This window comes from Xenia sp. Carnegie-2017, unplaced genomic scaffold (assembly GCF_021976095.1).
Source record: "Xenia sp. Carnegie-2017 unplaced genomic scaffold, XeniaSp_v1 HiC_scaffold_23, whole genome shotgun sequence".
Lineage (NCBI taxonomy): Eukaryota > Metazoa > Cnidaria > Anthozoa > Malacalcyonacea > Xeniidae > Xenia > Xenia sp. Carnegie-2017.
In genome coordinates this window covers 12,589,007-12,706,219 of record NW_025813486.1, presented here as the reverse complement: position 1 = coordinate 12,706,219, position 117,213 = coordinate 12,589,007, and the positions used below count along the sequence as shown (strand labels likewise).

Below are 117,213 nucleotides of genomic sequence, written 5' to 3'. Positions count from 1 at the left end.
CTAAGAATTCGCTGGCATCCAGTAAAACAATCTTCGAAGAAGCTGGGATCGACCGTCCATGAATGAAAACCCGCTGCAATATCCTCATGACATTGCTAGAGTTACAAAACCAATTACACGCCCCCGCTATCTGAACAAAGCAAGAAAAACGAATTAATTGGGCCGCAGATCACTTAAAATGTGATTTTTCAAAAGTAATCTTCACGGACGAATTCCGAAAAACCCTGGATGGTCCAGAGGGATTTAGCAGAGGATGGATTGGTCATGGTTTCCAGAATCCATTCAACTTCTTCGTGATATTCCTTACTTTTCTAATATTGTCTACTGTTATAATACAAAACACCAAGGTCGTTTAAAGAAACAGCGACATTAATATAATCTGAGCCTAACAATTGTTTTCGCATTTCCAGAGCTTTTATAACATGGTCTTCAGCTTTACCATATTCGCTTTTCGCGTTATGTAGATTTCCAAGGACGTTTAACGTGGTTGCGAACAAAACAGGATATGGACACGATGATTTTTTCAAATTTTCCTTAACTCTGTCTATAAAGATCTTAGATTTGGTGTTTTGTCTTTTGTAAAAGTATGCTTTACTGAACCCAATTAAACGCCAAGCTTTATCAGAAAAATTAAATTGGCATGTTTATGTCTCAATTTTTTCTACAAGAGCAATCGCGAAATTCAACTTTTTGAAATCTCCTAATGTAATGGCAAAAAATTTAAAAGCTTCTACAGAGTTCATGTCAATTTTTTCATCTTTTTTATATTTAATTTAATGAATCTTTCAAAGATGTAGTATTAGCTTGATTTTATCTTTTCTATCTTTGAAACTACAAAGTCCTTGAACAACTGCATGAGTTACATCTTTAGAGAAAGTGGGGTTGTAATTGTTCTTTGTTTTATTTTCTAAATGATACTCAATTATTGCTTTGTGATTAATGCGATGCAGATATATATCTGGCATGGACTGTGTTTTATCAAAAAAATGAAAAAATCTCAGGATATTATCCATTGGAAGGGATCAAATGAAATCGGGGGAAAAAAGTCGAAGACGCTCGCCAACACTGAAGAATTTTCGGCATTTTCCTTAACTGCTAAAATGAACGCTTGTAATTTTTTTTTAGAATATTCGCCATTGATGTTCAATAAATGCTTGTTCCTTTTTTTTCTTCTACTAAAGACAGTTTCTCCAAATATTCCTTCCAAGTGAATAAGCACCTTGCATTTTTTATAGTCTGGACGTAACATCCAGCAGCAGCCAAAACCAGCGATTGACGATCTAGTTTTTCCATTACTTCAATTAGTAATTGATCATTAGCATTTTTCATCCTTAGTACAATGATTTAATAACTGAAGGCATTCTTTTTTATTCATCCCATGACTTATTAAAAAATGCTTAGTCAAAACGTCGTCGTGGGTACACCACCTTTAGTATTTTAGATAGTTAAAACAATATGTCCGTTTATCGAGTTATGTTTAACTTTTTTTGGTGTCAAAGGAGACATTTTGTTTGGCTGCGCCATGTTGTCCACAATAATCCACCATTTTCTCCAAAATTTTATTTGAGTTGATAGTAATGATTGCAAATTCTTGATTTTTTCTGTGATGTCAATATTTTCCTCTGAGGGATGTTTTGTACTAAGTTTATCAGAGTTAACACAGTAACCAAGATCGGAATATGCTTAAAATAGAGACTCAACGTCTTTACCATCAAGAATCCACACAAATGTGGTTTCATTTTTCCCATCGGTAGATTCAAACATTTTTTTACAAACTTGTCTTGCAAGTTGAGATGTACCACTGCCGGGATTACCAGTAATGTAGAACTATGTAAGTTCATTAATGTAATCTCTTTTCAACTTTTTAAGACTTTCAATTATTTGATCGCAGAATTTAACGCACTGAACAACATAATGATTTGGTTTACATGGAAGTTTTTGAAAAAAATTAGAGCTATTTCTTCTAATTTTTATGTCATCGATTTCACTTAGTGGAAATTTTAGTATAGAGAACGATGTTTTGACTTTTTTAACGAATTTTTCACATTTAAAATCTGATAATGTGCCATTATTTTGATCAAGGGCTATTTCGTTTCGAATACAATGAAGATCATCAACAGCATTTTTTAGTGTCAGATTAAGATTCGTACTGATTGAATTCAAGTAAAGTATTGCGTCAAATAATGTTGTGCAATCCATATTGCTGGTGCTCCCATTCAGGAAATTATTTAGAATAATTTTCTTGTTAGGCCGTGACCTGGTCTTTTCTTAATTGTAAAGTTTTTTACCACTTGTAACTGTGTTATCCCATTCCCTATAGCTTGTTTTGTTTCATTCCTCAGTAAACAGTTCGGAAAAATTCTTTTTAGTGACATCATTAATTATTTGCTAAATGAAAATAAAGTTTCTCTTTTCTTTTGATTCCATCTGTAAAAGGAATATGATTAAGAAAATTCAGTTATGTAAGATATATGTAAGACATAAAAAATCACTTACTAAAGTAGTATCGGATTAGATATGTGTTCAATAGATAATCAAGTGAATTAACCTCTGGGTAACAAAACATCAAACAATATTTTAAAATATGATTTATTTCAATTCCATAGATATCACGAGGCAAAATGATAAGCCGGCTTGAAATTTAGACATATCTCCAGGGATCTGTTGAAGCAGACAGAAAGGAAAGCAATGTGAGAGAAGCAACCTACCAATTACCTTTTAGAAACATGACTAAGGGATGCCTGTGTTAAAAGATTCTGTGAAGAAAATTAATCAATGTTGACTCTCGAGCGTAGAAACATGACTTCACATAAAGTGACCATGTGACCATCATTTTAAATAAAGAATAATGTAAATAAAACACAAAACGAAAATTCCCCTTTAGATAATTTTCAAAAGTGCTAAATAAATTAATCCTATCTAGTCTCTGAAAACCTAATTGCGATTGATCAGTTCAAATAAAGGTTAATACAAAAAACTAGGTGTTCTTAAAACTGCTTGACACGATTACGGTTACCAACGAATAATGTTGCGGAATAGTGAAACTGACAATACCACTACTTAATGATAAAGTTAGAGATAGATTTTGTTTGAATTCAAGATCCTGGGTTCTTCTTTAAAGTTCACGTGACCTCATTCTTTACACGGCATTTAGACAGTTGGATTTTATAAGCAAAAATGCCATGGACTGTTTAATATAAGTGACTGCATGGCTTATAAAAATTGAAGGCTTCGTTTGCTTGGAGGAGTTTACATTTCATACCTCTGTTTATTTAAATATACTTGCAACACTATCGTCGCGTTGTTTTTTTATAAAAGTACTATATGCGTATGGTTTTAGATGGAAGCTAGTAAAGATACAAACACTTGGAAATGTTGATCTGTTATCAAGTTATGAAAAACAACCCCTTTTCTTAGGCTGGATCGTGTTTTGCGACATTCCCACATGGTTTGTCCCTGATTGTGTGTATACGAGCAAGACCACGGAGTTGGCGTTTCCTTTAAAGAGTAAACAATGATTTGTCACCATATATAACTTGGATGGAGGAGAATTAATCAGATATCCAATCTTTTTGTGTTCGCTTCAACACTGCACACCCTCTTAAACCAAAAGGAGCTTTATTATATATACATATACAAAGCTGACCTTGACAAAACAAACGAAAATCTTAATAAGATTTTTTCAGTTAGAACTTTCTCCGTTGTCCATTCTCACTTAAGCAGTACACACATTTTATCTATCCTTTGAAAATTCATCTTTTCTTGATAAAAGTAATTGCATTATAATTCACGCTGCAATTATTGTCTTCATTTGTATTATTCCCAATTTCCTATGTACTACAATTAACTATGGGTGTGGATAAAATGCGGACTCGGACGGGCGGCCTGGCGGACTTCCTATTCGGCAGTGTGGACAGAGTTTAAATTGACTGAAAAATGCCGACTTATGGATGCTTACAGGGGATTTGGATTGTGTTTTGGCGATTAAACTTAAGATTTCAGCCTTAGGCAAATACAATATTTTATGGTCATTCAATTGCTAAATTACACAACATGGAGAGTTTAGACACGTGAAAGAAATCGCAAGAGCGTTTTCATTGACCTCATTCACTGAAATATTATTTGTAATTTGAAGCATTTAATATTATCATGAGAAATATATGAACAGCTTCATGAACTTTCACATAATTTTTTGGCTGCTATCTTAAAAATAGGGAAAGGTGAATAGATATGCAAAACAGCAAGGAAGTGAAGAGACCGGGAAAGACCGAGGAAGGATGACGATTTGCATGTAGAGAAGGAATATACGGAAATATATACATGATGTTTGATAGGGCAGCTCTACTTTTGTGGCACGTAACCTGTTGATAAAACTACAGCTGGTAACTAACACTTTTCGTTTTAAGTTTTAACCTTTTATTTATTTTACAAACGACAAGTACAATATACCTCACTAGCGTATTTCTTCGCTATCTTTTGGAATTAATTGTTTACATCTATTTATACTAACGGTAGATAGCTAGTGCAAAACATAACTCGAGCTTTGCTTTTACGTCAACAGTAGTACTTATACTATATTACTATTGCGACACAAAAAATTATTAAGAGGACTCGAGCGATTTCACATTACTGGATTACAGACTAGGCAACTGTACGCAACTTAAGCGCTCTTTGTGCTAGTTTACTTGTCAGAACTATATCTATCCCGCTGTTTAAACTACTCTGTCCTCTGAGCATATGAAATTCTACGAAGACATGGCTTCTCTGGCATTGATAAACTGCCTATATTTAGTACTAAACAGAAGCAAACAATACTAGCAATGTATTGACTTTAATTTCCCATCCGACCTTTCTTGACAGGATAAAATGTCGATTTCCAAGTATAAATTTTAATTTTGATGCATATAATGTCAGCAAGGAAGCTCATCATTCATTGTGTTTTCTTTATTCCTTGCTACAAAACAAAACTGAGACGAGACAAACGGAAAACTAACTTAGTAATGATAATTTTAATTCTAACTTTGAATCAAAGGAAAACGTTTTTTTTTATTCGAGCATTATATGATTTATGATTTGTTAAATGTAAATTGTATAAGAATTGAATCAGTTTAGCAATATATTTAGGCTGTCTTTACCCGATTAATCTTACCCAATAAGCGCTCAATGCACTGATTGTGGACAATTTTACTTGCCATTAGTCTTTGACGATTAGGTAGACAAGAAAACATTCCCTCCATAATATATCGACTAGATTTTCTAGCAAAAAGCTCAGTCTTAAATTTTGACCAGTATTTTCCGCTACAGCAACTTCCATGGCAATTAAAATTCCAATATAATCCTCCATTTGAATCATGCAATGTTCTGCTCTAACATCAATTTTGTCAACGAGAATTAACCTAAAAATTGCTGATAGCGTTAAGAAAACCGTCTAATTCACTTACATTGTCGCCCATTATTTTCAGCAAAAAAAATTACTCGTTTTTCTATTACAAGTAATAATTGTTTTGTAACCGCAAGGCAAAAAGAAATTACGAACAGAGCCAATAATTTTCGATTTTCTAAACTGCTAAACGCTAACCAAACGAACAGGAAAAAATCTAGACCACTTTCTCAACAGCTGCAAGCGTTTCTCGACTATTGTGTGCACTACCCAATAACTGAGCGCATATTTCGAGTGTGATATTCGGAATTTTTGTGTATCCAGTAGTCCTTTCTCGATAATGGTACGTAAATCTTGACTATTCGTGCATTTCTCGACGTACTTTTGCATTTCTCAATATACTTTTGTCCAGTTCGGCTTGCAAAAGAAAACTGCTTTTTTCTATACGTACATCTTTAATCAAAATATGTAATTTAAAATGCTTTTCTTTAAATATAGTTCTACTATAGTAAAAGCACAATGAAAAACAAATTTTATTAAAAGCAAAGTAGATCTACATAAAGTATGACTTTTCAGAAATAATAATATTATATATTTAATATTTACATTATTTTTGTGATTTTGTGAACTCCCAAAATATACTTTTTTATTGAGCATATTCAGAAGAAAATACAAACTTTAGAATTTGTGGACTCTTTTTGTCTATACTTTCTATTTTTTAGGTAACATGTGAAGATACTCCAAAGAAACAGCGACATCAATATGATCTGGGCCTAATAACATTTTTCGCATTTCCAGGGCTTCTTTAAAATAGCTTTCACTTTTTTCAAATTTTTTTCATTTAGCATATAAAACACCAAGATTGTATATAGAATCAGCGGCATCAACATGATCCAGAGCAAAAAAATTTTTTCGCACTTCCAGAGCTTATTTATAGTAGTTTTTATTTTTTTCATATTTTCCACATTTGTCATTTAAAACACTAAGATTTTATAAAGAATCAGCGACATGAACATGATCTGGCCCTAATAACTTTTTTTGCATTTCCAGAGCTTCTTTATAGCAGTTTTCACTTTTTTCATATTTTTTACATTTATCATATAAAATACCAAAATTGTGTACAGAATCCGCGACATCGACATGATCTGGCCCTAATAACTTTTTTCGCATTTCCAGAGCTTCTTTATAGTAATTTTCACTTTTTTCATATTTTTCACATTTATCATTGAAAACACCAAGATTGAACAAAGAATCGGCGACATCAACATGATCTAATCCTAATAGATTTTTTTGCATTTCCAGAGCTTCTTTATAGTAGCTTTCACTTTTTTTATAATCTCCAGTTTTAGTATACAAAACACCAAGATTATGTAAAGAATCAGCGACATCAACATGATCTGGGCCTAAAGACTTTTTTCGCATTTCCAGAACTATTCTAAAGCAGTCTTCACTTTTTTCATATTTTCCTGTTTTTTTTTTATAAAAAACGCCAAGATTGTTTAAAGAATCAGCGACATGAACATGATGGCCCCTAATAATTCTTTTCGCATTTCCAGAGCTTCTTTATAGTAGTTTTTACTTTTTTCATATTTTCCACATTTAACGAATAAAATACCGATATTGTTTAAAGAATCAGCGATATGAACATGATCTGAGCCTAATAAATTTTTTCGCATTTCCAGTGCTTCTTTATAGTAGTTTTCACTTTTTTCATATTTCCCACAATTATCATTTAAAATACCAAGATTGTTTAACGAATTAGCGACATCAAGATGATCTGGACCTAATAACTTTTTTTGTACCTCCAGAGCTTCTTCATAGTAACTTTCACTTTTTTCATATTTTCTAGTTTTGGTATACAAAACACCAAGATTGTTTAAAGAAGCAGCGATATCAACGTGCTCTGGGCCTAAAAGTTCTTTTCGCATTTCTAGAGCTTTTTTGTGAAACTCTTCACTTTTTTCTTATTCTCTTTTTTTATAATGTATATTTCCAAGAATTTTCAAAGACTTACCAACCACAACAGGATTTGATGATTTTTTCAAAAACTCCATAGCTGTCTCATTAAAGTAATTTGCTTGTTCTTTTATCTCTGATAAATTCAACAATAAAAATTTTTCAGGATGTGGGATCAATTTCGCTTGATCTTTTTGGTCTTTAAAACTATGAAGTGCTTCAGTAACTTGGGACAAAGCGTCTTCAAAAGTGGTGGATTTGCGATTGTGCTCTGTTTCATTTCTTTTTTGAATATAACTGCGTTGATAAACAATCATTGCCTCATGAAAAACACGATGCAGACAAATGTCTTCATTTTCGGAAAACGTAAACAAAGAGCAGTGTTTTAAAGCAAGACATGCATCTTCGACAGACTGTGTGACATCAGTTGATTGAATGTATTTGACAATATCATCACTTGGCAATAGATGAAACGAAAGCAGGGAAAAAAATTTGCCAAAATTAAAGAATTTTGTGCATTTATTTCAACAGCTAAAACAGCTGCCTGTAGCATGGTTTTAGAATATTCTGTGTTGTCTTTTGCTAAAGTTTTGTCCATCTCTTCTTGTTTTCCAGAAGACAATTTTTCTAAATATTGCTTCCATGTAAAATTACAGATAACTTTTATCAACTATATTCTGACCACTACTCACTGTGTTATCCCATTCCCCGTACGCTTTTCTATTCCATTTTTGAATAAATAAGTCAGCAAGTTCCTTTCGAACCACATCTGTAATCATTTTGTGAAGATAATTCCAGTTTCTCTCTTCTTTTGATTCCATCTGTAAACGAAATATAATAATTTAAAGTATTTGCAATATCTCTTACGTAGCTCAATAGGAGAAAAAAAGTAATACTCTATCTTTAAAAAACGCAACTTTTGTACAGCTAAGTTTTTATTTTTTAAAACAAGCATAATTCGTGGAGAGTTTAAGATGATTAAATTTCACGTTAAAATGATGTTATTCTTTGTGAAATTTAAATTTATGATACAACATTAAACACCAAAATTTTTAGAAATAAATCTTGGTTTCTGCTTCGTATGCTTGTTTCCGTATGTTTTTGAAACTGATAGCAACAATAGAAGCAGGACCAGTCAATACCATACTTGTTTTGAAATAGAAAGTTTCCGTGTTAATGGACTTTTTCTAAACTCTCTTTGGGTTGTTAAGCTTAAATTTACACGTTTTCCATGGTATTTTACACGTTAAATTGGTCAAACAACAAGTCCAAGGCAATTTGGAAGGCTTCGTATTTTGGCAATGGCAAATATTGTAGTGCACCAACAAGAACGTCTGTAATGCAGTAATATTGTGAGCATTGGTGTAATAAACTTAATGCCCAACATAAAGTTTTAAGTAGAGCCATAGAAATAGACCAAATATTGTGAAATTGAATTTATTGTGACGTTTCGTCTTTACTCAAGACATCTTCAGACAACTAAATAATAGGATCGTAAGACAAGATATTATATTTACAAAAGGTGTTAAATTACTACTAAAGGAGGCGTTGTCAAATGGATTATATAATAAGGAAGTTAGGAAGTAAAATAAAGAAAACTTAAAAGAGGTTAAGTGGAATGGAATTTCCTTGCACAATAAGTGAAGGCTTTTATTTATTGATTAGAAGGCTCTCATGAATGGAGAGTTTGTAGGAATCGTTAGAAGAGAAGATTTTTTTAAAGTCGTCTAATTTGGGGTGTGTTTAGTTGCGTTAATGTTAGCAAAAATGCTCTATAACGCTGGGTGGGGAATTGGTTGCGTGTAATGAGGGGGGATTTTCCCAAGTGCTCCGAAAATCTGGTGTGTATACAGTAAAAACAGATTGGTCAAAATTACCAATTATTTTTTTGTCAAACCAATTTTTAAATTGGTCAAACCTTTTTGACCATTAAAATATTGGTAATTTTAACCAAAAAAAATTGGTAGCATTGTAGATATATTTGCACTCGTTGGCGGCCATCAAAATTGAAAATGAATTGCAGTTTCTTTTATCTTTAATAGTTGATTGAACGCTTAAAAGCTTCCGATTCTTCAAAAATCAATTAAAGTGTTAATGCTTTAGAGAGTGTTAATGGTAATATATTCATTCTATGCTATGTTGATTATTTTAGAGGTCAAGAACCGGTGTATAATGGCATTTTTGCCTTATGTGTTAGATGACCAACGCACCCATTGAGATATGAACAAAAAGCTATTTTGGGACATTGTTGATGTAAGAGTTGATAATGTCACAAATAATATTTTCTGCATAAATGTGTGAAAAAATTGATAAATAATTTTATCTCTGTTGAAGGGTAAAAGCTTGGGGGAAGTTCAAGAGATCATTATCAAAAGTTTTTCTCCTAGACTCTTATTAACAGGAACATTAAGAAACATTCATTCAATAATGTTTGTGGCTGAGAGGATGATTGTGGCAAAGCTGAAAACGGAAAATATTGTCAACGCAGTTATTATTTTACTTAGTTCTTTTTATACTTTTAATGCTAAGTATCCTAAAGGCGTTAATGGACATTGCAAAAATGTATTTATTCTTTTAAGTTCGAATGGCAATTGTAAGGCTCAATTGCCAACTTTTTCGGTAATTTTATTTCTTCTATGAAGTAGAAAACTTTTGTAGTGTTAATTAATGGCATGTAGTAGAGATTTTAAGTATTCTTTGTTTGCAAAAAATGTGCTATTTATAATTGTTTGATTGATTTTCTTTAGCTTAGTTAAAAAGATCTTCTATATTGGTCAAATGGTCATGGATATGCACCTGAAGAAATGCTTGTTTAATGGTAAAAACAACCAAATAAAAATGGTCAAATAAATTGGTAAATTTAACCATTTTTGTTTTTGGTATTTTTGACCAATTTAGGAATTGGTTGTTTTGACCTATAAAAATTGTTCTTCTCCGGTGCATTCAAATGACCAATGTTTTTTGGTCATTTTGACCAATCTATTTTAACTGTGTAGATGACGCGTGGTTTGAACCACATTCGAGGCGTTGCAATTTCGATACTTGAATAAATAGACTTTACCAGATTTCAGAGTTTTGGGAATTTTGTCCTTAAAGGAGAAGAAAGAAGGGATACGTTATTAAGAGGGGAAAACAAATTTAATAGATATCTGTGAGAAGGCTGCAGCACAAAGGCTATGGTACAAACCACGCGTCATCTATAAATTAGATTTTCGGAACACTTGGGAATATCCCCCCTCCTTACAGGCAACCTAGTTTCTCACCCTGCGTTATCGAGCATTTTTGCTAACATTGACGCAAGTGGACACACCCCCAAATTAGACGACTTTAAAATAATCTCCTCTTCATTAGAGCCTCTAATCAATAAATAAAAGCCCTCATTTAACGTGCAAGAAAATTCCATTCCACTTAACCTCTTTTAATTTCTCTTCATTTTACTTCCTAACTTCCTTATCATATAATCCACTTGACACCACCTCTTCTAGTAGTAATTTAACACCTTTTGTAAATACAATATCTTGTCTTAACATCCTATTTATTAATTGTTTGAAGATGTCTTGAGTAAAGACGAAATGTCACAATTCATTCAATTTTACAATTTTTGGTCTGTTTCTATGGCTCTAATTAAAACTTTATTTTGGTCATTAACTTATATTACACGAATTCGATTTCCGCTCGGCAAGTCTCTCGCTATTATTGTGAGTATGTTATCACCTATGAATGCTCACTCATACAATGCCCTTTACTACGTCATTAGCTATAGTTGTGTCACAGTGGCACGATGGAAGTACAAGTTAGCCAGTTGTATTTATATGCTTCGTGGTATACGAAGCCATGGAAAAATTTAAAAAACAATATTAAGTCATTAAATGCTTTCCATCTATAAAACGATTTCATATAGAATTTTTCTCAAAAGAATACAATCATTAATTGCTAATACGTTTAAATAGATTCTAATGTTATTCATTATAACATTTGCTGCTTTTAAAGGTGTATTACAAAGGTAAGAAAGTTTCAATTGTCTAGAAAACTATCATTTCAACAAATTTATCAAAACTGTGTTACTATCTAAGTGTTTTGGATGGTGCATGTTGAATAAAATAAATAATAGTCGGAAAAATTATGTCCAAAAAAGATAGATCAGCCTTAATTTTAACTGATGTTCAAAAAAATTGAACTGCTTAAAGTCATATTTTATTTAAAATGGTAAAAGTTTGAACGCTGATGCGCAATGCATTGAAACTTTAAAAAATGCACCTAATAAGTATTCAGTACACCCCGTTAAGTATCTAAAGTCGACGTTTTTGTCTTTTATTTCTTTCACGCCGCGTACTCCATTGTCAATAAAAATTGTTGCAAACGTCTGGGCTAAATTGTGATAGCAATGATCGATCATTTCATAAACAAAATGATGATATAGAACATACTTAGTAAAACTTTGAGATTGTGAATGACTAATGTTAAGTTTAGAAAGAAGATTTTGATTAGAAATTAAGTGAAAGATACAAATGATCGTCGGTAAGAAATCGCTCAAAACTTTATCTTGTAAGGAGCAAGCTGGTTAAAAAATTGGAAATTAATACAACCCAAAGCTAAACAAAGATTTTCACGCTACCAAATTAAAAGAGATTCTAAATAAATAACATTATCCGGAAAATTTTTATCAAATATATGTGCTGAGAATAAATAAAAAAATATGGCAAACAATCAAGCCATAATTTTTTTATAAGATGGATATAATAAAAAGAAAAATCGAATGTTTATTAGCAAAGTTGACAAGTAGCATCAGCAACAACTCCCAGAATATAAAACAAAACCAAATTTTAGAGCTCTTGCATCCAGGGGCAAAATTTAAGGGGGGTAAGGGGGGACTAACCAGGCCAAAAATGTTAACGTTGCAGGGCAGTGAGTTTGTAGGGCTAAATACAAAACCAAACACTAGGATACGTGCGAACAGTTATGCACATAATTTGAAAATACAGTGCAGTTTCAATTTAAGCTGAATTTGTACTTCACGGTAAGAACGTAAAACGGTAAACGGTAAACGGTACGCATCAAGTAAACTTTGGCGGACATTTTAAAAGCAGATATGCATCATCATCGCCAAACGTAGAACAAAAATATTACTGATGCCCTTGCACTTGAGAAGAAGAATGCAACTGCAAAAGCAAGTGAGAGTTTTACATTCTTGTAGAAGAAATGAGATTATTAGACACGGAATACTACTACTTTAAATACTTCAGGTTGTCTGTATCGCAATTCGAAGAACTTTTGCAGCTTGTTGCTCCAAAAATTACTAAGTGTAGTGAATTACCATCGCTCTTTTGTTTGTTTTTAACAAGTGTTTGTAAATAAAATTATTGAAGGTTTTATATCTTAAGAGGAAACACCATACTGCATTTTTATATCAGTAAACACAAACACTTAAAATAAAGTTTTGTTGATTTAATATGATTGAAGTTTTTCATTAGCTAGTGTTTGTATAGTTTAATTTACGAACAAGGAAAGTCAAGGATGAATGGTAAGTAAAAGCAATTATTTAAACAAAAAACAAGAAACTAACAAATGTGTACATGTGATTGGTATTTCTTGTGATTATAACAGAGAATTCCAAAGTTATCACAAACAAGAGAAAACGGCTGTATCGGCAAAAAATTAAGTGTTCTGCATGTAATAAAGAAATGTTCAATGATAATTTTTCTAAACCTAATAATCCCACTCACAAAGGAAAGGGAAAAATTATCAACATCGTTGATCCGTTACAAAAAAAGACTCTCATTTGCGTCGTGCAAAGTAAGTTAAAATTTGTTGTGAAATTCCTAAGAGTAAAGTAACAAAGGACTTGTTTTAAAAAGTCTGTTTTAAACTAATGTTTAGAAAAGTATGACGTCTTTAAAGTCAAGCAGCACCAGCCTTAACTAGATAAATGAAACAGCTGTCGTTGTGTATGAAGAAAAAAAAAGAGTTGTAGTCATGTGCTGTTATACAAAATCCGTTTACTATAGAAGACAACACGTCTGGTACACATAAAATAGCAGAATTTGAGGCAATGGTAGATAATAATATAAACGAATAATTGGATTATTGTACGGCTATTGAAGAGCCATTATTTGTTGACGACGACACTTCTCTTCTGTTAACAGTCACGTCGTGGATTTGGAGCAGTAGAAAATATTTGTTTGCTGAGTGATGATAGTTCAAATGAAAATGTAGACGTTATGATTAAAGCATGTATAACATATTTTATTAGTATTGATTGTTCAAAATAAAAATACGAATCTTTCAATTGTCATTTATTTATCTGTTAAAAACAGATTTTTGCATTTAATTTACCGCATGTGCCTTTTTTACAATGTTTTTATACGTTTAGGCTGCACAAAGGGAGAAGTCTTAAAGCTGTGATTCAGATAACAAAGAAGATATTACATGATCACTTGTGCAGAAAAGTTAAGAATTCTATCACAACTTTTTCATCAGTGTGAGAATATTCTTAATGAAGTGATAATAGATGATGATAGACACGCAAACGCAAAGCTCTTTTCAGAAAAAGTGAAGCACATAGCAAAAAAGTACAAGATTGTTTCTGTGAAACAGGTATAAAATTGTTCACTTGTTATCAACAAAGCACAGCGAGATGAAATTGAAATTAGATGCCCAGTTTTAGAGGAAAGCACTAAATTACTTGTCATAAACTTCTTTGTATGCTCATTATTTCCAAGTGGGCCAGGACGAATAAAAAGTGATCCAGCATAGACAAAAGGTGTACGATCATGAAAGAAAATGTGGAGCGTTGGTGCCAACAAAAAAAAAAAAGAAAACTTCATAAACACTTCAGTAGCAAGTCCCATCAAGCTGCTCTGGCTGATTTTATTCGTTTCTCAATAATATCTGGCCATATGGATGCAATGATGAATGTGAAGGAAAAAGAAGGAAATATTGATCCAAAAGAAAACAGATGAAGAAAAGAACATGGAAATTATGTTGATTCTTCTTTCTGCATTCTAGTTTAGTGTTGCTGCTAAACACTACTGTCAAATCTATGCCATAAATTTAATCTTTTGATTAATCCAACGATGAAGATGCCGACCTAGATAAGGCAAATTTTTAAACAAAGGACGCTTTCAATAATTTGCAGAAGACAGTTTGTCTTGAATTAAATAGAACTGTGCGAATTGTGTTCCTTTCATGACATCACGACATGCACCTGATACCATACCGCTTAGTGAAAAATATATATGGTAAATTTGGACTTTTAACCACAATTTCACAAAATAGATTTAATGTAAATCAATTTATTTTTTTAATTTGTTTATTTCAAGAGTTTTTTTCAAACAATACTAAACTCCTGTAGTGTTTATATGGATTTTAATAAACAATCCAGGCCAACGATCACAAACTTCAATAAAACAATCTTTAACGACTTGTTCACAGGCACACTAACTATCTTTTATACTAAAAATGAAGGACAAAGTTTCTTCCTCAAAAATTTTAACACTTTTAAGCAGCAGAAACCGTTAAGCTACAAACAGCTAGCACTATTAAAACGTTATTTACTGAGCACAATTTTCGGTGTTTATTGAATATGTGCAAAAACCTTATTTGGCAAAAAAAATCAATTTGTACAGACTGGTGAAATTGAACTACGATAAAATGAATGGCAAATTTTATTCCACACTCAGATATTCTAGCGATGGTTCCGGATGAGAAAATTTCTTTTAAGGGTATTAAACCATTCCGCATAAATGTCGTTCGAATTCTCTTTCTAAAGAGGAAATATGCCAATGTGATAAACTTATACATGCATTGAAAGATAAAGGCGTGATGATTCTTTGTAATAAATTTTGTTATACGGAATTCTTAGTGCGTATTATTACCTCATCTAAAAGTGTGGAGGCGATTGCCTGATTTAAATCTGATGAAACTTTAAACAAAAAGGTTGAAAATTATCCATACTGTATACCTAAACATGTCATAAGTAATTGCTAGATTGTTTCATTAGATTTAACAGATGTCTAATAAAGCTATATCCAATCATAATCTTAATGTAATTTGTCCAGCGTTTCAGGTTCAACACACGAAGCCAAAACCAAGGTAAGACAATTTCAATGTTTTTGACACAATGAAAGCCTTAATCAATGACTATAAGATACAACGGCGATTATTATCTAAAGCTCAATTTACCTTTAAGCGGCACTTGACCTCGCTTTTGATATTGAACTAGGACACATTAAAGGTACAGTATAAACATACACATTACCCGAAACATTTTAATTGTAATGGAAAACACCACCCCAACGAGTGTCAATTTAACGAGGCAAAATGACAAGCGTGATGCAAATTTAGACATATCTCTAAGAGTTTGTAGGAGCAGACGGAAAGGAAAAGAGAGAAACGTGAAAGAACAAACCTACCAATTACCTTTAAGAAACAGGACTAGGGGATGCCTGTGTTAAAAGATAAAGGAAAAAAATTTAAATTGCATTTATTAGCCGTACCCGGAAAGGGTCCTATACATTTGGCTAGATGTAAGGCCCTTGACGTAGCCAATCATAAAACAAATAACATCAAATAACCAACAGGTGTATCAAATTCTTCACAGTTATTCTCGTTTGTTTCAAGTGGGTATGTACACACTCCAAAAAGGGTCTACTACATTGCATCTCCAACAAAGGAGTTTTACTTGGTAATTTCCTGATTAGAGGTGTCTTAGAGGAAGAACATTTAGGTAATTTGGAAAGAGTTTTAAAAAGCCTTTCTGATGCATGACTACGTCTTATATAAACCTTCACTGTGATGTTTGTGTCATCTTATTGATGCATAAAGTTTTTTTCCTATGGCGGTCGAAATGAAAACTATTTCATGAAGCCCATCTTCCAACAAATTGCTTCGTCTGGTGAAGATTTTTGACCGTGACAGTGCACTTAAAGATGAGATCGCGCCAGGTTGATCGGTTCCCTGCAAGTTTGTCCCATGTTGCGGTGTTGATGTTAAAGGACTTCAATGAGGTCTTTAATGTGTCCTTGAACCGCTTCTTCTGGCCTCCGACTGATCTTTTGCCGTTGGAGAGCTCACTATATAGCAGGAATCTTGGGAAAAAATTTCATCTTTTCAGTGATCAAGAGGTTCATGGAATTAGCAGATGAACTCCGTTCATTTATTTCACCAAACCCTTTTCACCAAATTATTGTGCACTGTGTACTTAGAAAAAAACTTGCAATAGGTTTGTATTATCTCAAAAATACTGTCTCCCTTAAAATGACAACCAATTCAGTTATTATGGCAATAAATACAGCTTCCGATGCATTTGGAGAAGTATGCAAGGCAATTTTTAAGAATTGTTGACAAAAATACATCTATATCCTTTATGATTGTGATGAAATGGGAACAAAAGTATCTGAGTTTGAAGCTATATTTGAAATGATTTAAGCAATGGGTTTCATAGATGGGACACATATACCAATTAAAAAGCCACACAAAAACTCGCAATGTTATTTTTGTTACAAGCAATTTCATTCGTTAAATGTGCAAACCATTTGTGACTACAGAGGTCAATTCATGAACATTGAATAAATGTGGCGTGGAAGTGTCCATGACGCCAAAGTATTTGCCAACTCTTCTGTTAATCATAAGCTGCAAGGTAACGAACCACCAAGAATCTTTCAGTCAGATTTTTCACGCCTTAAACATGTACCAAACTATATAATAGCAGAGCCAGCAAATCTATTAACACCCTTTTGAATGAAAGAGTAAGAAAGTTGTAGAAGCAATGAAGAGGTTGTTTTTAATCAAATATTAAGGTCTGGAAGAAGCCCAGTAGAGTGAGTCTTTTAGGGTTTGAAGGCACGTTGTGTATTCTATACAAGGTCAATGGACTTATATTTAACATAATAATTACTGTTGTTTACGCATGTTTTATATTGCATAATTTCAGTGAGCAGCACAGCACTTATGTTGACAAGTATCTGGTAAAAAAGCAATATGATCTGAGCAAATAAAGATTAGCATGGAAACTTACCTCAGCCATTTTTTTCCACGAGCACTGATGAAGGTGCTACGAACATTTTTAAAATTTGTTAACATCTAATATTTACACGTGCCTTCCAGATCACTTAACATAGTAGTAATGATCACTTGAAAAAATCCACTGTTATTTGAAAACCAAACAAAGGTTATTGTTTTTTATTACACAATAGTAAATAGAGATTTGTAAAGTGCTAACCTATCATATTTTGACAAGGCGTTTTGTTATCGTTGGAAAATGCCAAACAACAACACAACAATGCCAAAGCAAAACTAAATGATTCGGTATTTATTATAAAATCAACACTATAAAACGCGTGCGCTGATTGTTCTAGAGCTGAGTTTGCATTTGCCAGTGCAAAGCTTATCATAGCTCAACCAATCAAATCAATCTAAACAATCGATCAGTCAAAGAGAATTTGCAAATCGATCATGAATACATTTTAGAGGAAATATTAAGATGTTTGTCTTTTTTCGCGTTATCATTATTTTATAAAAGAAATAAAAGATGTTTTTTGTGTTTGTAATGGCTTATGTAAGCCTCGGATTCGTTTGTGGGAACTATCGAGCATGTGCAACCCTCGACCTTCGGTCTCGGCCTTACACTGATCTTCTCTTGAGTTCTCTCAAAGGTCTCCTCGGTTTTCATAAGCCTGTGCAAACACAGTAAATATGTTTTATTTCTTAAATAATGAACAGTCAAAAATTTATAATTAGTTTATAAGCGAAAAGTAGAAAACATCCATGTTCTTATTCTTGAGAACAATATGGACTTGCTTGCCTTGGCAATTATAAAAGTTTGTAATCAACATAATTTTATGTACAAATATTGTTCATTTTTTTGCCTTGCTAAAATTAATAACTGTTATCATTAGCAATAGTTTCTAGTCAACAATAGCGTTTTCATCCTTATCATAATAAGTTTGTCCGTGAGAGCATGTGGGTGCAGATTTTGATAAACTAAATGGTTGATGTGTTCCATATATGGCATTCGTTGTATAACCATGGTGAAATATATTTTATTTGACAGGGTGATATTTTGCTGTTGTAGCATGTGCGAGCATTTTCAAGGAACGACTTATTCCAACTCCAACCTCACTTACAGATTTACACATTTATTTTATAACTGGAATTTGACTCCTTTATTGCTGCAGTAAAATTTTTACGAGTCTCTTTATCTTCCTTGGCTTCGTTAATCAAAATTCTGTCCGCAAGTCCGAGTCTGCATTTTATCCACACGTAATTAACTATACATCTTTTTTAAACTAATATTGACAATTGTTGTAAAACACTTTTCTTTTACGTCATTCTGCACTCATTTTTCGTCGTGTTTTCTTTATTCCTCCCTAGAAAACAAAAATAAAACTAATTTAGTAATCAACTAATTTAGTAATTTAGTAATGACATTTTTAATTCTAACTTTGAATTATATGATCTATGATTTGTTAAATGTAAATTGTATAAGAATTGAATCCGTTTAGCAATATATTCAGGCTGTCATCACCGATTAACTTTAGCCAATAAACGCTCAATGCACTGATTGTGGACAATTTTACTTGCCAATAAGCTTCAACGATTAGTACCTTTATTGGATACAATGAACCTTGACACTACAAATTCTCCACTCCATGATCCCCACGTACTCTTAATGTTGAACCAAAATCGTCAAACCTTTCTCAAGTATAGTTTGGGGTTTGTTAGTATACGACAGGCAAGATATATTACAGCTCTGCTAAATCCATCGATGTAACCATCAGTCACAAGACACCAAGTAAGAGTTTGTGATTTAAATCGATATGTAATAAATGACATTGTAAGCACGACGCGAAATCGGATATCTTTTTCTCATACTTCTGCCAATAGAATTATTTCTTTTTAAGCTTGCTATAATCCTACGTCTTGGAACATTCATGCCCCTTCCTTTTTAGTCTACTCATAACATATGACTCGCCACTGTAGGGTGTAAGGTTTAGAATTTCTCGTACCTGTGTGTCCAAATCATTGTCTGATATTTAAGAGAAAATATCTCCAATATTGAAATCTATTGTTCTTTTTGCGCGGTGTGTTCTGACACACACAGTAATTCTGCAATTTTGCACCAGGACAATACCGTTTCCCAAAGTGCTCTATTTGAGGCCTAATTATGTTGTACGCTGGTGTTTTTCCAGTAGTGTGCGGACAAGATAACCTTCCCTACCTCATATATCGATTAGATTTTCTAATAATAAAAGCAGTTTTGAAGTTGGACCAGTAATTTCCGCTACAGCAACTTCCATGGCAATTAAAATTTCAATATAATCCTCCATTTAAATATGCAATGGTCTGTTCTAACATAATCTTTGTCACCGAGACATAACCTAATAATCGCTAATAGCAGAAAGCCCTCTAACTTACTTAAATTGTCGCCCATTATTCGCAGCAAATGAAAAAATATCGAGTTTTTTGATTACGAGTAATAATTGTTTTGTAATGACTGCACGTAACCGCAAGGCGAAAAAAGAAACTACGAACAGAGCCAATAATTTCCGATTTTCTAAACTGCTAAACGCTGACCAAACGAACAGGCAAAAATCTTGACAACTTCGTGCATTTCTCGACCATTACTCGCGTTTCTCAACAGTTGCATGTGTTTCTCGATTATTGCGTGTACTACCAAATAACTGAGCGCATATCTCAAGTGTGATATTCGCAATGTTCGTGTATCAGTAGTCTTTTCTCGATAATGGTACGTAAATCTCGACTATTGCATGCATTTCTCAACATACTTTTGCATTTCTCGATATAATTTTGTCCAATTTGGTTTGCAAAAGAAAACTTCTTTTTTTTATACGTATTTCTTAAATTAACGTATGTAATTCAAAATGCTTTTCTTTAAATGTAGTTCTAGTATAATAAATCACAATGAAAAACAAATTTTATTAAAAGCAATGTAGGTTTACATAAAGTCTTATATTTTCAGAAATAATAAATATTACATATTTAATATTTACATTGTCTTGGTGGTTTTGTAAACAGCCAATATAATGCTTTTGTGCTAAGCATATTCAGAAGATAATACAAACTTTGAAATTTGTGGAGTCTTTTTCTCTACACTTTTTAAATTTTTTATGTAACACATGAAGATTCTTTAAAGAAACAACAACATCAACATGATCTGGCCCTAATAACTTTTTTCGCATTTCCAGAGCTTCTTTATGGTAGTTTTTACTTTTTTCATATTTTCCACAATTTCCATATAAAATACCAAGATTGTTTAAAGAATCCGCGACTTTAACATGATCTGGCCCTAATAACTTTTTTTGCATTTCCAGTGCTTCTTTACAGTAGTTTTCCCATTTTTCATTGTTTCCACAATTTCCATATAAAATACCAAGATTGCTTAAAGAATCAGCAACTTTAACATGATCCGGCCCTAACAATCTTTTTCGCATTTCCAGAGCTTCTTTATGGTAGTTTTCACTTTTTTCATATTCACCAGTTTCAAGATACAATGAACCAAGATTATTTAAAGAATTAGCGACATCAACATGATCTGGCCCTAATAACTTTTTTCTTAATTCCAGAGCTTCTTTATAGTAGTTGTCACTTTTCTCATATTTTCCACGATTATAATACAAAAGACCAAGATTGTGTAAAGAATCCGCGACTTCAACATGATTTGGCCCTAATAACTTTTTTTGCATTTCCAGAGCTTCTTTATAGTAGCTTTCACTTTCTTCGTATTTTCCACAATTTTTATATAAAATACCAAGATTGTATAAAAGATCCGCGACATCAACATGATCTGGCCCTAACAATTTTTTTCGCATTTCCAGAGCTTCTTTATAGTAGTTTTCACTTTTTTCATATTCACCAGTTTCAAGATACAATGAACCAAGATTATTTAAAGAATTAGCGACATCAACATGATCTGGCCCTAATAACTTTTTTCTTAATTCCAGAGCTTCTTTATAGTAGCTTTCACTTTTTTCATATTTTCCACAATTTTCATATAAAATACCAAGACCGTGTAAAGAATTCGCGACATCAACATGATCTGGCCCAAGTAACTTTTTTTGCATTTCCAGAGCTTCTTTATAGTAGCTTTCACTTTCTTCATATTTTCCACAATTTTTATATAAAATACCAAAATTGTATAAAAGATCCGCGACATCAACATGATCTGGCCCTAACAATTTTTTTTGCATTTCAAGAGCTTCTTTATAGTAGTTTTCACTTTTTTCATATTCACCAGTTTCAAGATACAATGAACCAAGATTATTTAAAGAATTAGCGACATCAAGATGATCTGGCCCTAACAACTTTTTTCTTAATTCTAGAGCTTCTTTATAGTAGTTTTCACCTTCTTCGTATTTTCCACAATTTTTATATAAAATACCAAGATTGTATAAAAGATCCGCGACATCAACATGATCTGGCCCTAACAATTTTTTTCGCATTTCCAGAGCTTCTTTATAGTAGCTTTCACTTTTTTCATATTCACCAGTTTCAAGATACAATGAACCAAGATTATTTAAAGAATTAGCGACATCAAGATGATCTGGCCCTAACAACTTTTTTCTTAATTCTAGAGCTTCTTTATAGTAGTTTTCACTTTCTTCGTATTTTCCACAATTTTTATATAAAATACCAAGATTGTATAAAAGATCCGCGACATCAACATGATCTGGCCCTAACAATTTTTTTCGCATTTCAAGAGCTTCTTTATAGTAGTTTTCACTTTTTTCATATTCACCAGTTTCAAGATACAATGAACCAAGATTATTTAAAGAATTAGCGACATCAAGATGATCTGGCCCTAACAACTTTTTTCTTAATTCTAGAGCTTCTTTATAGTAGTTTTCACCTTCTTCGTATTTTCCACAATTTTTATATAAAATACCAAGATTGTATAAAAGATCCGCGACATCAACATGATCTGGCCCTAGCAATTTTTTTCGCATTTCCACAGCTTCTTTATAGTAGCTTTCACTATCTTCATATTTTCCACAATTTTTATATAAAATACCAAGATTGTATAAAAGATCCGCGACATCAACATGATCTGGCCCTAACAATTTTTTTCGCATTTCTAGAGCTTCTTTAAAGTTGCTTTCACTTTTTTCATAATTTTCAGTTTCTGCATACAAAACACCAAGATTGCATAAAGAATCAGCAACATGAATGTGCTCTGGGCCTAAAATTTCTTTTCGCTTTTCCAGAGCTTTTTTGTAAAACTATTCACTTTTTTCGTATTCTCTTTTGTCATGATGTAGAACTCCAAGGATGTTTAAAGACTTAGAAACCACCACAGGATTTGATGATTTTTTCAAAAACTCCATAGCCGTCTCATTAAAGAAATTTGCTTGTTCATATTCCTGGTTGTAATAGTATATCCTACTTAGCTCAATAAAACACCAAGGTTTTTCATTAAAAGTTGATTCACTTGTTTTCGACATTATTTTTTCTACAAGCTGATTCGCAAGCTTCAATTTTTTGAAATCTAGTAAAGCTTCTTCAAGAAATTTTAAAGCTTCCACAGAATTTAAGTCAACTTTTATCTTTGATAAATTCAACAATAGAAATTTTTCAAGATGTGGAATCAATTTCGCTTGATCTTTTCGGTCTTTAAAACTATGAAGTGCGTCAATAACTTGGGATAAAGCGTCCTCAAAAGTAGTGGAGTTGCAATTGTGCTCCGTTTCATAATTTTTATGACCATAACTGCGTTGATAAACAATCATTGCTTCATAAAAAACACGATGGAGACAAATATCTTCATTTTCGGAAAACGTAAACAAAGAGCAGTGTTTTAAAGCAAGACATACATCTTCGACAGACTGTGTGACATCAGTTGATTGAATGTATTTGACAATAATATCTCTTGGCAATGGATGAAACGAAAGCAAGGAAAAAAATTTAAAGACATTTGCCAGAATTAAAGAATTTTGTGCATTTATTTCAACAGCTAAAACAGCAGCCTGTAGCATTGTTTTAGAATATTCTGTGTTATCTTTTGTAAGAGTTTTGTCCATCTCTTCTCGTTTTCCAGAACACAATTTTTCTAAATATTGCTTCCATGTGAAATTACAGTTGGCTTTGTTGACATTATCGACGTAATATCCGGCAGCAGCCAAAGCCAGCGGTTGACGATCTAACGTGTCTATTACGTCATTTAACAATTGACCATCGGCATTTTTATCTTCAGTGTAGTGATTTAACAACTCAAAGCATTCTTTGTCATTCATCCCATGACTAATCGAAACGTGTTTACTCAACACTTCTTTGTGAGGTATACCTTCAGTATTTTGTACAGTTAAAATAATTTGTCCGTTCATCCAGCCATGTTCGCCTTTTTTAGGTAGCAACGGATGGATTTTGTTCGGTTGAACAACGTTATCAACAATAATCCACCAGTTGCGCCATAATTTTATTCGGGTTAATAGTAAGGATAGCAGGTCCTTAATTTTCTCTGTAACGGCAATATTTTCTTCAGAGTATTGTTTTATTCTGCAATTATCACAGTTTATACGGTAACAAAGACCAAGATAATTTTTAAAAAGAGACTCCTCGTCTTTACCATCAAGAGTCCACACAAACGTAGTTTCGTTTTTCCAATCGAACGACTCAAACTTTTCTTTACAAACTTGTCTTGCAAGTTGAGACTTACCACTGCCTGGGTTTCCAGAAATGTAGAAATATGTCAGCTCATTATTGTTATCGTTCTTCAACTTTTGAAGATCCTTAATAATTTGATCCCGTATTGCAGTGCGCTCAACTATATAATGATTTGGTTTACATGGAAGAACAAGAAATGAGTTAAATTTGTTTCGTTCAGTTTTCATGTAAAGGATTTTGTCTTGGGAAAAGTTTAAATTTCCAAAAGATTTTTCTATTTTATCAACCAATTCTTGAAATTCAATTTCCGACAGATTCCCTTGTTTTTTATGGATTATGGTGTTTCGAACTGATCGAAGATCATTGACAGAATCCCATATCTTCTTTTTACACATTTTTAGGCTGTGTCCTATTGCGTTTGAGTAAAGTATTGCATCAAATAATGTACTGCAATCCCAGCTACTCGTGTTTCCATTTTTGAAATTTGATTGAAGAATCGACTTGTTTGGTCGCCACCTTGTTAACTCTATATTATAAAGTATCTGACCACTACTGACTGTGTTATCCCATTCTCCGTACGCTTTTCTATTCCATTCTTGAATAAATAAGTCAGCAAGCTCCTTTCGAACCACATCTGTAATCATTTTGTGAAGATAATTCCAGTTTATCTCTTCTCTTGATTCCATCTGTAAACGAAATATTATAATTTAAAGTATTTGCAATATCTCTTACGTAGCTCAATAGGAGGAAAAAGAAGTAATACTCTATCTTTAAAAAACGCAACTTTTGTACAGCTAAGATTTTATTTTTTAAAACAAGCATAATTCTTTGACAGTTTAGGATGATTAAATTTTATGTTAAAATGAGGTTATTCTTTGTGAAATTTTATTTTTATGAAACAACAATAAATTGGTCATGGTAACCATGGATACCAAAATTTTTAAAAATAACGCTTGGTTTCTGCTTCGAATGCTTGTTTCCAGTAGGTTTTTGAAACTGAAACAAGTAGGACCGGTCAATACCATACTTGTTTTGAAAAAGCAAGTTTCCGTGTTAATGGACTTTTTTCTAAACTCTCTTTGGGTTGTTCAGCTTAGATTTACAAGTTTTCCATGGTATTTTACACGTTAAATTGGTCAAACAACAAGTCCACGGCAATTGAAAGGCTTTATGCTTAGGCAAAGGAAAACTTTGTAGTGCGCCAACAGGAACTTCTTTAATGCTGTAATATTGTGAGTATTCGTGTAATAATAAATTAATACCCAACATAAGTTTTAATTAGAGCCATAGAAATGGACCAAATATTGTAAAATTGAATTTATTGTTTCGTTTCGTCTTTACTCAAGACATCTTCAGACACTTAATAAATAGGATGTTAAGACAAGATATTATATTTACAAGAGGTGTTAAATCACTACTAAAGGAGGCGTTGTCAAATGGATTGTATGATAAGGAAGTAAGGAAGTAAAATGAAGAGAAATTAAAAGAAGTTAAATGGAATGGAATTTCCTTGCCCGTTAAGTGAAGGCTTGTATTTATTGATTAGAAGGCTTTCATGAATGGAGAGTTTATAAGAATCGTTAGAAGAGGAGATTATTTTAAAGTCGTCTAATTTGGGGGTGTGTCCAGTTGCGTTAATGTGAACAAAAATGCTCGATAACGAAGGGTGTGAAACTTGGTTGTCTGTAAGGGAGGGATAATCCCAAGTGCTGCGAAAATCTGATTGAAGATGACGTGTGGTTTGAGCCACATACGAGACGTTGCAATTTCGATACTTGAATAAATAGACTACACCAGATCTCAGAGGTTTGGGAATTTTGTCCTTAAAGGGGAAGAAAGAAGAGATACGATGGGAAGAGAGGAAAAAGAATTTAATAGATATATGTGAAAAGGCTGCAGCACAAACGCTATTGATTTGTGTGTGATTTTGAAAGGAATGCATGTCGGTGAAAGAAAGAGAAAAATAGGTGGCCATTTTGTGAGCAATCAAGACAGGTGGTTTGGGGGCAAAGTTGCTGTTAAGGAAGCGACGTGTGCATTGGTCAATTATACATGAAGGAAAACAGATTTTGGTGAGTGACTTTCTGGTATATTCGAGTTGTGTATGAAAATTTTCGTAAGTAGAACAAAGGTTGAAGATGCGGTGAAGTAAGCAGTAGACTAGTGAAAGTTTGTAAGTAAGTGGGATAAAGCTGTGGAAGGTAGGGAAGAGGCCAGTGAAAGTAGGTTTCCGGTAGACGGAAGAGGTGAATTTTCCATTTGTGCGAGAGATGTCAAAGTCAAAAAATGATAGTTTTCTGGTTTTTTTTACTTCAGCTGTGAATGTGATGTTCGGGTGTTGTCGGTTCAGATAGTTAATAAAGAGAGGGACGTGATAGGGGGAATGAAAAAGTAAAAAACAGTCGTCAACGTAGTGTCGGTAAAGTAGTGGTTTGAATAAAGAGAGCCATTTATCCAGCCAGGATTGTTCGTGAAAGGACATGAACATATCAGCAAAGAGAGGGCCCAATTATACGGATAGATATTATACGGATGGTTTCGTCAACAGGTTTCGTCAACGTCCCTCTCAGACCCATTCTTTCCTCCATTAATCACTTTTCGTATAAACTAGCAAAGTTTTTCATCCCATTCTTAAAACCATTCACTATACGCAACTTCATCATCAAAGACTCTTTCACCTTTGTTGAAGAAATCTTAAATTGCAATATCAACTCAAGTAATGTTGTCCTTTCTAGTTTTGATGTTGTATCCGTATTTACTAACATACTTGTTGACGAAACCACCCGCATAATATTTAATAGCATTTTTAACAACTATGGGCGATCTATTTTTGTCTTCCTTTCACAGGCATGCACTCCCTTCAAATTCGCACAAAAATCAAAAGCCTTTGTGCTGCAGCCTTCCCACATATATCTATTAAATTTGTCTTCCGCTCTTCCCGACGTATCTCTTCTTTCTTCCCCTTTAAGGACAAAATTACCAAACCTCTGAGATCTGGTGTAGTATGTCGTATATTTCTTCAAGTATCGAAATTGCAACGCTTCGTATGTGGTTCAAACCACACGTCATCTGCACACCAAATTTTCGGAGCACTTGGGAATATCCCCCCCCTTACCGGCAACCAAGTTTCCCACTCTGCGTTATCGAGCATTTTTGCTAACATGAACGCAACTGGACACACCTTCAATTTGGACGACTTTAAAATAATCTTCTCTTCTAACGATTCTTATGAACTCTCCATTAATGAGAGCCTTCTAATCAGTAAATACAAGCCTTCACTTAACGTGCAATTCCATTCCATTTAATCTCTTTTAATTTCTCTTAATTTTACTTCCTTACTTCCTTATTATATAGTCCATTTGACAACGCCTCCTTTAGTAGTAATTTAACACCTTTTGTAAATATAATATCTTGTCTTAGCATCCTACTTATTAATTGTTTGAAGATGTCTTGAGCAAAGACGAAACGTCACAATACATTCAGTTTTAAAATTTTTGGTCTGTTTCTATGGCTCTAATTAAAACTTTATTTTGGGCATTAATTTTTTTACACGAAGTCGATTTCCGCTCGGCAAGACTCTCGCTACTATTGTGAGTATGTTATCACCTATGTAAAACGCCTTTTACATCGATTCTAATGATGGATCTTATGGATTATTAAAAATATAGAATCAACATTAGCATTTTCTTTGTGACATTTGATAACGTGATACATGGCATTATAAGATGCATGAGTCTGGGCCCCAATCGCCCAACGACATTTGTAAATCCTGTTCCATTAAAAAAATGCTAAGCGAAGATCTTCACGAGCTCTTTGTTTTCGTAAATGCTTTTCATAACAATAATAAAATCGTAAAAGTATCTGTGCCTGAAGATCATATCAACTGTATATTTTATCTTTGCTAAAATTCTACTGAGACATAGTTCATCTTTGATTAAAACTTTATACATTTCGAAGAAGTCGAACGCATCAATTGTTGCAACTTGTTGGAAAAGTTTATCGATTCTGTTTTCTGGTTAAAAACAAAAGTAAGATCTACGCCACTTATCTACATTACTTGCTAAATTAATTTTGCATAAAGAGCTAAGTAAGGTGTCTACTGCGATTAAAATAACCTCACTAATTTTTTCGACATAATCAAGGGTTTTCACCGCAGCAATAGAATGGTAATTAAAGTTTCAAAATCAAAATAGTTTTTTAAGTATTTCTACTACACACCCCTTAAAAAGCTACACGGCCAGAGAGTTCACCTTTCACATGTATATCTTGTCTTCAGGTTCTAAATATTGTAATATTAATGAAAAAAAGCACGGTCCTCATGCTTTTCCTATTATGTGTAGCAACACCTTTCACATCGATTCTAATGAAGAAGCTTATGAAGTATTTAAAATATTTATAGAATAAGCCTTAGCATTATCGCTCAACGACATTTGTAACTCCTGTTCCATTAAATAAAATGCTAAGCGAAGATCTTCACGAGCTCTTTGTTTTCATAAATGCTTTTCATAACAATAATAAACATGTAAAAGTATCTGTGCCTGAAGATCATATCAACTGTATATTTTATCTTTGCTAACATTAAAAGCATATAAACTTGTGCAAATAATGCTTCATGCTCTGTTTTGCCCGATAATTTCATAAACGCCATTCCTAAATAGGGTTCATGAATTTAAGATCCTTAAGCTCTAGCAATTTAGTCAGAAAAGATGAAATAATAACCAATGCGTTAACATATTCAATTTGATGTGTAAAAATATTTGCGTGGGTAATTGTTTGCCAAAAAAACACAGACACTTAACAACAATAACACTTCAAAACATAAAGTCTATCCGAACATTATTTCAAAAAATGAATGCTTTCACAACTTTAAGATGTGAAAAAATATGTCAGGAATATGTAAAAGTTGTACTCTTGTTCAAAATGATTAATGATTTCAACAAAAGGCAAAGCTTGCTAAATTTTGCATTTAAAATATGCATCATAAATTCATATTTATAAATACGTAGTCAATTGCTATACAAAGCATACTGCTTCGAATGTATGCTAATGTTTAAAATCACGAAATGTCTCATTTCTTTGGTTACGATTATAACAAATTTCCTGGTTATATTCATTTAAGAATAGCTTTATTTACATTTGAAAAACAGTCCGTTAAGTAAAACTAAACGTAGATTGGCATTTACTGACAACTAAAACAACTAAAAAGCGACAAAAATCTATCAATGAACAACACCGCAAAATCAAATACAACCAGAGTAGCTAAGCCTTGAACGAAGCAAGTGCATGTGGATTTTAAAAGTCGGAACAAAATTTTATATTTCAAAGGCACGGAATTAATTCTAAACATTTCTTGGTAGTTTGGGTTCGATGGTTGCATAAATATTCTACTGAGACATAGTTCATCTTTGATTAAAACTTTATACATTTCAAAGAGATGAACGCATCAATTGTTGCAACGTGTTGGAAACGTTTATCGATTCCGTTTTCCCGTTTAAAACAAAAGTAAGACCTACGCCACTAATCTACATTACTTGCTAAATTAATTTTGCATAAATAACTAAGAAATGTGTCTACTGCGACCAAAATAGCTTCACTAATTTTTTCGACGTAATCAAAGATTTTTACAGCTGCAATAGAGTGGTAATTAAAGTTTCAAAATCATAATAAATTTTCTAAGTATTTCTACTACACACCTTAACAAGCGAGACGGCCAGAGAGTTCACCTTTTATATGTCTATCTTGTCTTCAGGTTCTAAATATTGTAATATTCATTAAGAAAAGCACGGTCCTTATGCAATTCCTATAATATGTAACAACGCCTTTCACATCGACTCTAATGATGAACCTTATAGAGTAATAAAAATATTTATAGAATCAACATTAGCATTATCTTTGTGACGTTTGATAACGTGATATATGATATTACAAGATGCATGAGTCTAGGCCACAATCGCTCAACGACATTTGTAAATCCTGTTCCATTATATAAAATACTAAGCAAAGATCTTCACGAATTCATTGTTTTCGTAAATACTTTTTTGACAATAACAAACATGTAAAAGTATCTGTGCCTGAAGATCATGTGAACTGTATCTTTTAACTTTGCTAAAAGTAAAAACTTATAAACTTGTGCAAACAATGCTTCATTCTCTGTTTTGCAATATACTTTAATAAACGCCATTCGTGAATACGGTTCATGAATTTAAGATCCTTAAACATAAGCAATGTAGTCAGGAAGGATAAAATAATAATCAATGCAATAACCTATTCAATTTTTGTGTAACAATATTTGTGTGGGTGATTGTTTGATAAATTTAAATATTTGTAATGCCAAAAAACACAGACCCTTAACAACAATAATAAACACTTCAAAACATAAAGTCTATCCGAACATTATTTCAATAAATGAATGCTTTCACAACTTTAAGATTTGAAAAATATGTCAGTAATATGTAAAAGTTGTACGCGTGTTCAAAATGATTAAGGGTTTAAACAAAATGCCAAGCTTGCTACATTTTGCATTTAAAATATGCATCATAAATTCATATTTATAAATACGTAGTCAATTGCTATACAAAAGCATACTACATCGAATGTATGCTAATGTTTAAAATCACCAAATGTCTCATTTCTTTGGTTACGATTATAACCAAATTTCCTGGTTATATTCATTTATTAATAGCTTTCTTCCCATTTGAAAAACAATAAATTAAGTAAAATTTAACGTAGATTGGCATTTACTGACAATTAAAACAACTAGATTGCGACAAAATTCTATCAAAGAACAACACCGCAAAATCAAAAAAACCCGAGTAACTAAATCTCGAAGCAAGTGCGTGTGGATTTTAAAAGTCAGAACTAAATTTTATATTTAAAATTTACAGAAAGAATTCTACAATTTTTTGGACGTCTGGGTTTGACGTTTGCTTAAATACTCCATTCTTTCAAAGTTTTTCATTACGTTTGATAACGTGATACATGGTATTACAAGATGTGTTTGGACTCCAGGCACTCTATGATATTTGAAAATCTTGCTCATTTAATAAAATGCTAAGCAAAGATCCTAACGAATTCATTGTTTTATGTAAATGAATATGTTTGAACGATGTCAAACGTGTAAAAACTAAAAATGTCTGAACCTGAACATCATATCAACTGTACATTTTAACTTGGCTAACAGCAAGACATAAAAATTTGTGGAAACAATGCTTTATGTCTGTTTACCTATACAATTAATAAACGCTACTCGTGAATAGGTTTGATGAAATTAAGATCTTGAGCAATGAAGTCAGGAAAGATGAAATAATAATCAATGTTATAGTATTTTCAAATATCGCAAACAGCGTTTGCTCGCCCAGTTTCTCTTCTTAATGATGATCGACATGTTCCTCAAGTACAATGTGAAGAAAGTACATAAACAGGTCTGAAATAATAATCAATGTTATAGTATTTACGTGGGTGTTTGTTTGATCAATTTGAATCACGTGGGCATTCCTTGTGCGCACAACGTTGGAAGCTCTAAAAAAGAAAAAGCTGTAGCTGGTGATGCTATTTTTGCTTGAGTTAAGACTTTCATCTAGTCACTCCTATTAAGCCACTGATCAAGAAATTTGAGAAAGCCTATTTAAGATTAACGCCTACGAACATTATCAAGAAGTGTTTTTCTCCATCAAGTTCTGGCCATTTCCACCAAGAATTTGCTTTGCAACAGCAAAAATTGGTTGATTTATCGTTATCACAGACAACTGATATGTATTAAGTTTATCAAAAGCCAATTTTACAACAGCCACAGCATGACGAACCATAGGAACAGACTTTGGTTGGTTTGGAAATAGGGATGGCAATGCAGAAATAGACAGGGGTGAGTTAACATTTTGTAACTTGGAATGATAAGCTATCCTCGAGAATTCCTAGTCTCATTTGAGGGTTGCTTTTAATCTAACAATATTGCTTACACTGTCAAACCATTTTAACTCTTGTGCTATTGTATGGAGGACTTTTGGAGCATCTCCTTTTACTTCACATTGTACTTGAGGAACATGTCGATCATCATTAAGAAGAGAAACTGGGCGAACAAACGCTGTTTCCGATATTTGTTAAAATGCTAAGAACTTGGTCACGTGATATTGATAAACCTTGATAAGTCGACTCATACAGAGATACAAGCGTCAAAAAAAATGAAATGATCCCAACAGCAAAAACTCTTCCAAAGAAAAAGAAAAGCTTAAAAAGCATAAAAGGAATATTAAAAACAAAAAAAGATACAAAAGAAGTTCAAGCAGCAGCTTATCTGTTGATTGAAAATCAAGTAAGAGAAGAAAATTGAAGAATGAGGTTTTTTTCAGTTCAATATTCTCATCTGAAATACCATGTTTTTGTTCAACACTAAATGCTGCAACCTTCGTAAATTACAGAAGAAAAGAAAAGTCGTGGTCGTTGTGAACATGGATGGTGCTTACGGGGGAGAAACAATAGAAGAAATTTTAAATGAGATAAGGACTGCGAGTTTTAGCATGAGTAGACATACCAATGTATATTGGAAGTAGCGTTTCTCAAAACAAACTGTGGCGTTGACGCTTGTTTGGATCAAATTGGTGAATTTTGCTTTTGAATTGGAACAAATGTACAATAGTAGCTATAAGGTTTCCAAAGAATCTAATTGACTTTCGAGGTTTAGCCCATCTAAAATCATGTTTGCAATAGACAAACGTACTGCTGAAACCGAGCAGACCTGACAAATAACGGAAAAGATCCATCGAAGTTAATTTGATCTTTCACATTTCTTTTCTAAGAATATTTGCAACTCTCGCAAAATGTATAGCGTCGTTTTTTCAGCATTCCCGATGTGTTTTCTTGAGTGCCTTTGCTACATCATCTCTATATGCTATAAGAGTATATCCCACTTTGTTTATGCGCGTTGAGCTCGGGAACAATGGACAGGATACGATCTTTTAGCCTATAATTGCGCAGACGTGGTCGGTCAAATTAACTAGCAGTCAATGTAAACGTGTGGTGTACATTTTAACTAAATTAGCCATCTTAAAAACTGCCAATACATCTTTCCCTGATGAAGACTCTTCGATATAAGTTATAAGTTCAGCTAAGGTAATGCTTTCCAGGGATCTTACATCGTCTTCTTCCTTTTATCTTGCTTTGTTAAATAAAGATGGCAGATATGCTGGATAATACTAAGCCTATATTGCGATCAATTCCCCTTCGCTCAATTTTGCTAATGACTTTTGATCTTGTAAAGCAATGGCATATTCTCTGACTCGGGCATCAAAATCCATTGTTGAGGCCAGCGTTTGAAGAACTTTTTTGGGAGTTACATCTTAGTTACAGAAAAGACAATGCTCCTTTGGAAAACTTGTATCTAGAGACTGATTGACGAGTGAATATTTTTGCAACAGCGTCTTTATGTTGGTTGCAATGTGACAGACGTTTTTCTGCATAATTAAATTTTGTATTGTTTACTTTTCAACTACATCTTTTATGGCAGCATGCTTTATATCTTCTCGATGCATCTTCAATACCATTTCCTTCATCCAAATCATCAATGTTTACTGTAGTTGGTACACACACTAGCACTTAAAACTGCGCCAAATTTTCTGCTACCGTTCGGTATCCAGCAGCAACATTGCGCCTTTTTGAATTAGTTGGGAATTGTAGTTTTTCGACATTGTAGCTTTAATCTAATTTCGTCTGTCGTTATGTCTGTATACTTTATGATTGTGTGTTTTTTTTGTTTCTTTCGTGTTTATACTTATCCCACGTTATACTATCTTATCCCATATTTACTTTCACGTTTTCATCCCACCATGCAATTTAATATTATGTAAATAGCTATTATATATATATCCTCTATACTTGTCTTTCTGTCAGAAAATGCATTTTTTCCAGTTAATGCTTTGCTCATTGGAAACTGTTGACATAGTCATAACAGAAACATTGCATTTTGAATCAATTTATTTATTGTTGGGTGTTTGTAAGAAAATATCCTTACAATCGGAAATAATACCTTTGCAAAACAACAGGCGGCCCAGAAATCTGTTTAGGTTTTTTCTTCAATCGATTATTTAGTAAATATATTCCTTGATTTATATAAAATGTTTGTCACGCGCTCTATCTCGCTCGTGAGTTACATGCATGTTTGGTCTTATAGGTCTTATATTGTGATAAGGTTGGCAACTATCAATACAAAATTACCTATCTTTTACACAAGCACTTTCAGAAAACCATAAATATCTTTTAAGTACATTTGACCAAAATCAAAACAGGACTTCGCGAAAAACTGGTTTATTTAACAAGTCTCGCATAACGAGTAGCTTCGAGCGTGCAATACACGTAAATTGACCTCCAGACACTGGTGGTCAAATTTGCCTTAAAAATTTATTAGGCTTTTCTATTACAGGTAGCTTTTCATGTATTATAGTTCAGTGGTTATAAATGCAGAATAGATTAAAAAGTTATTGGGTAATTCGACTAATCAGCGAGTACGTATAGCACTTTTTTTAAATCTTGAACAAGTTTGACTCAAATATTATTTAATAAATAATATTATTTGAGATATGTACATCAATCTACTTAACTTTATGGCCACATACTTCATCGGCTACCCAAGTGTACGCACTTGGTGACTATTATTGATGTTCTTGACGTCTTTTAATTATGATGTTAATATGTTCAAAAGAGCTTTTTTTTTAGTCTTTTCCGCAACTTGATTTTGAATTGGTTAGACAGGGGATAGAAACCATGTAATTACACTAAAAAATTATGCTGTAAAATTTTTAAATTTATATGCAAAATGCTATGAAGTAAAAGCACGTGTAATATTACATGTAGTACGCGAAAGACAACTTTTTAACTTGTCATTTTCAATGTTTAATTTAAGTCAAATGAGGTTATGATTGATGTAATGACTTTTGCGATGTCGTGCCAATTTTACTTTAATGACAACACATGGCCACATATATATGTTATATTATATGTAGTTACGTCGCAACTTGGTTTGCTTGAAATATGGAGGGGACAAATTTCACTCAACTACGAGCAAGTGAACTTACGTATGTTGTACAGAAGGTGAGCTGGCTGCGTAATAATAGAGAATAGTATTTTTAATGATACAGTTTGACAATTCTCGACTATGAGATATCGCTGGTTTACAACTATCAACTGCTGGCTATAATGATAGCAGGAGGTCGATTCCAGCAAATTGTGGGCGGTTTTCAAGACAGACTATAAAAGTTTATCTGACGTCACAAAACTACCAATAAAGACAGACTTCTTTTTATAAACAAAATAAAAATAAATTCAAAAGTCACTGCAAAATCCTACTCATTTAGGAAAATAGCTACTAAAGACAACAGTTGTTCATGCAGAAATATCGCCTGTTACAGCTAAATTGATGATAGAGGTAATACTAGGGTCTAAAATACATAAGATGATTTAACAGCAACTTTAAATATAGCAACATATATTTTTACTGTAAAAACCAAATAGCGTTAAATGTTGTAGTATTTTTCTGAATACTTTTTTAAATATAAGCGATTCAACTGGTCACAGATACAGTTTAACTAAAAATTATTTATCATTAATAAGTGTTTGGTTCAATTCACATAAATGAAGAGCACGTACGACTACTATGAAAAATGACGTCACTCATATTCATTTTCCAGATCTTCATCGACAGCCTCGTCTATCTCCGCTTCACTGTCAGCAGCTTCGCTACTTTTTAACACATTGTGACTGACGGAATCCAAGGGTATGCCTAATGCTTTATGAATACCTTCAACAATTCTGGTGTCAACGTAGAAAGACACGTTTCCCCTTGGGATGTGTTGTCGCAATTCTTCCAGTAAAGAAAAGGCCTGAGTGGAAAAACAAGATTTGTTTAAATGGTATTCCGTGCGTTCGTATGTATTTAAAATTTTTGAAAAAATAACTTGTTATGTCTCTAGTTGCATCAGCTTTCACACTTTATACATATCCATACATCATAGAAAGTAAATCCACAAATTGAGGAAATAGCCAATTAAGGCTTGTGAACGTTTCTCGCCACGGGGGATGATGGGGAGTAATGTATCGTCTTTATTAATATTTATAGCAGCAATAAGTTGTATTAAAGTATCCATGAAAAGGAAGGATAATGAATTAGTTTTGATGCAGTAACGTTGAGTCTAGTAATATGCAGAATTAGAAATATAGGTTGAAGGATTGTGCAAAATCTCGAACAACCCACTGTTTTGCTCAACAGGTTCTTACTTTTGAAAAATTCTGCTCTCTCGCTAAATGTTCAATCATTACACCATAAATATCCCCAGTCCTAACTGCAGTCTCGATATCTGGTTCCTGGAGTAATATTTGACATTGTTGCATCGCTTCTACAGCATTTCCATCATACGATCTACAAAATATATATCAGACACTTTAAAGTGCACACGACATAAAATAGTTTATTTTAACATTTCAAAGACTTAATATCATAATGTAAATTTTTTTCAATATTACTTCAAGGTTGTTGTTGTGACTTGTATGATGTTTTAATGAACTTAATCCTATGTGATAAATCTGCTCGTTAAATACAACTTTTTATGATGTTAGTTATGTTACACAGTAACCAAGGTTAATATTAAAGAGAAGGTACACAATTGACTAAATGCAAGGAAGCAGGTAATTTCTAGTAAATTCAAAAATTCAAATGCATTCTGTGTGAAAACGTGCAAGCAGCTATGTAATACTCAGGTCTTGGATGCTATTTGTGATCTAAACTCCAAATATCACAAAACAAGAGCTAGTAAGGTTGCTCACGCTTGCACATAGTTTTTGTGTAATAGATACATATTTATAGAAATGAAAAAGTTACAGGACAAATATAGTTCATCATAAAATTACAGTTGAAATATCTAAAAAGAATTAGAGATTGAAAAATCATTATGAAAGGTCACACTATTTAACCTTTCATCATCCTTTAATGCAGTAAATGCAATTTAAAGACCAAATGATAAAGTGAGTGCAAACTCTATATATAACTGGTTTGCGGTAACATTAAGCAATGTTTTGAGATATTAATACTTAAGTCAAATATTTGAACTTTTTGATGTAATTAAGATTTTTACACTTTTTTCTTTCATTCTAACCAACATTTCATAAACAAAGGATTTCAACACATTTTAAACATGCCCAATTATCATATAAATGACACAATGTTTTTACTCATTATAACTGCACGAAAAAGTAAAATCTACGTCGCCTGCACATATACCTTTTTGCCTGGATGAATTTCTTTATTAAAGTAATTCTTTGTTTAATAAAAGCCAGTCTTTCTTCTTGTTTAGAAGGGTTTTTCAATTTCGCTTTGCTCAAACATTTATACGACTCAGACAACGCTCCTACAGCTTTTTCATAATTTTGATATTCATCTATTTCAACCTGTAATGTATAAGTTACTGAATCACACAGCACTTGCGCACATGGAACCACAGAGAACCACATATAGGACATGATCATGGCAAAAATTGAATATTAAAAATAGTCCATTATAAGACGTTGGACTATCTCGACAAGATTAAAACCACATAACTTTTATATCAAATAACTTCATTCTCCACAGAATAGGAATCGAATCATATTTTTAGAAATTTGAAAAGACTTCTTTGTTAACATATATAACGCATTGGAAACGAGGAAATACAAAAAATATCTAAACATGTAAATACCTGCGCGCATGCGTCGTAGAAACTGGCCAATGAATCGAGCGCCCTTCCTTTTGTGTAGAAACCAATGATATTCTTCATGATATCAGGATCTTTTCTCCAGTCTAATGATTGCAAATAGTTCGCAGCCATAACGTATATTTCACGTTGTCTTGATACGCCAGCAAAGAAAATGATTTTTTCCGTATCACCTGACTTTAGTAGTGCTTTCATCGCCTTCAAGAAAAGGATGTTACATTTTTTAACAAAACCTTTTGAACTATAACCTTACTGAGGCTCTAGTTACACGATACAGGATAACTCTTGTACAGGACTACTTTCTCTACAGGATACGCGTTTTGGTTAATCGATGCCATGGTAACTAATCCAGTAAGTTTCACTGCAAGAATATCTCTCTGTTTTGGAAATAATAAAAAAAAAACAATCCAGTCTGTTCCGGATGCAGAGTAAATGAGATGATCCAGTATATTTTTGTCGCCGAGTATGACCAATTTTTACAGAAATAAAATGAACTTTTTCAACTCTTCACAGGATAATTGCTTTTGTTAAGAATTATTTTGCTGGCATTTTTCAGTTAAACTGTACTCTTTTTTACATAAATTCATTACGACATTTTTCAACAATATGACGGGCACTACAACAACATGTGCTTAATAGCAGTTATATCATTACATCAATTTAAAAAGTAAAAACAAAAAGAAGTTACTGTATAGCACCTGGACGATGTGAAATATAGTGAAAAAACTTACAAGCACGTTAGGGAGACGATGAAGAGTGAAGAAACAACTTTAGGATGTCCAAAGAAACTTTACAAATATATGTGACGAACTTCGACCTTTCATACAAAGAAAAGATACTAACATGAGAGCACCAGTATCAGTAAACACACAAGTTGCTGAAAGGTTTTATATCTTGTCAGACTGTGTTCACATGAGAGAGAGAGCAAATGTTTTTGAATAGCAACCATGACAGTGTTGCAAATAGTTGAACGAGTAACAATGGCAATATCAACAAAATTAGAGCAAAAATACAAAGAGTTTCCACAACAGAAAAAGAGGTCAGGGAATAAGCTTCATCTTTTTTGCAGAACAAGCATTCTCCCAATGTATTTTCACTTTAGACGGACGCATATTTAAAAAAAGAAACCAGAACAAAACGCAGTGGACTATACCAACTGAAACGACTTCTACAGCATAAATGTATACAAGCGTGTGTGAATGCAAAATGTCTGTCTTTCGATGTTGATAGCAAATGGCTAGGAATTGAGCATGATGCACGTGTTTTGGCCAATTCAAATATCAATCAACTTTTTAAAAATAGCTCGTTACCAAGATGTCCCAAAGTTATAGTTGAGGGAGAAGACTATGTCCTTGTGGGCTTCATAGAAGATTCCACTAATCCTTTATCCCCTTATTTCATGAAAGACTTTGCAAGAGGAAAGCAGTTCTAGTTCGTTTTCTCTCCAATTCGGCATGCTTCGCGTCCGCCATCATAAAAGCACATGGTTTATTGTACTGTCGTTCAACAATGAAAAATGCGGTACAAAAAGCAGATCGGATTAACCATATAAATCTGGTACAAAAAATAATCCAGTATCGTGTAAGTGGGGCCTAACCATTCGTGATTTATTTTGCTCATTATACGAGATTTTACTATATTTGTCACTAAGCTAACCACTGGTTACCTTATTTTTCAAAAGTTATATATACCTTTGTTTTATTGCCAGCCTGGGTAAATTTCTTTGTTGCAAGATGATAAGATCCTTGTTGCATACAGCACTCCGCAATTCGTTCTAGAATTCTACTTCGCAACTCTGTATCGCTGAAATGTTTAGGCAAAGTCATCTTTTCCGCAAGATCTTCGCTTATTAGGACGTTATATGAAAGGCAAAGATCCATTGCCTCTTCATACTAAAAAAATAAAAAAAAATATTAAAGAAATTCATATTCTTGAAACAAGTCTCATTTATAAGTAAACTTTACAGTAAACATGGGCTTTTTGAAGACATGCAAAGGATGCTTTAAGGAACGCTTTACTTTGGACGATTGTTAACAACAAATTAACATATATTGCATGAGACTCAGGGAAACAGTGTGTTTTGTTTGCTCGAAACAGACATTGCTTCCCAACGCGAAACTCTAAACTAAAGCCGGGGATATGAAATGATTACAAATATAAGTCATTTTCTTACTTTCTTCCCTAGAACAGCTATCTCTACTGCTCTGTCGTACTGTCCATGTTCCATAAAGAACTGAGAACATCGTGACAACATTTCAGGATCAGTATTTTCCGTAAGATCGCCGGCAACCATTTGCAAAGTGGAAAACTGCTCCGTTTCAAAACACAAATCAAGCGCTTTGCTAACTTCGCCAGCCTGGTCGACATTAATAAAACAAAGTAAATGGTTTGAACACGGGAGTAACGTTACATGTTTGTAGATGTAGATCGTCCAGGTTGGTATAGTCCTGAGAAGGACTGACTCTGAAGATGACTACCGCTAAGGTTGTTGAAACGTCAGTCAACAACAACAAAAACAGTCCTTCTCAGGACTGTACCAACCTGGACGATCTACATCTACAAACATGTATTAATAAAACATATAAAAATATTCCACGAGAACAAACAACAATGAAAAAAATTTAGTGTGGCGTTCATAAGCAGGCTCAAGAATTAAAGTTACAAGGATGGGTTGTCTGACAAAGCCTCAAAAGAGTAATCAGTTAATATACGTTACATTATCGTGTGAAATAGAAAAATACATACACAAGATACAACAACACAAAAGTGATTTTCAAATCAGTGTCAACAATATTGAATCTTCATGCATAGTATGTTCATGTTACCTCACTACTACTTTTCCAAGAATTTCAAATGTACGATACAGTTTATCATAACTCACCACAAACACGTAAACAAATAAGTCAAGCTTACAGAGGGGAACAGTACTTTAAATACGCATCTGTGCTTAGTTATAGGCTTAAAGCTTAAATTTCCTTGATAAATAAATTGTAAAGATATTTTGAAAATGATTCGTGAGTTTTCTACAAAAAAATTGACGTGCCTCCAAAGTAAACGAGAGCGATCGTTTAACCTCTACCACACTACTTACTAGTGAAGGGTAAGTCAGAATGTGTGTTTAATGCCAAATTACCAAAAAAATTCCATACAAAGAATACGAATTTCTGAGTGCTATCAAACAATTGAACATATTAAAGGTTATAAAATATAATATTGTGTATTCTAACCTTGTGGTACAAGATGATTGCTTTGTCTAACGTATTTGAATTATTTTCGTAGTATCTAGAAATAAATAAGGAATAATAGTTTATGAATAAAACATTTCTTCATTAAATATTAAACTATATGCCTATGTAATTCTTAGTGTAAATATAATTGCCCAACATAAAACTTTTAAAATGGCCATGGGTGTATAATTTTATTAACAATAACGTTTCTTCTTTAGCTTAAGACATCTTCAGATTACAATACATACATGTAGGAAGTTTGAAATTATATATTCTAATCATAAATTATTTACAGGGTGTTAAATTAAAAGGTATAGTGATGACAGTGTTGTGTGATTTTTGTCTTTAGGGATAGAGTGGGGTTGAATGAAATTAGATAAGATTTAGTGAGATGGAACTGCTTTGGACATTAAGAGATGGTTTAAGTTTGGAGATGAAAAGGCTTTCGTGGATGGATAGTTCGTATGCATTAGGAGAAAATGAGAAAAGATGTCATTGATGGTTATTTCAATGGTTTCGTCTACTGGAATAAAGTAAACAAGGAGGTGACATCAAAACACCACTCTTTGTCATACGTGGGTAAAACCACGCGTATTATCACACGTAGTATACGCGTAGTATCACACCAGAGTAGTATCAGAACATTTAGATATCCCTCCTTAGACAGGAAAAACTTCATCTAGTCCAGTCAATTCCAGTGTGCTCACCCATCTCAAAACCGCTAATCACTTCGCCGACTTTGACGACTTCGATATTATATTCTCCTCTCCTAATGCATACGAACTATCCATCTACAAAAGCCTATTCATCTCCAGCTTAAACCATCTCTTAATGTCCAAGACAGTTCCCTCCCACTAAATATAATCTAATTCCATTCAACACCACTATATCCCTTAACACAAATATGACAAAACACTATCATCACTACACCTTGTAATTTAACACTCCGTGAATAATTTATAAATAGTATATATGTTTTCTAACTTCATACATGTATGTATTGTAATCTAAAGATGTCTTAAGCTAAAGAAGAAACGTTATTGTTAATAAAATTATATACCCATGGCCATTTTAAAGTTTTATGTTGGGCAATTATATTTATAAGAATTCGCTTTCCTCCTGGCAAATCCATTGTTACAATATTAAACTATGTCTATGTAAATGACATTATGCTCACACTATTTTCATACTATGACATATTTGTTATTTATCATACACTTTTAAAGCAAAATTTATATTTGTCACTCTTTCTTTTTAATACTTATAAACAATACCTTGCAACATCTATCATATCTTGTGGTTTGCTAAGCAAAGCAAGATTCATCAATTCATTATCCATCCCACTTTCCTAAACGTTTTAGAAAATCGATCAATTTTTTAACAATTCAAAATGAATATATGTTTTTCGAAGCTGTAATTGTACAAAGCAAATCTTTAAATACGACGAGGAAAGCGAACAAGCTTTTAGTTGCAACAGTTTTGTTTTACATGGTAATAATGGTTAGATCACGGAGTTTCTCAGATTTCAGAAGAAACTTCAATTTAACATGATCAAAACAGAAAAGATCAATCATTTAAATTTATATTTAGAAGTTTTAGCTGATACATAGACGTTCATAAACATTTAAAAAAGGAAAATCATCGTTCAAAAACTCACCACAATGGAAAACGTAGTGTACAAAACACCATACACAGAGAAACAGTAAAGCCTGGACATACACTTATACATTCATTCTAAACATACTTTCTCAGGCAAAGCTACACATGCCCCCTTAGTCTTCACATTTAGACACACATGCTTCCTCTACTCTGAGCCACAACGGACATACTCTTTCCCTACTACATACATTTTGGTTGCTCATGTCTGTTTTAGTCTGAATAGTTGACTAAAACACAATAACCATAAATAATACAGCATATGTAATCTACACAAGACATAGGTACTATGAAATTAAAAAACATTAGACACTCATCGTTTTTGTGAGGGGTTCCTAAAATGTTTGGAAAAAATAAGCCTGTCCCTATTGAAACTTTTACAGCACGCTTACATTCTTCGTACACATGCTTGCCCTGACTTGATTTCTGTGTAGCTTCGCACGCCCGCAAAGTCAGTAAATTTGGATATACATGCTTGATTATTCCCGCCATGGAATTTTTCAAAAATATTTAACCAACATACCTTGGCCAGGCGTATAGCATTTGTAAAACAATGAGCACGAGTATAAAAATGGATCGCGTCTTTAGTATTCTCCTAAAACCAACAAGAAGTCAATAAAATAAAGAAGTTTAAAAAAGCACTATAATTTTTGAATTATTTATTTTCCTGCACACAAATCCCTTCGAAAAGTTATTTTGTTTGAGACCAAAACAAGGTTGCTTCTTCCATTATTAAGCCCTAAATAACCAAGCTCGAGGTCTTTACGGAGAAATATCGGACCGATGTTTTTTTGTACAGGCCGAGCCCGTAAAGTGAGGTTTGTACAAAAAAATAGAGGTGCGATGTTTCTCAGTAAAGACTGAAAAAGGGAGGTCATTAAAAGGGCTATTTTATGGGATTATTTAACCTGAAACAAAGCTTGCTTTCTTTCTCGTCCTCGCTATTTTTACGGGTTGATTTTCACTTTTCTAGTTTTCGCCATTAAAAAATAAATTGTTTCAAATTTATCGTCTGGACAGTTTAACTGTTTTCCAAGTGTATTTCCTTCGAATCACTGTTTGCTTTACGAACTTTATTTCCATTTGACTGTAAAATTAAGTGTTTTGGACCGTAGTCGATTGCGGGAAGATAATGGAACGGTAAAATGGTTTTGAGCCAATCAAAGCGCGCCATTTAGCCGGAAAGGACGCTTGCAATAAAATAATATGTAATTTCTGGGAATGAAGAATGTACTCCACATTGACTTTTCAATTAATCAAGCCAGGACATCTCGCTTTATATAATCAGCGACTCAAACACACACCCACCCACACCATATCTTGACTTGCTAGTATTTAATAGAAGAAATGGATCAGCATCCAAGAGCATAAGTGATGAGCCATTTGTAGACCGTGAGATTGACACGATATTAATCCGAAAAATTATTAATTATTGCTATACGCTAAGCAATTCGACTCGATGCATTGTCAGTGTTGCTATAACAAGTGAATAAATTACCTGATTCTCAAATTGTCTGGCTAAATGATAACTGGCCGCTCGATCACCAGTGTCGTTGCAGATCTCTGCTGCCTGCAGGAGTGAATGATGGACTCAACTTAAATTGTTCCAGCTTTTAAAAGGTAACAACAGGAAAAGTCAAAAGTATAGCTACTTTAAGGAACTTAAAAACGTGTTCAACACTGCATTCAAGATTTTGATGAACGTTGACAAGGCAAAAACTGACAATAGACAGTGTGCTTCAAGGGCCATCCCTAAGTATCAATTATTGTAACCGATTCTATTTCACACATAAAAAAGTATATGGTGTGAACTAGTTTCATTCATCAAAGGAATCTCTTTCTAAACTCGTAATAACAAAAAAAAGCAGCTTTATGTTAATTAACAACATAAAATCAAATAAACTTACACCATTTCTGCATGGGTATATAACCTTGAGTTTCAGTGTTCGTGAATCCAAAACTGACACACAATAGTTTTTAACATAGATTTAGGCGCAAAAGATTAATTTCAAAAAATAAAACTTAAGGCGCAAAGACGTAATTATTCGAAGCCTATACAACACTTGGTTCATATCTTTTTCTAAGTTGTTTAGGTTGTCTAGCTTGTACAGGTTTTCAGCGTTGAACAAAATAGCACAAATTATACTTTTTTATATTCAATATCTAATGGGGTTATTTTCTAACCAACATCCTGTCGAAATACATTACGATGAAGCAAGATATAACAAACAAATTTAATCAATGCGGGGTGAGAATTTTACATTAAGCCATAATATGAAACAAGTAAAATTTCATAGTATTTATAAAGTTAGTGTAAACATGAAAGTAGGATAATTTTTTATGATAATAATAGTATGATAATTATTTTCTCATAACACAGCGTAAATCATGAGTTGAGTTAAAATTTAAAGATGTTGAAATTTTAGCTTTAAACTTTATTTAACCATATTGAACAAAGTTGAAACAATATTAAACAAAATAACAGTCGGATCTTAAAGGCAACGTTGAGAACGTTCTTCCATGCATGCCTTTAATAAAATGGTCATAGTAAACTTGCAAGTTTATGTGTACAAGCAATAAAACTAGGTGCAATGGCGAAAATTATCTTTGCGTTGCATGGGGAAAACATTTAGCATTTCGTTATAACCTATTTTAAAAAATCACATCCTTAATTTTGAAAAGAATGTCATATTTTGGAGCTAAAATACGATTTCTGATTCCTTACAACTAAATATAGGATGGAATCCATAATCACGATATTGAACTCCAAGGCTTCTAATAACTTTAAAACGCTTGAGCATTTCTTTAAGGAATACTTACCTTTTCAATATTCCCACAAAAGCAATGTACTCGAACAAGAGAAAGTATGTCATTTGCAGCTTCATAGTAATTTAAGGCAACTTCCATTTCCCCATTGCTTTCCATGTATTGCGCCCACCATTTACGAAGGGATCTAAATTAATTTTGGCAGACAATAGTAAAAAATCATTATTTTCCCACTTTTGGACAAGATTGCTGATTGACATTCATAATAAATCAATAATATCCTGGTCAAAAAGTGATAAAAATGTTTAAGTTCAACCGTTGTTTCGGAATTCCAAAGGGAGGAAAGGGGGGGGGGGAGAGCAATAGACACCCTTTTTCATGGACAATTGGATTATAGTGGAAAATTCAGCATCCTACGTATGTATGTTTTTATGCTACTCTCCCCATAGAGATTATAAATAATACTAGAAATTGCATTGATGCCGAATTAAGGCGACGCGTGAATTGGGGAGTGGGGCAAATATAGGTCTCGGATTTAAGCATTTTTCCAGTATGGATGACAAATATACGTTTTTTGAAGTCTGTTAGCAGTTGAATTAAAGACGAAAAAGGACTTTTTATCAAGCAATGACTGAAGGACTTATAATTTACTAAATGAGAATAAAAAAACACAAACGTGTTTTGCAAAATGTGAGTGGCTTAAACTATCTAAAATTACAATAAAAAGGAAGAATCATTGAACAATTTGATTGTGATAGTATTTACTATAGTATTTACGCATAATATATACAAAAAAGTCAGAAATTCATAGTCTTCCACTTACCTTAACATCCGGGAATCGACTTTGCCCTCCAAAAACACGTATCATATTTCGGACTATAGATTATTTTACGATGCAACCTCTAGTATTATTTTTAATCTCTATGATTCTCCCTCCCCATTTACAAACAGGTCACGCAGTCCCTGATATGCACAATGTATCAATTAACTAGTAATGACAAAAGTTTGTTATACTTATCGCTTGTTTTCATGATATATTTTTCCAGTTGATCAGGACTGGCCATTAACATTCGAGGTACTTCAAATCTAAATGTGTCCGACTTCTCGTAACTAAAACACATGATAACAAAAGAATGACATAGTTGTATTTTATTTACATTAACTAAATGCTATGGAAATTGTTCACATGTAAAATTATTTCATAATTCCCTGAATAAATGCAGATTGTAAAATAAATGAGAATATAACAAAGTATAAATTCTCCAATTTACATGTTACGATTATACAAGGCTAAAAAAATATAATCTGACATTTTCAATTTTGTGTGGTTGACAAAAAAAACTTAAGCCTAGGCCACACTATCGTCCATATCGACGAAAATTAGAACGAAAACAGCCGCAACGAAAATCTTGAACGAAAACTCAACGAAAATTTCTTTCCTGCATACTAGAAGAGTTGAACTTTTGACCTTTTTCGTTGAGTTTAACGAGGTTGTGAAATATGCATAGTATAACGAGAATCAAGGCCTGGTTACACTATTGTCTACTGCAAAGACATTGAATAAACAATTTTAGAAAGAGATCACCTACTTGGTTATCGCTCCTTGAATGTTTCCTGACGTTTCTAGAAATTTAGCGTAATTATAATAAGTTGTCCTCAAATGAACTCGATCGTGAAGTTCAGCGACCTCAATAGCCTACAAGAAAGATAATATAAAGGATTTCTTTACACAACATTGATACTCACATGGTGTTTAAAAAAGGCATGCTTAAAAAATACCTGAAAATTTTACCTGTTGATTTAGTAGAGAGTAGAGAGTAGTTTGGAAGTAAACATGACTGCTTAAATAAACTTGTCAAGTCAAAAGAACACTCTCTCCTCGTCTACTAATCCGTTTTGATATAGTTTAAAATAACTCCACTATAATAAAAAGACTCGTTCGATTTTGAAAGAAACCTATACATCGTTTTCCATTTGCATTTTTTTTAAAGCAAATCAACGTCATAACTTAGTCAATTTGTAAGAGTTAAAAAGTGACTTGTTTTGCTTAGCTTCAGAAAAATGTCAATGTACCTTGGACCACTCATTTCGTGCTTGATAAAATTGATTAAGAATATCATAACGTTTACAAGACTTCAACAGCCTTTCAGCCTCTTCCTAAGGAAAAAAATATTTAACAAATGTAAGTAATAACTTCAAATAATGTTAAAAAGTGGCAATGGATTAAGTCTTTATTGCTGTACAGGTCACCATTGCAGATGATGCCTTTTCCCGCAGAAAACACCTAATGTCTCTCATAACGAGATAGCCGCCAGTGTAGTTAAAGTAAAGAGAAAAAATTCAGACATTGTACTTTAGATAAGAGAACTTACGCTTGGCATAAATAAATTTCATTGCTTATTTCAAACAGTGGCATAGATGGTTTTAAGGTTTGGTGTTACAACGTTAATCATTCTTGTTCATTCTTTTCGGAATTTATTGTGTGAACGCTAAAACATTTGCGCATAAAGTACTGAGTAAAACGTGAAGTACAAACCAACATATTCAGCTGGATAGCAAGTATTGCAACACGAGCATCAAGTTCTGGTTCATTCATTGCTTTTCTCAATGATTTCGCAGCTCGGGCGTTTTTCATATTTCCCAAGCAAACAGACGCCACATCCAATCTCTTTGTCTTCACACACATGCGTGCCATATTTTCCCACACTGATTGACTAAAAAAAAGACAAGATTCAGTACATCACAACACCATTGTAAACACTACGTTTTTGTAATTACTTAAGAATATCTTGTGACAAAAATGTTACCTGGTCTTATAAACTACACTAAAAAACTACCTTACATACACTATATTAATACTCTGATGTAAACTCTACAACCTGTTGAACTATGTTGTAAAAGTTATTTTACTGTAAAGTTTATATAACCAATAGTGATTGGTCTTTTTTAAAAACGATACGTATCTACGCATGACATTAATGATAGAATCGATTTTAGCTTCTTCAAATTATGGAGGCAATATTCACAGTGACTTTAAATTTTATGAATTTCTATTCTTCCTATAGCTGCTGTATCATTGTTGTAACGCTTAACCAAAAACATCACAATCGCTTCATCCAACCGGCTAGGAATTCAAACAGGATACATAAAATATTGGATAAATTTGAGAAAAAATTTGGTGTGCATACTTTTTGATAAGTTTGATAGCTTTAAAAGCTTCATCCATATTGCCCGTGGCAGACAAATAAGTGAACTTCAACATGGCTTGCTTAGCATCATCAGAACCATTTTCTAATCCATCGAAACCTCTCATAGTTCGTCTCGTAGAAACACGCTGCAAACTGAAGGGAGCAGTTGCCCCATCGGCACTTTTTTTCTCGTCAGGAACCTCACTTTTCTAAGAGAAACAAATAAAAAATGTTGTGTGTTTTGATCCACAATCGAGGAAGAACACAAAAAAAGGCATGTACGTAATTAGACACAATAAATGGTGAGCCAAAACAGTCAATAGCAAAGCAACTAACGAAAATCGCCTACGTAGAATCAGAAAAATTGTAAACAAAAACACATAAACAACAACAAAGAAAAAACATTCAACATTACGTAATATACACAATGTATCTAAAAAACTGAAAAATAATGAAAAACAGTTATGAATTAAATAATAAAACACGAAAATTACTTAACCTTAATTGTCAGTGAAATGAAAACGAGTCAAAACAAAAATCATATGTTTGTCTGAACTACTAACCTTTGTTGTGAAGTAAATGAATGGAACGTGGACGCCTAAGAATCCTACAAAAAAGTAAAACAGAATTGTTTTTATCTGTGATAATTTAGTGAGATGAAAAACCATAATCAAAATTTTCTCAGAATGATTTGACAAAAAATACTTCAATTTTAGATGCATGAAAACACTTAGTTCTGAACTATAATTAATCTGAATTTCTTACTAATAAACAAAATAATGTACATTTTACTATAAGTAATATTAATGCAATTTACATTTTACGTGAACATTGAACACATTTACCTGTATAATGTTCTTCTTCGGGAAATTGATCAACCAGTATGATGCCATGATCAGGAGTGCTAAACAACGTTACTATCAAGGACTCCAGCTACACAGATCCGGAAAGAAAAATACTTTAATCGAAACGATGCAATAATTAAATAAAAATATGAATTTTGGCATCTAAATTATATGAACTTCATAGCACCGAGACAAACTACGACAGTATTTACTTCATGCAAAAAGGTTGGACAGCAGGCCCAGAGATTAGCAAATGTAAAAATTGCCGACTATATTGCTTTTCATGACAAGTTTTAAACAGTGAGCAGCAAATTTGGTCATGTTATCAAAGTTTCAGATCATTAGCACTGTTTATTACTTTCGTAATGTATTTTTTTACATTAAGCAAAACGTGCAATAATTACATAGAACAACGAAACTTGCAGACTGACTACAACACTTCAAACATGGCATTAGGAAAGTGACTATGTGGGAAAATATGTAAACAATCTTTTCAATGCAGATGTTCTTACGAAGATGTTTTTATGCTTTATTCTATACAAACAATTTAAATTGATCGTATATGAATAAAAGTTTTGCAGGCCTTGATAAAGTTTTATCTGTCCAAGGCACATTCATTCAATTAGTCAAACGTGCATACAAAACAGTGCACAAAGTTACATATAAAAACTTACGGGTCCATTTGAACGGTTCGTGTCTTCTTTGGCGCGATCTGCGTTACCTGGGGCGAGTACAGCACGGCAGACCAGTAGCTTGGATTCAAAACGATCCCAATGTGTTTGCATAGGATAACGACCTGCCACTTCAATGGTAGGGTTTTCCCCATCAAGATCATTGCAACCGGTGTTAAAGTCAAAAATTTGTACAACATCTAATTCCATGTCCCACACGAAAAGTCTTGAATCGTTTATTTCTTCACCCTAAAGATTACGAATTCCTGGAAATCAATATTTTGCTCCAATTTAAGTGCATTGTTTGAAATAGTAAAAAAAAAATTTTGTTGCGAACATCTTTCCATTTAAACGTATCGAGTTCCCAAAATAAAAAAATATTGAGCGTAATAAATCTAATTTATTTTTTTGCAAACTTGGGCAGTGTTCTCCTTTAGTAAACTGTTAACATGACATAAAAAAACACAAGCTTTTCCATTGTAGTTAAAAGGTGCAACCGTCTTTCTAAAAATGACTTTTCGAAATTCAAATTTTCATTGTATTAAATGGGCTTGTGGGAACACGTTATACTTTCAACAACAATCACACGCATAAATTCTTAAAATCTGAAATTTTCAATTCTCTAATGATGTTTTCCAAATGACGATTTCACGCATCAAGACTAAAAATCCGATTTTGCAAATCAACTTGGAAAGCTACAATGATTTCGTCATCTACCAATTCAATGCCTTCAAGAGTATTCACATTCACATGACGCATTCGCCATGCACTTTATCAGGATAACATTCGACCTTCCTCTTACAAAAAGCGCGCGTGAAAAACGAAAGTGCTGCAATTGCAAGTGTTGCAACTACACATTGCTATAAGAAGTAGTAGCGTGCATAAATATTCATCACAAAGACGAACAGAAATAACAATGATGATGATGACAATTTTTCAAATGCATTGCGACGTTGCCTACATCGAAATATTACAATATTTAAATATGTAAATAAATGTTGGTTTTTTATTACGTAACAGTGAATGAAAACAATTTTGATGAAGAAACAACTTTTGTAAGTTTGTGTCAAAATTTTACACAACCTACCTTTTCCCATGTTATGCAAACTGTATTTCCGGTACAGTTTACTTTAGCCGATAGGATTTTCGTTATTGCTGTGGCAGTTGAATCAAAACATTTCGTTTGACCATGGATCTTGGCCTCTCTAAAATAAAAATAAAACGTAGCGTATTTTTTTAAGATTATGAGAACATGTGGTCAAAGGATGATTGATCAACGCAGTCAAATAATTCATTTCTTTTGGATAGTGAAAGGAAACATATAATTATTTATGGGAAACAAAAAGCCGTAGATAATTGTTCATGCTTCTCGTTTCTCTTTTATATACAAGTAACGGAGGAACAACAATTCAACACGGATTAAAATAAATGTGATAACGAAATTTAAAACTCGCTAAATGTTGAACAAAATAATCCAAAATTATTCACTTGCCGTAATTCAATTCAGGAGTAATAGTTATAAAATTTTAATTAAATCAATCATTAAGCTGACAAAATGTTATAATATCATTCAATTTCATAAATATAGTCATTTTTATTACGAAATGACAGTTTCATCATTTTGATGTACTATATAATCAAATCTTTTAAATCTTCAAAAATAAACATTATTTTCTTTTTAAAACGATGTTATATTTTTTCACTCGTGTTTTTATTGTGCACCAATACCGAGAAGACATTAGAAAAATGGAATCTTAAGTTTTTTTCTTTACTTTAAATATCATTTGATCTACAGGGTTGTGCTGTTCTAAAATCTAAATCTTCGTGCGAACGTATCATTACCTTCGTGAAAAATCCCAGACTTTAACAAATCCCAAGATCGTTGCCGATACCAAGAAAGAAGAACAAACATCCATTACGATAGGATCACCTTCAGATTCATTAAATGACAGAACTTGCTTTACAGTTCCCTTAAAAATATCAACTATATCAATTTAGTGAATAAAGTTTCAAGAATATGAGGGACTGGGACTAAGAATAAAAAACATATGTGTAAGAGCCAGAACAAAACCAAAGGCAGACTAAGTACTTTGAATACCAATGATGTCACCAAGCTTGTATGTAATCAGTTTACCTGAAAATTTCGTACTTGAATTTTACCAGGTTCCAATGTATAAACACTTTGAGCATGCGCAACAACAACAAGGGAATCGCATGTAAAAGAACCTAAATGCAAACATAAACATAAAATAGTACACGTTAACGTAAAAGTAAACACATACACTGTACATTACTTTAAAGCAATAATAAAAACATCATAGACATAATTCTATACAGTTTACTGGTTTTAATGTTTCGAATAACCAGTCTTCTGGGCGATAAACTCTGTTCATTGGTTTACATGATGACATTGGCACAAATAATATATAATCACAATAAAAGTATTATTTCTTCTTTCTAATCTTTATACTTGCACAATAATGCCACCTTTTTAGATATAAACTGATATGTTGGTGTTTGTGATGTTTGTTCGTGAGAACTCGACATAACTTGTAAAAACAAAACATTTTCTAGGACCACAACAAATAACTCAAATGCCATTGTAATGCAAGTCAGCTCATATAAGTTAGTTGTAATTTTTCACCTGCAGCTCTGACCATGGACATATCAGCAGAAAGATCGTAAACAACAACACGTTTACCGTCCCATACAACAACATGTTCCTAAAATAAAATAAAACAAAAATAATAAAATTCGGAGTGCTTAAGTCACGTAACATGAAGAAATTTAGAAAAACGACGATAAAAATTGGCGCTACTATATTATTTTTTAAAATGGTTGCAAAAATTGGTTGGTTTTTTTTCACATTTTCTAAAGAGCACTCCTTATACAGCACTTTCAAAAACTCGCTGTTACACTAATGAAAAATTTACGTGAGGCGGTTATAGTGGCGTATCCAGATCACTTATACGTATAGCACTGCTATGCACATTTTTTTTCAATACATTTGTCTTCCAAAACAAAACATTTTTTAATAAACGTATAGATGATCATATCTCCATTTAATTTAAACGTATAGATGATATTTACGCAACAGAAAAAAAACTTGCAGACTGGTTACTCTAACGTTCTTTTACGAATACGACATTCGACAGTAATCTAATTTATAGGAATATTGCAAGATACCAAATTCCTGTTTTAACACAATTCTCTCTCGTGAGCATCTAACCTTAAATGCTTGAATTGCTTGCTTAAATAAGAGGAATTCAATGTTTTTATAGTTATGCACTTATAAATACATGAAACCACACAATCAGCACAACAATCCCTCTTACTGAGAATATTATGGCAAGATACTTCATGTATTATCTCCTAAAGCTATTCATAGAAATCCATTTTAGCCATTGTGAGAAATAGCTCTAAACATGTGTTGAAAAATGACATTATGAAGCATCTCAACACTCACCTTGAGAATGTATATTCCTTTGATGTGAATATCTGTTTTTAAATCATGACAAACAGAAGTCTCAAATTTCTCTATTCTCAATTGACTCGGTGAGATTTGTATTGCAGCTGTCTAGAATATCGCAAAGAAAAATCGCTATCTAAAATATTTAAAGATAATTTATGGATGAAGCGAATGGTGGAGTTTGTTTCACTGTGATAGATTCCTTTAATTTTAGCAGATATATTGAAGAGCGACAACTTACCAAATCATTAAAGTGGGAATTCATTGTTTATTCTTTCAGAATGATCACCGATAATCCAGTATTGACCCCAAGGAGTCCTTTTCCACCCCATTATAAACACGCGTGAGGTATTTTAAATAAGAATTTTTCGTTTGTTTCAAAGAAAGATATTTAATTATCATCTCACGATGCATACATCAACCACAAGAAATCCTTTCGCTTTAAAAAACAAATGTTGTGGTTGAAGTGAGGATAGAACGTTTTTCGTTAAAATGATTACTGATGATCCAACATCAGCACAAAACAACCCTAACCCACAACATGAAATAGAAATGCACAAAAAATATGCGTGGTCAATAATACCTTAAGTTGTAAAACATATTCTTGCACTAATGTTGGTGAAGAAAGCTCCCATTTCATTTCGCCTTCAACTTCGGCACCGGTCTTATTTGCGACGCTGTGCCACATAGCAATTTTGCCAAGGTTAGTTCCACCAGCAAGAATACCTAATATAATATAATGAGAATCACCATAGTCTTTTTGAATTGACATAGACATTCCACGGTTCGAAGAGCGACAGCAAGTCATTTTTTCACGTATGTTTATATTTAAAAATAGTCTTTCATTTATCACATCTAAACTCAAAAAATCGTATTCTTTATATTTTAGGCAGCTCCATATTAGTCAGTCCTCAGTAACTTAACTTAAAAGTTCCAACGTCATAGAGAAAAGATAAAATTCACGCAAACGTTTCTAAAAGAGCTGCTAAACATTTTCTGTTGGCAAGCTAAAAAATATTTCCTTGACATATTTACTGTTTTTATAAGAGAAATGAATAATAAATTAACCACAACAAAATTAACTGACCTTTACTTGAGGAATAAGCTATACAAGTTATGCATTCACCAGAATCATATTCACTGTTTGGCAGTCCAAGAATATAGTTTTGATTTTCTCCGATGTCAACCATTCTAGAAAGGGACATCATATAATGACATAAAAACAAACACCAACAAACCGCTTGCATAAAAAGCACAAGAGATCAGTAAAGCATCATAAATGTACATGAATGTACGCGCCATGGAGCAGATTTGCTGCAATTAGTTTGAATCATTGCCATGCTCATGTTCAGTAGCAATTTATTTAAACATTCAAGCAAAAGATTACAACTACAAAATACTGACACCACAGGCTATGACAATTGTACGTCCGAGGCAATCAGCATCTTGTACGTTTGTACGTTGTACCACGTACTGTATGAACATTGCAATTAATATTCGCATGGTCAGTAAAATGATAAGAGAGTGGCTTGCTCTATTAACTGTATTTAGGATTTAATGCCATAGAGAGATGACTAATATAAAAACTAACAACAACCACGCTCAAGTAAGGTGATCTTATACAGTCGTGTAACCAGCCAGCGACTTTTAGTCCCACCATGCTAACTTCAGAACACCATTATTCATTTCTTTGCAAATCAATCCTTTTTACAGTGAGCGAACGGAGAAAATTGGCATAAAAGAACAAAATAAGCGAGCTGGCCAAGTCACAGTTGATTTACAAGTAACGAATCTTTTACGTGCCATTAGCTGGGAGATCAAAAAGTTGTAGTGTACTCAAAATATACGTGGAAATTGTTTTCGTTAGTCATCGACATTTTTCAAACTATTTCAAGTAATTTAAAAAAAATAAAATGTAAACGAGTAAGTTAAATGGCCGATAATTCTCTAATCGTTATCATTGTCTCTGGTTTGAAAATTTAAAAAAATATTTTTAAAGACAGTTGGGAGTTTTGTTGTACTAAGAGTTAGAAGTTTATAGCTGACCTTAAAACATTCTCGCCAGAAGCTGTCGCTAAAACACCTTGACCAGCCCAAATCGTTGATCGCTCCCCTGAGCCAGCAGAAACCTTTACCTGAAATATGCATAAACAATCATTGTAGAAATCGTCTTTCCTTTAAATAAGTTCTTTATGTATGTAAGATAGACAATTAAAGAACATTCACTACAAAAGGCTTACATTCGTGCAATTTGATTGATCTTGCCATGTTGACTATTGCATTAAAAAATATTGGCATTAAGATTTGGGTAAAACTGGGATTACGCGAGGAATTAGGAATTTAGGTTAGGAAAAGGGACATAGAGAGGAGAAAGCAGGTGGAAATGCAACTTAAACTTAATTTATACTGGAAAAGAACAGGAAATGACGATTTCTAGAAATCAAAGAATAACACGCATTGATAAAATAAAGAGAATGTAAAAAAATACGTCAGAAAAATATGTTCATAAACGAAATTATGGTTTCAATTCAACCCTTGCCACAAAGGGGTGATCTTAAGTCAAAGGTTTGCCACTGCACTCATAACTTCTATTACTGGATTGTGGTCAATAACAGCTTAACACGGCGTAGCTTAATTGCAACATGGTATAAATAGAAGCTACTTTTTTAGATAAACATATAACACTATTGTTGCAACATTATACAATTATATTATGTCGCAACATGTGCAATACGGTCTTAAAAGTATGCAAGTGCAAAACGAGTTAATTATTTACTTTCATGATTTCATTTATATTGCCATCAGATAATACTTCATGTTGGGTCAACATCATGCTATCTGAGACAGTAATAACAGCATCTTTTCCGTCATAATACAATAAGGTTTTAACACTTCCGTCAATTGCAAATGACGATGTAGTATGACCATGATCATCCACAAGAAAGACAGTACCTAAAATATAAAAGGATGGGTTTATTGCACCATTAACGAGCAACTTGTTAACTTCAGAACTAAAGAATTGCTTCATTAACTCAGCACTAACAAAAAAATACATGCACTTTTCTCTCTCATTGCCACCTACCGTCTGCGGTACCAAAGATAAACGAATTGGCAATTTGATTAGTTGACTGTTTTCGCTCCTTCGCCGACGAGAATAAATCAAGAGCATTTTCGTCTCCATTTACAGCAGCTCTCGCCAAACCAATCATATCCCTATAACACAATGATATGTGCTGGGCAAGATAATGATTTCATGATAAAAATAAACAAAAAGCGAAGAAATAATGAGAAAACAACTTTTTTGGTAAAACAGTAGGGAAGTAGTATGCATTACAAAAGTGCAATGGAGAAGAGTACTCCATGGTGAAATAAAATGTTAAAAGAGTACTTTGGAGTAGTAAGTTGTATGGTAGGATAGTAGACTAGAAAAAAGTTATACAGTAGAATAAAACAGTAGGGCATAAAAGGTAAAGGTGCAGTGAACACAAGTAGCTATAGAGGGAATTGGAAAAAACATATAGTTCGAGAGAAACAGAAAAAAAACTCATAATTTCAATAGTATAAGAGATAACACAAAAAAGCGAAGAAATGCAATAAGTGAAATTTTTGTTGTGTAGGTGTACCTTATAAGAAGGACACCGCAAATTTAGCTTTTTTAAGTGATCGTTTTTGATGGGTGTACCAAATTTTTAAATTATTGAAAGGGCACCAAGGGCTAGGGAACTTCAAATGGTTTGAAAATTGACGAAATGTGCAAATTATTTGCATATAATAAAACACAACAAAGTGATTTTGGAGGATTTTTTGTAATGTTTGCTAGAAAAAGAAAAACTGATTGACAAAAACTAATATGAAATAATTCTATTACTATTCTAAGTTTCTAGTTTAATGACGCAGCGAGTATAGAACACTCACAACTCTTGAAAGCTTCCAAAGCCTTTGGCATACGTACTTGTACAGAGATTACCCCGTTGTATACCAATAACGGTAACATTAAGTAGGACAAAATTGAGATCAACTTATTGTTAACTTACAGAGCATTTTCCTGAGATGATAGACGTCTAAAGAGACAAGCTGTAATGGCAGAGCCACAATCGTGTTGACGTATAGGAGCATGTGATAAACCTCCTTTTGAATCTGCTTTCCATATGCCAAGTATACCATTCTAAAGAAATAAATTTTCTCTTTCAAAGAAAATTTTTTTAAGTTGAAAAGATTTCTTAAAAAGTGCAAGTCGTCATCTTTCAGATAATGCAACTTTTGTGACACACAAATCCGTGACGTACGGAGATTCGATACACGTTGGACAGAGTTAAAAGTTTGATAAATTTATCATCGACGAAAACAGGTGAATTGTCATTTTACTATCAACGCCAGTGTCATGGCTACAACATAAACTATTGTTTATGTACGCAATTGTTTGACATTTTTTGAATAATTACTTGGTTTAAATTGTAATGTTATATTTTTCTGCTCGTGCTCTGTCAAGAATTCACGTGCATGACAAAATTTATGAGTAAGATTCTGTAAGATTCTATGATATTTTGCAGCATTATACACAGATGAGATAAATTTTAAGTCTAAAATCATATTGGAACGACTAATCACGACCCTAAAATACGTGAGTATGCATTTGCTTCAATGAATATTTTGTTGAATGCACCAGAAATTATCCATGGTAGTTAAGAAAATGGTTAGCAACTTGGCATTATGCAATGGAGCATGTGTGATTTACAAAAGAAATTACTCCAGTTAGTAAAAGAATGTGTATAAATTAATTTCAAGGATTTTATGTATTCCTACCTGATCAGCAGTAACAAGCTTCTGTCCATTATGATTCCACTTGATTACAGTAATGTTACTTTTGTGAATACTGTACACTTCATGTAAGTCATGATCATGTTCATTCCACATGTTCAACTCTCCACTGGTCCAACCAATTGCAATAATCTTGCAAACTGGATGCCATGACATAGAAGATACTTGACATGAAGATTTAATTACATTGGACTCACCCTAATGGTTCACCCTATTAAAGAATAAAAACCAAATCAAATGTTGTTGAGGCAGAAAATGAAGTCAAAAACAAGCAATAGTACGTACGTACATACAATGTGGACACAAACCAGTAAACAAGATACACTACTCACAGAAACATCAAACAAATGAAAAAATTTTCCCCAAGATGTAAAATAAATGTAAGGAAATGATTCATTTGAACACTAAATTTCTATTTTAAACCATTTGAATGAGGAGATTTAAGAGTCCTTTTGTATACTGTCAATAACAAAAACACCATGTCACTTTGAATATATTTGCAACTAAATATTGAACTTAAATCAAAGAATGTTTAAGAATCAAAGAATAGATGAGAACAGTAAGTAGTTTGCATACCTATCTAGTACCCCTGTACGGTATGCTATCATAATATGCCAATCGCAGCCATATTGGTGAGTGATTGTTATTAAAATTCAATTGTTTAACAGAGCATGAAATTTAAGAATGTTAACACTGCAGGAACTGTGCATTTTTATATTACAAAAATTATATTCAAAACTACTATTTTTCAAGAAAATTCTGTACCGGTAATGAATAATATGGTATAATATATATATATATACACAATTCAAGTAAAATTTTGACAAATTTGGCAAAACCCATCCATAACCTTTTAAAGCTGCATTTTTCAAACAATATGCTTGTCAATAAAAACTTTTTATTAGTATTTTCATTTTCACAGTCATTTTCATTGTATGCCCTAAATAATATTGTTGGCATAACAGTACTTCACTTGAACTTGTACAATATTATAAGCCTTTTAAAGATGAGTTTTGTACATATTTATGTACATTTGGACAAAAGAAACACTAAATATAAATTTTATATCATGCTTTAGTGATAAAGGAAATGTATGTGCAATGGTTACATAATTCAACTTCGGTATACAAGTACCCAAAATCTCTCACATGTGCAACAAAATACATTCAGATTCATGTCCAGGACTTCGCTATTCAATTTATATCTTACTTCATCAAGGTAAAAGTTTACTGCACCACCATCATCTATTGAGTTCTTGGATGCAACAGCCAACAGAGAATATGTTCTATGCCATGCAATCTCAGTGTTGGATGTTAATGTACTTTGAATACGATTATCAAATAACAAGGCCATGTTCTCTGGTTATAACAGAACCAATATCAAGCCAATATGTTCTATAAAATGTAAAAACATATCAGCTTGTAATTTATAATAAAGGTGTATATGAAACGATGACTCGTACTAGCTGCTTATAGGCAAGTATATAAAAAGAGGTGACTTTAATTTGGTTCAGGTTAACTTGGATGCAACCTATTTGCAAGAATCAGTCATCCATTAAAATATTTTGAAAGGATATAACAATACAATTAAAAGTTAAAGGACAATAACAAAACAAATATTTGGTTCTCTTTTGAATTTATCAACAACTGTCATCATGAACATAACAGCACTTGTCAATTGTCAAAGCAGTTTTCAATTATTTAATAAATGGCAACAAATAAGAGGAACATTTTTTATAATACTTGCTTCTTTGTAGATGTAGATCGTCAGGTTAGTTGAGTCAATTGATTTATAGTAATTACTATACACTTCAGTTGGTTGAGTCCTGAGAAGGACTGTTGTTGTTGATGTTGACTGACGTTTTCACGTCAGTATCATATCTCCAGAGTTAACTTCCGAATCACTTGACTCTGAAGATGACTCCCGCTAAAATTGTTGAAACGTCAGTCAACATCAACACCCACAGTCCTTCTCAGGACTCTACTAACCGGGACAATCTACATCTACAAACATGTAACGTAACGATACTCTTTAGTTCAAACCATTCACTTTAATATATACTTCATAGGATTATGCAGAAATAGAAATAATCACATAACTATTGTATAAAGTCTTTTGCTTGTGTTACCTTAATCGTTTTCCATTCAAAATTGTCCATTATGAAGATATAAAGTGTGAGTGTGAGGAGGCTGTGAGTGTCAGCGTTTCTCTCGACTTAGTGTTGCTTTCTGTGGTTGCTATGGGAGATATAAGCAAATTATTATGATTTATAAAAATTTAAATACACTTTGTATAAATAAGTTTATTATCATCACTTTTTTCCTTTATTTTCTTGTTTAAAAGTGTCCTCAAAATGATGGCTATATAAAATCAAAAATTACTCGTGGATGCATGTCCCCCGACCACCAATGTTGCGTCTTTGGCGCAAGCAAAAGGACCATTTTGAAGTCGGTGGCCATATGTTCTTGAAATGTGTCTGTTTACTTGACGAAATTATCCAAAACAACACCAAACCTTCATCGCATAAATTGCTACATCCGTGGTCAAAAACAACTAATCACCACAACTTTAACATGAAAAAAAAACACAAAAAAAAATTCGTTAATTAATGAACCTCTACATTTACTTAAAACTTCCACCCATGTTGTTTATTGAAATTATGGGTTGGCTTTGCTGAAAGAAGCCTTAATGATCAGGGACAGATTATCCAGTGGGCTGAGTAGGCTTAAGTCTATATGTCCGGGCTTTTTAAAGGCCTGTTTTATCTGGACACAACTAGAATTTAAACGAGTTCAAATGGAAAATTTTCATCCCGCCTACCTATGATAACGTTTCCTACAGCCGAGATCTCGGCAACCGGGCCAGCCCGCTTTCTCATATGAACACGACGTAAATATAAACAGTAAATGTATTGCAAAGCAAGATCATAGGTAGGCGAGATGTCTCGCTAACAGGGCTCATATGAACAGGCCCTAAGGATCGCAATGATCGAGTACCATGCGCCCCGGATGAAGTCTTTACTTATTTTTATAAGATGAGTCAGGATCAACTGAAATCATTCTTTGGTGCAATTTTTTCTAAAGGAAGATTTTACATTCCTCCGACCATTCAACATTTCACAACTTCTTTTAAGAGGCATTAGAGTGGAATTGTGAGAAAAAATTATCTAACTGCAATACTTTCCATTTTCGAGAAATCTTGCAAGGGAAGTAATGAAACTTTTTCTTCTTTCTTTATATTTTAATGCATTCTGTTTAATGATTCAAACTGACATTCAGTTTTTTATGCAAATTGGCCAATATATACATCAAAGCTGTGTTAAGAGACTGAAACTCTAATAATTTGTAAGCGTTTTGAATATTTAAATCACGAACTTGTATTAATTTGTAGACATGTTTGACGATTATTATATTTGCGAGTTACGTCTTTAGTTTGGTTATATGTGGTTTACTACGATAAAATGTCCTATTCAAGAGAGTTGTAGCTGTGATGCGCTGTAAATGACGGATCATGGGTGTGCAAACAAAATCTAATTGCAGCTTCACCGCTTCTGAATTATAAAACAAGTCAGTTAGTTAAAATTTAAAAAGACTCAGAGTACTAGAAAAAGAAAATCTGAATGAATGAAAATAATTATAATAAATATGTCTTTAAAGTAAATGGTTTGAACCCAGGAGTATCGTTACTTGTTTGTAAATGTCGATCGTCCAGGTTAGTATAGTCCTGAGAAGGACTGTTTTTGTTGTTGTTGACTGACGTTTCGACAATCTTAGCGGTAGTCATCTTCATAGTCAAAATGTCTGAAGATGAAAATGTCTGAAAATGTTTCTGACTATGAAGATGACTACCGCTAAGGTTGTCGAAACGTCAGTCAACAACAAAAAAAAACAGTCCTTCTCAGGACTATACCAACCTGGACGATCGACATTTAAAAACATGTAAATATGTCTTTGTTGATTACGAGATCGTCACACCGTTCTTTTGTCGTCTTGATCTGTAGAGACAATTCCTCTAAACTGCGTTGACAGATTTCATTGTAGTATGTTCATTATTGGTTATTTGTAACTTATGTAGAGTAGTCAAGCTTTGTTATTCTATATCAAAGAGACTAACCACTCTGATTATTTGTTTATTAATAATTACAAAAATTCATTTATCTAATCTTGAAAACGGAGTTATTTAGTGGACAGTTTACATGGCATATACACGCAATAATGAACATTTTTATGAACACTATGCATCAATTTTTATGTTTTACACTTTCTTTACGATGGCAACATACATTTTTTTTAATTAAGTATGTACATCAAGCAGTTTATACTAAATTTTTATTAACTAAAAATACGTTGTTTAGTGCTATTAGGAGGTTCATAAAAAATCGAGGTAATCATGAAATAGTTTTTTCTTATTTATGTCTATATGATGAGCTTGCTGATAGTATAATAAACATTTCTCATAAAATACAAAATAATTCTTCAATTATTCATTTTTTTACATTTTCAGTATTATTATGACTTAAAGCATATTCCTATTAATAGACTTAGCTAGTTATAGGAAAACTGCAAAATATACATGACTAGCAGTTTCAAACATTTTTGTAATAATTTTGTGGTTATTTGAAAATTGATTTGCATTTTTTTCCAATTTTGTAGAGCATTATATGAATACATGGTCGATTTGATCGAATTTTGCATGTACAAAATGCCATTAGCAATAATGTTGAAATTATTCTTAAAACAAGCACTAATTTTCTATTAAACTTTAAAAGCGTTAGCGACTTGTCTAATGGCTGTATGTGAGCTGTCAAATCGTCATTTATAAAAGTGACGTCATGAAAAGCAACTAAACATTTCATCCATAGTATTATGTCACAAAATGAAAAAAAATATGTGTTACATGTTATGATATCATGCCAACTGTTTTTAGGTTAATAGGGATAATTCTTACCAGTCTTTATTGTATAATTGATGCGATTAAAAAATATTTTTCTCCAACATGTAAACACCGTTTGTTCTCTTTAAACTCATTACAACATCAATTGATTTTTGTTTTTGCATGACATAAACAATAGTTAAGTCTTATTCTGTTGCTTTATTTGACAAGCGTAACAAAAAAATTCTTTGCGAAAAGTGAACTCATTAATTGTGAATAATTTTAGAAAATAATACATTCTTTTTACGTTATGTTTGACTAACATATTAGTTATTGAAGCTGCATTTATGGTTGCATCATATCTACCAGTTCTGTCTTCAACAATGACAACAAAGTTCTCCATAAATTTTTAAGGAGTTCATTAATGGGATGTTCATTAATGTAACTCAGTCAAGTTTTTTTGTCATTATAGTGTCATTTGAAGAGCTGCTTCTTAAAAATATTTGTAAATACAATATCTTTAATAAACATTATAAATGCATCAAAATCAGTGAAAAAATGTACACATCTTTTTAAATTCTTTTGTTACAGCTCTATATTAACATTGCCATTGTTTATTTCTATTAAGGAAATGTCAAGTAAGTTGTTTGTAAATAATTAAGGGCTCTTTAGAATAGAGAAAGACAGAAAGAATTTGGAGGAGAATACAAAATTAGGTTTAGACAGCTTGTGGTCCTTCAAGACGTTTAAAAGCAGCCAGTGCTCTGAGACGCAAAACAGTAGAAAGAAGGTCAATTCACATCAGTCTCTTTGATTTTCCGGTCGTTGTTTCCTAATAGATTACGGGAAGAGATAAAACTTGAATGTATGTTACATGTATTCTTAAGCATACACCTACTGCAATGTGACAGTGACTATAATATATAGATATTGAGTCTTGTTCATATTTTAGCAAAATACGTTATACTATTAAGAAATTCCCTTCCGAAAGTAAGCCTTACCCCTAATAAGTGGCACCCTGCCATGGTCAAGTGGAACCCTGCCATGGTCAAGTGGCACCCTGCCGTGTTCAAGTGGCACCTAGCAATATTCAAGTAGCACTTAGCTTCCAATAAGTGGCACCTGAGTGCTTATTGTGTAACAAATGTGTATGTCTTAAAGAATAATGCAAATTCCTATGTGTCTCTAAATTGATAATTTTAATTAGCGTATGATTAGCTTCATAAGCGTTCAAAGTTCTGTGTCTGTATTTGTAGTCAGAAAGATAGCCATTGAGACGTACACACAATTGAGAATCTTGACTCAGACTATATTTAGCGATAGCAATCTCATTATATTTAGCGATAGCTAATTCTCGTATTAAATCATTATAATTATTTTCCAATCAAGCGAAGATTTATAAAAAAATGTCTGATTTTAGAAAAAATTTATTAAGCTATAACAGTAACTAAGCGGTCTTGCAGATAACAGATATGTTGTTTACACCTCCGGCAGAAAACAACAACCTCGATGTTGAAAGCCTAATTTTCAAGAACATGAGCACTTTTCCTATCACGTGCTATATCTGTTATGATTTTGCTAAAGAAAGACGCATATGTTATTCACTCAACACTCAACAATGAGTATGATTCAGTATCCTACAATGTGCGTTTCACATGTGCCTGTAATTAATTTGAGAAGCAAAGTCATATAAAAACATCAAACAAAATTAGAAGCACATGCAGCAAGTGGTGTTTTATTTCCATCCAGACGCAAATACACTTCTCAACAAGTATCAACAAAAACGTGCCAACAGAAGTCATTGGTTGTTAACAGCCACAACTAAGCTCAAGCCACAGTACAGGAAAAATGCAGGCATCAGTTCAATCAAAATCATCATGTGAATTAGTAGAGACTACAGCAATATACAATTTTGACAAAATTGCATAGAGAGCCAATATATTATTCTCTTGCCTTCAATGATGGCTTACCATAATGACAAAACTAAAACGTTTAAGGCAGTTCTATTAGATGCATGAGTTTCTAAATGGTTGGCTTTAACATAAGATACAGAAATACTGAAGATCTTGACGGGTCAAAAAATTGAGTTTTCTGAAACTCCTTCTCACGCAATGCCTCTGCAAAATGCAAAATTTACGGAGGTACAAATCAGACTGGTATAACTTGAAGTCAAAACACTCCTTAACAAGCTATGGGAGCTACTCTACAATGTATTCGCAAAAAATGGAGAAAATAATTTCTCCCATTCTTACTCGTCCATAAATGAATAGACCGTTCGTGTGGTTATTAAATTAAATTCTTCGAACACAAACTGCAATAAGTTCCATAACAATAGGCTGCTTTATGCTGAATAAAATGTTGAACACAACTTGTTGAACACAAGGCTGCCTTATGTTACCAATCAAAGCTAATTACGATAATTATTTAAAATTTCAGAGGAAAGAGAAGCTTTTTAAGTTTATATATGTTTCTTTAACATTAGGTCCTCGGAAATGTTGTTCACAATAATCCACCATTTTTTCCAAAATTTTATTCGAGTTGATAGTAATGATCGCAAATTCTTGATTTTCTCTGTGATGTCAGTATTTTCCTCTGAGGGATGTTTTGTCCTAAGTTTATCACAGTTAACACAGTAACCAAGATCAGAATATGTTTTAAATAGAGACTCAAAGTCTTTACCATCAAGAGTCCACACAAATGTGGTTTCATTTTTCCAATCGGTAGACTCAAACTTTTCTTTACAAACTTGTCTTGCAAGTTGAGTTTTACCATTGCCGAGATTACCAGTAATGTAGAAATATGTAAGTTCTTTATAGTAGTTTTCACATTTTTTATATTTTCCACAATTTTAATATAAAGCACCAAGTTTGTGTAAAGAATTGCCGACATCAACATGATCTGATCCTAATAATTTTTTTTGCATTTCCAGAGCTTCTTTATAGTAGTTTTCACTTTTTTTCATATTCTCGAGTTTTACTATAAAAAATACCAAGATTGTTTTAAGAATTAGAAACTTTAATATGATCTGGGCCTAATAACTTTGTTTACATTTCCAGAGCTTCTTTATAGTGGTGTTCACTTTTTTCATATTTTTCACAATTATAATATAAAGTACCAAGATTGTATAAAGATTCCGCGACATCAACATCATCTGATCCTAATAACTTTTTTCGCATTTCCAGAGCTCTTTTGTGAAATCCTCCATTTTTTTCATTCTCTCCAGCATGCTTATACAATAAACCAAGATTATTTAAAGAATTAGCGACATCAACATGATCCTTCCCTAATAACCTTTTTCGCATTTCCAGAGCTCTTTTTGTGATATTCTTCACTTTTTTCATTCTCTCCAGCATGCATATAAAATACACCAAGATTGTTTAAAGAATTAGCGACATCAACATGATCTGGCCCTAATAAATTTTTTCGCATTTCCAGAGCTTCATTATAGTAGTTTTCACTTTCTTTATATTTTCCACAGTTATAATAAAAAGCACCAAGTTTGTATAAAGAATCCGCGACATTAACATGATCTGATCCAAATAACTTTTTGGCATTTCCAGAGCTTCTTTATAGTAGCTTTCACTTTTTTCATATTTTTCAGTTTCTGCATATAAAATACAAAAATTGTATAAAGAATTAGCAACATGAACAAGATATGGGCCTAATAACTTTGCTTGCATTTCCAGAGCTTCTTTATAGTAGTGTTCACTTTTTTCATATTTTCCACAATTATATTATAAAGTACTCAGATTGTATAAAGAGCCCGCGACATCAACATGATCTGATCCTAATAACTTTTTTCGCATTTCCAGAGCTTCTTTATGGCAGTTTTCACTTTTTTCATATTCTCCAGTTTCAGTATACAAGTCACCAAGATTTTTTGAGGAATTAGAAACTTTAGCATGATATGGGCCTTGTAACTTTTTTCGCATTTCCAGAGCTTCTATATAGTAGTTTTGACTTTTTTCATATTTTTCACGATTATAATATAAAAGACCAAGATTGTGTAAAGAATCCGCGACATCAACATGATTTAGCCGTAAATAACTTTTTTCGAATTTTCAGAGCTTCTTTATAGTAGTTTTCACTTTTTTCATATTCTCCAGTTTTAGTATACAAGTTACCAAGATTTTTTAAAGATCTAGAAACTTCAATATGATCTGGTCCTAATAACTTTTTTCGCATTTTAAGAGCTTCTTTATGGCAGTTTTCACTTTTTTCATACTCTCCAGTGTTTGTATACAAAACACCAAGATTGTTTAAAGAAGTAGCAACTTTAACATGATCTGGGCCTAATAACTTTTTTCGCATTTCCAGAGCTTCTTTATAGTAATTTTCAATTTTTTCATATTTCACACATTTATAATATAAATAACCAAGATTGTATAAAGAATCAGCAACATCAACATGATCTGATCCTAATAACTTTTTTCGCATTTCCAGAGCTTCTTTATGGCAGTTTTCACTTTTTTCGTATTCTCCAGTTTCTGTATACAAAGCACCAAGATTGTTTAAAGAATTAGCAACTTCAACATGATCTGGGCCCAATAACTTTTTTCGCATTTCAAGAGCTTCTTTATGGCAGTTTTCACTTTTTTCATATTTTTCACAATTATAATATAAAGTACCAAGATTGTATAAAGAACACGCGACGTCAACATGCTCTAATCCTAATAACTTTTTTCGCATTTCCAGAGCTTCTTTATGGCAGTTTTCACTTTTTTCATATTCTAGAGTGTCTTCATATAAAATACCAAGATTGTTTAAAGAAGTAGCAACTTTAACATCATCTGATCCTAATAACTTTTTTCGCATTTCCAGAGCTCTTTTGTGATATTCTTCACTTTTTTCATTCTCTCCAGCATGCCTATACAATAAACCAAGATTATTTAAAGAATTAGCGACATCAACATGATCCTTCCCTAATAACTTTTTTCGCATTTCCAGAGCTCTTTTGTGATATTCTTCACTTTTTTCATTCTCTCCAGCATGCATATACAATACACCAAGATTATTTAAAGAATTAGCGACATCAACATGATCTGGCCCTAATAAATTTTTTCGCATTTCGAGAGCTTCTTTATAGTAGTTTTCACTTTTTTCATATTTTCCACAATCATCATTTAAAATACCAAGATTGTATAAAGAATTCGCGACATCAACATGATCCTTCCCTAATAACTTTTTTCGCATTTCCAGAGCTTCTTTATAGTAGTTTTCACTTTTTTCATATTTCCCACAACTACTATATAAATTACCAAGATTGTTTATAGAATTAGCAACTTCAACATGATCTGGCCCAAATAACTTTTTTCGCATTTCCAGAGCTTCTTTATAGTGGTTTTCACTTTTTTCATATTTCCCAGAATTACTATATAAAATACCAAGATTGTTTATAGAATTAGCAACTTCAACATGATCTGGCCCTAATAACTTTTTTTGCATTTCCAGAGCTTCTTTATAGTAGTTTTGACTTTTTTTATATTCTCCAATTATTTTATACAAACCACCAAGATCTTTGAAAGAATTAACAACTTTAACATGATCTGGGCCTAATAACTTCTTTCGCATTTCCAAAGCTTCTTTATAGTAGTTTGCACTTTTTTCATATTTTCCACAATTATAATAATAAAAACCAAGACTTTGTAAAGAATTCGCGACATCAACATGATCTGGCCCTAATAACTTTTTTCGCATTTCCAGAGCTTCTTTAAGGTAGTTTTCACTTTTTTCATATTTTCCACAATTATAATATAAAATACCAAGATTGCATAAAGAATTCGCGACATCAACATGATCTGGCCCTAATAACTTTTTTCGCATTTCCAGAGCTTCTTTATGGTAGTTTTCACTTTTTTCATATTCTCCAGTTTTAGTATACAAAATACCAAGACTGTTTAAAGAATCAGCAACTTTAACATGATCTGGGCCTAATAGCTTTTTTCGCATTTCCAGTGCTTCTTTATGGTAGTTTTCACTTGTTTCATATTTTCCACAATTATAATATAAAATACCAAGATTGCATAAAGAATCAGCGACTTCAACATGATCTGGCCCTAATAACTTTTTTCGCAATTCTAGAGCTTTTTTGTAAAACTCTTCACTTCTTTTGTATTCTCTTTTTTCAGAGTGTAAATTTCCAAGGATGTTTAAAGACTTAGCAACCACAATAGGATTAGATGATTTTTTCAAAAACTCCATAGCTGTCTCATTAAAGAAATTTGCTTGTTCATATTCCTGGTTGTAATAGTATATTCTACTTAGCTCAATAAAACACCAAGTTTTTTCATTAAAATTTGATTCACCTGTTTTTGACATTATTTTTTCTACTAGCTGATTCGCAAGGTTCAATTTTTTGAAATCTCGTAAAGCTCCTTCTAGAAATTTTAAAGCTTCCACAGAATTTAAGTCAACTTTTATCTTTGATAAATTCAACGTTAGAAATTTTTCAAGATGTGGAATCAATTTCACTTGATCTTTTCGGTCTTTAAAACTATGAAGTGCCTCAATAACTTGGGATAAAGCGTCCTCAAAAGTCGTGGAATTGCAATTGTGCTCCGTTTCATATTTTTTATGACTAAAACTGCGTTGATAAACAATCATTGCCTCATGAAAAACACGATGCAGACAAATGTCTTCATTTTCGGAATACGTAAACAAAGAGCAGTGTTCTAAAGCAAGACATATATCTTCGACAGACTGTGTGACATCAGTTGATTGAATGTATTTGACAATAATATCTCTTGGCAATGGATGAAACGAAAGCAGGGAAAAAAATTTAAAAACATTTGCCAGAATTAAAGAGTTTTGTGCATTTATTTCAACAGCTAAAACAGCTGCCTGTAGCATAGTTTTAGAATATTCTGTGTTGTCTTTTGCAAGAGTTTTGTCCATCTCTTCTTGCTTTCCAGAAGACAATTTTTCTAAATATTGTTTCCATGTGAAATTACAGTTGGCTTTGTTGACATTATCGACGTAATACCCGGCAGCAGCCAAAGCCAGCGGTTGACGATGTAACGTGTCTATTACGTCATTTAACAATTGAACATCGGCATTTTTATCTTCAGTGTAATGATTTAACAACTCAAAGCATTCTTTGTCATTCATCCCATGACTAATCGAAACGTGTCTACTCAACACTTCTTTGTGAGGTATACCTTCTGTATTTTGTACAGTTAATATAATTTGTCCGTTCATCCAGCCATGCTCGCCTATTTTAGGTAGTAATGGATGGATTTTGTTCGGCTGAGCAACGTTATCAACAATAATCCACCAGTTGCGCCATAAATTTATTCGGGTTAATAGTAATGATAGCAAGTTCTTAATTTTCTCTGTAATGGCAAGATTTTCTTCGGAGTATTGTTTTATTCTGAAGTTATCACAGTTTATACGGTAACAAAGATCAAGATAATTTTTAAAAAGAGACTCCTTGTCTTTACCATCAAGAGTCCACACAAACGTAGTTTGGTTTTGCCAATCAAACGACTCAAACTTTTCTTTACAAACTTGTCTTGCAAGTTGAGACTTACCACTGCCTGGGTTTCCAGAAATGTAGAAATATGTCAGCTCATTATTGTTATCATTCCTCAACTTTTTAAGATCTTCAATAATTTGATCCCGTAATGCAGTGCGCTCAACTACATAATGATTTGGTTTACACGGAAGAACAAGAAATGAATTAAATTTGTTTCGTTCAGTTTTCATGTAAATAATTTTGTCTTGGGAAAAGTTTAAATTTCTAAAAGATTTTTCTATTTTATCAACCAAGTCTTGAAATTCAATTTCCGACAGATTCCCTTGTTTTTCATGGATTATGGTGTTTCGAACTAATCGAAGATCATTGACAGAATCCCATATCTTCTTGTTACACATTTTTAGGCTGTGTCCTATTGCGTTTGAGTAAAGTATTGCATCAAATAATGTACTGCAATCCCAGCTACTCGTGTTTCCACTTTGGAAATTAGATTGAAGAATCGACTTGTTTGGTCGGCACCTTGTTAACTCTATATTGTAAAGTTTCTGACCACTACTGACTGTGTTATCCCATTCCCCGTACGCTGTTCTATTCCATTCTTGAATAAATAAGTCAGCAAGCTCCTTTCGAACCACATCTGTAATCATTTTGTAAAGATAATTCCAGTTTCTCTCTTCTTTTGATTCCATCTGTAAACGAAATATAATAATTTAAAGTATTTGCAATATCTCTTACGTAGCTCGATAGGAGGAAAAAAAAGTAATGCTCTATCTATAAAATACGCAACTTTTGTACAGCTAAGTTTTTATTTCTTAAAACAAGAATAATTCTTGGACAGTTTAGGATGATTAAATTTCAGGTTAAAATGAGGTTATTATTTTTGAAATTTTAATTTTTATGATACAACATTAATTTTGTCCTGGTAACCATGGACACCAAAATTTTTAGAAAGTACTCTTGGTTTCTGCTTCGAATGCTTGTTTCCAGTAGGTTTTTGAAACTGAAAGCACCATTAAAGGGAGGACTGGTCAATACCCTATTTGTTTTGAAAAAGTAAGTTATCGTGATAATGGACTTGTTTCTCAACTCTCATTGGGTTGTTCAGCTTAAATTTACACGTTTTCCATGTTATTTTAAATGTTAAATTGGTCAAACAACAAGTTAACGACAGTTGAAAGGCTTCATGTTTTGGCAATGAAAAAATTGTAGTGCACGAACAAGAATTTCTGTAATGTTGTAATCTTCTGAGTATGTTATCACCTATGAATATTCACTAATACAATGCACTTTACAACGTCATTAACTATGGTTGTGTCACAGTGGCAGGATGCATGCACAAGTTAGCCAGTTGTATATATATGCTTCGTGGTATACGAAGCAATAGAAAAATTTAAAAAACAATATTAAATCATTATATGCTTTCCATTCATAAAACAATTTCATATAGAATTATTCTCAAAAGAATACAATCATTAATTACAAATACTTCAAAATAGATTCTGGAGTTAGTCATGATAAATTTTGCTGCTTTTGATAGATGTATTACAAAAGGTAAAAAAAATTCTATAGTCTAGAAAAATCATTTTATCAAATTTCTCGAAACTGTGTTAATATCTAAGTGTTTTGCATAGTGTAACTTATTTAAAATACATAATAGTCAGAAAAACTAATGTCTAAATGTGATAGAGTAGCCTTTATTTTAACTGCTTGCGCAAAAAAATTGAAAAACTTAAAATCATATGTAAAATTTTGAGCTCTGATGCGCAATGCATCAAAACTTTGAAAAATGTAGCTAATAAGTATTCAGTACACCCCACAAAGTGGTTAAAGTGGACGTTTTTGTCTTTTACTTCCTTCTTGCCGCGTACTCCATTGTCAATGAAAATTGTTGCAAACTTCTCTGCAATGACCAATCTTTATAAGCAAAATGGTGATATATAACATACTTTGTAAAACTTGGAGATTATAATCAACTAATATAATGGAAATTTGAGTTTAGAAAGAATATTAGAAATGAAGTGAAAGATACAAATGATCGCCCGTCCGAAATCGCTCAAAACTTTATGTTGTAAGGAGCAAGCTAGTTAAAAAATAGGAAATGAAAAAAACACAAAGCTCAACAAAGATTTTCAAGCTACCAAATTAAAAGAGATTCTAAATAAATACCAACATCCCGAAGATTGTTAACAAATGTATGTGCTGAGAATAAATCAAAAATTATAGAAAACATTCAAGCCATATTTACTTTATAAGATAGATATAACAAAAAGAAAAATGAAATGTTTATCAGCTAGGTTTACTAGTAGCATCAGCAACAACGCCCAGAATATAAAACAATTCTAAACTTTAGAGCTCTTGCATCCAGGGGCAAAATTTAATGGAGGTATGGGGGGGGACTAACCCCCAAAAAATATTAACGTTGCAGAGCAACGATTGAGTTTGCAGGGCTAAATACAAAACCAAACACAAGAATTCGTGCGAAAAGTTATCCACATAATTTGAAAATATAGTTCAGTTTCAATTTAAGCTGGATTAGCACTTCACGGTGAGAAGTGAAAACGGTAAGCGGTAAACTGTACGCATCAAGTAAACTTTTCGTTTATAAATTTCCTCTTATTTGGAGGACATTTTAAAAACAAATATGCATCATCATCGCTAAACTTAGAACAAAAATATTAATGATGCCTTTGCACTTGAGAAGAAGAATGCAACTGCAAAAGCAGGAAAATAGCAAGGAGGAGAGTTTTACCTTCTTGTAGAAGAAATGAGATTATTAGACAGGGATTAGTACTACTTTGAATACTTCAGGTCGTCTGTATCGCAAATCGAAGAACGTTTGCAGCTTGTTGCTCCAAAATTACCAACTGTAGTGAATTACCATCGCTCTTTCGTTTGCTTTTAAGAAGTGTTTGTAAGTAAAATTATTGAAGGTTTTATATCTTAAGTGGAAACACCATACTATATCTTTATATCAGTAAACACAAACACTAAGATAAAGTTTGTTGTTTTAAATTGATTGAAGTTTTTCAGTAGCTAGTTTTTGTAGAGTTTATTTTACGAACAAGGAATATCAAGGATAAATGGTAAGTAAAAGCAATTGTTTAAACAAAAAAACCAGAAACTAACAAATGTGTAATTGTGATTGGTATTTATTGTGATTATAACAGAGAATTCCAAAGTTATCACCAACAAGAGAAAAAAATTAAGTGTTCTGCATGTAATAAAGAAATTTTCAATGATAATTTTTCTAAACATAATAATTCCACTCACAAAGGAAATGGCAAAACTATCAACATCGTTGATCCGTCAAAAAAAGACTTTCATTTGAGGCGTGCAATGTAAGTTAAAATTTGTTTTGAAATTCATAAAAGTACAGTAACAAAGGACTTGTTTTAAAAGTCTGTTTTAAACTAATGTTTATAAAAGTATGAAGTCATTAGAGTCAAGCAGCACCAGCTGCAACTAGATAACTGAAACAGCTGTCGTTGTGTGTGAAGAAAAAACAAAGAAGAGGTGGAGTCATGTGCTGTTTCAGAAAATCCGTTTACTATAGAAGACAACATGTCTGGTACACATGAAATAGCAGAATTTGAGGTAATGGTAGATGATAATATTAACGAAAAAGTTAATTATTTTTTGTGAGCTATTGGAGAACTATTATTTTTGGAAGACGACACTTCTGTTAACAGTCACGTCGTGGGATTTGGAGCAGTAGAAAATATTTGTTTGCTGAGTGATGAAAGTTCAAATGAAAAGGTAGACGTTAAGATTAAAGCATATAATACATACTTTATTAGTCTTTTGATTGTTCAGAATAAAAATACGAATCTTTTTTAATACGAAATTTTCAATTGTCATTTATTCATAAGTTATAAGAAGATTTTTATATTTAATTTACCACATGTGTCTTTTTTATAATGTCTTTATACGTTTAGGCTGCACAATACGAGAAATCATTAAGCTGTGATTCAGATAACAAAGAAGATATTAAATGGATCACTTGTGCAGGACAGTTAAGAATTCTATCACAACTTTTTCATCAGTGTGAGAATATTCTTAATGAAGTGATAATAGATGATGATATACACGTAAACGCGAAGCGCTTTTCAGAAAAAGTGAAGCACATAGCAAAAAAGTACAAGAGTTTTCTTGTGAAACTGGTATAAAATTGTTCACTTGTCATCAACAAAGCACAGCGAGATGAAATTGAAATTGGTTGCCCAGTTTTAGAGGAAAGCACTAAAATTACTTGTCATGATCCAAGCGAAAGGCCACGAGATATGAATGACGATCAAAGAAACTTTCTCTTGCAACAAGGACCCTGTCAACCTAGATTGAAGTCTTTTCCTGTAAATCAAACAAACGCCAAAAATATACCTAACAAATTTAACGCATCTTGGTACGACTCTTTCCCTCATCTTGAGTACAGTCAGTAGGCAAATAAAGCATATTGCTTTGTATACTCATTAATTCCAAGTGGAACCAGGACGAGAAAAATGGCACCCAGCATGGATAAATGGTGTACGATCATGGAAGAAAATGAGGAGCGTTGGTGCAAACAAAAGAGGAAAACTTCATAAACACTTCAGTAGCAAGTCGCTTCAAGCTGCTCTTGCAGATTTTACTCGTTTCTCAATGACATTTGGCCATATTGATGTACTAATGAATGCGAAAATGAAGGAATAACTGATCCAAGACAAAGCAGATGAAGTAGAGCACAAGGAAATTATTTTGATTCTTCTTTCTTCATTCTATTCTATGTCATAAATTTCATCTTCTGATGAATCCAACGATGATATTACTGACCTAGATAAAGCCAGTTTTTAAACAAAGGACGCTTTCGGGTTATTTACAGCAGACAGTTTGTCTTGAATTAAATAAAACCATGCGAACTGTGTTTCTTACATGGCGTCACAACATGCAATTGATACCACACCGCTTAGTAAAAAACATATATGGTAAATTTAGACTTTTAACAAAAATTTTACAAGATAGATTTAATGTAAATCAATTTAGTTTTTTTAATTTGTTCATTTCAAGAGTTGTTCTTTCAAATTGTACTAAACTCCTGTAAGGTTTATATGCACTTCAATAAACCATTCAGGCCAGCGATCACAAACTTATTCAGTAAAACATTCTCTAACGACCTCTGAGTCGTTTATGGGAACACTCGAGCATGTGCAACCCTCGACCTTCGGTCTCGGCCTTGCACTGATTTGCTCTCGAATTCTCTCAAAGGTCTCATCGGTTTGCTTAAGCCTGTGCAAACACAGTAAAGATGTTTTATTTCTTAAATAATGAACAGTCAAAAATTTATGTTTAGTTTATAAGCGGAGAGTAGAAAACATCTTATTTTTGAGAATAATATAGACTTGCTTGTCTTGGCAGTTATAAAAGTTTGTAATCAACATAATTTTATGTAGAAATATTATTCATTTTTTTGCCATGCTAAAATTATTAACTGTTATCATTAGCAATAGTTTTTAGTCAACAATAGCGTTTTCATCCTTATCATAATAAGTTTGTCCTTGAGAGCATGTGGTGCAGATTTTTATAAACTATATGGTTGATGTGTTACATATATGGCATTCGTTGTATAACCATGGTGAAATATATTTTGGTTGATAGGGTGATATTTTGCTGTTGTAGCATGTGCCAGCATTTTCAAGGAGCGACTTACTCAAGCTCCAACCTCACTTACAGATTTACACATTTATTCCATAACTTGAATTTGACTCCTTTATTGCTGCAGTAAAATTTTTACGAGCCTCTTTATCTTCCTTGGCTTCGTTTATTAGAATTCTGTCTCGCTCTGCAGCTGAAAGGCTCTTCATTAAATGTTTCGTTTGTTATTCATAAGTATTGTGATAAATTTTTTGTGCTTGGTTTTGAAGACACTGTATATCAACAAAATTCTCATTTAGTTTAAATTCAATTTGCAGCCTATCGTGTTGATTTACTTGATTATTCACAATTTCGGAACTTGTTACAATTGTATAGTCGGTCGGTGTTAGCGGAGACACCCCAAATGAGAACAAGCTTTTCGTAGAATTCGTACACTATTTTACCACATCCACTGCGGGTGCTTGACCAAACTGCTAATAAGAAACTTTGTTCTTTTAGCTTTACAACAATATGATTGTATTCCTTTGCAATCGAAGATTTCATACGAGCCTCCTCTTTCTTTATTCTTGCCTTTTCTTCATCGTTCATAATCTCATGCTCATCATCTAACAGTGGCATGTTTTGACTTACAGATCTGAACAAAGTTTTGTCCTTATCTGCAGGGGCGGATCTAGGGTATGTCAGATGAGTCACGCGACTGATTTTTGTAGTTCAAATATTTATTATCAAATTTAATGATTACAATTTTTTTGTGATCCCAAAATTCCCGTTCTGTAATCGTTGGAATTTCATCGTCAAAATTCTAATTTATCTATGAAAACTTATATAAACACCACCTTAGTAAACAGATCATAGATTTTAACATATCTGGAATTATATTAACTGGCTGACTGATAAGTGGGGTGGCTCGACTGGTTCGACCGATAACGGAGTGCAAGAACGCTTATTTAAGCTGTTAAGAATTTCTGGCGAACATTCTAGTATGAGCAGTAGATCAACACACCTTGACATTAAAAAGCGATACGGCCAGAGATTTGATTCTTTGTATGTATATCCTGCCTTCAGGTTCTAAATATTGTAATATTCTTTAAGAAAAGCATGGTTCTCATGCAATTCCTTATTTATGTAACAACGCCTTTCACATCGACTCTAATGATGAACCTTGTGGAGTATTAAAAATATTTATAGAATCAACATTAGCATTTTCTTTGTGACGTTTGATAACGTGATACATGGTGTTACAAGATGCACGAGTCTGGGCCACAATCGCTCAACGACATTTGTAAATCCTGTTTCATTAAATAAAATGCTAAGCAAAGATCTTCACGAATTCGTAGTTTTCGTAAATGCTTTTTTTAACAATAATAAGCATGTAAAGGTATCTGTGCCTGAAGATCATGTCAATTGCATAACTTAACTTTGCTAACAGTAAAAACATATAAACTTGTGGAAACAATGCTTCATGCTTTGTTTTGCCCTATATATTAATAAACGCCATTCGTGAATACGATTCATGAATTTAAGATCCTTAAGCATAAGCAATGTAGTCAGGTAAAATAAAATAATAATCAATGCAATAACCTATTCAGTTTTTTGTGTAAAAATATTTGTGTGGGCGATTGTTTGATAAATTTAAATAGTTGTAATGCCGAAAACAAAGACCCTTAACAACAATAATAAACACTTCAAAACAAAAGTCTATCCGAACATTATTTCAAAAAATGAATGCTTTCACAACTTTAAGATTTGAAAAAAATGTCAGGAATATGTGAAAGTTATACGCGCGTTCAAAATGATTAAGGTGTTAAAAAAAATTCAAAGCTTCCTAAACTTTGCTTTTAAAGTATGCATCATAAATTCATAATTATAAATACGTAGTCAAGTTCTATACAAAGCATACTGCATCGAATGTATGCTAATTTTTAAAATCACCAAATATCTCATTTCTTTGATTACGATTATAAGAAATTTCATGGTTATATTCATTTATAAATAGCGTTATTCACATTTGAAAAACAGTCCTTTAAGTAAAATTAAACGTAATTGCATTTACTGACAACAAAAACAACAAAAAAGCGACAAAAATCTATCAGAGAACAACACCGCAAAACAAATACAACCAGAGTAACTAAACCTCGAACGAAGCAAGTGCATGTGGATTTCAAAAGTCGGAACCAACTTTTATATTTCAAGTGACAGAATTAATCCTGAACATTTTTTGGTCGTTTGCGTTCGATTATTGCATAAATATTCTACTGAGACATAGTTCATCTTTGATTAAAATTTTATACATTTCGAAGAAGACGAACGCATCAATTGTTGCAACGTGTTGGAAGAGTTTATCGATTCTGTTTTATGGTTTAAAACAAAAGTAAGACCTGCGCCACTAACCTACATTACTTCCTAAATTAATTTTACAAAAATAACTAAGAAATGTGTCGAATGCGACCAAAATAACCTCACTAAAGTTTTTGACGTGATCAAGGATTTTTACAGCAGCAATAGACTGGTAATTAAAGTTTCAAAATCATAATAAATTTTTTGTAAGTATTTCTACAACGCACCTTAACAAGCGACACAGCCAGAGAGTTCTCCTTTTATATGTCTATCTTGTCTTCAGGTTTTAAATATTGTAATATTCAATAAGAAAAGCATGGTTCTCATGCACTTCCTAATATATGTAACAACGCCTTTCACATCGATTCTAATGATGAACCTTGTGGAGTATTAAAATATTTATAGAATCAACATTAGCATTATCTTTGTGACGTTTGATAACGTGATACATGGTGTTACAAGATGCACGAGTCTGGGCCACAATCGCTCAACGACATTTGTAAATCCTGTTTCATTAAATAAAATGCTAAGCAAAGAGCTTCACGAATTCGTAGTTTTCGTAAATGCTTTTTTTAACAATAATAAGCATGTAAAGGTATCTGTGCCTGAAGATCATGTCAACTGCATTACTTAACTTTGCTAACAGTAAAAACATATATACTTGTGGAAACAATGCTTTATGCTTTGTTTTGCAATATAATTTAATAAAAGCCATTCGTGAATACGATTCATGAATTTAAGATCCTTAAGCATAAGCAATGTAGTCAGGAAAGATAAAATAATATTCAATGCAATAACCTATTCAATTTTTTGTGTAAAAATATTTGTGTGGGTGATTGTTTGCTAAATTTGAATATTTGTAATGCCAAAAAAACACAGACCCTTAACAACAATAATAAACACTTCAAAACATAAAGTCTATCCGAACATTATTTCAATAAATGAATGCTTTCACAACTTTAAGATTTGAAAAAAATGTCAGGAATATGTAAAAGTTATGCGCGTGCTCAAAATGATTAAGGAGTTAAACAAAATGCAAAGCTTGCTAAATTTTGCATTTGAGATATGCATCATAAATTCATAATTATAAATACGTGGTCAATTGCTATACAAAGCATACTGCATCGAATGTATGCTGATGTTTAAAATGTCTCATTTCTTTGGTTACGATTATAACAAATTTCCTGATTATATTCATTTATGAGTAGCTTTATTCACATTTGAAAAACAGTCCGTTAAGTAAAATTTAACCAAGATTGGCATTTACTGACAAATGAAACAACTAGCTAGCGACAAAAATTTATCAAAGAACAACACCGCAAAATCAAAAAACCTTACTAGCCAAATCTCGAATGAAGAAAGTGCGTGTGGATTTTAAAAGTCAGAACTAAATCTTATCTTTCAAATTTACAAAAAGAATTCTACAATTTTTGGACGTCTGGGTTTGATGGTTGCTTAAATATTCCGTTCTTATAAAGTCTTTCATTACGTTTGATAACGTAAGACATGGTATTACAAGATGTGTCTGGGCTCCAGGCGCTCTATGACATTTGAAAATCTTGCTCATTTAATAAAAAGCTAAGCAAAGATCTTAACGAATTCATTGTTTTATGTAAATGAATATGTTTGAACGATGTCAAACATGTAAAAGACAAAAATGTCTGAACCTGAAGATCATATCAACTGTACATTTTAACTTGGCCAACAGCAAAACATATAAATTTGTGAAAACAATGTTCATGTTCTGTTTACCTATACAATTAATAAACGCTATTCGTGAATACGTTTGATGAAATTAAGATCTTAAGCATGAGCAATGTAGTCAGGAAAGATGAAATAATGATAATGTTATAGTATATTCAATTTGTTGTGTAAAAATATTTGCGTGGGTGATTGTTTGATCAATTTAAATCACGTGGGCATTCCTTGTGCGCACAACGTTGGAAGCTCTAAAAAAGAACCAGCTGTAGCTGGTGATGCTATTTTTGCTTGAGTTAAGACTTTCATCTAATCACTCCTATTAAGCCACTGACCAAGAAATTTGAAAAAGCCTATTTAAGATTAACGCCTACGAACATTATCAAGAAGTATTTTTCGCCATCAAGGTCTAGCAATTTCCACTGAGAATTTGCATTGCAACAGCAAAAATTGGTTGATTTATCGTCATCACAGACAACTGATCTGTATTAAGTTTATCAAAAGCCAATTTTACAACAGCCACAGCATGATGAACCATAGGAACAAACTTTGATTGGTCTGGAAATAGGGGTAGCAGTGCAGAATTATACAGGGGTGAGTTGACATTCTGTAACTACGAATGATAAGCTGCCCTCGAGAATTCCTTGTCTCATTGGAGGGTTGCTTTTAATCTAACAATATTGCTTACACTGTCAAACCATTTAAGCTCTTGTGCTATGGCAAGGAGTACTTTTGAAGCATCTCCTTTTACTTCACATTGTACTTAAGGAACATGTCGATCATCATTAAGAAGAAAAACTGGGCGAACAAACGCTGTTTCCACTATCGGTCAAAATGCTGAGAACTTAGTCACGTGATATTGATAAACCTTGATAAGTCGATTCAAACAGAGATGCAAGAACCTTAAAAAAATGAAATGATCCCAACACCAAAAACTCTTCCAAAGAAAAAGAAAAGCTTAAAAAGCATAATAGGAATAATAAAAACAAAAATAGATGCAACAGAACTTCAAGCAGCAGCTCATCTGTTGATTAAAAATTAAGGAAGAGAAGAAAATTGAAGAAAGAGGTTTTTTCAGTTCAATAATCTCATCTAAAATACCATGCTTTTGTTCAACACTAAATGCTGCAACCTTCGTAAAATTACAGAAGAGAAAAAAGTCGTGATCGTTAAGAACATGGATGGTGCTCACGGGGGAGAAACAATAGAAGAAATTTTAAATAAGATAATGTCTGCGAGTTTTAGCATGAGAAGACAAACTAATGTATATTGGAAGTGGCATTTCTCAAAACAAACTGTGGCGTTGACGCTTGCTTGTATCAAATTAGGCAGTTTTGCTTTTGAATTCGAACAAATGTACAATAGTAGCTATAAGGTTTCCAAGGAATCTAATTGACTTTCGAGGTTTGGCCCATCTAAAATCATGTTTACAAGAGACAAAAGTATTGCTGAAACCGAGCAGACCTGACAAATAGGGGAAAAGATCCATCGAAGTCAATTTGATCTTTGATATTTCTTTCCTAACAATATTTACAACCCTCGCTAAATGCATAGCGTCGTTCTTGCAGCATTCACAATGTGTTTTCTTGAGTACCTTTGCTACATCATCTCTATATGCTCTAAGGGTATATCCCCACTTTGTTTATGCGCGTTGAGCTCGGGAACAATTGACAGGATAAGATCTTTTAGCCTATAATTGCGCAGACGTGGTCGGTCAAATTAACTACCAGTCGATGTAAACGTGTAATGTACATTCTAACTTAATTGGTCATCTTAAAAACTGGCAATACATCTTTCTTTAGTGAAGACTCTCCGATATAAGTTATAAGTTCTGCTAAGGTAATGGCTTCCAGGGAACTTACATCGTCTTCATCCTTTACTTTTTTTTACTTTTGATCTTGCTTTGTTACATAAAGATGGCAGATATGCTGGATGATACTTAGCCTCTATTGCGACCAATTCCCCTTCGCTCAATTTTGCTAATGACTTTCGATCTTGTAAAGCAATGGCATATTCTCTGACTCAGGCATCAAAATCCATTGTTGAGGCCAGCGATTGAAGAATTTTTTTGGGAGTTACATCTTATTTACAGGAAATACAATGCCCCTTTAAAAAAGTTGTACCTGGAGACTTATTGACGAGTGAATAATTTTGCAACAGCGTCTTCATGTTTTTTGCAATGTGACAGACGTTTTTCTGCATATTCAAATTTTGTATTGTTTACTTTTCACCAATAATTTTTATGCCAGCGTGCTTTATTGCTTCTCGATGCATCTTCAATACCATTTCCTTCATCCAAATCATCAATGTTTTCTGTAATTGGTACACAAACGTTCGGTACCCAGCAGCAACATTGCGCCTTTTTGAACTAGTTGGGCATTGTAGTTTTTCGACATTGTAGCTTTAATCTAATTTCGTCCATCCTTATGTCTGTATACTTTATGATTATGTGTGTTTTTTGTTTCTTTCGTGTTTCTACTTATCCCACGTTATACCATCTTATCCCATATTTATCTTCACGTTTTCATCCCACCATGTAATTTAATATTATGTAAATAGCTATTATATATATATATATCCCTCTATACTTGTCTTTTTGTCAGAAAATTCATTTTTTCCAGTTACTGCTTTGCTCATTGAAAAACTGTTGACGTAGTCATAAAACAAACATTGCATTTTATATCAATTTATACATTGTTGGGTGTTTGTAAGAAAAAGTCCTTACAATCGGAAATAATATCTCTGCAAAACAGGCGGCCCACAAATCTGTTTAGGTTTTTTCTTCAATCGATTTATGTAGTAAATATATTCCTTGATTTATATGCAATGTTTGTCACGCGCTCTATCTCGCTCGTGAGTTACATGCATGTATGGTCTTATAAGTCAATGGTCTTACGGTTGGCAACTATCAACACAAAATTACCGATCGCTTACACAAGCACTTTCAGAAAACCATAAATATCTTTTAAGTACATTTGACCAAAATCAAAAAAGGACTTCGCGAAAAACTTGTTTATTTAACAAGTCTCGCATAACGAGTAGCTTCGAGCTTGCAATACACGTAAATTGACTTCCAGATACTGATGCTCAAATTTGGCTTTAAAAAACTATTAGGCTTTTCTATTACAGGTAGCTTTTCATGTATTATAGTTCAGTGGTTATAAATGCAGAATAGATTAAAAAGTTATTGGGTAAATCGACTAATCAGTGAGTACGTATAGCACTTTTTTTAAATCTTGAACAAGTTTGTTCAAATATTATTTAATAAATGATATTATTTGAGCTATGTACATCAATCTACTTAACTTTATGGCCACATACTTCATCGCTACCCAAGTGTACGCACTTCGTGACTATTTTTGATGTTCTTGACGTCTTTTAAATATGCTGTAAAAATGTTCAAAAGAGCTACTTTTTTAGTCTTTTCCGCAACTTGATTTTGAATTGGTAAGACAGGGGATAGAAACCATGTAATCACAATAAAAACTATGCTGTAAAATTTTTAAATTTATATGCAAAATGCTAGAAAGTAAAAGCACGTGAAACATTACTTGTAGTACGCGAAAGACAACTTTTTAACTTGTCATTTTCAATGTTTAATTTAAGTCAAATGAGGTTATGATTAATGTAATGACTGTGGCGATGTCGTGCCAATTGTACTTTAATGACAACACATGGCCACACATATATGTTATATTATACGTAGTTACGTAGCAACTTGGTTCGCTTGAAATATGGAGGGGACAAATTTCACTCAACTACGAGCAAGTTGTACAGAAAGTGAGCTGGCTGCGCAATAATAGAGAATAGTATTTTTACGGATATAGTTTGACAATTCTGGACTATGGGAAGTCACTAGTTTACAACTATCAACTGCTGGCTATAATGATAGCAGGGGTTCCATCTCAGCAAATTGTGGGCGGTTTGCAAGGCAGACTATAAAAGTTTATCCGACGTCACAAGGTTACCAATAAAGACGGACTTCTTTTCATAAACAAAATAAAAATAAATTCAAAAGTCACTGCAAAATCCTACTCATTTAGGAAAATAGCTACTAAAGACAACAGTTGTTTGTGCAGAAATATCGCCTATTACAGCTAAATTGCTGATAGAGGTAATACTAGGGTCTGAAATACATAAGATGATTTAACAGCAACTTTAATTATAGCAACATATAATTTTACTATAAAAACCAAATAGCGTTAAATGTTGTAGTGTTTTTCTGAATATTTTTTTAAATAATAGTGATTCAACTGGTCACAGATACAGTTTAACTAATAAATTATTTATCATTGATAAGTGTTTGCTTCAATTCACATAAATGAAGAGCACGTACGACTACTAAGAAAAATGACGTCACTCATATTCATTTTCCAGATCTTCATCGACAGCCTCGTCTATCTCCACTTCACTGTCAGCAGCTTCGCTATTTTTTAACACATTGTGACTGACGGAATCCAAGGGCATGCCTAATGCTTTATGAATACCTTCAACAATTCTGGTGTCAACGTAGAAAGACACGTTTCCCCTCGGGATGTGTTGTCGCAATTCTTCCAGCAAAGAAAAGGCCTGTGTGGAAAAACAAGATTTGTTTAAATGGTACTCCGCGCGTTCGTATGTATTTAAAATTTTTGAAAAAATAACTTGTTATGTCTCTAGTTGCATCAGCTTTCACACTTTATACATATCCATACATCATAGAAAGTAAATCCATAAATTGAGGAAATAGCCAATTAAGGCTTCTGTACGTTTCTCGCCACGAGGATGAAGGGGAGTAATGTATTGTCTTTATTAATATTTATAGCAGTAATAAGTTGTATTAAGGTATTTATGAAAAGGAAGGATAACGAATTAGTTTTGATGCATTAACGTTGAGTCTAGCAACATGCAGAATTAAAAACATAGGTTAAGGATTTTGCAAAATCTCGAACAACCCACTGTTTTGCTCAACAGGTTCTTACTTTTGAAAAATTCTGCTCTCTCGCTAAATGTTCAATCATTACACCATAAATATCCCCAGTCCTAACTGCAGTCTCGATATCTGGTTCCTGGAGTAATATTCGACATTGTTGCATCGCTTCTGCAGCGTTTCCATCATACGATCTACAAAATATATATCTGACACTTTAAAGTGCACATGACATAAAATTGTTTATTTTAACATTTCAAAGACTTTATATCATAATGTAAAGTTTTTTCAATATTACTTCAAGGTTGTTGTTGTGACTTGTATGATGTTTTAATGAACTTAATCCTATGTGATAAATCTTCTCGTTAAATAAAACTTTTTATGATGTTAGTTATGTTACACAGTAACCAAGGTTAATATTGAAGAGAAGGTACAAAATTGACTAAATGCAAGGAAGCAGGTAATTTCCAGTAAATTCAAAAATTCAAATGCATTCTGTAATAAAACGTGCAAGCAGGCATCTAATAGTCAGGTGTTGGATGCTATTTGTGATCTAAACTCCAAAAATCACGAAACAAGAGCTAGTAAGGTTGCTCACGCTTACACAAAGTTTTATTATAAAGATACATATTTATACGGTGGCCCGTATGTGCAATTCACAATTTAATTTGTCAATGCACAAACATTCCCTTAAATTCAAAAACAATATATTTGATACAAAAATAATGTGCTGAATGCAAAATGATTTTGTTTGCGATGCAAAACACGAACAATGCAAAACAAATTTGATCGCAATGCAAAAACAAATTTGATCGCAATGCAAAAACAAATTTGATCGCAATGCAAAAACAAATTTGATCGCAATGCAAAACAAATTTGATCGCAATGCAAAAACAAATTTGATCGCAATGCAAAAACAAAGTTACCGCAACCCAGAATTTTGCACTGTACTGTGGGCGGCAAAATGTCGAATATTTAATAGAGTGTTACAGTGTATATTAGATTTCTTTCGAAAATATCTGCGTTAGTTTGTAATGTTTTGCTGAATTTCACCAGGAATGTATTGTCCATTTTGCGGTCAAAATATTCAGGTCACATTACAATATTGCCCATTTTGCGGAAATCACTTACAAGGCTTTGAAACGCGGAGGAACAAATCCCTGGAGGAGACGATACGTGTGACGAACTAATCGCGCATTATTTCAGAGAAGGCTTTGCATACGAGAAGATTATGCAATTCCTTGGCAAGTTTCACGGCATTAACATCTCCTTACGAACACTTAATACCAAGCTAAGATCTCTTGGTCTTCGTCGAAGGAACAAGGAGTATGATTTAAGTCTAATTCGACAACGAATACAGCACGAGCTTGATGGACCAGGTTCTTCAGCTGGTTATCGCTCTGTGTGGCATACCTTGCAACGGGAAGGTTACCAAGTGCCCAGGGAAACGATCAGGGTTTTTGTTAAAGAGTTGGATCCTGATGGCGTGAGGGAAAGGCAGGGCAAAACCCTTAGGCGAAGAACTTACCACAACCCAGGTCCCAATTATGCTTGGCATGTTGATGGCTATGACAAACTTAAGCCATATGGCTTCCCAGTGCATGGATGCATAGATGGATATAGCCGAAAAGTTTTATGGCTTAAAGTATGCAAAACAAATAACAATCCTGCTGTTACAAGTCAACACTTCCTGGATGCTGTTAAGAAGTATGGTGGATGCCCCACATTGTTGAGAACAGACAATGGGACTGAAAATGTCATAATGGCAGCAATGCAAGCTTATTTTAGAACTAGTGGGGATGACGAGATGGCAGGTATCAATGCTCATCGGTATGGTTCCTCTCAGTCAAACCAGCGGATTGAATCTTGGTGGGCATTTCTACGAAAAAATCGCTCGAACTGGTGGATGAATTTTTTTAAAGATATGATTGAGACAGGGCATTTAAATACATCAAGTGATCTAGACAAGGAATGTTTGTGGTATTGCTTTGCCAATTTATTACTAGAAGATCTAACAAGCGTCAAGCGTAATTGGAACTCCCACTACATCCGTAAGTCAAGGTTTGACACAGTTGCTGGAAGACCAGATGAACTTTACTTTCTCCCTGAATGCAATGGTGCACAAAATTATGCAAAGCAAGTGACTGATGCTCAATTTCAAGATATGTCTCAATATTGTCATGAGTACATGGAAGAAAATGTTATTCAAGAATATTATTGCACCATTGGAAATGAACTTGGTATGTCTCAACCAACACATTGGAGAAGAGCATTGGAAATGTACCATATCTTACGTGGAATTGCCCAAAGCTGAATTTAAATTTTTTGAAAAAAAAAATTTTTGAATTTAAATTTTTTTTTTAATTTTTTTTTTTTTTGGCACACCATTTGTAAATAATGTCTGTAACATAACTCTGCAAAAGTTTAACTAAATCCCCAAAACAAGGGACACATTGTTATTCTTCCTCACAATTTACTAAATATTCCTCCATTCATTAAAGCTGTCAGCAAGCAATGGGCCAGACTACAATCTAGTGTCTTCTTGTTCACATACAAATGCAATGAGTTGGAACAGGTCTGAGCTGATGGTATCATCTTGCCATCATCATGAACAAATGTGATTGTTGGTTTAGGTACAAAGCCAATAGTAGGTACGTTGGTTGCACCAGTTGCAAATAGAAGAATATGCTTAGGAGTTGCTTCAGAAGCAAAGCGCTCCTCTTCTTCTGTCAACTCGATTCCTTCATCATGTAAGTTTCCCAGCAAACTTCCATCTATTAAATAGTAATATGTAATACATATCATATGACACAGAAATATACAGAAAAGACACTTATTAAATCTGCCATTGCAAAAGCAGATGCTTCGATCTGGGACAGATCACATTGTCACTCACCTTCCATGGACTTGATGAAGGCGATAAATTTAGCCATTATTATTTCTTGTGGTTCTCTACGATGGTGACCAATTGGAGAAAAATTAGGTTTCATGATTTTTATCAGCTTGCTGCCATCCATCTTTTCCTCTGGATTGTACTGGAATAAATAGTTTGCCATTCCTTTATTAGCACGGACCAGTTGCAAAACCTTTGAATAGGAAAGGCATTTTACTTATAGTATATAGAAATCAATAATTAATACTATTGCAATATTCAGTGCTAATATCTGCTGTGTATATTATTCAATGTATTAACCAATAATACATGACTAGCATTAGTTTCTCTGTTTTGCTTTGTTTTACATAATACCCCAAAGTGCTACTACTATAACACTATTATGGAGGCAGGCAAATAAAATAAAATTAAACTAAACTTTGAATTAAATATACGACACCACATACATCATAATAATTGAGGCCTTCAATGAGCTGATCAAGCATTGGTTTGCATTTTATGATGATGAAGTATTTGGTGACCTCCTCAATGAACATCAGCTTATCTTTAATTAGGAGGGTTTGGGACAATCCATCAATGTCATATCTCCACTCACTCTCAGCCAAAAAAGAATCAACACCCCCTTGATCCTTTGCAGCTTTCAGCTATAGTAATAATGAAAACAATTGTTGCCAAAATTGTTTAAAAAAAATTAAGTTTCAAAGAATTTAAGTGTCAATAAAAATTGGCAAATTGGTTTCTGCCATGTGATGTCGAACATTTGATACCTTTAAAAGAGAATCTCTAATGTTCTTGTCAGGTAGCTCGTCTATATCTGGTGTACAGCCGACAAACCCTGCCTCAATATATTGGCAAACAGATTTGCTAAATATTCGTGGCAATTCTCCACCTTGCACAACAAGTGTAGCCAACATGTGTCCAACAGCCAAAAATGTTCCTTGAATCAAGGCTCCAACATTGCAGCGAATTACACAACCTGTTGGCATGCCTGCAGAAAATTTATATTTAGCCAATAAAAATAAAGTGGCACACTCTACAACCAGGCTACAGACTGAAATGAAATCAAAACTTGAAATTTAGTACACAACATTTCCAAGTCAAGAACTTTAATTCATAACTTACTACACATTATTCCACTGTCTCGTGCAATAGCTCCAAGAAGTAGATGGAAGAATTCTCTTCTTGGGCCACCTTGATCTACGGCATCTTCCTCCTCTTCAAATGTAGCAAATGATACTTTCAAAATGCCAGCAGAACTAAGGAAGCCTTTCCTTCTAAAATATGGTAGCGCAGTTCGCCATATGCTTAATCGGCTAACAACAATGTTTCGAGGGTTTCCTTGAATTTTGTCTGCTGCATGCTCTTTAACTGCATTCAAGAAACCATCACTTGTGAGAATTTCAGGGTCAGTGATAGCATCACCAACTGCATCTTCCACATCGACATGCATAGACAAGCTATTACGTATGGCCTGTTGCACAGCAGCATTCTCATCAACTCCAACTGGTCTAATAACAAAAGATTTCATAGATTTAATACAACCAACAGTGATTGCTTTATACACAATAAAGTAGTAAAAACTTAGTCATATTAACATGTTACACTTACAAAAAGTCTGTCAAAGCATAGGATGTTGCAGCAGCTTCCCCAGACCCATTTCCACTGGATTCTGGAGATACTGCCAAATTTCCATTACAATTTTCTGGCACTTCTTCTTGTAATTCAGTATTGAGGTCCAAATCGTCGTTTTCGGTAAGTAGATCAGTGATGAGTACATCATTCGCTCTCACTTTCTGTTTTGGTGCTACAGGGCAAAGGTACAAACTTATTCTTGAGTACGCTTTCCCAAGTTCTTCTTTGTACTTGCCCATTACGAATTCTTCGTCCCCACCAGGAATTGTTCGTGCCAATTGACCATCTGGGTAAACAAGTACGTAACCTCTATCAGGGCAAAATGTTCTATCATAGTTAGCCCATTTGGTCAAAGATCTTTTAAGAACTTGATCATACACCATGTCCGGTGTCACCTTCACAGGAAATGTTTTACCAAAAACCCGTCTTGGCGTATATGAATCATCGTGGTCGTATTCCATTAAACCTACTGTTATAAAAACATCAGTATTTTTTCGTGATGTTGCAGAGCGTGACTTTTTCCTCTTGGTCTCAAAATGCGACCGTCGTTCAGCCTCCTTGTTCTTCATGAAAGTAGACAAACTTGTACAAGATGAAGACGTGTTCGACGAAGTGGGGGAGTTCCCAGTCGAGTGAGTCACACAAGGTGATTTAACAGAGCTGCTTGAAGGCTCAGAGGTCCCATTGGATTTTTCTTTCCGCAATTCGGGCAAAGAAAACGACGTCTCCATTCCATGTCCACAAAAGCAGCAAAACATTACAAACCAACGCAGATATTTTCGAAAGAAATCTAATATACACTGTCCCACTCTATTAAATATTCGACATATTGCCGCCCACAGTACAGTGCAAAATTCTGGGTTGCGGTAACTTTGTTTTTGCATTGCGATCAAATTTGTTTTTGCATTGCGATCAAATTTGTTTTTGCATTGCGATCAAATTTGTTTTTGCATTGCGATCAAATTTGTTTTTGCATTGCGATCAAATTTGTTTTGCATTGTTCGTGTTTTGCATCGCAAACAAAATCATTTTGCATTCAGCACATTATTTTTGTATCAAATATATTGTTTTTGAATTTAAGGGAATGTTTGTGCATTGACAAATTAAATTGTGAATTGCACATACGGGCCACCGTATATTTATACATATGAAAAAATTACAGGACAAATATAGTTCATCATAAAATTACAGTTGAAATGTCTAAAAAGAATTCGAGATTGAAAAATCTTTATGAAAGGTCACACTATTTAATCTTTCATCATCTTTTAATGCAGTAAATGCAATTTAAAGACGAAATGATAAAGTGAGTCCAAACTCTAAATATAACTGGTCAGCGGTAACATTAAGCAATGTTTTGAGATATTAATACTTAAGTCAAATATTTGAACTTTTTGAAGTAATTAAGATTTTAACACTTTTTTCTTTCATTCTAACCAACATTTCATAAACAAAGGATTTCAACACATTTTAAACATACCCAATTATCATACAAATGACACAATGTTTTTACTCATTTAGACTGCACGAAAAAGTAAAATCTACGTCGCCTGCACATATACCTTTTTGCCTGGATGAATTTCTTTATTAAAGTAATTCTTTGTTTAATAGAAGCCAGTCTTTCTTCTTGTTTAGAAGGGTTTTTCAATTTCGCTTTGCTCAAACATTTATACGACTCGGACAACGCTCCTGCAGCTTTTTCATAATTTTGATATTCATCTATTTCAACCTGTAATGTATAAGTTAGTGAATCACACAGCACTTGCGCACATGGAACCACAGAGAATCACATATAGGACATGATCATGGCAAAAAATTTGATATTAACAATAGTCCATTATAAGACGTTAGACTATCTCGACAAGATTAAAACCACAATATTTTTATATCAAATAACTTCATTCTCCACTGAGTAGGAATAGAATCATATTTTTAGCAATTTGAAAAGACTTCTTTGCTAACACATTTATAACGCATTGGAAACGAGGAAATACTAAAAATATCTAAACATGTATATACCTGCGCGCATGCGTCGTAGAAACTGGCCAATGAATCGAGCGCCCTTCCTTTTGTGTAGAAACCAATGATATTCTTCATGATATCAGGATCTTTTCTCCAGTCTAATGATTGCAAATAGTTCGCAGCCATAACGTATATTTCACGTTGTCTTGATACGCCAGCGAAGAAAATGATTTTCTCCGTATCACCTGACTTTAGTAGTGCTTTCATCGCCTTCAAGAAAAGGATGTTACATTTTCTAACAAAACTCTTTGAACTATAACCTTACTGAGGCTACAGTTACACAATACCGGATAACTCTTCAACAGGACTACTTTTTATACAGGATACGCGTTTTGGTTAATCAATGCCATGGTAACTAATCCAGTAAGTTTCACTGCAAGAATATCTCTCTGATTTGGAAATGATAAAAAAAAACAATCCAGTCTGTTCCGGATGCAGAGTAACTAAGATAATTCAATATATTTTTGTCACCGAGTATGACCATTTTTTACAGAAATAAAATGAATTTTTTCAACTCTTGACAGGATATTTGCTTTTGTTTACAACTATTTTGCTGGCATTTTTCAGTTAAACTGTACTCTTTTTTACATAAATTCATTACGATATTTTTCAACAAGATGACGGGCACTACAACAACATATGCTTAATAGCAGTTATATCATTACATCAATTTAAAAAGTAAAAACAAAAAGACTTTACTGTATAGCACCTGGACCAACTGAAAGATGGTGGAAAAACGTACAAGCAGATTATGCAGAAGATGAAGAGTGAAAAAAACAATTTTAGGATGTCCAAAGAAACTTTACAATATATGTGACGGAATTGAGCATGATGCACGTGTTTTGGCCAATTCAAATATCAATCAACTTTTTAAAAATAGCTCGTTACTAAGATGTCCCAAAGTTATAGTTGAAGGAGAAGACTTTATCCTTGTGTGCTTCAAAGAAGATCCAGCTAATCCTTTATCCCCTTACTTCATGAAAGAGTTTGCAAAAGGAGTGAATACAGTGAAAGAGCAGTTTTTTCTTGAAAATTACCGTCAGCTAGTACGATTGTAGAATGTGCTCTTAGTCGACTCAACAATTGCTTTGGCATTCTCACAAAAGCAATGTAACTTATTATGGACAATATTCCTTCAATTATCGTGGCATGGTTCATTCTTCATAACGTTTGTGAAGTAAATGGCGAGAGCATTCAAAATGCTTTTCAAAATCAAGTAATTCAGTACGAAAAATTTTGTTCCAAACACATCAGTAAGAAATTTATCAAAACACATTTGAAGGTATCCTGTTATTGCATTTGCCATGACTTCCATAGTTTCTGACATTTTAATTGCTTGAGCAGGGTACTCATTATTGGTAGACACTGACTGCTCTGCAATTTTTCTATGTAAGGCCAAATCTTCTTTCATACAATTTAATTGCTGAGTTTACACAAGAATCTTGCGGTTAATTTTTTTCTCCCTATCATCGTTTAAGAACCTTTCAATCTTTCCACGTCTATCATTTTGTTTATTATTGTTATCGTCAATCACTAAAGTCATATCATCTTTGCTGCTATCACTTTCCATACTTAATTAATCCTACTTTCAACAAAACATAATAACACAAACATGTAAAGATTATTTAGAGAAAAACAAACAACAATAGTATATCCTTAAACGAAAGCCACATTGAACATATAATGATATAACCACATTGCAGTTAAAATATTACTCACCAATTATTCCTTATAAGTATAAAAATATAGTAAACACGTGTTTTAACTAAATTGTCATTTGGTGTAACTGTTATTCGGTATTCATAATTATGAAGATTCATACTTTCAATACCGTGATAGCTTGTGCTTCTGCCCTAATGTCTTGCCATAGAACATAAAAAGTTATTTTCCACCTCCACTTTCTATAGTTTCTCCTTATGCATTTAAGCTTTAATGCAATTCTTTCTTCTGTAATATAGTACAAGAACTCGGATTTAGAATAATCTTCTGATACAGTGCTCGGATATCGCTTGGTAAAAAGCACTCGTATCCTGTTGTACTTCCATTTAATTTCGACCCAATACTTTCCTTCAAACATATATTCTGAAGAAAAAACTTTAGCAGATTCGAAAAGCAGTTCCAATTCGTTTTCTCTCCCATTCGGCCTGCTTGGCGTCCGCCATCATAAAAGCACATGGCTTATTGTACTGCTGTTCAACCATGGAAAATACGGTACAAAAAGCAGATCGGATTAACCATATAAATCTGGTACAAAAAATAATCCGGTATCGTGTAAGTTGGACCTAACCATTCGTGATTTATTTTGCTCAACATACGAGATTTTACTCTATTTGTCACTAAGCTAACCACTGGTTACCTTATTTTTCTAAAGTTATATATACCTTTGTTTTATTGCCAGCCTGGGTAAATTTCTTTGTTGCAAGATGATAAGATCCTTGTTGCATACAGCACTCCGCAATTCGTTCTAGAATTCTACTTCGCAACTCTGTATCGCTGAAATGTTTAGGCAAAGTCATCTTTTCTGCAAGATCTTCGCTTATTAGGACGTTATATGAAAGGCAAAGATCCATTGCCTCTTCATACTAAAAAAAAATATTAAAGAAATTCATATTCTTGTAAATGTTATAAGTAAATGTTACAGTAAACATGGCCTTTTTGAAGACATGCAAACGATGATTTAAAGAACGCTTTACTTTGGACGCTTGTAAAGAACAAATTAACATATATTGGATGAGACTCAGGGAAACAGTGAGTTTCGTTTACCCGAAACAGACCTTGCTTCGCAACGCGAAACTCTAAACTAAAGCCGGCGATATGAAATGATAACAAATATAAGTAATTTTCTTACTTTCTTCCCTAGAACAGCTATCTCTACTGCTCTGTCGTACTGTCCATGTTCCATAAAGAACTGAGAACATCGTGACAACATTTCAGGATCAGTATTTTCCGTAAGATCGCCGGCAACCATTTGCAAAGTGGAAAACTGCTCCGTTTCAAAACACAAATCAAGCGCTTTGCTAACTTCGCCAGCCTGGTCGACATTATTAAAACAAAGTAAATAAAGTAAATGGTTTGAATCCGGGAGTATCATTACATGTTTGTAGATGTAGATCGTCCAGGTTGGTATAGTCCTAAGAAGGACTGACTCTGAAGATAACTACCGCTAAGGTTGTCGAAACGTCAGTCAACAACAACAAAAACAGTCCTTCTCAGGACTATACCAAATTGGACGATCTACATCTACAAACATGTATTAATCAAACATACAAAAATATTCCACAAGAGCAAGCAACAACGAAAAAGTTAGTGCGATGTTCATAAGCAAGCTCAAGAATTAAAGTTACAGGGAGGGGTTGTCTGACAAAGCCTCAAAAGAGAAATCAATAAATAGACGTTACATTATGGTGTGAATTAGAAAAATACATACTATGACAGGTAATCATGCTCGGCAATAAACACGTTACAACAACGCAAAAGTGATTTTCAAATCAGTGTCAATAATATCGAATCTTTATGCATAGTATGTTCATGTTACCCCACTACTACTTTTACAAGAATTCTAAATATACGATACAGTTTATCATAATTCACCACCAACAAGTAAACAAATAAAGTCAAGCTTGGAGAGGGGAAGAGTACTTTAAATACGCTTCTGTGCTTAGTGATAGGGTTAAAGCTTAAATTTCCTTGATAAATAAATTGTAAAGATATTTTGAAAATGATTAGTGAGTTTTCTACAAAAAAATTGACGTGCCTCCCCAAAGTAAACGAGAGCGATCGTTTAACCTCTACCACACTACTTACTAGTGAAGGGTAAGTCAGAATGTGTGTTTAATGTCAAATTACCAAAAAAATTCCATACAAAGAATGCGAATTTCTGAGTGTTATCAAACAATTGAACGTATTACAAGATTATAAAATATAATATTGTGTTTTCTAACCTTGTGGTACAAGATGATTGCTTTGTCTAACGTATTTGAATTATTTTCGTAGTATCTAGAAATAAATAAGGAATAATAGTTTATGAATACAATTTTTGCTCATTAATTATTAAACTATACTTTTATTAACAATAACGTTTCATCTTTAGCTTAAGACATCTTCAGATTACAATACATACATGCAGGAAGTAAGAAATTATATATTCTAATTATAAATTATTTACAGGGTGTTAAATTAAAAGGTATAGTGATGAAAGTGTTGTGTCATTTTTGTCTTAAGGGATAAAAGTCTCAAGTAATGTTGTCTTAAGTTGTGCTGTCTTAGGTGGTGTTGAATGAAATTAGATAAGATTTAGTAGGATAGAAGTGCCTAGGATATTAAGAGATGGTTTAAGCTTGGAGACGTGGAAGCTTTCGTGAATGGGTAGTTCGTATGCATTAGGAGAGGATGATAAAATGTCGAAGTCGTCAAAGTCAGCGGAGTGATTAGTGGTTTTGAGATGGCCGTTAGCACACTGGAAATGATTGGACTGGGTGAGGTTTTTACTGTCAAAGGAGAGATACCAAAATGTTCCGATACTCTGGTGTGTAAATGGCGTGTGGTTTGACACACGTACGACGCAGAGTAGTGTCGACACTTAAATAGATAAACAACACCAGATTTCAGAAATTTGGGGACTCTATCTTTGAAAGGAAAGAAGGATGAAAGGGATGTATAACAGCGAAAGACAAAGCGAATATTGAGGAGAGGATAAGCAGCATTGCAAAGTCGAGTAATTTGGGTGCGAATCTGAAGGGAGTGTGATCCGATGAAGGGAAGGACAAAATAAATGATTTTCTCTGGTACAGTGTCATGGGAAGTTTAGGTTCAAAAAGGTTATTGAGGAAGTGTCGGAAAAGATTATGGAAGAGTTGGGAAGGGAAACTCTTTGAGTGGAACAGTTTTCGAATGACTTCAAGTTAACGATGAAAGTTCTCGTAGGTGGAGCAAAGATGGAAAATTTGGTGAATGAGGCAAGAAACTATGGAGTGTTTGTATGTTAGAGGTATGAAGCTATGGAAGTCTGTAAAAAGACCAATGAAATTAGTTTTTGGTAAACAGAAATAGAGAATGTGCCATTAGAACGCGTTATTTCGACGTCGAGTAAGGAAAGTTTACCTTCATTTTCTAATTCGGAAGTGAAACGAATGTTTCGATGTTGTTGGTTTAGGAAATCAAGAAAGAGAGGTACATGTTCTAAGCAACTAAAAGGCAGGAAACAGTCTTCTACGTTTCGTCGGTAAAGGAGGGGCTTGAAATGAGAGGAAAATTTCTTTAACTATGATTTCTCGTGAAAAGACAAGAAGATATTGAGGAAGAAGGAGCCCAAGGGGCTTCCCATGGCTACACCATTGATTTTTTGATACATGCTACCATTAGAAGTGAAGTGGCAATTCTTAACTGAAAGTGACAAGAGTTTGGTGAATTGAGACCGGTCAAAACTGTGGAAGAGAGAAGAATGAGAAAAGATCTCATTGGTTATTATTTCAATGGCTTCGTCTACTGGGATATTAGTGAACAAGGAGGTGACATCAAAACATCCCTCTTCGTCGTAAGTGGGTCAAACCACGCGTTATTTTCACACCAGAGTACTGTCAGAACATTTAGGTATCTCTCCTTTGACAGGAAAAACTTCATCTAGTCCAGTCAATTACAGTGTGCTCATCCATTTCAAAACCAATAATCATTCCGCCGACTTTGACGACTTCGATATTATATTCTCCTCTCCTAATGCATACGAACTATCCATCCACGAAAGCCTTTTCATCTTCAGCTTAAAGCATCTCTTAATGTCTAAGGCAGTTGCATCCCACTAAATCTTATCTAATTCCATTCAACACCACTCCATCGCTTAACACAGAAATGACAAAACACTGTCATCACTATACCTTGTAATTCAACACTTCGTGAATAATTTATAAATAGTATATATGTTTTCTAACTTTCTAGATGTATGTATTGTAATCTGAAGATATCTTAAGCTAAAGAAGAAACGTCATTGTTAATAAAATTATATACCCATGGCCATTTTAAAACTTTTATGTTGGGCAATTATATTTATACTACGAATTCGCTTTCCGCCTGGCAAGTTACAATATTAAACTATGTCTATGTAAATGACATTAAGCTCACATTATTTTCATACTATGACATATTTGCTATTTGAAAGAATGTTATATGCAGTGCGGTGTTTGAAATTAAACGAAGATATGATCTTCGCACTTTTTGTCCAGCAAAAGTGCGAAGATCGTATCTTCATTTAATATTTGCTATTTATCATACGACTATAAAGCAAAATCTAGATTTGTCACTCTTTCTTTTTGATACTTATAAACAATACCTTGCAACATCTATCATATCTTGTGGTTTGCTAAGCAAAGCAAGATTCATCAATTCATTATCCATCCCACTTTCCTAAACGTTTTAGAAAATCAATCAATTCTTTGATAATTCAAAATGAATATACATTGTTGGAAGCTAGGATTGTACAGAGCAAATCTTTAAATACGACGAGGAAAATAAATAAGCTATTAGTTGCAACAGTTTAGTTTTGCATGGTAATAATGGTTAGATCACGGAATTTCTCAGATTTCAGAAGAAGCTTCAATTTAACATGATCAAAACAGAAAAGATCAATCAGTTAAATTTATATTTGGAAGTTTTAGCTGATACATACACGTTCATAAACATTTAAAAAAAGTAAAATCATCGTTCAAAAACTCACCACAATGGAAAACTTAGTGTACAAAACACAATACACAGAGAAACAGTAAAGCCTGCACGTACACTTATACATTCTTCCTAAACATGCTTCCTCAGGCCTGTATTTCTGGAAAGCTACACATGCCTCCTTAGTCTTCACATTTAGATACACATGCTTTCTCTACTCTGTGCCTCTGAGGACATAATCTTTCCCTACTACATGGATTTTGGTTGCACATGTCTGTTTTAGTCTTAAAAGTTGACTAAAACACAATAACCATAAATAATACAGCATATGTAATCTACACAAGTCATAGGTACTATGAATTAAAAATACATTAGACATTCATCGTTCTTGTGAGGCGTTCCTAAAATGTTTGGAAATAATAAGCCTGTCCCTATTGAAACTTTTACAGCACGCTTACATTCTTAGTACACTTGCTTGCCCTGACTTGATTTATGTGTAGCTACTCATGCCCCCAAAGTCAGTAAATTTGGACATAAATGCTTGATTATTCCCGCCATGGAATTTTTCAGATATATTTAACCAACATACCTTGGCCAGGCGTATAGCATTTGTAAAACAATGAGCACGAGTATAAAAATGGATCGCGTCTTTGATATTCTCCTACAACCAACAAGAAGTCAATAAATAAGGAAGTTTAAAAAAGCACTGTAGTTTTTAAATTATTTATTTTTCCTGCACACAAATCCCTTCGAAAAGTTATTTTGTTTAAGACCAAAACATGGTTGCTTCTTCCATTAGTAAGCCCTAAATAACCAAGCTGGAGGTCTTTACGGAGAAATATCGGACCGATGTTTTTTTGTAAAGACCGAGCCCGTAAAGTGAGGTTTGTACAAAAAAATAGAGGTCCGATATTTCTCAGTAAAGAACGAGAAAGGGGGCTTATTAAAAGGGCTTTTACATGGACTTATTTAAGCTGAAACGAAGCTTGCTTTCTTTCTCCTCCTTGCTGTTTTTACGGGTTGATTTTCACTTTTCTAGCTTTCGTCAATAAAAAATAAATCGTTTCAAATTTATCGTCTGGATAGTTATCTGTTTTCCAAGGGTTTTTCCTTCGAATCACTGTTTGCTTTACGAACTTTATTTACATTTGACTGTAAAATTACTTGTTTTGGACCGTAGTCGATTGCGGGAAAATAATGGACCGGCAAATAAGGTTTAGCCGGAAAGGACGCTTCCCATATAATATGTCATCCTTGGGGAATGAAGAATGTACTCCACATTGAGTTTTCAGTTAATCAAGCCAGGACATCTCGCTTTACATAATCAGCGACTAACACCCCACCCACACCATAACTTGACTTGCTAGTATTTAATAAAAGAAATGGATCAGCATCCACTTATGCAAGAGCATATTCGATGAGCCATTTGTAGACCGTGAAAATGCAACGATATTAATCAGACAAATTATTAATCATTGCTATACGTTAAGCAATTCGACTCGATACATTGTCATTGTTGCTATAACAAGTGAATAAATTACCTGATTCTCAAATTGTCTGGCCAAATGATAACTGGCCGCTCGATCACCAGTGTCGTTGCAGATCTCTGCTGCCTGCAGGAATGAATGATGGACACAACTTAAATTGTTTCAGCTTTTAAAAGGTAACAACAAGAGAAGTCAAAAGTATAGCTACTTTAAGAAACTTAAAAACGTGTTCAACATTGCATTCAAGATTTTGATGAACGTTGACAAGGCAAAAACTGACAATAGACAGTGTGTTTCGAGGGCCATCCCCAAATATCAATTATTGTAACCGATTCTGTTTCACACATAAAAAAGTATATAGTGTGAACTAGTTTCATTCACCAAAGGAACTTTTTCTAAACTCGTAATAACAATAAAAGCAGCTTTATATTAATTAACAACATAAAATCAAATAAACTTACACTATTTCTGCATGGGTATATAACCTTGACTTTCAGTGTTCGTGAATCAAAAACTGACTCACAATAGTTTTCAACATAGATTTAGGCGCAGAAGATTAATTTCAAAAAATAAAAGTTAAGGCACAAAGACGTAATTATTCGAAGCCTATACAACACTTGGTTCACATCTTTTTCTAAGTTGTTTAAGTTGTCTAGCTTGTACAGGTTTTCAGCGTTGAACAAAATAGCACAAACTATACTTTTTTATATTCAATATCTAATGGGGTTATTTTCTAACCAACATCCAATACGAAATACATTACGATGAAGCAAGATATAACAAACAAATTTAATCAATGCGGGGTGAAAATTTCATAGTATTTATAAAGTTAGTGTAAACATGAATGAAGGATAATTTTTTATGATAATAATAGTATGATAATTATTTTCTCATAACAGCGTAAATCATGTGTTGAGTTAAAATTCAAAGATGATAAAATTTTAGCTTTAAAAATTATTTAACCATGTTGAACAAAGTTGAAACAATATTAAACAAAATGACAGTCGGATCTTGAAGGCAACGCTGCGAACGTTCTTCCATGCCTTTAATAAAATGGTCATAGTAAACTTGCAAGTTTATGTGTACAAGCAATAAAATGATGTGCAATGGCGAATGATATTTTGCGTTGCGTGGGGAAGACATTTAGCATTTTGTTATAACTAATTTAAAAAATCACATCCTTAATTTCGAAAAGAATGTCTTATTTTGGAGCTAAAATACGATTTCTGATTCCTTACAACTAAATATAGGATGGAATCCATAATCACAATATTGAACTCCAAGGCTTCTAATTTCTTTAAAACCCTCGAGCATTTCTTTAAGGAATACATACCTTTTCAATATTCCCACAAAAGCAATGTACTCGAACAAGAGAAAGTATGTCATTTGCAGCTTCATAGTAATTTAAGGCAACTTCCATTTCCCCATTGCTTTCCATGTATTGCGCCCACCATTTACGAAGGGATCTAAAATAATTTTGGCAGACAATAGTAAAATATCATTATTTTCCCACTTTTGGACAAGAAGGCTGATTGACATTCATAATAAATCAATAATATCCTGGTCAAAAAGTGATAAAAATTTTAAGTTCAACCGTTATTTCTGAACTCGAAGGGGAGGTAAGAGGGGGAAATAGACAACTTTTTCATGTACAATTGGATTATAGTGGCAAATTCAGCATCCTACGCATGTATGTTTTTATTGTATCTCCCCATAGAGATTATAAATAATATTAGAAGTGGCATTGATGCCGAATTTAGGCGACGCGTGAATTGGGGAGTGGGGCAAATTTAGGTCCTGGATTTAAGCACGAACTAAACAAATGATGCATTTTCCGTCTGTTTCGACGTTTGGATTCTTTTTAACAAGATTCTTTGCTCTATTGTACGAGCATCAAGAAAAGATGTCCATTTAAAGCGTTTAAAATAGTTTTTAGCAAGCTGTTATGATTATATGTTGTTTATAATCTCCGTATCAATTAAGCTATACGCGATAAAAACGTTGAAAATGTTATTCTTTTTGTTTTTCTGTTTTTACAACCCAAATATTCCCATAGCTTAACGTTTTTTAACATTTTTCCAGTATGGATGACAAATATACGTTTTTTGAAGTCTGTTAGCAGTTGAATTAAAGACGAAAAAGGACTTTTTATCAAGCAATGACTGACGGACTTATAATTTACTAAATGAGAATAAAAAAAACACAAACGTGTTTTGCAAAATGTGAGTGGCTTAAACTATTTTAAAATTACAATAAAAAGGAAGAATCGTTGAACAATTTGATTGTGATAGTATTTACTATAGTATTTACGCATAATATATACAAAAAAGTCAAAAAATCATAGTCTTCCACTGTAGCTTAACATCCGGGAATCGACTTTGCCCTCCAAAAACACGTATCATATTTTGGACAATAGATTATTTTACGATGCAGCCTCTAGTATTTTTTTAATCTCTATGATTCCGCCTCCCCCTTTACAAACAGGTCACGCAGTCCCTGATATGTGCAATGTATCAATTAACTAGTAATGCAACAAGTTCGTTATACTTATCGCTTGTTTTCATGATATATTTTTCCAGTTGATCAGGACTGGCCATTAACATTCGAGGTACTTCAAATCTAAATGTGTCCGACTTCTCGTAACTAAAACACATGATAACAAAAGAATGACATAGTTGTATTTTATTTACATTAACTAAATGCTATGGAAATTGTTCACATGTAAAATAATTTCATATTTCGCTGAATAAATGTAGATTGTAAAATAAATGAGAAAATAACAAAGTATAAATTCTCCAATTTACATGTTACGATCATACAGGACTAAAATATTATAATCTGACATTTTTAATTTTGTGTGGCTGGCAATGGAAACTTAAGCCTAGGCCACACTATCGTCCATATCGACGTAAATTAGAACGAAAACTGTCGCAACGAAAATCTTGAACGAAAACTCAACGAAAATTTCTTTTCCTGCTTACTAGAAGAGTTGAACTTTTGATCTTTTTCGTTGAGTGTAACGATGTTGTGAAATATGAATAATATAACGAGAATCAAGGCCTGGTTACACTATTGTCTACTGCAAAGACATTGAAAAAACAATTTTAGAAAGAGATCACCTACTTCGTTATCGCTCCTTGAATGTTTCCTGACGTTTCTAGAAATTTAGCGTAATTATAATAAGTTGTCCTTAAATGAACTCGATCGTGAAGTTCAGCGACCTCAATAGCCTACAAGAAAGATAATAAAAAGGATTTCTTTACACAACATTGATACTCACATGGTGTTTAAAAAAGGCATACTTAAAAAATACCTGAAAATTTTACCTGTTTACTTAGTAGAGAGTAGAGAGAAGTTTGTAAGTAAACATGACTGCTTAAAAAAACTTGTCAAGTCGAAAGAACGCTCTCTCCTTGTCTACTACTTTGTTTTGATATAGTTTAAAATAATTCCACTATAATGAAAAGACTCGTTCGATTTTGAAAGAAACCTATACATCATTTTCCATTGGCATTTTTTTAAAGCAAATCAACGCCATAACTTTGTCAATTTGTAAGAGTTAAAAAGTGACTTGTTTTGCTTAGCTTCAGCATAAAGTCAATGTACCTTGGACCACTCATTTCGTGCTTGATAAAATTGATTAAGAATATCATAACGTTTACAAGACTTCAACAGCCTCTCAGCTTCTTCCTACGTAAAAAAAAATTTCACAAATGTGAGTGATAACTGCACATAATGTTGAAAAAGCGGCAATGGATTAAGTCTTTATTGCTGTAAAGGTCACCATTGCAGATGATACCTTGCCCGCAGAAAACACCTAATGTCTCTCATAACGAGATAGCTGCCAGTGTAGTTAAAGTAAAGAGAAACAATTCAGACATTGTACTTTAGATAAGAGAACGTACGCTTGGCATGAACAAATAGCTTATTACACAGTGGCATAGATGGTTTTCAGGTTTGGTGTTACTATGTAAATCATTATTGTTCATTCTTTTCGGAATTTATTGTGTGAACGCTAAAACATTTACGCATAAAGTAGTGAGTAAAACTTGAAGTACAAACCAACATATTTAGCTGGATAGCAAGTGTTGCAACACGAGCATCAAGTTCTGGTTCATTCATTGCTTTTCTCAATGCTTTCGCAGCTCGGGCGTTTTTCATATTTCCCAAGCAAACAGACGCCACATCCAACCTCTTTGTCTTCACACACATGCGTGCCATATTTTCCCACACTGATTGACTAGAAAAATAAACAAGATTCAGTACATCACAACAACATTGTAAACACTGCGTTTTTGTAATTACTCAACAACATCTTGTGACAAAAACGTTACCTGGTTTTATAAACTACACTAAAAAACAACCTTACATACACTAAATCAATACTCCGATGTAAACTCTACAATCTGTTGAACTATGTTGTAAAAGTTACTTTATTGTAAAGTCTATAACCAATTGTGATTGGTCTTGATACGTGACACGTATCTACGCATGACATGAATGATAGAATCGATTTTAGTTTCTTCAAATTATGGAGACAATATTCATACTTGCTTTAAATTTTATGAATTTCTAGCTTTCCTATAGCTGCTGTATCATTGTTGTGACGCTTAATAAAAAACATCACAATCGCTTCATCCAACCGCCTGAGAATTCAAAGAGGATACATAAAATATTGGATAAACTTGAGAAAAAATTTGGTGTGCATACTTTTTGATAAGTTTGATAGCTTTAAAAGCTTCATCCATATTGCCTGTGGCAGACAAATAAGTGAATTTCAACATGGCTTGCTTAGCATCATCAAAACCATTTTCTAATCCATCGAAACCTCTCATAGTTCGTCTTGTAGAAACACGCTGCAAACTGAAGGGAGCAGTTGTCCCATCGGCACTTTTTTTCTCGTCAGGAACCTCACTTTTCTAAGAGAAACAAATAAAAAATGTTGTGTGTTTTGATCAACAATCGAGAAAGAACACAAAAAAAGGCATATACGCAATTAGACACAATAAATGGTGAGCCAAAACAGTCAATAGCAAAGCAACTAACGAAAATCGCCAACGTAAAATCAGAAAAATAGTAAACAAAAACACATAAACAACAACTAAGAAAAAACATTCAACATTACGTAATATACACAATGTATATAAAAAACTGAAAAATAATGAAAAACTGTTATGAATTTAATAATAAAACACGAGAATTACTTAACCTTAATTGTCAGTGAAATGACAACGAGTCAAAACAAAAATTATATGTTTGTCTGAACTACTAACCTTTGTTGTGAAGTAAATGAATGGAACGTGGACGCCTAAGAATCCTACAAAAAAGTAAAATAGAATTGTTTTTATCTGTGATAATTTAATGAGATGAAAAACCATAGTCAAAATTTTCTCAGAATGATTTGACAAAAAATACTTCAATTTTAAATGCATGAAAACACTTAGTTCTGAACTATAATTAATCTGAATTTCTTACTAATAAACAAAATAATGTACATTTTACTATAAATAATATTAATGCAATTTACATTTTACGTGAACATTGAACATATTTACCTGTATAATGTTCTTCTTCGGGAAATTGATCAACCAGTATGATGCCATGATCAGGAGTGCTAAACAACGTTACTATCAAGGACTCCGGCTACACAGGTCCGGAAAGAAAAATACTTTAATCGAAACGATGCAATAATTTAACAAAATATGAATTTTGGCATCTAAATTATATGAACTCCATAACACCCGAGACAAACTAGGACAGTATTTACTTTATGCAAAAAGGTTAGGCAGCAGGCCCAGAGATTAGCAAATGTAAAAATTGCCGACTATATTGCTTTTCATGACAAGTGTTAAACAGCGATGTTATCAAAGTTTCAGATCATAGCACTATTTATTACTTTGGTAATGTATTTTTTTACATTAAGCAAAACGTGCAATATTTGCATAGCACAACGAAACTTGCAGACTGACTACAACACTTCAAACATGGCTTTAGGAAAGTGACTAAGTGGAAAAATATGTCAAGAATCTTTTCAATGCAGATTTTCTTACAAAGATGTTTTCATGCTTTATTCTATACAAACAATTCAAATTGATCGTATATGAATAAAAGTTTTGCAGGCCTTGATAAAGTCTTATCTGTCCAAGGCACATTTATTAAATTAGTCGAACGTACATTTAAAACGGTGTACAAAGTTACATATAAAAACTTACGGGTCCATTTGAACGGTTCGTGTCTTCTTTGGCGCGATCTGCGTTACCTGGGGCGAGTACAGCACGGCAGACCAGTAGCTTGGATTCAAAACGATCCCAATGTGTTTGCATAGGATAACGACCTGCCACTTCAATGGTAGGGTTTTCCCCATCAAGATCATTGCAACCGGTGTTAAAGTCAAAAATTTGTACGACATCTAATTCCATATCCCACACGAAAAGTCTTGAATCGTTTATTTCTTCACCCTAAAGATTACGAATTCCTGGAAATCAATATTTTACTCCAATTTAAGTGCATTGTTTGAAATAGTAAAAAAAATTGTTGTTGCGAACATCTTTCGATTTAAACGTATCGAGTTCCCAAAATAAAAAATATTGAGCGTAATAAATCTAATATATTTTTTTTGCAAACTTGGGCATTGTTCTCTTTTAGTAAGATGTTAACATGACATAAAAAAACACAAGCTTTTTCATTGAAGTTAACAGGTGCAACCGTCTTTCTAAAAATGAGTTTTCGAAATTCAAATTTTTATTATATTAAATGGGCTTGTGGGAACACGTTATACTTTCAACAACAATCACAGGAATAAAATCTTAAAATCAGAAATTTTCAATTCTCTAATGATGTTTTCCAAATGACGATTTCACGCATCAAGACTAAAAATCCGATTTTGCAAATCAATTTGGCAAGCTACAATCATTTCGTTATCTACTAATCAAATGCTTTCAAGAGTAATTCACATTCAATATGACGCATGCGCCATGCCCTTTTGTCAGAATAACCTTCGAGCTTCCTCTTACAAAAAGCGAACGTGAAAAACAAAAGTGCTGCAATTGCAATTGTTGCAACCACACATTGCTATAAGAAGTAGCAGCGTGCATAAATATTCATCACACAAAATAAAATTTCTATCAAGACGAACAGAAATAACAATGATGATGATGACAATTTTTCAAATGCATTGCGGCGTTGCCTACATCGAAGTATTACAATATTTAAATATGTAAATAAATGTTGGTTCTTTATTACGTAACAGTGAATGAAAACAATTTTGATGAAGAAACAACTTTTGTAAGTTTGTGTCAAAATTTCACACAACCTACCTTTTCACATGTTATGCAAACTTTATTTCCGGTACAGTTTACTTTAGCCGATAGGATTTTCGTTATTCCTGTGGCAGTTGAATCAAAACATTTCGTTTGACCATGGATCTTGGCCTCTCTAAATTGGAAATAAAACGTAGCGTATATTTAGATTATGAGAACATGTGGTCAAAGGATGATTGATCAACGCAGTCAAATTATTCATTTTCTTTGGATAGTGAAAGGAAACATATAATTATTTATGAGAAACAAAAAGCCGTAGCTAATTGTTCATGCTTCTCGTTTCCCTTTTATATACAAGTAACGGACGAACAACAATTCAACACGGATTAAAATTAATGTGATAACGAAATTTAATACTCGTTAAATGTTGAACAAAATAATCCAAAATTTATTCACTTGCCGTAATTAAAGTCAGGAGCAATAGTTATAAAATTTTAATTAAATCAATCATTAAGCTGACTAAAAGTTATAATATCATTAAATTTCATAAATATAGTCAGTTTTATTACGAAATGACAGTTTCATCATTTTGATGTACTATATAATCAAATCTTTTAAATCTTCAAAAATTAACATTACTTTCTTTTCAAAACAATGTTATATTTTTTCACTCGTGTTTTTTATCTGCACCAATACCGAGATGACATTAGAAAAATGGAATCTTAAGTTTTTTTTATACTTTAAATATCATTTGATCTACAGGGTTGTGATGTTCTAAAATCTAAATCTTCGTGCGAACGTATCATTACCTTCGTGAAAAATCCCAGACTTTAACAAATCCTAAGATCGTTGCTGATACCAAGAAAGAAGAACAAACATCCATTACGATAGGATCACCTTCAGATTCATTAAATGACAGAACTTGCTTTACAGTTCCCTTAAAAATATCAACTATATCATTGTAGGTAAGAAAGTTTCAAGAATATAGGGATTGGGACTCAGAATCAACAACATATGTGTAAGAGCCAGAACAAAACCAAAGGCAGAATAAGTACTTTGAATACCCATGATGTCACCAAGCTTGTATGTAAACAGTTTACCTGAAAATTCCGTACTTGAATTTTACCAGGTTCCAATGTATAAACACTTTGAGCATGCGCAACAACAACAAGGGAATCGCATGTAAAAGAACCTAAATGCAAACATAAACATAAAATAGTACACGTTAGCGTAAAAGTAAACACATACACTGTACATTACTTCAAAGCAATAATAAAAACATTATTGACATAATCCTATACAGTTTACTGGTTTTAATTTTTCGAATAACCAGTCTTCTGGGCGATAAACTCTGTTCATTGGTTTACATGATGACATTGGCACAAATAATACATTAAAAGTATCATTTCTTTTTTCTAATCTTTATACTTGCACAATAATGCAACCGTTTCAGATGGGAACTGATATGTTAGTGTTTGTGATGTTTGTTCGTGAGAACTCGACATAACTTGTAAAAAACAAAACATTTTCTAGGACCACAACAGATAACTCAAATGCCATTGTAATGCAAGTCAGCTCATATAAGTTAGTTGTAATTTTTCACCTGCAGCTCTGACCATAGACATATCAGCTGAAAGATCGTAAACAACAACACGTTTACCGTCCCATACAACAACATGTTCCTAAAATAAAAAAAATAATGAATTTCGGAGTGCTTAAGTCACGTAACATGAAGAAATTTAGAAAAACGACGAGAAAAATTGGCGCTACTATATCATTTTTTAAAATGGTTTCAAAAATTGGTTGGTTTTTTTCACGTTTTCTAAAGAGCACTCCTTATACAGCACATTCAAAAACTCGCTGTTACACTAATGAAAAATTTACATGAGGCGGTTATAGTGGCGTATCCAGATCACTTATACGTATAGCACTGCTATGCACATTTTTTTAATACATTTGTCTTCCAAAACAATACATTTTTAAGAAACGTATAAATGATATATACGCAACAGAAAAAAAAACTTGCAGACTGGTTACTCTAACGTTCTTTTACGAATACGACATTCGACAGTAATCTAATTTATAGGAATATTGCAAGATACCAAATTCCTGTTTTAACACAATTCTCTCTCGTGAGCATCTAACCTTAAATGCTTGAATTGTTTGCTTAAATAAGAGGGATTCAAAGTTTTTATAGTTATGCACTTATAAATACATGAAAGCACACAATCAGCACAACAATTGCTCTTACTGAGAATATTATGGAAAGATACTTCATGTATTATCTCCTATAGCTATTCATAGAAATCCATTTTAGCCATTGGGAGAAATAGCTCTAAACATCTGTTGAAAAATGACATTATGAAGCATCTCAACACTCACCTTGAGAATGTATATTCCTTTGATGTGAATATCTGTTTTTAAATCATGACAAACAGAAGTCTCAAATTTCTCTATTCTCAATTGACTCGGTGAGATTTGTATTGCAGCTGTCTAGAATATCGCAAAGAAAAATCGCTATCTAAAATATTTAAAGATAATTTATGGATGAAGCGAATGGTGGAGTTTGTTTCACTGTGATAGATTCCTGTAATTTTAGCAGATATATTGAAGAGCGACAACTTACCAAATCATTAAAGTGGGAATTCATTGTTTGTTCTTTCAGAATGATCACCGATAATCCAGTATTGACCCCAAGGAGTCCTTTTCCACCCCACTATAAACACGCGTGAGGTATTTTAAATAAATTTTTTTCGTTTGCTTCTAAGAAAAATATTTAATTATCATCTCACGATGCATACATCAACCACAAGAAATCCTTTCGCTTTAAAAAACAAATGTTGTGGTTGAAGTGAGGATAGAACGTTTTTCGTTAAAATGATTACTGATGATCCAACATCAGCACAAAACAACCCTAACCCACAACATGAAATAGAATTGCTCAAAAAATATGCGTGGTCAATAATACCTTAAGTTGTAAAACAGATTGTTGAACTAATGTTGGTGAAGAAAGCTCCCATTTCATTTCGCCTTCAACTTCGGCACCGGTCTTATTTGCGACGCTGTGCCACATAGCAATTTTGCCAAGGTTAGTTCCACCAGCAAGAATACCTAATAGAATATAATGAGAATCACCATAGTCTTTTTGAATTGACATAAACATTCCACGGTTCGAAGAGCGACAGCAAGTCATTTTTCCACGTATGTTTATATTTAAAAATAGTCTTTCATTTATCGCATCTAAACTTAGAAAACCTCAGTATTTATGTTTTAGGCAGCTCCATATTAGTTAGTACTTAAAAGTACCAACGTTATAGAGAAAGGATAAAATTCACGCAAACTTTTCTAATAGAGCTGCTAAACATTTTTTGTTGGCAAGCTAAATAGGTTCCTTCATATATTTACTGTTTTTATGAGAGAAATGAATAATAAATTAACCACAACAAAATTAACTGACCTTTACTTGAGGAATAAGCTATACAAGTTATGCATTCACCAGGATCATATTCACTGTTTGGCAGTCCAAGAATGTAGTTTTGATTTTCTCCGATGTCAACCATTCTAGAAAGGGACATCATATAATGACATAAAAACAAACACCAACAAACCGCTTGCATAAAAAGCACAAGAGATCAGTAAAGCATCATAAATGTACATGAATGTACGCGCCATGGAGCAGATTTGCTGCAAACAGTTTGAGTCATTGCCATGCTCATGTTCAGTGGCAATTTATTTAAAAATTCAAGCATAAGATTACAACTACAAAATATTGAGACCACAGGCAATAACAATTGTACGTCCAAGCCAATCAGCATCTTGTACGTTTGTACGTTGTACCACGTATTGTGTGAGCATTGCAATTAATATTCGCATGGTCAAGTCAATAAAATGATAAGAGAGTGGCTTGCTCTATAAACGGTATTTAGGATTTAATGCCATAGAGAGATGACTAATATAAAAACTAACAAAAACCATGCTTAAGTAAGGTGATCTTATACAGTCGTGTAACCAGCCAGCGACTTTTAGTCCCACCATGCTAACTTCAGAACACCATTATTCATTTCTTTGCAAATCTATCCTTTTTACAGTGAGCGAACGGAGAAAATTGGCATAAAAGAACAAAATAAGCGAGCTGGCCAAGTCACAGTTCATTTACAAGTAACGACTTTTTTACGTGCCATTAGCTGGGAGATCAAAAAGTTGTAGTGTACTCAACATATACGTGGAAATTGTTTTCGTTAGTCATCGACATTTTTCAAACTCTTTCAAAATAATTTAAAAAATAGAATGTTAACGAGTAAGTTAAATGCCAGATAATTCTCTAATCGTTATCACTGTCTATGTTTTAAAAATTTAAAAGAAAAATTTTAAAGACAGTTGGGAGTTTTATTGTACTAAGAGTTAAAAGTTTATAGCTGACCTTAAAACATTCTCGCCAGAAGCTGTCGCTAAAACACCTTGACCAGCCCAAATCGTTGATCGCTCCCCTGAGCCAGCAGAAATCTTTACCTAAAATATACATAAACGATCATTGTAGAAATCGTCTTTTCTTTAAATAAGTTCTTTATGTATGTAAGAAAGAGAAGTAAAGAACATTTACTACAAAAGGCTTACACATTTGTGCAATTTGATTGCTCTTGCCATAGTGATTATTGTTAAGATTTGGGTTAAGATTTGGGTAAATTTGGGATTACGCGAAGAATTAGGATTTAGGTTAGGAAAAGGACATAGAGAGGAGAAAGCAGGTGGAAATGCAACTTAAATCTAATTTATAGTGGAAAAGAACAGGAAATGACGATTTCTAGAAATCAAGGAACAACACGCATTGATAAAATAAAGGGAATGTAAAAAATGTGTTCATAAACGAAATTATGGTTTCAAATTCAACCCTCGCCACAAATGGGTGATCTTTAAGGCAAAGGTTTGCCACTGCACTCATAACTTCTATTACTGGATTGTGGTCAATAACAGCTTAACACGGCGTAGCATAATTGCAACATGGTATAAAGAGAAGCAACTTTTTTAGACGAACATATAACCCTATTGCTACAACATTACACAGCTATATTATGTAGCTACATGTGCAATACGGTCTTGAAAGTATGCAAGTGAAAAACGAGTTAATTATTTACTTTCATGATTTCATTTATATTGCCATCAGATAATACTTCATGTTGGGTCAACATCATGGTATCTGAGACAGTAATCACAGCATCTTTTCCGTCATAATACAATAAGGTTTTAACACTTCCATCAATTGCAAATGACGATGTAGTATGACCATGATCATCCACTAGAAAGACAGTACCTAAAATATAAAAGGATGGGTTTATTGCACCACTACCGAGCAACTTGTTAACTTCAGAACTAAAGAAATGCTTCATTAACTCAGCACTAACAAAAAGTACATATACTTTTCTCTCTCATTGCCACCTACCGTCTGCGGTACCAAAGATAAACGAATTGGCAATTTGATTAGTTGACTGTTTTCGCTCCTTCGCCGAAGAGAATAAATCAAGAGCATTTTCGTCTCCATTTACAGCAGCTCTCGCCAAACCAATCATATCCCTATAAGACAATGATATGTGCTGAGTAAGATTATGATTTGATGATAAAAATAAACAAAAAGCGAGGAAATACTGAGATAACAACTTTTTTGGTAAAACAGTAGGGAAGTAGTATGCATTACAATAGTACAATGGAGAAAAAACTCTATGGTGAAATAAAATGTTAAAAGAGTACTTTGGAGTAGTAAGTTGTATGGTAGGATAGTAGACTTGAAAAAAAGGTTATACAGTAGAATAAAACAGTAGGGCATAAAAGGTAAAGGTGCAGTGAACACAAGTAGCTATAGAGGGAATTGGAAAAAACATATAGTTTGAGAGAAACAGAAAAAAAACTCATAATTTCAATAGTATAAGAGATAACACAAAAAAGCTAAGAAATGCAATAAATGAAATAAGGAGAGAAAAAAATAGATGGGAAAAATTAGTAACGATATGAAAAGGTTGAAGGCGGGTTAACAAGTTATGAGAGAGCAGTCAAGCCACTGAATTCTTCAAGGAATTTTAACTAATATTATTTAATTAGTTTGTTTGTACGTACAGCTGGCTATATTTCATCAAACCTATTTCTTGAAAGAGATGTTACGACAAATAATCAAAAACCAATATTTCACTTATGACAAAAACGGCCATTCTAGCAGAAAATCAAAGTATACTATTGTGGTATGCCTATTATCAGAGCCAACTTTTACTGTGTATGTGTACCTTATAGGAAGGACACAACAAATTTAGCTTCTTAATTGATCGTTTTTGATAGGTACACCAAATTTTTAAATTATTGAAAGGGCACCAAAGGCTAGGAAATTTCAAATGGTTTGAAAATTGACGAAATTTGCAAGTTATTTGCATATAATGAAACACAACAAAGGGATTTTGGAAGATTTTTTGTAATGTTTGCTAGAAAAAGAAGAAAAACTGATTGAAAATAACTAATATGAACAATTTTATTACTATTCTAAGTTTCTAGTGTAATTACGCAGCGAGTATGGAACACTCACAACTCTTGAAAGCTTCCAAAGCCTTTGGCGTACGTACTTGTACAGAAATTGCCCCGTTGTATACCAATGACGATAACGTTATGTAGGACAAAGTTGAGATCAACTTATTGTTAACTTACAGAGCATTTTCCTGAGATGATAAAGGTCTAAAGAGACAAGCTGTAATGGCAGAGCCACAATCGTGTTGACGTATAGGAGCATGTGATAAACGTCCTTTGGAATCTGCTTTCCATATGCCAAGTATACCATTCTAAAGAAAGAAATTTTCTCTTTCAAAGAAAATTTTTTTAAGTTGAAAAGATTTCTTAAAAAGTGCAAGTCGTCATCTTTCAGATAATGCAACTTTCATGACAAACCAATCCATGACGTACGGAGATTCAATACACGTTGGACAGAGTTGTAAGTTTGATAAATGTATTATCGACGAAAACATGTGAATTGTCATTTTACTATCAACGCCAGTGTCGTGGTAACAACATAAACTACTTACGTGCGCAATTATTTCACATTTTTTGAATAATTACTTGGTTTAAATTGTAATGTTATATTTTTCTTCTCGTGCTCTGTCAAGAATTAACGTGCATGACCAAATTTATGAGTAAGATTCTGTAAGATTTTATGATATTTTGCAGCATTATACATAGATGAGATAAATTTTAGGACTAAAATCATATTGGAACGACTAATCACGACCCTGAAATACGTGAATATGCATTTTCTCCACTGGATATTTTCTCGAATGCACCAGAAATTATCCATGGTAGTCAAGAAAATGGTAAGCAACTTGGCATTGTGCAATGGAGCATGTGTGATTTACAAAAGAAATTACTCCAGTTAGTGAAAGAATGTGTACAAATTAATTTCAAGGATTTTATGCATTCCTACCTGATCAGCAGTAACAAGCTTCTGTCCATTATGACTCCACTTGATTACAGTAATGTTACTTTTGTGAATACTGTACACTTCATGTAAGTCATGATCATGTTCATTCCACATGTTCAACTCTCCACTGGTCCAACCAATTGCAATAATCTTGCGAACTGGATGCCATGACATAGAAGATACTTGACATGAAGATTTAATTACATTGGACTCTTCTAATGGTTCACCCTATTAAAGAATGAAAACCAAATCAAATGTTGTTGAGGCAGAAAATGAGGTCAAAAACAAGCAAGAGTATGTACGTACATACAATGTGGACACAAACCAGTAAACAAGATACACTACTCACAGAAACATCAAACAAATGAAAAATTTTCCACCAGATGAAAAATAAATGTAAAGAAATGATTCATTTGAACACTAAATTTCTATTTTAAAGCATTTGAATGAGGAGATTTAAGAGTCCTTATTGTATACTGTCAATAACAAAAACACCACGTCACTTTGAATATATTTGCAACTAAATATTGAACTTAAATCAAAGAATGTTTAAGAATCAAAGAATAGATAAGAACAGTAAGTAGTTTGCATACCTATCTAGTACTCCAGTACGGTATGCTATCCTAATTCGTCAATGGCAGCCATATTGGTGTGTGATTGTAATTAAAATTCAATTGTTTAACAGGGCATGAAATTTAAGAAGGGTAACAGTGCAGGAACTGTGCATTTTTATATTACAAAAATTGTATTCAAAACTACTATTTTTTCAAGAAAATTCTGTACCGGTAATGAATAATATGGTATAATATATATATACACAATTCAAGTAAAATTTGACAAATTTGGCAAAACCCATCCATAACCTTTTAAAGCTGCATTTTTCAACCAATATGCTCATCACTAAAAACTTTTTATTAGTATTTTCATTTTCGCAGTCATTTTCATTGTATGCCCTAATTAATATTGTTGGAATAACAATACTTCACTTGAACTTGTACAATATTATAACCCTTATAAAGATGTGTTTTGTACATATTTATGTACGTTAGGACAAAAGAAACACTAAATATAAATTTTATATCATGCTTAAGTGATAAAGGAAATGTATGTGCAATCGTTGCATAATTCAACTTTGGTATACAAGTACCCAACATCTCCCACATGTGCAACAAAATACATTCAGATTCATGTCCATGATTTCGCTATTGAATTTATATCTTACCTCATCAAGATAAAAGTTTACTGTACCACCATCATCTATTGAGTTCTTGGATGCAACAGCCAACAGAGAATATGTTCTATGCCATGCAATCTCAGTGTTGGATGTTGATGTACTTTGAATACGATTATCAAAGAACAAGGCCATGTTCTCTGGTTATAACAGAACCAATATCAAGCCAATATGTTCTATAAAATGTAAAAACATTTCAGCTTGTAATTTATAATAAAGGTGTATATGAAACGATGACTCGTACTAGCTGATTATAGGCAAGTATATAAAAAGAGGTGACTTTAATTTGGTTCAAGTTAACTTGGATGCGACCTACTTGCAAGAATCAGTCATCCATTAAAATATTTTGAAAGGATATAACAATACAATTAAAAATTAAAGGACAATAACAAAACAAATATTTGGTTCTCTTATGAATTTATCAACAACTGTCATCATAAACATAACAGCACTTGTCAGTTGTCAAAGCAGTTTTCAATTATTTAATAAATGGCAATAAATAAGCGGAACATTTTTTATAATATTCGCTTCTTTGTAGATGTAGATCGTCAGGTTAGTTGAGTCAATTGATTTATAGTAATTACTATACATGTCAGTTGGTTGAGTCCTGAGAAGGACTGTTGTTGTTGATGTTGACTGACGTTTTCACGTCAGTATCATATCTCCAGGGTTAACTTCCGAATCACTTGACTCTGAAGATGACTCCCGCTAAAATTGTCGAAACGTCAGTCAACATCAACACCCACAGTCCTTCTCAGGACTCTACTAACCGGGACGATCTACATCTACAAACATGTAACGTAACGATACTCTTTTGTTCAAACCATTCACTTTAATATATACTCCATAGCAATATGCAGAAGTAGAAATAATCACATAACTATTGTATAAAGTCTTTAGATTGTGTTACCTTAATCGATTTCCATTCAAAATTGTCCATTATGAAGATATAAAGTGTGAGTGTGAGGAGGCTGTGAGTGTCAGCGTTTCTCTCGACTTAGTGTTGCTGTCAGTGGTTGCTATGGGAGATATAAGCAAATTATTATGATCTACAAAAATTTAAATATTCATACTTTTCATAAGCCCGGAAAACGAAAGTGACTATTTGCATCCAAATGAGCGTTGTAGATAATTTTCATAAGATGCATGGGTGGAATATTAGAAGACAGTTTTTTGTTTTTTTATGGGGGGAGATAAGGGGTTGGATGCCATTTCAATGATGCCCACCATGTTGAAGCACGCTATGATTGTGGTTGCACACTTTGTACAAAAATAAATAAGTTTATTATTTTCATGCTTTATTTTCTTGTTTAAAAGTGTCCTCAAAATAATTTTCGTTTTTTTCGTTTTTTTTTTTTT

The 117,213-nt window shown here is 33.1% G+C and overlaps 6 protein-coding genes across 9 annotated transcripts; 1 reads left to right on the top strand and 5 right to left on the bottom strand.

Moving 5' to 3' along the window:
* Positions 1-20,252: 20,252 nt before the first annotated feature.
* Positions 20,253-22,492, bottom strand: LOC124449378 (nephrocystin-3-like). 2 transcript variants are annotated; one of them, XM_047000298.1, is made up of 2 exons: positions 21,130-22,492; positions 20,253-20,751 (listed from the first exon to the last, which is right to left on the bottom strand). In XM_047000298.1, exons 1-2 carry the CDS (start codon positions 22,423-22,425, stop codon positions 20,401-20,403), a joined length of 1,647 nt encoding a protein of 548 aa, XP_046856254.1. In that variant the 5' UTR covers positions 22,426-22,492; the 3' UTR covers positions 20,253-20,400. The 2 variants fall into 2 exon arrangements, with proteins under 2 accessions (XP_046856254.1, XP_046856253.1); XM_047000297.1 differs by having other exon boundaries at positions 20,253-22,492.
* Positions 22,493-35,042: 12,550 nt separating this feature from the next.
* Positions 35,043-59,695, bottom strand: LOC124449132 (intraflagellar transport protein 140 homolog). The gene is given in 33 exon segments (XM_047000082.1): positions 35,043-35,820; positions 36,215-36,356; positions 37,215-37,381; positions 37,669-37,881; positions 39,375-39,575; positions 39,857-40,039; positions 40,911-40,965; positions 42,185-42,258; positions 43,090-43,161; positions 44,065-44,136; positions 45,387-45,519; positions 46,347-46,442; positions 46,922-47,028; positions 47,406-47,489; positions 47,869-48,046; positions 48,521-48,729; positions 49,084-49,127; positions 49,366-49,453; positions 50,040-50,285; positions 51,124-51,241; positions 51,879-52,006; positions 52,171-52,262; positions 52,681-52,759; positions 53,503-53,613; positions 53,747-53,836; positions 54,089-54,231; positions 54,593-54,696; positions 55,552-55,640; positions 56,282-56,457; positions 56,588-56,718; positions 57,540-57,670; positions 58,309-58,521; positions 59,533-59,695. Coding segments are annotated over 33 exon segments (4,326 nt in total). The 5' UTR covers positions 59,677-59,695; the 3' UTR covers positions 35,043-35,607.
* A 4,788-nt stretch (positions 59,696-64,483) lies between these two features.
* On the bottom strand, positions 64,484-79,004 carry LOC124448463. The gene is made up of 2 exons (XM_046999479.1): positions 78,859-79,004; positions 64,484-71,358 (listed from the first exon to the last, which is right to left on the bottom strand). Exon 2 carries the CDS (start codon positions 71,356-71,358, stop codon positions 67,219-67,221), a length of 4,140 nt encoding a protein of 1,379 aa, XP_046855435.1. The 5' UTR covers positions 78,859-79,004; the 3' UTR covers positions 64,484-67,218.
* A 5,482-nt stretch (positions 79,005-84,486) lies between these two features.
* LOC124448418 (intraflagellar transport protein 140 homolog) lies at positions 84,487-116,907 on the bottom strand. 3 transcript variants are annotated; one of them, XM_046999435.1, is made up of 35 exons: positions 116,765-116,907; positions 115,846-116,030; positions 114,627-114,851; positions 113,861-113,991; positions 112,617-112,747; positions 112,312-112,487; positions 111,600-111,688; positions 110,637-110,740; positions 110,148-110,290; positions 109,806-109,895; positions 109,562-109,672; positions 108,783-108,861; positions 108,280-108,371; positions 107,989-108,116; positions 107,237-107,354; positions 106,133-106,378; positions 105,476-105,563; positions 105,194-105,237; positions 104,749-104,839; positions 104,631-104,673; positions 103,983-104,160; positions 103,527-103,610; positions 103,044-103,150; positions 102,468-102,563; positions 101,254-101,386; positions 99,975-100,046; positions 99,023-99,094; positions 98,105-98,178; positions 95,724-95,778; positions 94,631-94,813; positions 94,164-94,364; positions 91,780-91,992; positions 91,323-91,489; positions 85,291-85,432; positions 84,487-84,898 (listed from the first exon to the last, which is right to left on the bottom strand). In XM_046999435.1, exons 2-35 carry the CDS (start codon positions 115,987-115,989, stop codon positions 84,686-84,688), a joined length of 4,263 nt encoding a protein of 1,420 aa, XP_046855391.1. In that variant the 5' UTR covers positions 115,990-116,030; positions 116,765-116,907; the 3' UTR covers positions 84,487-84,685. The 3 variants fall into 3 exon arrangements, with proteins under 3 accessions (XP_046855391.1, XP_046855390.1, XP_046855392.1); XM_046999434.1 differs by having other exon boundaries at positions 104,631-104,839; XM_046999436.1 differs by lacking the exons at positions 115,846-116,030; positions 116,765-116,907 and adding an exon at positions 115,217-115,266 and having other exon boundaries at positions 104,631-104,839.
* Positions 86,405-87,565, top strand: LOC124448420. Its single transcript, XM_046999439.1, has one exon. The coding sequence runs from the start codon at positions 86,470-86,472 to the stop codon at positions 87,550-87,552; it is 1,083 nt and encodes a 360-aa protein (XP_046855395.1). The 5' UTR covers positions 86,405-86,469; the 3' UTR covers positions 87,553-87,565.
* LOC124448419 (G2/M phase-specific E3 ubiquitin-protein ligase-like) lies at positions 87,705-90,443 on the bottom strand. The gene is made up of 6 exons (XM_046999437.1): positions 89,740-90,443; positions 89,254-89,639; positions 88,899-89,119; positions 88,578-88,775; positions 88,135-88,324; positions 87,705-88,012 (listed from the first exon to the last, which is right to left on the bottom strand). The coding sequence occupies exons 1-6, from the start codon at positions 90,330-90,332 to the stop codon at positions 87,705-87,707; spliced, it is 1,896 nt and encodes a 631-aa protein (XP_046855393.1). The 5' UTR covers positions 90,333-90,443.
* Positions 116,908-117,213: the final 306 nt, after the last annotated feature.

Bases quoted from the DNA above. Each gene is read 5' to 3' on its own strand.
- LOC124449378 (XM_047000297.1), bottom strand. From the start codon at position 22,425: ATGCGAAAAAAATTGTTAGGGCCAGATCATGTTGATGTCGCGGATCTT.
- LOC124448463 (XM_046999479.1), bottom strand. From the start codon at position 71,358: ATGGAATCAAAAGAAGAGAGAAACTGGAATTATCTTTACAAAATGATT.
- LOC124448420 (XM_046999439.1), top strand. From the start codon at position 86,470: ATGCAATTCCTTGGCAAGTTTCACGGCATTAACATCTCCTTACGAACA.
- LOC124448419 (XM_046999437.1), bottom strand. From the start codon at position 90,332: ATGAAGAACAAGGAGGCTGAACGACGGTCGCATTTTGAGACCAAGAGG. The intron at 89,640-89,739 runs GTAAGTGTAACA...TTTTGTTATTAG, and splicing joins TATGCTTTGACAGACTTTTT to ACCAGTTGGAGTTGATGAGA. The intron at 88,325-88,577 runs GTATGTGGTGTC...TCCTATTCAAAG, and splicing joins AAGGCCTCAATTATTATGAT to GTTTTGCAACTGGTCCGTGC.
- LOC124448418 (XM_046999434.1), bottom strand. From the start codon at position 115,989: ATGGCCTTGTTCTTTGATAATCGTATTCAAAGTACATCAACATCCAAC. The intron at 108,372-108,782 runs GTGAAAAATTAC...GTTTGCATTTAG, and splicing joins GTCTATGGTCAGAGCTGCAG to GTTCTTTTACATGCGATTCC. The intron at 84,899-85,290 runs GTAAGAACCTGT...TTTTCCACACAG, and splicing joins GAGAGCAGAATTTTTCAAAA to GCCTTTTCTTTGCTGGAAGA.